The following is a 103,594-nucleotide window of genomic DNA, read 5'->3' on the forward strand; positions in this document are numbered from 1 at the left end:
TTGGGAGGTCAACGCTTGTTTGGAGTTGAGATCTTGGCATGCAATGATGCAATTGCCTATTAAACTTATTTCTGTTTCTTTTTCCTTTGCATCTCTGGGATACAAATACACATACTTATATATGATTAAAGATATGGATGCATGCTTTTGGACATACATATAATTTGATAAGTAGATCTTAACTTATGTATCTTGTTAGTGCCGATTTCCCTTCCTGACCCTGCAGTAATATAAAAACTATGACTCATGGTGATCATTTTTATTAAGTGTCCAAAAATGCAACACAACTCTAAACTCTCAGGTTTATCTGCTGGGGTTTGATGAAGCCTGGGAAAACTGAGAAACTGCAAACTTGGCGCTGCTCGTGATCCTGCAGCCCTTCCCTTCTCTCTCTCTCTCTCTCTCTCTCTCTCTCTCTCTCTCTTTCTCTCTCTCTCTCTCTCTCTCCATCACACTGTGTGAGGACTTGAGCTGACGTGCACTCGCTGCGCGCTCCTCAAAATTTGAACAGAGGGTGCGATACATAATTCAGTCCCAGCACGGGAACAGCCCACAGTCTCTCCTCCTCTCCTGTCAAACCAAGCAGCCGCTGCAGCCTCGACTCAACCCCGGGGACCGAGGCGGCGCCGCGGTGGTTTTCCTGCTCCGGATCGGATGGAGGATCAACCTTGGAGAAGGGCGCGGGCGGTGTTTGTTGCGCACAGTCAGCGGTGATCTTCAGGAGACGTAAACATTGCCATGCCCTGCTTCATGCACCACCTCCTTCCTCCATCCCCGTCCTCCTCCTCCTCTGGTCCAGGACAGAGGGAGCTGTTTTGAGGAGGGAGATGACGCTGCTGCTGCTGTTGCTGCTGGAGGTAAATATTTTGCAGACGTGGTGAAGTTGTGTTCGGGATAGGAGGCTGCAGCGGGCCACAGTCTGCGCTCTCAGGATCCTGCATCCTCACTTTGTTGTGTCCGTGTTGTGCGGCCATGCTGCAGGAAGCATCCTCCGACCTGTTCCCGACCTGAGCTTCTCTCTTTGGGATTATAAACAACTTCCTTTAAGTAGAAAACTAAAACTTCCTCCTCTTTATGTTTTAAAGTATCAACCTGTGCTCTGGGAACATCCACCTCTCTGATTCTCTGACTGATGATGAACATTTTTACATCTTGTTGCTTCATTTTTCAACCCTGACTGCATTCCTTCAGGGAGATGTGACCAGCTGCAGACATTTTTAATGAGCAAAGCATCTCCAGCATTAATCAAACCCCCTCTGCATGACTCCTCGGTGGGGCCAGTCTTGTTATTATCACAGCTAACGTTAAAGCAGCACCATGGGGGCCAAGCAGACCAAAGGCCAGGAGCCTGGAGGAGCCAGCCCACAGCACAGCTGGAAGCGGACTCCCTCCAAGGAGCGGGGAGACATCCTGGCCTCCCTCATGTTGAAGTCTGGGGACCGGCTGAACCGTGGGGGGACGCCACCGCCGCCCTACCAGCGCCGCATCGGGATGATCCAGGAGATGATGCTGATGGCGAAGCAGGGAAAGCAGGACGAGGCGACGGAGATGCTCAGGACCCTCAGACAGGTAGCTGCTCAGTGTGTGTGAGAGTGAGTTTAAGGTCAGGGGTCGTAAGTTCACCACACCTGACTTCTTCTTGGGTTTTATTTTTGCTGATGCTGAAACTACCAACTTGACAGATTCAATGATTCATAGCTTACATTAGTGCTGAGCTGACCCCCTTTCTGCTAGCTGGATTTGTTCCCATACTGACACCAGAACGCAGAGGAGGGAATTCAGAACAAATACTTCATTAATACACTGAAGGGGAGATCTCAGGGATCTAAGTTCTGCTTGAGTGTTTGTTATCCTGTCAGCTTTTCCCTTTTATGTCCTTACGCCTGAACATAAACATCAGGATGTAACGGTACCTCATGAGACAGTTGAAAACATCGCATCAACATATTCCATCGGTTAATATCAGTACCTTTACCGTAAACAGCAGAGGGCGCAGTGTGCCTTTGACCTCTCATTTGATGTCATTATGGTTCTTACGTCCGTAGCTGAATAGACATTTTCAGACCTGGTGGCAGCAGGTGAAGACTTTGCAGTTTAAGGTTGTGTTTCCCGCACATAAACAATACTTGGGCGGGCCACTAAAGAATATCTGCCGACTGTTTTATCACTTCTTTTATAAGATCTCCATCCACTATCGATTAACTAGCGACCAATCTCTCTGTTTCTGTCTACCACTCGCATTTGTTTCTTGAGTTGTGTCTCCCCACTTTATCAACATTTTGGCACAACTTGCAAAATATATTTTTGGACACGATACCTTCAGATGTGTAGCTTTTCAAACAATCATGGCTGGAACTTTTTAGATGCATGTAATCGGAATGATTGTACACAGCGACTTAACCGGAAGCAACATTAAACCTGCTGAATTATCAATTAAATGTAGATCCTTTAAAGAATAAGAAAAGAAGTAAAGCGCAACTGATATACAGTTTTGTTTACTCAAAATGGGTCAGTACTCAAATCTACAGAAGTTTCAAGTTGGGACGTTTTCAAAGCCGATAATTTGCCTGATTCAATAATTGGAAATTGGAGTTAAATAGTTGTAGAAAGGTAAGAAAACACTCAAAAACATCAAAAAGTAGCACAGATTATTCAACACGGCAAAACACGTGATCATAGACTGCGAGGAAGCAATGTCAAATTGGATTCCCGAGTGTGGCTAGGTTAGCAGAGCTAGCACCACCAACGTTCAGTCCTCCTTGTTACTCATTGCTCTAGTGGAGTGGTTAAACAGTATGTTTGTTTACTCAGACAAGCCTACATATAACTTTATCTCCATTGTTTACATCAGGGTAGTAGAGCATTATGGCATTATGACAGGAGCCATTAACTGGAGCTACAGCCCCGCCTAGTGGTGGGTGGCTGCACTACAGCTCAGACCTTCAATAATAAAAATATGAAGGATTTGGTTGATAACTTGTATTTCTGGTGCTATCTAGCCAGGATGAAAATAATTCTGCACACATCACTACTTCCTGTATGATTGAATCTGAACCGGCTGCCTGGGTGGACCTGAAGTCTGCAGCACTGTTACAGCACAGCCTTCGATTTGTATCCTGTTATATCTTTTAAAACACTTGCAGCTCTTGGCCAACTGTCAGGCTGGCTGCTGCTGAGGAAAGAAAAGAAACGCCGAGCAGCAGCAGACTGAAAGAATCTGCTGCTGTGAGAAACAAAAAGGGAAGCAGGAGAAAACAAACATCACCAGTTGAATTGGAGGATTGAGAGCTGCAAAGAAAGGGAGCGTAAAATTGTGAAGAGAGTTGTTATTATTGAGATGAGAGATAGAGAGATAGAGAGAGAGGAGAGATGCTAGATAACACTGCACTGCATAGAATCCATATGCTGCCTGTGTTGACTGTTTATCCCCCCATGACTCACACACAGGGAGCTCATGCACACACAGACACTAACACTGCTGCTGCCACGGTTTATTGTTTGAGCTTTAGAGATTCCCATCAGCTCCTCTCTGTTACTATTTACTATTTCCTCATCAAACCCATTTACACGGTTAATCCTTGAACCAGCGGCAAACAGAGCGCACAGGCGGAGAGGCAGAGGACACCTCTCCATCCGTCATTGTTAGGAGAGGAGAGGATTACCATCTCTGTCAGCGCCTGATGAAGCTGTGATACCACAGAGGAGGGAAACCACTCTTTCCACCACACAGTGAAGTGGTTTGTGGGAGTCCCAGTGAGCTATGAGACTGAAAAGAAGTGGAAACTGGGCTCAGTCTTGGTCAAAACTGCTCATTTAAATGATTTGTTTTGCAGAAAATTTGCATAGAAATCTGGAAAATTGCTGCCTGTTAGGTGTAAATGTCAAACATAAGATGGTTCCTGTAGTGCGATGATATGCTTTCTCTCTGTTACAGATTTGATATATCAACAAATATGTCAACATGTGGCTGATAATTGAAATCAATGAGTGTATAACAATGCACAACGCATCTCCAACTCCTCCTTTTCTGCAAAAGTGAAGCTAAAATACGCCCAGGATTGACATATTTCCTCCATCATGGCGTTATACCTCGCTTTGTAGCATCAATAATAATAAAAGTGAACACTTTTACATAAATCAGCAACTCTTACAAAGGACTTCCACCAGATCCGTGTCTGGTCCATCTCTGATCTGTTGCAGTCCATCTCCGTGCTCTCTCGTCCGTCAACACCCGCTGGTTGCGTTTTCAGAACGCAGCACGGAGCAGGACTGCCGTACAGCTGGAGTCATGTGACCGAGGTTTTCCTGCTGTAATCACTGAATAAAGGATTCTCCTCCTCCTCTCCTCATCCATGTTGTCTTTCTGGTCCTCTGAAAACCTCTGACCTGTTGACTCCAGGCCTGGCTCCGCTCATCATGATGGTTTGTTGTTGTAGTTAAGTGAAATACGATCTGGTGATAACACAGAGTGTTTTATTCTTATTTGAGATTGATGCGTCGTGCTCCGGCATCCGGCAAAAACAGAAGTCTTGTGTATCTGATCCTGAGGGCTCCGACCTGCCGGATCAGAGACACAGCCGGAACACAACGGAGCGGATCCAGTGGAAGTTAACACATTGACTAGAATAGAAACCTATCAGATCCATTGATGTGATGGATCAGAGACGGACCCGGATCTGGTGGACTTTGGCCGTTAGTCGACTGAAAGATTGGATGTTGTCACCCTGGCTTTATTTTCTGACTCATAAAAGAATGTTTAGTCTGAATTTGACCCCACATTTTCATTCTTTTTGAGTTACGCCTCCTACTTCTGCTCGTCTGAACAAAGCGTCTTAAACTGTCCGACCACAGGCTGTCTCCTCCGTCTCCCTTCGTTCGTATTCAGGGTTATCTGCTCTCCATCAGACCTCGTCCATTATGGCTTCAGAAACAGCTGCTGGGAGATTTGTGGTGAACGATGAGGCCTCTATCAGCACTTAGTGGATTATGGCTTCAGTCACTTTCACACAATTAACAAACTTTATATCAATAATTCTGTGTTTTATCGACGCATCCTTTCTACACTGGTTGGATTTCATTGTGTTGTGTTTCTTTTCAAGCGCTGGTATTCTCCTGTTATCAGCGTATAATCTCAATGATATTTCTAAGTATATGAACCCTTGATTTATTAATCTGTGATGTTAGGATAAATAAATGGATGCTTCAGAGGTTGAAGTGTGAGTCAGTGTGAAAGAGACGGTGTGTGTGAACAGCATCCCTCATGGCCCAGCTTTGATCCAAAGCGTGACAGGTCAACAGTCCGAGATCTTTGACCTCTTGGATTTTTTTCTGCTGCTGTCGTGGAGCTGGGGATTAGAGACAAGAAAGCGAACATGATGTACTTCAAGTGGAGCGTGTAAGGGAGGCAGCCGTGCTTCAGACTGGAGGGTGAATGTGTTTTCTCTATTTACAGGCCATATGAATAATGAACGCGGCCAACGTTATGTCATCTGTCGGTTTGTTTGCTGGCTTTTGGAGCCTTTATTCTCGTTTGGATGGTTTTCTGATGCCAGAAGTGACCTCAGTATGATGAGTTAGAAGTTAGTGAATGCTAAGCTATCAAATTTAGCAGCAAATACCCATAGCTGAACCATTTAACAGCTGAACCACCGTGTTCCCCACAGAGAGAGTTCCTGTTTGAGGTGTTGGCCGACTAAAGACGCTAAAAGAGCTTTTTGAAATAGCAGAATTGCAGCTTGACAACTTGAAATCTTCTCCTCTGTCTTTGGTCCTCTCTTCTCCTCATCATAAATAAATCAGTGTACGACAAAACCTGTTCTCAGGCCAGGAACAGTGAGCACACACACACACTGGAAGCTGCTTGTAAGTGCTGGCATATTTATAAAAAATACTTTTTAACAAACTGGAGTACAGATTTCGAGGACATTTTTTCAGTCTGTTGGCAAAATAACCTGCACAGTAAGCCGTATTATGTGGCCAGTGTTTGCTTTTGTAAATCACAAAGGCTCCAACAAAGCAGCAGAGCAGTGTTCGGTGAGTGCATTAGCTGAGCTGACACCTAGAAGACAGCTAAATAAAGAATTTGAAGGCATGATATCTATAAAAATTCACTATTTGCACATTTTTAATGAATAGAGGAAAAGCTAAAGAGACAAAAATATCTTTACCACATTATATGAGGCTGTAATCACGTTAAATCCTTCTATAAAGTAATGCTTTTTAATATGAAGCCTAATGGGGATTAACTCACTTTTGGGGCCAGCTTCTAGTGGCCGTTTCAGGGTCTGCAGATTTTTGGCGATTAGCTTCATTTTTTAGCACCAGAGGTTGTTTGTTTTTCACAATCAGAAGAGGATCTGAAGCTAAACGATGGACTTAAAGGATGTAAACAACAAGACATCTTGTGTAAGGATGGTTATAAAAACAAGGAAGGGCTGCAAGTATGAATCTCATGCATCTGTACTCTGCTACTGAACATGATGGGCGGATCACACAATGAATTGGATAAAGACAATTACTGAGGGATAGGACAGAAGAGAGGGAAGAGCTGCGACAGACGCTGATGGAGAAATATAAAGAGAGGGAGAGCGATTGCTGAGACGTTAGGAGACAATTTGGAGAAGAATGGGAGGAAATTACACAGAAATGAAAGAGAGGAAAAAGAGAGGGCTTCATCGTGAAAGAAGAGTCGCCTCTCTTCCAGCTTCTCCTCCACGTTGCCCGGAAACCATGGCGATGGCTGGACTGCTCTGACTAAACAGACATTGATTAATCAAGCAGGAGCTCTGTTAGGAGCTAATAGAGAGGCCACATTCTTAATCAGCACTCCTCAATTAACTCGAAACTGAAGCTGGATTTCTGTCCCCTGAGGCTGATTGCTAAAATTCAACCAACAGCATCTGTCGAAGCTCATAAAGTTATCCCCAGGTTCCCTCAGTGGGCTTCAGTCTGCCTTTAACAGCTGCATGTTTTTTTACTCGTCGAAATATAAATATGTGTACAAGTCAATGCCAATATCAGATTAATCTGAGGATTCAATAAAATAAAGAAAACCAGAGAAGAGGCCATAACTGAAATGAAGACTCCAACAACAGTTGGATACTGAGAAACAGACAAAAAAGTGGAGCTGATTTATTTAATATATGTTATATGTCATTCAAATTCATTAATTATTTGGATGCAACAAGTTATATTTGGCGGTATGGCTCTGTTCTGGGAGCTCTCTGCCCTTCCATGTGCCTATGTGGAATGCCAAAGCCTGAGGCGGGGGAGCACAGAGGGGGAGCTCTTTTTAATATGCACCGAGTAAAGTTAAGGCAGGGAGGGCAGCATCAAAGACCCCATGGGGTACAGAATAGAGCGAGCATCAGTGACACTACACATGACAGCAAGAGAAGGCAGGCTAAAGCAATCAAAGAACGCCCTTCTTGATATTTACCAATTGGATGCGTAGATTTAATCGACTGAGCGGTGAGCTGATATCAGAATCAGAAATACTTTATCTATCCCGGGGGGGGGGGGGGGGGGATTCAGTCATTACAGTTGTTCTATACACAATAAGTTATACAAATACAATAATAAGATATGTAGAAAATAAATACATGGTTGAAGTCCCGGAGATCAGGAAGAGGGCACTCTGGTGGTCTGTCTGGAGTCTGGCTATGGCAGCGTTGAAAACGTTGGACTCCGTAGTCGGGTTGGCAGAGGGGGGATGAAAACAGCTACCAGTATGACATGTGAGATCTCCCTGTGCAGAGGCCCACAGCGCTTTCTATGCTATCCCGGTCTGCCCGGACAGTCAGGAAGCCGCCAATTGAGACGTTGTGGTCCAAATCAAAACAAAAAGATAGGAGTAGAGAAACTAAGTCTAGAAAAAAAAAGGCATTTTAGTGTGGTCTCTTATGGGGATAAACTTCCTTTTGGAGCCGGCCTCAAGTGGCCATTTGAGGAACTGCATTTTTTTTGCAATCCTACTTTGGTTTCGTTTTAAAACACTAGAGGTTTCTGCCTGGCATCAATATGTTTCTCTCTGTGTGGACACGTCATACTGTGATTTTAAAACCACAGGTAGCCAGTTTTTCAGGAGTGAAGCTCATGTGTGAAAGAGGCCCTCTGGTGAAACATCATGTGTTGACAGTAAAGTAGCATGTGTGAGAAACATGCTTTATAAATTTCTCATCCAGCTCCTCTTTGTTTTTGGTCAAAGCAGCACTTGAAGGAAAGTGTCTCAGCATGTTTCTGTTTGATTGATCGATTCAGCCTGGTTTGACTGCTCTGTGAATCACAGCAGAGAGCGTGTTGTCTGTACAGTCTGTTCCATCAGCTCCTTTTTTAAAGTCTGTTCAACTTCAATTTAGACGCAGGGATAGTAACAAGTTGGTTCCAGTTTTTGAGTGCTGTCATCTGCTACAATGACGAGGCACTGACATGATGTTCAATCTGGAGGGAAAATGTTAGAGTTGTGTTACTGATGCAGCCACACGGCAACACAACCTACAGATGCTGTGCAACTTTAAATACAGACTATATATGTGCTCATGATGCATCGTTCAAACTGTCATTATGAGGAGGAGAGTAGAAACAATGTTAATTTTAGCTTAAATGTTAATCAATGATGAGATTGGTTAGCTAAGATAAGACTACATGGACAGAGTCATTGTGTTCTGAACTTCAAGGCCACCGTTTTTTGGTCTGCGTGTGATCTCTCCTGAAGGTGAGTCTCATAATTCCCCCTTATTTACTGAAGAGCAGCTCTTCAGCCGTCCTGTTTACCGTGAGTCTGCAGCTCCACTCGTGTCCCTCCAGTTTCAGACGGCCGCTTTGATGTTGACCGTCACTAATTACAGAGGTGCTTCTAATAAAAGAAAGGTAGCATTGATGCTGAGTGTGTGTGTGTGTGTGTGTGTGTGTGTGTGTGTGTGTGTGTGTGTGTGTGTGTGTGTGTGTGTGTATGTGTGTGTGTGTGTGTGTGTGTGTGTGTGTGTGTGTGTGTGTGTACAAGCTTTACACTTGACTACTCTGGAGATGGAGGAAGTGGAGTTGCATTTTTATTTCATGAGAGGATTCTGTTAATAATGTACGGCTTTTCTGGATGGCGGCTTTTGTTTGCTGTTGTTTAAATGAAATCCTCAATCTTTTACCTGATGCCGATGCAGATCTTTGAAACACACTTTTCACACACGCACACACACACACACACACACACACACACACACACACACACACACACACACACACACACACACACACACACACACACACACACATCTCTGATTTGATTTGTTTGTAACAACCTTGAAGCTGAATTATAACTTCAAATTACTATACCACAGCAATGATACCTTTGTGTTGTTGTCTGACTCACCTTCATGCACACATTTCAGTGAATTATCTGTTTTGCAAAAAGCATCAAACATTCCTTTTTTATTGAAGCCTGTGTTTCCTTTGGATGTGAACATAATAGAGTGAAAGAAAGAAAATGATTATGGCAAACACAGATTGCAAATGCAAATGATCTCAGGTCCTTTGAGGTTAAAACGTGACATTTCGGGAAAAGGTTATCTGCTTTTAACTGACACAGAGATTAGGAGTTTGATATTGCATGCTGATGCAGGAATCAGGAGCCAGTTAGCCTGGGTAAACATAAAGACTGTTAGAAGGAGAGGAGGAAAGACTTCACCTATCATCACCTTTAAGAAGACATCTGTGAAGAAGAAGCAGCAGTGCAGACACAAACAGCACCTCTCTGCAAACCACCACTTGTAGTTTCATTTGTGAAGGTCGGTTTGTTTTACAGATGAAGCTTCTTAATTGTGGAACATATTCTTTTTTTTTTTAAAGTTATGTTTTTTGCCTTTATTAGATAGTACAGCTGAAGAGAGACAGGAAATGTGGGGAGTAGAGAGTGGGGGAAGACATGCAGGAAATGCTCGACTGGCCGGGAATCGAACCGGCGACCCCTGCGACGAGGACTGCAGCCTCTGTACATGGGGTGCTTAGACCGCTAGGCCACCAGCAACCCCAGCGGAACATATTCTTAGTTGTCAGTTTCATCATTATAAAGACACAGTTTCTTTTGCATTCAGTAAACCTAAAGTAGAGGTATGTGAGGGGTATTGACTTTCTCATTGAACCTTCAGAAGCAACAACATCCCTGCTGCAGCCCTGTTCACTTTAATGTCATTATTCTACTATTTTATTTTTGTTTATTGTAGGATGCAAATGTATTATTGCAATTCTCTTTAAATTAAGTCTAGATGCAGCATCAGAGAGAGAGAGCGGGAGAGTGACGAAATGAAGCAACAAATGTATAGTTTTCACAGTGTACTACGGTGTCTATCGTAGTAATGCACAACAGTGTGATGTCATTAATATCTAGTAGTTAAAAGGCAATAAAAGTGCTGTAAAATATAGAATATAAGTCGCAGCGGTAAATAAGACAGACAGGTTCAAACCAAGCGGCAACCTCTGGTCCAATGCGGAAGTGCTAAAAACTGCAGTTCATTGAGGATCCACTTGAGGCTGGCTCCAGAAGTACTGGAAACCACATACCACACATTATTTATACAGTCTGTGGTTCAAACTGTGTTCCTGCATGAAGACTTCCCCTGCATTCAGCAATGTGCACTTTCTATGCAAATGTGTAGCTCTTTCTAATACCCTTCGTTCTCGCCATCCTGACAGCTGTAAAGGGATACAAGGCATATTAAGATGTTCTTTAAAATGGTATTACAGCAAGCAGAAATACTGATACTCTGACAGACAGCAAGAGTTCAAAGGATAAATAACGTCCATCAGCTCTGTGCTCGCCTCTCTTCTTCCTCAACCTCTTAAAGTTTCAATCCAGGTAAAGGAGAAATGATTATTAGAGACGTTCATTATTTTACAGCTGCCAAGCAGAAATCATATCAGACACTGAACATCTACAGTGCGTCATGTGTGATGGAGTGATCTCATGTGGAAGTTGTGTGAGTCTGCATATCACAACATGCACCTGTTGATGCAGCCGTTAGGTTTCTCTTCTGCTGTGTTGCTATTTAAGTCGCTCCCATATGAAAACACAGCCGCCGATTCATACGTGTGTGTGTGTGTGTGTGTGTGTGTGTGTGTGTGTGTGTGTGTGTGTGTGTGTGTGTGTGTGTGTGTGTGTGTGTGTGTGTGTGTGTCACTCTGTCACTAATCTACCCACACAAAACAAAAGGCAGCCTGGAAACCTCAGTGAGTCATACCTTTCTGTAGGAGAGCAAGCATTAACCCCACCTCTCCCTCTCTCTCTCTCTCTCTCTCTCTCTCTCTCTCTCTCTCTCTCTCTCTCTGTCTCCAAGCACAGTCACCCTGCTGCCACTTAACCGGCCATGAACCGTCTGCACAAACAAACCAAACACAGAAACACGTCTACAGCCGTGATCAGCCTGCACTTACCTGCACACCTAAAATGCATTTTCCCAGAATGTGTTTTAAGCTGGCCGGCATTAGCAGCACAAACAGTGCAGACACAAAAGCAAACCCATTACGTATTGTGTGCAGAGCAGGCAGCACCCAGGCACCGGCTGGACTGATGTTCTTTCACAGGAGGAGGTTCTATACACCTGGCCATGTACAATACAGATACAGATGAATGAAGTGATGGTAGCAGATGTGACGTCATGGATTGGTTTGTTCGTGAAGCTTTGAGTTTACATTATTGACCATTACTATCTTGGATTTGGGAAACCAGAAGTGTCACCAAGTAAGGCTTAAGATAGAAACAAATGATGAAAGGAAAAACTGCGGTTTCCTCACATGTCCACTATATCTTTGCAGCCTGGTACAATAAGGACCTGTGTCCACTAAGAGCTATTTGAGCTGGCAGTGCAGGAAAACCAGTGTGTCTTTGGTTTGGAGAATTTATAAAACTTTCACTTGTACAGAATTTGGCCCTTTCTTTCAAATAAGCTTGAGCACTTCAGCAATACTTGGCATCCCCTTCTTCAACAAACTGAAGATGCAAACTGTAGCTGATAGCAGTACAACGATGGTTACCACCTTTTGGAGTGACATGGAGACAAGTTTCTTGGAGGTGGAGGGATACGAGGATAGATGTGTACCTTTTTGTTGTTACCTTTTGATTTCACACTTTCTCCTGTTTCCTTTTTGTTGTTTTCTGTACTTTAAGTTGAGAACAAATCTGTTATATTGAAGGTTAGATTTCTGTTCCAACAGTAGTGAGATTCTGGGCCTGTTTCCACTAACACAGTTTTAGCTGGCAGCTCCTCTTATCTACACAAAGTGGATGTAATTGAAAAACACCTTTAGGCGTTAGCTGTTTTTGACACAACACTCAAAGTTCAACTTGTGGAACAACGTCATGCTCATCAACGTCACTTCTCCTTCACCGACCAATCAAAGTCAAGAAGGAGAGAGACTTTTGACACTTTGTGGACAACAACAGCAGAGGGGAAACTAACCAGCGTGTTTTTTAAGGATAGTATTTCGAAGTCCAGAGCTGCTGCTGATGCCAGGACTAGCATCTATTGATAGTTTTATGTCTTCCTCAGAAAATGCCAATGAATAAAAGCAAACATGAAGCGTACTAAAGTGGCGTTCACACCAAACTTGAAGAATGGCTTAATTTGTGTGAATATGAACGTCCGAATGTTTCGTGTTTACTTGCTTAATTCGTGAATCAAAATAACGTGTACGTGAGTGCCCAAGGCGCGGATTGTTGAAAAAGGAGGCCATTCTCGCTGCCGGACAGGAACTCATGTCTACTCACGTCTTTACTTTGACTTTACATGTAATTCACTTGCAGGAATTATTTTATTCGTTCCTAATAGAGTTTTAAAACAGACCTTATGGCTAAAAACATCTGTGGATACTCTCTTGACCTTGAAACTAAGCGCCAGTGGGAAGTGTTTTAAATTTGAGATGCTGTTTGTGCTGCCAGTGCATAAAAACAAGGGCACTTGACGTTAGCCCCATAAGCTACACAGCTAGCTCTTTCAGCGTTCAGTGGACACAGATTACGAATACGTACGTACGTACACATTTTTAAACCAAGAGTTCAGATTTACAAACATCTCTATTTTGCTTCTCAGATACCACCAGGAGACTTTCCGCACTAATGTCTTCATCTCCTGGATAAATCTTAAAGACTATTACTGACCACTTTTCACCCAGCAGCTCAAACTCTCCATTTTGTGCTCTGCAGAAGCCGAGGGGGCAGATCAGGTTCGCTCATAATCTAATTGGCAGATTGCCATTAAAAAGCACCCGGGGAGCCTGTGACCTTTATCTTACTCCCACACTCAGGGCCAACTTTAAGTTTGAGACCAAGAGGAGCTCCGTGTTACAGTGTTTATATCTTAAAGCCGGGCTGTCAGGAGCTTTAATGAGGCCTCAGACTTTAACTTTCAGGCTTTCACGCTCAGTTCGGTGTTGACTCAGTGTCGGAGTCTGATTTCAGCTTTGTGACATTCCTCAGAACACCTTAAGCTCCTGTGGTCTAATCCTCTCCTGTGTTTGTGGAGCGTCTTTAAGCAGAGATGTCATTTCTTTGAGGTTTACCGGCTCGTCATGCGTGAGGCTGCCAACAGGTTTATGCCTCGCCGCCTTTGACGGATCCGGTGATGTGACAAATTTTGATTTCCCCTCACCAGCAGGCGGACCGTCAGGCGGAGAGACGCGCTGCAACGAGCTTTAATTTGATGTTTTAAGGTTCAGAGAGTTTACGCGGCAGCACGGTGGACGTCAAAGCTGAGCACATGAGAGAGTGGAGGTGCATGAGTCCTGTGTGCATGAATGAATCTGCACTTGAATGAAAAATATAGTGTGTGATGATGAACAGCACTGTCTAGACTTAGAGCCTGATTTTAGAAGGATTGAAATTACCAGTTCTCTCACAGGTAATTATCTACCTCCGCTTATTTACGAGCATCCAAAGAAACAAAAAGCTTACCGTTACTCTCTGCTACACTTTAGAAGACACCTCAGTCTCACCTGGAGTCACAGAGAAATAACAAACACAAGTTGAAGAGAATCTTACTTTACATTATCTCTCATGTTTAGCCTCTTTCACACATTTCACACATTTCACACAGTCTTAAAACATCCAGAAGCTCTGCAGCTGAAAGTGTCCCAGATTCTGAGTTGAGAAGTTGTTCTTCCGACCTTTGTCGTGTTCACGTGTTTCCAACGTCATGAGTTGATCTTGTTAAGTTTTGGATTTGTCCTTGTGTTTTATTTGTCTTTGTTTCCTGTTTAATGTTGTAGATTTATCTTCATGTTTCATGCCTCAATATCCTTTGTCTTCCTTGTGTTATTAGTAATCCATGTGTTGTGTTTCTGAAGGCTGATTTATACTTCTGCGTCTCCCCTACGCAGCAGGGGCTGACACGGACATGAGCCCCACATACTTGTGCGTCGATGTGTCCGTGTCGCGCAGCAATTCTCCTCCGAAACGCTTGAGGGCAGTGTGGTCTCTCTGATAGCCGGTCGCCTGCTTCCGGTCCTGCTACGATCTCTGTTTACTTTTCCACAGAGATTCAGAGCGTGTTCTGTTAATCTACAGCTGATACATGTTGCTGTTTATCATACAGACATGATTACATGAAGAATAGAGAGGAGGAGATGAAATACACGGCCGATGTGTGGCCGATGTCCGGGATCCCGGAAGTGCTGTGAATGCGGGAAAGACAAAGCTGTCGAGCTGACCAATCACAGAGCTTGCGGTCCGCGTCGGCTCTACGCGTAGTTACATTTTGGAGGAGGTGCACGTCAGCTACGTGCGTAGGCCTCTGCGTAGGTACGGGAGCTACGCGGACCTACGGCGTAGGCTACACCGTCGATTTGATGCAGAAGTATAAATCAGCCTTTAGTCTACTCTGTTGTATTTCCTGTTTTATTTTGAAGTTCTTGCTCCCCGTGTCTCTGGTTTAGTTTCACTTCCTGTCTGTGTGTTTCCCTCCTCTTTGATTACCCTCATTAGTTGCACCTGTGTTCACACCTGCGTTGATTACTGTGTGGATTTAGTTTCTCCTGTTGGATCAATGTCCGTCTTCTTTGTCTTCTCCCAGAGTTTCTTTGTTTTATTTTGGACTACTTGGATTTAGTTTTCCAGACAATTCAGTAAGTTTCATTTGTACCTTTTGTTCTTTGGTAATGAAATCTTTATTTGTCTGCTCATGGGTCCTCCTCCATCTTTCTCAAAGTGAAAGGTCTGGCTTAATCCAGGTGGGATGCTGATAAATACTAAAATATCGCTTTAGCTAACATACCTTGTTATTGATGGTAGCTAAGATAATAATGTTAATAACTAACTTTCCTAATGAGTCTAGGTTGCTCTATGTGGACAACAAAAAGTTGATGCACAATATGTGAGTTAACAAAGGGTGTCTGGACTTTAACAAAACATTGTTTGCCCGCCATGTTGATGACGAATGTGACGTCACGTCAGGCGCCAAATTCTTGCCCGAGTTTCTGAGTTGTTCCGACTTGAGCAGCTGTGCACTTGGATTTGACAGCTTTGAAACTTGTTTTTGCAGCATTAAGAAGCGTCAGGATGTGAGGGTGTTGCATTAACCTTCACCGTTCTGTTCTGTTTACATACCAGCAGTATTTGCACTTTGTAAATATATACCTGTATTGATATGATCAGTGTATACACCTGTACAGACACACAGTGCAATTCATCTATTTTATTTTATTTTATTAACTTATTTTATCATTTTAGCATGCCTTGTTCTTATTTCTTTTGTCATATTGTGTTTTTGAAATGGTAAATTCTGTGCTGCTATTTTGAATAGATGCTAAACTGCTTTTCATTGTTTCACAACAATGACAATAAAGATCGATTCTATCACTGCCTGGTTGCTGTTTTGCAAAATTTGAGGTGCAGCAACGAGATTATGTCCCGGAGCAGCACGAAAAACAGGACATCATCCACGTTTGCAACTAATTCTGTCAACATTGTAGACTGTGCCACCTCCAAACATTTATGTGATGTTATAACAAGGAAAGGTAACAACATGTAGGAAAACAGTGATGTGTGTGTGATGAATGGTTTGTTTTTATATTTAATCCTCTGACAAGATTCTCAGCGAGACGTCACTTCCCTTTCTTTATTTTCTTTCCTGCTTTAGTGAGACAACATTCAGCGTCCACCATGCGAAGAAAATGTGTTATATAAATAGACTGTTCTCTATACTACAGGGACTGTATGTACATGTGTTCTTATTCAACGTGTGTGTGTGTGTGTGTGTGTGTGTGTGTGTGTGTGTGTGTGTGTGTGTGTGTGTGTGTGTGTGTGTGTGTGTGTGTGTGTGTGTGTGTGTAGGACCTGGGCATGGAGTCGACCTCTCTGGATGACGTGCTGTATCGCTACGCCAGCTTCAGGAACCTGGTCGACCCAATCACGCATGACCTGATTATCAGCCTGGCACGATACGTCCACTGCCCCAAGACGGTACGACACACACACATACACACACACACACATACACACACACACACACACACACACTCATACACACCTATACTGTGAATCACCTCAATGTGCAGAATACAACGTATGCATTTACAGTACACACACACACACACACACACACACACACACACACACACACACACACACACACACACACACACACACACAGAGCCGTGCTATCAGCTGACTCATTCTGTCTGACACTATCAGGTTACGGAAGTGCTCTAAGTGGTTGTGTTTCAGTGTGTGTGTCCCCCGTTGTTGTGTTTGTTCATTCATGTAGTCCAGTGTGTCAGTGAGCGAGCGTCGGGCAGAGAGAGCGTGACAGCAGCCATACTGGATGAATAATGCAGGGAGGAGAGGAGAGAGGAGGGATGCAGGGAAAGATAGGAATTAAAGGCCTGATGTGTAATTGTAGCTCAGTGCGTCGTGCTGAAACGCTGCATGTTGCTTGAATGCTAGCTGAGATAAAAGCTCTGCTGGGGACGTTTTAAAGCTGCTACACTCACATCCACACGGACACAGTTCACAGCGTTCACACAGCAGCTATTTCTCGCTCATGTCCAGGGGCGGCTCCAGACCTTTTTCGACTCGGGTGGCTCAGCTGGGTGTCCGGCTAATTCAGGGGTGGGATGAAGTCTGAGCACACACGCACACACATGAACTCATTTCAAAATACTGTATATCTATAATTTCTTAACTTTGAAAGTGGAAAATGTAAATCTTGTTAACTTAAATCTCAAAAAGATGTTTTTCCAAACAGTTAAAATAAACATTTTGAAGGATCCTGTTGACCTTGATGTAGGAGGTTTTTATTCCTTAAAATACATCTGAATAAGTGGGATTGTTCTATATTCAGGGTCTAAACCTTTGAATGCCAATATTTGTTCACAAATGTGGAGTCAAAGCCAGTCTCATGACTGACTCACAACCACAGCACCAGAGGGATGAAAGATGGAGAGACACAGTGATCGTCACAAACTGGCTTAAAGTAGGCGGAGTTATTCGACTACAAAGGTCAAGCTATGATGCAGATTTAGAGATAATGGTTATCAATGCAGCAGAGACATTGATTAAACAAGCAGTCAAGAAATACTGAGTCACTCTGAGTGTGATGTCCCGAGATAGCGAGCCCTTAAATACCATCGCAAAACTGAGGTAAAATGGGGTAAAATGTAACGTGGCTTCTTAGAGTGTGCGAGCATGTGACTGATAAGCATAAAATATATGGTTGTTTTTTAAGATGGATGGACAAATAACTTATAAAGTACATTTTTTATGGTATATATGGGAAAGAACAAAACCACAAATGTTTCATGTTCACATTTTATTTCAGCTTAAATGGGAAAGTTCAATCTTTCAGATATTTAAAACACAACTTCATGTAAAAGGTGTTAAAACCTGCACACTATTTTTAATATAATGTGCCTATCTATTATCTTTATTTTCTAATACAATTGTTATTTCATAAATACAAGATTTGGGACTCCCTTGAAAACATGAGGGTACCTCTCAAGGTGTTTCTCACAATAAATACGTTGCAAATATTACGATTTGTTCTTCAAAAACTAGTCTTCTTAAGAGAGGACATCGTCTTATTGTCAGGGCTGTCTTATATTCAGACAAATACAGGTCGTAAACAAAAATTTGCAGACAACAGATGCGCATTATCAAATTATCACAAATGCATTCGCTGGCAATAATTTGGTAAAATAGAAATGGTTATGTCAAGTTTTTTCTACTATTTGAATTACTAAAGAAAGAAAATGTGCCACATTTAAATGCAAAGAAAGCTACCGTCAGCTTGTTGCAATAGAGTCCAGATTTTTTTAACACAAGTCCCGCCTCTAACACGCAAATAGCCAATCAGAGTTCAGGATTTTAGTTTGGCACCTAGGGTGAACACCAGGTTTTGAAGTGGGGCATGGCAACCCCTTTCCTCCTCTTTGGTCATGCCACTGCGGATGTTACATTTAGAGTGTAAAGCTCTCAGTTAATCCACTTACTGTATGTGTAAACGTGATTAATAATTATTTCATATTTCCTCTGACCCCTGAAGGCCTCATGACACACCATCTGTCCTCGTCGTAGTGACTCATTTCTAGAGAAAACAGGATCCTAAAGATGTGGAGTTCATTAGTTTGAGACAAAATAATGAAGCAAAATGTGGAAACTCTCACCCTGTTCTGATGAGTTTCATTATTTAAAGGGAAACTGCAGAAATTATGACTTCCCTTATGTAAATATTTATGTCTCAAACAAATGAAAATAGCTAAAAACCAAAGAAAAACATAAATTAAACAATTTAAATCAGGGGTGTCCAATCTTTTTTCAAAGAGGGCCACATTTGATGTCAGAATATCTTAGAGCCAGTGGCTCCTACCGAGACTTAGGAGTCATAAAAGTTATATATGAAATCTCTATTAAAAAACAATTATTTTACATTTGATCTCAATAAATTGGTAACCAGGTAGTCCTCAGTTCTACACAAGCCACATATACATTAGCAAACTTTATCTTCTTCTGGAGGAAAATGGTCGGGCAATGTGGGAAAAATATTGTCTCATTATTTTCCTATGGCAGGATCACGATCTGGATTTCATCACACTTCTTTTTCATGTTGTTTTTTAAGACTTGTCTGACCAGCAGACAACATTTGAAGAACTAAATAATTATTTTCCTGCATTCTGAACTATTTTTATGCACCAAATTTGGCATTTTCTGCACAATTTCATAATTTAGATTTTTTTCTAGTGTCTTCTGAACTTTTAGTGTTCATCAAGAACATTTTCACATCATGATAAAATCATTAATTTGAAGTCCACTTTAAGAGTTCTTGTGTTTCTTTATTGCCTTCTTGCAGAATTCCCAGAGCTTTGGCTTTATACAAGTAATCCATGTGAAGCTTTTTGAGACGTTTCTGGATTGACTTTAGTTTTGTGTGCGCTTGAACGAAACTGCAAATGTACAAATGATTCAGAATGTGATTAATTTCTAACGCTATTAATTAATGCTATAAATAACACACTGTAAGATGGAAGCTTGGGGCCATAAATAAATGGACCTTGGGCCGCAATTGGCCCCCGGGCCGTACTTTGGACACCCCTGATTTAAATCATCATTATTTGGGGGTTTGTTTCTTGAAATATGAAGCATATTTGATTCCCAGAATGCATTGTGGGAGCTGAAATAGACTTGTTATTAACGTTTGAGCCACATTCTGCAAGCCTCTCTTCACACATGCTGCGGAGGAAATGGAAGAGATAGGTTTTGTGTACAGTTCAGGAAAGGTGAGTGGCGTCAGGCTGAAGCAAGCTCCAGAGGGGGTGTTGTTATGTGAAGCAAAGAAAAGAGAGACAGAGACAGAGAGAGGTGTTATTTCTCTCGTTCTGCTCCGTCCCCCCGTCCTGTCTGACATGTTTGATCACTGTTCCTTTTTTTTTGCTTTCCTGAACTTAACGTCAGAGATATTTCAGGCTCCACTGCTTCTCTTTTGATGGGCTTTTTCTCAAAATGTTAATGCAGCATCTTTTAAAGTCAACCTCAGATTTAAAAGTCATCTTTACTGCAAGAAATTATGCAACTTGGAATATTCATATCCCTGTCTTAGTTTGGGTAATGAGGAGGCACCTGGCTCTGCAAAATGACCTCAAAGTGACAAACTCAGACTCTAAAGGAACTGAAGCTTCTTAAGGGTCGGATTAGTTCAATATGGCATCAGGAAAATAAACATAAAAGATGCAGAAACAGCAGTAGTCATAAAAGGGACGAATCTGCTCAGCTTGTGGCCTTCATCTGGGAAATTGGTTTTCATAAAGCAGCTGCTCTCCACAGGACAGACACTCAGGGGCAGCGTCACTACGAATTGGGCATCATTGGCTTCCGCTATCTGCTCTGTCTCAAGGTCCAACTCACAAAACAGATTGTGCTTTATCATATTCAAGTGCAAACACACCCATAAAGTTTTGGTGCTCCACGTAGTTTGCTCTTGTTTTGCGTCTGAATGTGGAGATGAGCGGTCAGCTTCACCCCTCTCAGCTGGAGTTGACGGCACTCCACATGTTGATGTGGAAACCCCGTGCGGAGTGTCACTACTTGTTCTACCGTAGTTTGCGGTGCATTTAGCCCTTTCATTGGACTTCCACCAGATCTGTGTCCAGTCCATCTCCGAACAGCTGCGATCCGGTTCCGTGCTCTCTCGTCCGTCAACACCCACTGGTTGTGTTTTCAGAACGCAGTACGGAGCAGGACGGCCGGACAGTTGGAGTCATGTGACCGAGTTTTCCTGCGGTAATCACTGAATCAAGGATTCTCCTCCTCCTCTCCTCATCCATGTTGTCTTTCTGGTCCTCTGAAAACCTCTGACCTGTTGACTCCAGGCCTGGCTCTGCTCATCATGACTTTGGTTTGTTGTTGTAGTTAAGTGAAATACGATCTGGTGATAACACAGAGTGTTTTATTCTGAAAATTAACCAGATGTTTTCATTTTGTTTTGGTGCCTGACTTCCTGTCCCGCTCCATCTGCTCTGTTGAGATTGATGGGTCGTGCTCCGGCATCCGGCATAAGTAGAAGTCTTGCGTATCTGATCCGGAGGACTCCGACCTGCCGGATCAGAGACGCAGTCGGAACTGAACAGAGCAGATCCAGTGAAAGTAAACACATTGACAGAACAGAAGCCTATCAGATCCGGTGCTGTGACGGACCGGACACAGATCTGGTGTAATTTGGCCGTTAGTGTGCACTTTGACTGAGATGATGAATCGTCTCGTCTGCAGAGGTTCAGCCGGCTCAAAAGCAGCACTTTGTTGTTTTAACACCACCAGTTATCATCCAACTATAATTATTTTTATCTTCAATAAACAGTGCACGACAAATGATTCTGTTTACACGATTGCTTTGTTCCATTGTGCACCATAAACGGCAATAATTCCCCCTCCCTGCAGTAGAGCAGCCGTTCGTACACTACAGTGCACTCTAGAAGTCATCAGAGAGCGATTAGACTCACAGCCCAGATGACCTGAAAATTGTTCATTTCCTGTAGCTGCTTCTCAATAAGTCTCCCTGTGGTTCCGAAATGATGTGATCAGCCACAGCAGAGAGATATTTGCATTAGCTGTTTAGTCATATAGCAAATACAGCTTGAGTGAAGCTGCAGGAGAGTGACCACTAAACTCTGGGCGGGGAGGTTTAAAATGATGTTAACTTACCTTTATCTGTTCTCTCTCTCTCTCTCATCCATCTGTTTCTCTTTTGCATTAAAGCATGCTGCAAGATCAGACAAGTTTAGTCCACTAGCTTGACACCAGCATCAACTCTCAATACCAATCTGCACAAACATTGAGTAGTAACTGCAGAGACTAACTTCTAGCCTGTGCATCCTTTTTTGGAAGTTCTTCTTTTACCCAGCTGAACGTGAACGCCCCATCATGTCCCCTCTCTTCTCTCTTGAACTGTGGTCATAACCATGGACTTTACCTGACTTTAGCTGCTGTGTTTGTGCATCAACTCACCCGACTTCTTGCAGGAAAAACTGTTTGTGTTCACACGTGCAGCCCCACCCCAAAAATTTAAGGACATTTCCAGAAGTTTAAAGCTTAACAACACTTTAAAAAAACATGCACACAGACTCAGAAACATGCTCACACTCTCTCTCATCCTCAGACACAGAGCAGTCTCCACAGGGAGACTGAAAGGTCTCTTTTCTGCAGCGTGACTCCAGCCGAGCAGGATGAATCTCTGTGCACAGCATCCGAAAGCTTCCCTGCTTTGTCACTCCGTCTGCTGTGATTTCCTCTCTATTCTTTCACACCTCCTCTGTCTCCTTACAGCCATTTCTGTTTCTCACTTTGAGTCTGTGTCGTTCCTCGTTGCTCAGAAGTACCAGTTTGTAATAACAGCACTTGTGTGTGTGTGTGTGTGTGTGTGTGTGTGTGTGTGTGTGTATGTGTGTGTGTGTGTGTGTGTGTGTGTGTGTGTGTGTGTGTGTGTGTGTGTGTGTGTGTGTGTGTGTGTTTGACCCGGCTGATACTGGCAGCTCAATAAATGCCAGCACAGAGCACCAGCTGATCTACGGTGCCCGGGTTAAGTTACTGATTCTGTTTTCGTTTTTATGTTTGTATATCAGGAAGACTTAAAATTAATAAAAAGGGATGGAGTAAAATGTTTGAGTCTGAAGAAGTTGGCTGCATTTGAACAAGGAAAGATTATCAGTGCTTGTAAAAATTAGTGAATCCAATTTAACCTTTGACCCTTTTGTGCCAGAATTAAATACTCAAAGTTTTGGTGATGTTACCTTTCCAAACTTTGATAACTTCACAAGATAAATGAGTGTTTTAAGGCCCTCCTCCTTCCTGAATCTTTGCTTTGAGGTTATTTCCTTTAATTTATGCTGCACCGTCTCATGCTGTGTGAAGGTTGTATGGTTATTTCTTGTGTCTCTGTGAGGTCGGGTGAAATGACCCAGGAACACTTATGGATTGTTTATGACCTCCGCCTCCGGGGGAATGAGGTAGAAGAATGAGATGATTTGTTTGCAGCAACATGTGCAGAGAGAACCTGACTGTACGAGTAGATGATTTATGATTTTATATTTTTCTGCTTCTCTTTTCTGGAAGAGTTGGGATCGTAAAATAAAATGCACATACAAAACCAGTAGTTTTAACCTCAAGGATCCTGATCGGTTTCATACAACATGATTCCCTAATCAATTAAAACTAATCACTGTATGGAGAGTCAACATAGACTGAAGCCTGGATTTTAGTGTGAGAAGCTTCTGTTGGCAGGATTCAGTCAGGTATCAGCGTTCTCTGATGTCTGCAGGAAAAACAGTCAGTATGGAGAGCAAAAGCAGGCAGAGCACAATCAAACGTCATGACATACTGGCTCGTATCAGCACACATTTGATAATAAACAAATAACTTCCTTAAACGAATATCTAGATCAAAAATTGTAAATATGTCAGAAAAGCCAATCAGGCTGTAGATTCTTCATCTTCCTTGAGTGCATCAGTAATGTTTGATCTGACTTTCATTCAACAAAGCCTAAAAATTTGCCTCTCGGGTTGAGGAAAGACCTGATACATTCAGGGGTTCTATTTTCTTAAAATCCACATCATGAATTAGCAAATTATTTGCAGTAAATCAGAAGAAAGTTAGCTTCTTTAGGGGCTTGTATCGTTGAAGTAAGAGGGAGTAAAGCCTCTGTTTTCATTACTATTTACATTGAAACTGAGACTCTCCAGACACAGATGAATGGGCGCTTATCTGGGGAATGTGATGGACAGAGAAATGGCAGGGTTTGTTTTGTGAGCATTTCTAGAGAGACACATTTGTTTGCTTTTAAATGCAACAATACAGTTAGCCAACGGTTCAATACGTAACTCAGTTTTTTGGTTTGGTGATTGGATATTTTCTGGCGGGAAGGAGTTACCTCATCTTAGCTCATGTAAATATTGTAAATAAAATGAGTGGAAGCTAGTTATAGCAAAACTATAAAGATGCAACTGGACTGTGCAGTGTACAGCACTAACTGCTAGCTTTTACTTAAATAAAGAGAACTTTAGTGTCATCATCACTCCTGGAGGCGGTGTTGTCCCCACACGATAGCTGGGCACTCACCTTTATTAGAACAAGTTGGTGAAACTTCCATTTAAAGACGTAGTAAACCTTTCTGTCTGTCTTTCATCAGCCTGAGCTCAAACCTCTGTGCCACGGAAAACAAATATCATCTACAAGTTATTGGAGAAGGATAAAAGATGGATAAACTTTAAAGCAGCGAGGAGAGTTTGTTTATTGGGTAAAACCTAGAGGGAGAAGCTTCGTCGTTTCATCAGACGGGGACATTTTGAAGACAGACTTTGAAAGTGGTTCTTTACAAAGTTTTGCAGTTTCCGATGATCTCCAGACAGTGATGTAATTCTCTCTCAGATCACAGCCTTCCTGCTTCCTGTTCCACAGAAACAACATGTGTCACCATCTCGTCTGCCCACTCTTCCATATGTCCTCCTACGACATACAGTGATCCCCAAGCTGTTCATGTAACAATCACCATGTTTATTCATCTCATTATCTCACAGAACAAATAACAACGACCACCAATGAATAACTTTCCATAGTACATAAAACGTATAGACTGGGAGATTTAGTGACTCACTTGATGTCAGAGAGTTCAGTTACATTATGGTTTACAGATTCCTCCTAGTTTTTTTTCTTGTTATATTTACACCTATCAAGCAAGTTTTTCTAGTGTGAGTCGTGAGCATAAAGCTTGAAGCACAGACTAAAGTATTGGACGCCGCAATGTCACAAGGGCTGCAACAAAGGGTTTGTTTACACGAGAACAGCTCCACCAAAAACTGACATTTCTTTCAAAAACTGGCGTTCACACTATACTGTATGATTGAAAATGCTGGAGCATGCATGCAAGACCTGTGGTAGGTGGTATACGTCAAATCACCATGTGCCTCTGCATATAGCCGTTCTTCAACAGAGCAGTGAGAACAAAAAAAACCAAGATTGTTATGGCGAATGAGTGCTAGAGAACTTTGTTGTCTGCAGAACGATACTAAACTCAGCGGCACAAACAGAGCTCAGTGGTCCACCATTGTTGTTATGGTTCTCCTACTCCTTTAATCCTATAGTATCAGCGACTTATAGGAAGGTGTCCATTCCAGCAGGGTGTCATGAGCATTACATTCTAGTGGAGGATGGATGCATTACAGTCTGACATTCAGACGGCAGCGTGGTCCTAAATTAAAACATTTATTAATAATTACTTTAATCCACGAGTATTCTGTGACAACTTGGGAAGGTGACATTTAACCGTTTATTCGACTAATCGTGAGAATGCATAATTGAACGATCTAGAGACAGGTAAAGGGGCGGAGCTAAGATGTGCTTTAAGCCTCCTATCACACGGCTACGCCTCACCAGCCCCCCAGTTAACAACAGCTACTACTACTATCCGTCTCACCACTATCATCTCTCTCTCTCTTCATCTCCCTCTATCCCTCTCTCCAACACGGTCTCAGCAGATGTGTGTCTAACATGAGTCTGGTCCTGCTGGAGGTTTCTGCCTGTTAAAGGAAGTTTGTCCTTGCCACTGTAACTTGCTAAATGCTGCAAAGTGCTCTGCTCATGGTGGATTAAGATGAGACCAGACTGAGTCCTGTCTGTAAGATGGGACTGGATCTTATCCTGTCTTGATGTTGGGTCTTTGTAAATAATAGAATATAGAGTACGGTCTAGACCTCAGTGTTCTTGTAAACATAGAATGAAAGCTAACAGGACTGAGCAAACATATTTAACTGAGAGCTCTGTGAGAGGAGCGACAAACAAAAACAAAGCTGATGTAGAGGCTGTAGCACTCAGGATGCTAAAACGCTGATCTGCATCAGTTATATAATGAAAATATTTGCAGACAGTGTAAAAACTCCTGTTAATGTACACAGAACCAAAAGCTACTGACACCCTTCTGTTTTACAAATCAAACATTTAAAAGCCTTGGTGCTGCGATTGCTTTAAAATAAAGCAGCTTCCTCTTTGATATCTTTAAACACAGCGTTTCCTTCTGCAGACCTGAGATCCAGACTGGACTCTGCCGTCTTCCAGGTCTTCCCCTGCACCTTGAGACCATTAAAACAAGAGATATAAGATTGAATTATCTGAACAATTCATCTGCAGGATGGAGGAACAGTTTAGCGGTAATGCACCGGTGTGTGTGTGCATGGCATGCGGTGAAAAATTGGACCAAAGTAATGGCTCAATTTGCGCTGTGAAAACCAACTTTATCAGCAGGCTGGCCAGAGGGGAAGGAGCAGAGATGAAGCAGACTGAGATGGAGACAGAGGGGAGAGGAGAGGTCATCATTCCTCCAGAGATTCATAGATTTGCTCTGTATCAATAATGTAAGGAGAGATAGAGGAGCGGAGGAAGGACAACAGAGACAGAGGGAGGCTAAGGTCGACGTAGAAATAGAGAGACGGGAAAGAGAAAGGAGGAGAGCTGGAGTGAGATATAGAAAAGGCCACAATGAAACCACAAGGCTCCAGCCTCGCATCGACCCGCCCCTCCTCCCCTTCACTTCAGAATGATTCAATTCATGCAGCTTTATTGACACAACGAGACCTCTCTTACTGTTCATTAACAAGAGCGAAGGTGCAAAACACAAAATCAATATGTCTCTACCGACACAACACAAATCAACAAAAACCAGAGAGCTCAGGGTCAAACCTTCTCCCCTTCAAAATATGTCAAAATATCAGAATTGGTTCACTTTTGATCCTTAAAACAACCAATCTGGAGGCAAACTATAACCTATCAATGTAGAGGCGTAGATTTGGCTTCACTTCCATACATATTTCTGTTCCTGCCTCTTTTAAGGGTTTTCATCAGACCAGAAGCCTGACCACTGAAAGCAGAGCGTGCAGTCTGCATCATAACGTGAAATACGATCTGGTGATAACACAGAGTGTTTTATTCTGAAAATTAACCCAATGTTTTCATTTTGTTTTGGTGCCTGACTTCCTGTCCCGCTCCATCTGCTCTGTTGAGTTGATGCGTTGTGCTCCGGCATCCGGCAAAAATACAAGTCTTGTGTATCTCATCCGGATGGCTAAGACCTGCTGGATCAGAGACGCAGCCGGAACGGAGCGGATCCAGTGGAAGTTAACACATTGACTAGAACTGAGATCTATCAGATCTGGTGAAGGATTTGAGACGGACCAGACACGGATCTGGTGGAACTTGGCCGTGATCCCTCGTTTTAAATGTTGCACAAAGATCTGATTCATGATGTTAAATCTGTTTAAAAGACCGTTTTTATTTCATGTGATCTGGTTTCTGTTTGTAGTCTGAGTCATATCGTCTTCTTGCAGCAAATCACTCTGTTGAGAGCAGAAAAGGTGACATAATGTAGGTTATATTTGTCGTCATCAAGAGAGCTCTGCATGTGAGTGCAGCTGTCCAATCACGGCTGTCGTTTTGCAGATCAAACTCAGTTCTCACAATGACTATCATGAGGAGAAGTGCCACGCTGACCCGGATCAGAGAACGTTTAGGAGCCAGCATGAAAAGTCAGAGTTTGTTCTTCACTCTGAATCAAAAATGTGAATTTATGCAGTAAAAACAAATTGTCCTCCACTTTTTAGCCGCGTCTGACCAAGCACTCACAAGAACATCCTCACAGTTTCTCTGCGGGAATCATTATCGCTTCATTTCATTTGAAAAAGAGAGGTTAATTTGCCGGCTGCAGAGCTGGATGGACTGGTTCTCTGAGTCTCCTCTGGGCATCACTTCAAAATCACTCCCTCAAAAAACCCTCTGCTAGGTAAATTGTTTTCCTGCTTCACTTTTCGACTCACCACACCTGAATGTTTATTTTTGTATCGTACAGTTCAGGAAACACTGCTGCACTTACCTGAGTCTCCTCATGAGTTAATGCTTCACAAAGTCGACTGAAGCCTCTTAGAAGCCTGCTGTTATAATTTAGAGGATGCAACAACTGTAATTTCTGTCGTAAGCTGCAATTTGAAAACTTATGTGAGGTTCACGCTGCAAGAAAAACAAGCCCTGATACTCCACTTCTGACGAAAGCAAACAGAGTCCTGATTTTTTTTTATCCTTTCATGAGAATTAGTGCCGCCATGATGTCCCTGAGTCTGCTCCCGAAGAACATCATGGCTGCAGTTATTCACATTATAAAGATTGAACATGCTCAATATGTAAAGGCAAAGACAGCTGCACTCTCTGGATTGTCGCTAATTCTTCCTGACCGCTATCTGCCATGTTCGTTTACCCTAATAAAAAAACACAACTGCATTTCACTGCAAGACATTTCTAAGAGTGGACTCTGGTTGTTCATGACTGGAATCTGTTAGCGTGTGGAGTGCTGTGGTGGTCATATTGTAGCCGGACACCCACTGCAGTAACAGAGCGGTTAAATCAGTCATCATTTATCATCATGTCTTGGGTTCCATCACGTTTTCAACGTCGGATAAGATTTCAAAAAGTCAGAGTGGGCCAGTCTTAAAGGTGACATATCATGCAAAATGGACTTTTTAATGGTTCTCTACCTGAAATATGTGTCCCTGGCATGTCTACAAACCCCCCGAAAATGAAATAAATCCATTCTGCCCCTGTTCTGATTTCTCCACCTTTCTGTAAATGTGTGTGAAACGAGCCGTTTCAGACTACCGTGTTTTTGTTACGTAACAACAATATCCGGTCTGTCATGGAGTCAGAGCTCGGAGCTTGTTCAGCCCATAGACTGTACAAAATACAACTCAACCCCTCCTCTGTTTTTCATTACCTGCACACGTGTGCTAACAAGGAGCTTAGGAGGGAGGCATGCTAGTTGTAGGCTGTCTTAATAAACACAAAGGTCGGTTTTGCTCCCCACGTCTGCAGATTTGAAGATCTAGTGGATGATTTTTTATTTATCATGGATAAGTGCTAGCACTAGTTAGCATAGCCACATAGCTACATGTTTGTAGCTGTAGCTGTGTACCAAGACACACGTCGACATACTGATAAATAAAACAACAAGAAACACTAAATCTGTAACCAATGGTTCAGAAAGGTCCTGCTGCAGGCGCCTCTCCGTCAGGATCAGATTCTGGATCAGATTCAGAGGGTTGAAGTAAAGCGGGTCTGTGAGCAGCCGTGTATATTCAGCCAACATGTAAACATTAGATCAACGTGCTGGAGAGCAGATGGGATATCCACTTCATGAGGGGGCGTGGTCAGAGAGAAAACCGACTGTTCTGAGCAGGGCTGAAGAAGAGGGTTCTTCAGGCAAGTGTTTTTTTGAGCATAAACTTTAAAGACATGTTTTGGGGACCTCTTAGACCAACATATATTGATGAAAAAAGCGTGATATGTCACCTTTAAGTTTGGTGTTTTACTGAGCAGTAAATTGATGGACAGAAAATTCTGCTTTGTTATAATATACAACCAACAAAAACAAATCCAACTGACCTGGAAAAAAAATAAAGTAAATCAAAGGTCCCAAAAACTGCAGTTCCTTGAGTGTCCACTTGAGGCTGGTCCCAAAAGTAAGTCCACCCTCATTAGGCTTCAAAAGACGTTTTTGACTTAAGGAACTTTAACCTCAGAACAAAAGACTTTACCTCTGAACGAGGTGCGTTTCGACCGGGGGAACCAGGGTCTAATTTTGGTTCAGGGGTAGATAATCTCCCCCCTGAAAAGCCCCTGCTTGGGGGGTAGTACTTTTCAAAGGTCCTGGGACTTTTGGTTGAACGTTACGGTGTTTGTGGAATTTACACATTTGTTGACACACAGAGGGAGTTCCTGGGAGTGCATAATAGTTTAGTTTTTTATTAAGATTTCAAAATGTTATTTAATATAATTTTTTTCTCCATACGTCACTGGCCTGATTTGAACAATCTACCCCGGACTTCAGCCCGCGGTTGAAACGCAGACAACAATGGGGGCACAGGAACCTTTTAGTTGAGGGGAAAGTAGTTCTGGGGGCTAAAAGACCCCGGAACTCTTGGTTGAAATGCACCTATATTAAAATGTTTACAGCCCAGAACAAAAACAGATTTGGTCTCTTTTGTCAGCAATTCATGTGATACTTGAGTATAATGAAGATACTTTAAGGCTTGTACTCAAGTAATATTTGACCACCTGACCTGACTTCTCCCAGAATCATTGTCTGGTATGGATATCTGCGCTTTTACTGAGGTGTTTTCAGGTTCTACATCCATTGCTAGTTAAATTAGGTTCTGATTTGTTTGATAACTTGAGATTTGTTAAACCTCTTCCTCTTCAGCTCCACCTTCTTGTCCAAATGTCTTTGTCACTCCTCGTCCCAGAAAACTAACATGGCTGCATCAGTTTCCTGAACTTGTAGCACCAAAAGTTGACAAATCCTACTCTATTTTCATAACCGAGGTGTCAAACTGAATCATACCGTTGTGAAATAGTGTTGAACACTTACTGTATATATAATTCCTCTTATTTTTGAACTATATGATTATTCTGCTGCTCTACAAGCTGCACTCGAACAAAAGGAGGTGAGCGAAAGTCACCCCAGGTAGTAAAGATGGAGCAATTATGGACACAGCCAATCAACACACCGTGAGGCATTCAATTCCCCAACCTCAAAGAGTGTGTGTGTGTGTTGTTGTGTGTATGTGTGTGTTGGGCCCTTCATATCAGGAACTTGACATTACCAGAAGGTGTGTTTATTAATTCTTTGCTCCATTGGTCTTTAAATCCTTTAATTATATCCTCTTGTCTTTCTCTCGTCAGTTTCTGCTCCAACACTTCACCGCTCTGTCGCTCTCTGTGATGATATTGTGTCCAAAGTGACATTTTCCCTCTCTCTCCAAGTCCCCTGTGTGTACAGCTCTGCTCCCCGTGCAGCCTCTGACTGACAGCATGAAAGAACATGCACCTGTAACATTCATGTTCACCTGTTAGATTCATCTCTTTAGACTTTATGCTAAACGTCTTACAGGTTACTTAACGAAGCTGAAAGGATTCTATTGAATCTTCATTTTTACCTAATCCGGTCGATTGATCTGCCACCACCCTTAAATGAGCTGGTTGACATCATTAATATCTGTCAGTCAGGTGTTAAAGTTATCATTCATAAACCACCTGTAGCGTTTCATTATCACCTAACACCTCTGAAACTGAGCTGATAGTTTGTGTCTCTTTCTGTTTTCGTCCAATAGGAGGGCGACTCTCTCGGGGCGATGGAGAAGGTTTGTCGTCAGCTGACGTATCATTTGAGTCCGCACTCTCAGTGGAGGAGACAAGGCCTGCTGAAGAGGAAACCCCAGGCTTGGTGAGTGACTCTGTGTGCGTGATGGTACAGTATGCGCCTCTGTTTTCTTCTCAGTGTGTCAGCAGTGTGTCATCATCTGCTGCCCCTTAAGATGCCTCGGATGAATCTGCTGGAGTCTCTGTGTTTTTATTTCCTCACTCCCTCGTGGATGCAGATTGACACGTTTTTTCCTTCCTGTCAAATAATCCCCCTTTTAAACATTTATTATTGCCTAAGTTATTTCTCATGATTGGATTGGAGTCTGACTTTTAATCAAACAGCTAAATATTGCAGCATTGGAAGTTTTATCTCTGAGCTGTGGGTGTAATTTAATCACTTTGCATTGCAACAGAACTCCTCTTTGCTCGGGCATAATGTGAAAGCCTCTGCAGCCAAAGGATTAATGTGACATATAGTTATACAGCAATGTTACACAATATGCAAATCACTCATGAAAAGCAACTTTAGACGGTTAATCCATATGTGTCTGCTGTGTAAAGCAAACCCAGCAAAGAATTACCGTCAGGCTTCAGAGAGCTACTTAATGTATGCAAACACTGTATTAAACATCATGCATCCAAAAGCAGCATTTAGGATGCATCTACACACAGCATACAGGAATTAAAGTAAAGCATTCACAGCGTAAAGCAGAACAAACACAGATCATCCTCCGGTGTGTGAGCTGATTCAGGATTACCTTTAGGAAATGTTTGAATGTTTTTTTCTCTTCTCTGATGCAGAGTAATGCAAGGAAGCCTCTTTACTGCAGATTGGAAAAAAGGGTGAAGGGTTGATCTTGAGAAAAAAATGTTAAAAAAAGAGTCCCAAATTATTAACTTATGGATAAACTGTCAAAAATTGGAGAAAGAAAGACATGATAATAAGAAGAAAAAGTTGAAATTTTGGGGCAAAGAAGTAAAGTATTGGAATCATAATTATAATATAAAATGTTACAAAATGTGAGAATGCCATAATTTTGAGATAATAAGTAGAAATAATGGGATTGAAAGATAAATATTGAGATTACATGTCATTTTTTTGAGATAAGTCAAAGTGATGAGATTTGAAGTCAATATTATGAGAGAAAAAAACAAATGTATGAGGTAAGCAGTCATAATAATGTGATAAAAAGTAAAAGAAGTGAGGAAAAATCAAAATAATGAAATAAAAGTCAAAGAAATTAGATAAAAAGTCGTATTAATGACGTAAACAGTCCCAATAAGGAAATAAAAAGGCAAGATAATGAGATTAAAAGTCATAATAGTGATATAAAAAGTCAATAATGAGATAAAAAGTCACAAAGACACAAAAAGTCATGATAAAAGTAATGATAGTGAGATAAAAAGTCATGATAAAAGTCATGATAAAAGTCATGATAGTGAGATAAAAGTCACAATAATGATATGAAAGTCATTATAAAGAGGTAAAAAGTCATAACTATGAGAGGAAAAGTCACAATAATGAAATAAAAGTCATAATAATGAGATTAAAAGTCAAGATAATGATATTTATGACTTTATACTTAGTATCTTTTTCCCAAGTCTTCCTCTTTTTTCTTAAATTGGCTTTCATAATGTTAGGAATGGAGAAATTATAAGTTGACACATTGGGGTGTGTTATAGGAGGATATAAGACTGAGAAAGATCAGAGTATGTCCACTATCAGACCTTTTTTGCCAAAATTCTCAATATAAGACTGAACTGTTCGATACGGCATTCACGGTCTAATACGCTCCTGTGATTTGCGTTATTTTCAGTTTAACTGGTGCATATGAGACCATGGACGCCGTACCAAACCCTCCTGGTCCTAACACACTCTAACCAAGGGACCATGAGCTCACCAGGATAATGTTTACTTGCTTATGAACCAGAGGGAGATTATTTGCTCTTTAGATTCAGAAGTCTTGAACAAAAGAGGATTTATTGTCTCATTAACTCTTTGTAAGTTTCCTGATTTTGAGCCTACAGTGAGTTTATTACTTGATCAGACTATTTTAGTGAAAGTGCAGAAAATAAAGCAAACATGACGATTACATTTACTCTAAAGGAATCAATGACTCTTCTTCTTCTCCTCATGACTCGCCTCGTCTGTGAACCCGATCCCAGCGTGATGCATCGCATCACAATCTAACTCCAGCGCTGAGATACGATGCGTCCTGGTGGGAGCAGATGGCAGAAAAATGACACTGTGGCAGGAGTCCCACTGCTGTGTGAATGTAGGAGCAGTGGGAAATGAAAATCTCTCCTTCTCAGTTGTTAGCGTGAATTTCAGGTGTCACCTCCTCGAGGAAACAGTTTGAGGAGGAGAGGGAGGAATAACAGTTCACAGTAGACCTGAAGATTGGATCCCTGCAGAGTGTTTGGGTGTTTGTCACAGGCGACAGAAGGTTTGCTGTTGAAGCAGAGACTCACCTATAATGGGATTAAAGGAGGCTGGAGATGAAAATGAAATGAGTTCAGTAATTATCTTAAGTAATTCTGAACTGGTGGATTTAATCACCTCGCTGTGTCGCAGTCAGCACTTCAGGCTGTCATGAACTCCAGTCCAAGTGGTTTGCAGGGAAGGAGAGAGAGAGGCCATGTTCACTCTGAGTCCAGGGGCAAAGACGAGATTGAATCATCTTTTTACATGGACGACACAAAAACACTCACACCAACACACACTTCTGCATGGTTATTACGTCAGCTCCTTCTGGAGTCAACAAGAAGGATGAAAATGTCTCTGTTCAGATAAAAAGTCAGGACTCACAGAGGACTCAAGCGAGCACTTTGCATGTGGCACCATCTTTCATATCTGCTTTTACTTTTTTTTTTTTTCTCTTGTCTGCATATATATTTCTGGTTTGTGTCATGTTTGTCACAAACTGTCAAATATTAATGCAATTTATTCTTGCAGCAAAAGAAAAGAAAGAAAACCTTTTTCTTCTGTGCTTGTGACTGTGTGCATGCAACCATCACCATCCCTCTTAGAACTCTGGCCTATCTTTTATTGACAGCTAATATCATGTTCTGTAAAAGAGGGCGTGCACACCTAGGTGGGCCAAAAAAAAATAAATAAGAGAAAGTGAAAGAAAGATTACATAAGGATATACAAAGGGACAGGGAGAGAGAAGGAGAGAGAGACCTAACACACTTAGATGGAGAGGGACCATCTCACCATGATGCCAAAAAAACTCTGTGGGGTGATACTAATGATTAAGCAACCCTTAGTGTCCACAATCATTACTGAAGCTTGGGTCGCAGAGGGTTGCCGCCGTGCTGTGTTCTATTTGTGTAACAAGACCACCACTGGTGCAGATGAAACCACTTGGGTCAGATCAGCCGAGCGGAACGGCCCGGCACCCGGGCCGCGAGAGCAGTCAGACCGAAGGGCCCAACCCACCACGGGAGACCCAGGCCAGGGGACAAGCCAAGGACCCAGACCGGAAGCAAGCAGGTACCGCCGGAGCACCCAGGGCTACCCCCAGGTCACCCAGTAGGAGGAAAGGGGGGCGAGGGGGGAGAGATCCTGCAGCCCCCCCAAGGGACACCCCCACAACACCGCCCCCACAGCCCCCCAAGACGGAGCCAAAGGAGCCACCAGGGCCGAGGGGGCCCGGCACCAGGAGCAGACAGCCAGGCAGACGGGCAGGACCAGGACCAGAGCCCACCAACCGGCAGTGAGGCGGATTAAAATAGGGGGGGCAGGAAGGGAGGCGGGAGAGAGGGGGGAGAGCTGTAGTGCACTACTGCATCACAATCCGCCGCCCCCCCCCCCCGTATAAAACCCGTCCCCCCGACCCTATATCTTTACCTATATCAGTATCTAGTGAGGTGCATTAAAATAGGGGGGGGGCGGATGGGGGGGCGGGAGAGAGGGGGGAGAGCCGTAGCGCACTACTGCACCACAATCTGCCCCCCCCCCAGTATAAAACCGGTCCACCCAACCCCCATATCTGCTTTTACTGCTTCTGCCTGCTATGTGTTGGATTAAGACGTTAGACAGCTGTTTCTGAAGGTACAGTACCTTAATCAGGCTGTCTTTATAATATTTAGATTTCACATACTGAGCATTGGTTACAACAAGGGTTGGCCTTGAAAAACATTTTGAAAATTAAGAGTCATAAATGATAAACTTATAGATAAACTGTCAAAAAGTGGAGAAAGTAAGACAATGATAATGATGAAAAGTCAAAATTATGACTAAAAAGTTGAAATTCTGAGAAAAGAAGTACACATTTTGAGTCATAATTATAAGATAAATGTCAAAAATTTGAGAATGCCATAGTTGTGTGCTAAAAAGTCAAAATAATGAGAAAAAAAATCAAAATTATGGGATAAGAAGTCAAGATAATGTTATTGAAATTCAAAATAATGGGGAAAAAAACAAATTATGAGAAAAAAAATCGTAATAATGAGGTAAAAAGACAAGATAATAAAGTAAAAATCACAATAATTAAATAAAAAGTAACAATAATGGGATAAATAGCCACAGTAATGAGGTGACAACGGCCTGATCACATCTCACGCCAAGAAATATAGAAAACGTAAACATCCGCCACAGATTTGAGATTAAGATGAACTTATTTTCTATATTTCTGTGGACTCAACTGGACTGTTATGATTACATAAACTTGATTATCTAGCTAATCCATTGAGAGCTTAGTAATTATAATATTCTTGAAAAAAATAAAAAATAAAAAATAAATAATAATATTCTTGACCCGCTTCTTGAGGATATCTTAGTCCTTGGACGCCGTTAGCCTTGTGATTTAACAGAAGCTATAGTCCTGTAAAGACGATCTTTACAGCAGAAATAAACATGTTTACAGCCTGGTTCAAAAAACAGTTTAGTTCTGAATAGCTCATTTCTCTATCAGCACACACTGTACTGGGGGTGGTTTTTTTTCATAACGCAGCATTTTCTAAAATATTAAGATTACGAGTTTTGCATTACGTGAGGCACAGCTGACTTGATTGACAGGTGGGAACACTGTAGCTGTTGGCGAGGAGGCTCAAAGCCCGCCTCTTTACCTCACACTAGCTCGACAGAAGTGATTTCAACATTTACAGAGAACAAGGATTTAAATTACAGCAGATGACAAAGAATTTAAAAACATGAAGTCTAAAATGTGGATCTGTATGTGTGTGTGCGTGTGTTTGTGACACAGCACTTTCTGTTTGGCTCCACTCTGTCTCCTTCAGGCCAAAATTACAACATGACTCATTATTTTTTGAATACTCTCTTTTAAACGTTACACAAACATCTTGGAGCTGCCAGTGTCGTGACTCAGATTCCTTAGACTGTGTTGTTGTTTGTGGAAAATAAGATAAAGACACACAAACAGGAAGAGACAAGTGCCTCAACATTTTAATGTTTGTGTGTTGATTGTGTCGGCCGATAACTCTTTACTCTCCTGAACCAGATGTTTTATGCGTTGTAAAGAAAAAGCATGAAGTTGAAAAATGAGTGATACTCTTGATGAACTTTTTCCAAACTCTGCAAAACAAACTCCTTCCTCTGTGATCTGTGTGTGAGGACATTAGAGCCCAAACTCTCACGTTGAGGTCTGACACCACTGACAGCGTGTTGGACGGTAACAGGACTCAGGATCAGACCCAGCTGGGCCCAGCAGCTCTGATCTGAACTTTTCTTCTATGCAGAAAATAAAGAGATGCTTCAGACGTGAAGACGAGCCACGGTTCTGTTCAAGAAGGAGCGCACTGTTTGCAAAATGTAAATCAACTGGCCGGCAGTTTGTTATTGTCCATTCAACAAGAGTAGTTGTGGTTGTGAATCACGAGCAGGACTTAAGAGGCTTACTGTTGGTTGTCTGGCTGCTGAACAACGGCTCCTTTCAGCGTCCTCAAAGTCCACTCAGAGGTTTAAGAGGAGGCAGCTGAACGTGCAGACCTGCTCTCCTCTCTGTTTAACAGCCCAGTCTGAAACCCAGTGGAGAGAACTGAGACACAACTTAAGAGCAGATATCCTGCAGGCAAGCAGAGTGTGGACGAGACATTTCCCCTAAAGAAGGATGGGCTTCACCCGTCAGCTGTGTCAGATCGAGGCTGTATTTTAGGGTTTGAGGAGGGAGTTTGGAGGCAGGAGCCAAACGTCATGATTTGATAATCAAGACTGAGCTAAAATAATAAAGGAGAAGTAACATTTTAATCATATATCTCAACCAGATTTGCCTTCCAAATATTTCTGCATGCCTCGCAAAACAATGACATCATGCATCGTGAGAAGATGTCAGCACAGAGTCCAGGTAGTAATTATGGTGGACAATGTACAATGTTGGTTATGTGATGCACAGAAAAGATGGAACACCTGCAGGGTGATGAAACATTTCTTGACGCAGCATGACTGTAAATATCAGGCGTGCCGTACATTTGATGCTCTATGCTGCCGGTGTTTTGGTTCAAAGGGTGACCTTGTTATCTGGCGACTCCCAGCCAAATGTGTCTGTCTTTGGTTTTTATTAGAGCTGTATATCTGATGAGAATATTTTGACTCAAAACACTAAACTTGGCTACATTTGGGAGGATGTTTTAACAGTTGTTGTAAATAAGAAAATAACTGACGCGTTTGGCTGAAAGTGCCAAGTTAACACGGTCACTCTTTAAGCTGGAACACCGGTCAACGAGCAATTCCCAGTCCCAGCAGAGAAGTGAAGGTACGCATCTCCTTTGTTGACCTGGAAAACCTTTGGAGACCTACTTTTTTTACACAGCGAATCCACAGGAAGTTATCAAGAATTGGATCGACAGGACAGATTAGCAAGATCTTGTTTGTTTGGCCAGATAATCAAATGAAACCTGGATCTGTTGAACTGGCTTCACAGTACAGGTCTCTGGAGCTCTGGTTAGAAGCACTCTTTGGATAGGTGCACATGTGGACATTAAGTAAAAGACATCACAACAGCACTCACTATTTAACCATTGAGGTACCTCATCAGTTTCAGCAAGCTCATGTAGAGACTGTTAAAGACAGAAATGTTGAGGGTCCAGACTTTCTGAGGGCTGGATGTTTAAACCTGTTTAGGCATCCACCGTTGTTCGTACGTTTTGATTCTTGAGACAGAGAATAATTTGAATATCTCTTTACGTTTCTTAAACTATGAATCTGACTGTGACAGATCGACAGTATAAATATCACAAAGACTTTCTCTAATAGAGACGAGGTAAAAAAATCCTAATCAGCCTTTTTATATTCATCTGTATTGCAATCAGTTCTCCCTCCACCGCTTTGTGAAACACTTCAGAGAGGCATTCTGCTTACACAACGTTTAAGCTCTCCAAAATAAAATCATTACAGGTCCTTCAGTTCAGGCTTTTGAAGTTAATAAAGTGGCTGGAGAGACTCCAGTATGGCATCCAATGACTTTTATTGGAGCAGCAAGCCAAAAAGCCGCAGCCGGCAAGACGTAGACTGACAACCAACGAGTAAACAAGTGCCTGTCTGTCCTCCCTCTGGCCCTGGACCCGGTCCTGTCTCTCTGCCTGCCCTGGTTTTTGCATCTGTGTGTTTTTTTAACAGTTGGAAGTAAATAAAAAGGTTTGGGATTGAGATTTACATCAGAAGCAGACACAAATACGATCAATCTTCAGCTTCATTAAGAATGAATATCCCTCCCCTGTTATCGGCTGTCGTCTGGCTCTGCCTGTCTGTCTGCCGCCTGCTGACCGGCTGGCTGTGGACGCCGCATTGGCTTCCTCCCACCTGAGCTCTGACAGCCTGCAGAGAGAGGTCGAGTGTTGACTCAGGATGTCTGAGCTGCTCCGCTTCGTCTCACCAGCAGGCAGCTCCAGGTGGGGACGAAACCGGCTCTGAAATCTACCAGTATTTCAATATTATACATAGGAGTGAAGGACCAAGTGGACAGTTACGTTGAATACCGGCAGTGTTTTAATCCAAAGCAGGACACTTTTGATGCTCTGAAATATTGAATTCTCCTGCAGGATTTTAAAAATGTGAAAGGAATCTCTTTCAGGCGGAGAGACAGAAAAAAAAAAGCTTTGAAAATGGAAATGTGGAGTTTCTGGTTTTTGAAGCAGGCCGTTTTCTTCCCTGTAGGGAGCCATTGATTCGTCAGCTTGTTCACTCTCACACTCCGTCACTGCAAACATTAATTTACTGTCATGAGTAAAAACAGGGCTGAGACTGAGGAAGTGTTTAGAGTTATTTGTTGATGAAATAGTGCAAATGAAGCCTGACATTCATCAGCTGACGTGAGCAGGTCTGGGGTGAATTAGATATGGATTGATTTGCCTTTCGAGGCCAAGAGAGGTGCTTTATATCCAAGTTTTAGGACCAAGCAGTGACTTAAGGCACACACAGAAATGTGAGTTTTTTGGTAGATTAGTTTTGGTTCACCTTGTGTATCTGGCTCGATTTCCTCTCTCATTTTAGCTCAGTTTTGTTCTCCTCCACTTTCAAAGGGGGAGTATTTTAGCCTCTAAATTTTCTAGTTTCCTCTCAATTTTTCAACTTTGGCTTTATGCTGAATGGAAAACAAACTTTAAATGTAACAGGGAAGTTCATAAAAAATATTTAAAAAAATAGAATAATAATTAATAAAAAAAAATAAAAAAAAATTACACAATATAAAAAAGCAATTATTAATTATCAATTATTAAAGATGTAGGAACAATTTAATGAAACAAAATACAGTTTTACATTTGTATACATATATAAAAGATTATATTACATGAATTTATACAGAAATAAAATGATAAATCAATTTTAAAAATTAAATTGTTTTGGATTAACTATAATACTACAACTTAATATTATTGTTTTCATATAGGCATTTATCCCTCTATGATTTAATCATCACTTTATTTAATTCTCTCATTTTTTATTGTCTCTTTTTAATTTCATTATTGCCTCTTTGACATTTCCATTCTTATTTTTAGTTCCAGTATTACAGGTTTATTTGTCATAGGTTTTTTTCAACGTGCTGCATTTAGACAGAATAATGTTTGATAATTTTCTCGTCAAATAATCCCTGAAATCGATATTTAATCCTTTAAAATATAAAAATATTGACATTTTTCCCTCTCTGACGTAAAAGAAAATAATTAAACACGACCCAAACCACATGGATAGCCTCTTTGAAGGGCTGATAAACATGAATAGATTACAGCTTTACTGTCTTCTGTAAAGATCACGTTACCATAAATAAACAATCCATCATTCCTGAGCTGAGGTGGACGAAGAAGTAAGCAAACACTACAAACTAATACATAACTGATGAATGTGGCTGCAGACGTTTCAGCTGTCAGTGTGATTCATCCGTTACAGCATCTGAATGTCTCACGGCTGTTTGGTGCCAGCATTCATCATCTTTAGAATTGTTTCACTTTAATTTCAAGATTTTCTTTTTGTGGCAGAATTCAGAACGTCCATCCGTCCACACTGTAATAAAATCGAGAGTCACATTGCAGAGAACAGAGTGGGGTGATTCGATCAGGGCGGGGAGAACGTATGTCACATTTAAAAGAGAGGAAAGAAGCGTCTGTGTGATTGTTTCTCTCAAGCAGGACGACAGTTTTGAGTTTCTTTTGATCTTTATCATCCCTTTTTCTCTCTCTGCTCTTCATGTCCCCTGTGCCTCCTGTTTCAATCCTTCCTCAAGTCTAAAATGTCTCTCTGATTCATGTCCTGCTAATTTGGTGCAAAACTCTCTCTCTTCTTGACTGGTGTCCACAGAGCGAGAGGATTTGCTATATTGTGCATCAATGAGACGGCTGGATTAACACTTATCTTATGTCTCAAACTGTCCTTCACATATGTCTCTACAAATACAGTTGCGGAATTCAGCAGCATGCTCAGAGTTGTCTAATACTTGTAGTGGGAACTTTAACTTTGGTCCCCTCGTGTTAACACAGGCTCTAACTAACAGTGGTGAGATAATGACGTGTTAAAGTTAATCCCTGTCCAAAGCACTTGGACTCATTTCCTTTCTTTAATCCAATCCTTTGTTCTCTTTCCCATGACTCGTCCTCCGATCCATCCTCTCTGCCCTCCATCCCAGGGCCCGAATTGTACCCACCGTGTGCAGCGTGGTCGCTCTCCGGCTGCAGATAGCTTTGCAATAAGTCTGAGCACACAGAAGAGAACAGGAGAAACAATAGAGCACCCATTTCTATAAATATATGAGACTGTGATAGGAGCGTCAGTGTGCCAGCAGCAGGAGACATGAAAGATTCAAAAGGAAAGGTGATTCAGGAGAATCGTGGTTTAACAGTCTGCTCTGAAAGCACTCAGAAGTAAAATCTGTGAGGTTCTTTTCATTATTGTGACTCCAGATGGTGCACTGAAGCACATGTGTTTAATCCCGCCACTTCTTTCACGCTTCACGTATCAAAACCACAAAACTGATAAAAAGCTGGGACAACATATTCTAACACAACTGTTTACAGGTGCACGAAGGAAGCATCTGTTTGCATCCGTCCCGAGGTACCCTGTGTAGACTGTGCCAAGTTAACTATAAGTAATCAAGCCCAGCACATCTTTTACAGTCTGTTTCATCGAATCACTTCACTGACTAATAGAAATGCAGGAAGTAGCATCTGTTAAACTTGAGTCCTTGCATAACCTTTAATGTTTGTTTCAAGGAACCTTAAGCAGCTGATTCAATGTACCCGAAGTATCTGTTACAAGAAACCCTTATTTGGTCAGCACAACCTTAAATGTCAGTTTCAGGGCGCAGCTTTGGTGTCTAACCACAGCCCAAAAGAGATCTGTAACATATTAGTCCCAAGGTACCCTATAATGTCCGATTTAGTGGACCCTCATTGGCTATTCTTTTCATCACACCCTTTAATGTCTGTTTCAAGGTACCCTAAATTGCTTTTCTGGTGTGTCATGCGACTCTATCTGAAGATACCTTTAAGTTGTCTTCTCAAGGTACCCCTAAATGTCTTATTAATGTACAAAGTAGCATCCCTTTGGTGTCAGCCTAATATATCCTTGAAGGTCTGTCTTTTAGAACCCTAAGCACCTTGCAATATACCCGTAAGCGACCCGTACGTGACCTCACACTTTAACGTGTTTAATCGTATCAATTTAGTGTCAAAAACATAAAGTAGAATTTGTGTAGCTCCTCTCCTAAAATACCCTTTTAAGTTTGTTTCAAGGTACCCTACATTTCAATAGTAATATACAGTAGTTTAATGCATATGTTTAGGGTACCAATCAAGTGTCAAACACAAGTACACACAGTTCTATTTAAGCAGGCACAACATTATGTCTGTTTTAAGGAATACTCATTAGTTGATTTAACGTACCGTGAGTTGCTGTTTCATGTAACCCAAAGATTGTCTGTTTATAGCCCACCCTTAAACATCTGTGTCTAATAGTAATGAACAAAGTAACATCTGTATAGCATGTGCCCTTAAATACGCTCCAATCTCTGATTTAACGTACCCTAAGTGGTTATGTCGATGTACCCTTAGCATCTTTTTTAAGTTACCCATAAGTGATTTGTGTGGGCATCTTTTGGCATTCACTTCATGGTGTCTTTACTTCTTTAGTGTATGGCACAAAAGCTTAAGATAAATCTCTTAACATCTGTGCTAAGGGACCCTTTAGTCCTGTTAAGAGAAAACCTAAGCAGCTGTTTTTATGTACCCTTCATTGTCTGTTGCAAGAAACCCTGAAGCTGAAGGATATCTTATACCTCTTTTCGACCGAGGCAGTTTCAGGGTTCTCAATTGAGAACCGGTTTTCCGTGTTTCGACTGCGAATAAACCGGCTCTCGGCCGGGAAAACCGGTTCCAGAGCGGCTCCAACTCTTTGCTGGTCTAGAACCGCTTACGTCAGGGGCGGGGTTCACGAGTTCAACCTGCACCAAACCAGCGCGAGCACCAGCCCGGAAATACAACCTTGTTCACGTTGGTTGAAAAGAGGTATAAGTGTCTCGTGCATTCATTGAGGGTCTGCCCCGAGGTTTCATTTTCATGTGCCTTTTGAAGTCTGTTTTAAGGAACCCTTTTGTTGAGGTACTTTTTCCCATCCTGTGAAGACGGTTTTCAAATTGTCATATTAATAATGTCTGAAGAGTAATCATCTGTTCTACATAATCCAGTGTGCATACACATGATGCATTGTGGTGCGGTATAGAAATTCAAATGTGACCTTCGCTGTGCGTTAATGATGTACAGGTCGCTGCTGTTCAGCCGCACGGAGCTCCTCTAGTTTAAATTCATTGGCATGGCTGAGTATGAATTCATAAGGGCAGTTGACTGAGATAAGAAACAGGACTGATGGTTTGCATTTCCATCTCCATCTCTATCCTCCTCCACAAAACAACGCTGTCATTTGTTTGTGCCTCTATATGACTCATGTTTATTCCCAGTGGACCAGTGACCTCTTGTAACTTTGTGAATAATGGTGTTACCCACTGAGCTCTGCTGCTGCCTGACACAGATAAAGACACTTTGTACTGAGGAAGTCTTCAGTGTTCCCAGAGTAGTTTTGTGGATGAATAGCTGAAAAGAAGCCAAATGTGTCTGTCACAGTTCACACCATTTATCTCTGAGTTAATGACTGGAATATCAGAAATTCTTTGAAACAGTAGATTGGCTTTAAATCCAAAAGAGCAACAAAGATTTTATGTTCCTACCAACGGCCGTGTTGAGGTAAGCTGCACTGAAAGATGCTCATGTGGGTCAGCTGGATGAAATCATAAATCATATCCGTGTTTCTGCTTCATCAGGGTTGATGGAGCAGCTGGGTGTGTCGAGTCAAATGATGTGTTTCGTATGATTTTCCTCCAAATGAACACTTGAGCAGCTGATTTCCAAAGCTCCTCCTATCCGGTTGAAGTCGACTTAATCAGTGAGATCAGACACTGATTACATTCAAAGTGGCTCTGCAGCTCCTGATGGATCGTGATGAGCTGAATGATGCAGAGAAGTCAGATATCTCTCCTCACAGATTGTATACTGAAGAGTTTCTCGTCTTGGTTTGTTGAGACTTTTTTGAAGCTTTCTGATCTAAGTTTTGACCCTGCAAGTGAGGGAGCCTTTTTCCCACATGCATCCTGATATTCTCTAGAAGTTTTCAGGAGCTTGGGCAAGTTGCTTGTTCATACACTTCCTTCACAGCATGAAGGAGAAGGGGGGTTCTCAGGAGCTGCGGCGCAATGTTTACAACATGATGGCACACGAAGCAACCTGGCAAGACTTTTCAAAACAAAGACTCAAACTAAAATACATTAAGTTATGTCTTCATCACTGAAAACACGAGTCCTGCCTTCCTACCTAATGAACTCTGGCTCTGTTGTGAATGCTTCCTTTCGAGTCTTTAGGCCTAGCTGGATGTTCTTCTTTGCATCTTCTTGAATCTTTTCAGTGATCATTAGCCAACGTGTAGCTCAGCATAGTCACCTTTTCATCTCTCTCATGTTTTTACACCAAAATGCTTCAACACGTCAGATTTAAAAGCCGCTGAAGCATCCACAATTTCAATAAATTCTCCTTCTGTCCTATCTCGCCGCTAACGCTGGTGTCCACTTTTTCCATCGTACTAGATTGGGGGAGCGAGCAGCGTGAAAAGGATGATGAGTAAACACAAAGCTGCAACCTCTGGTCTTAAAATATCAAGCCCATGCTGAAGTGTTAAAAACTGCAGTTTATGGAGGGTCCACTAGAGGCTGGCTGCAGAAACACCGGAAACCACATACACACCCATTCAAAGAAAACGATCTTTACAGCAGAAATAAACATGTTTACATTCTGGTTCAAAAAAAAGTTTAGGTCTGAATAGCTCATTTCTCTCTTGGCACACACTGTACAGGGGTTAACCTTTTTATAACTCTGTATTTTCAAAGATACTGTGTCTGAAACAAAACTGCACTTTTGCATGGAAGACATATCGTTCCCTGATGGTATCAAGGCACTTTTGTTCTTAAGATATTGTAAAACTGACGATACAGTTACATCCTTGAGGTTTTAATATAGGAAGTAATGCAGATTGACTCACTTTTGGGACCAGCCTCAAGTGGCCACTTGTGGAACTGCAGTTTTTTGGCTTTTTTTAAACACCAGAGTTTTAATTTGTTCAGTTACATTTATCTTAAGGACAAAGGATGAGCTCAAGGGAAGGATGTTTTATTTCTGCTGTACAGTTCAGCTCTTTAAAACAGGGCCTAATAAGAATTGACTCGCTTCATTGACTCCTGTGGGGGAAACTGTAAAGCAGGAATAAAGCTGTCTGCTCACATCTTCTCTGCCGCCCTCGTAGACCTTTCTGCACAGGAGGAGAGAGAGGAGGAAGTTTTTCTCACCTTCCCTGTCACAGGAGAGAGGAGAGGAAGAGGAGACCTGCAGCTGACTCTGTGATAAATGATCTCTCGAGGACACAGAAAGACGGGAAGAGGAGGAAAAAGAACAGAGACTGAAGCCACATGTAACGTGCACGCTGTACTGAGATCATGTCATATTAAAACCTGAAAGACTCCAAGTCATCTGAGGAGAGCTCTGCTTAAATGTAGCCCCTTCACCTGGATTCACCTTGTGAGGCTGTTTGAGGGAGCGTGGGTGGTTTTATATCTGTGAGGGGAAGAGATCAGGCAGCGAGGAGAGAGGAGCAGACACAGAGAGGATGAGGAGGACGGAGGTGAGACACAGTTAAGCCTTGTGGTGAAGATGAGCTGAGAAAAAATGTCATTTTCAGAGATGTGAAATGAAACCCAGGCTGTGAGGAGATCCCTGAGTCTGAGTAGAGACTACATTCAAGGGGAGAAGTGGAGGATTAGCCTGTGCCTCAGAGGATATTGTTTTTATGAGTATGTTGTTTGGACGTTTGAGGACGTTTGATCCAACAGGAGGGTCACTGCTTCTGAACAAAAGTTGGAAAAATGACCGGCAGCTGCAGAGGTGCTGGTTCTTTTCCTAACAATACCGAGGTGATCTTCACCAACACATCTAACCCTGGACTCTTCGCACGCAGCCACCTGAATCTGATTTCTCTCCATTCGAGCATGTTTGTGTGTCATTCGGCCTGCATCTGTGTGTGGCTTGGCGTTGGGGTCTTGTCATAAAATACAAACACGTTGGTAAAAACATTGACCCTGTAAACTGGAGACCTTCAGCTGAACGTGTCAGTGTTTGTGGAGTTTACACAGAGGGAGTTCCTGGGAATTCAAACTAGTTTAGTTTTTATTAAGATTTCAAAATATCCTCATCAGATATTTAATGATCGTCTAAAGACATTTATGAGGGATGCATCCGGCTGAGAGTCTCCAGTTAACAGGGTCGCTGTTTAAACCAAAACACCGGCCGATCTCTGCCACGGCTTTTTGAGTTCAAAAGGATTTTAAAGCCGTGTGGAAACGTCTTTGCTACTCGCGCTTATCTCCTCTCACGTGTTGATTCAGTGAATCCATCTGTGATGAAATATAGCACCATCTAAAACAACACCAGCTGAGTGTCTTCTGTTCGAAATGCGCCTACTGTTTTGATGCTAACGGTTTTACCTCACCTTATGGTCTATGGTGTCAACAAGCAGAAGCAACATGTGTCTGAACTCTTTTCTGTGGATTGATTTGACATGACGTGTGATCAGTTTACCTCTGTTGTTGCTCATGTTAGTGAAAGTTGATAACCGTTGTCAAGAGGTTTTGACCAATCAGAATCAAGCATCTTACACAACCCGAAGATCAGTAAGGAAGCCGGGTAATAAAGACCTTTATTTGTGCACCAATTCTGACTTTTGTGTTTAACTTTGGGCAAAGAAAATTATACATCCACCTTTTAAAATCATGAGGAAAATACCTAGTTAGCTTAGTTTTTAGTGTATAAGCTCAGTGGATTGTCTTGTATCAGTGCTAAACCTGGAGATATGATGTTTATTTAGATTGCTCACAGTGTCAGGGTTACATAACTGACAGCAAAGCAAATTAGTGACAAGCAAAGTATTTTACATTAATTTGATATGGATGCATTTTCATGGAAATCAAGCCTGTAGTTGTTTTGTTATAGATCTAAAATTATAAGCCTCTTGATGGAGGTTCAAGTGATAATCTGCAGCTGTAATCTGTGCAGTCTGTAACTCTACAGTGAAAACTGGACGGAGTTAGCTGCAGAAGTTTAATTTGCATAAACTCAGCATGAAGTGAGCTGCTATTTGTTATCCTGACAGCAGAGGATGACCTCAGTTTTCAGTGGGGGTGTGTCTCTCTCTGCAGCGTGGGATCCTGGTCAGAAGCCAAACACATCATGAGCTCTCTCAGCGTCTCATCTGCTTTTCATTTTCTCGTCTCGTCTGTTTTGTTTATTGCTTTATGCTGAGGGGGGAGAGGAGAGGAGAGGAGAGGAGAGGAGAGGAGAGGAGAGGAGAGAGAGAAGTGGGTTTTCTGGGTAAAAGAAGGGGAAGGGTTAATGCTTGGGAGAGACGTCTTGAAACACATCGCCCCTCGTTATGACTCATGTGAAGACGGTGTGCAGGTTGTGTGATTCAACTCGACTGTTTTCAGCCGAGTGCAGGAAAAACACGTAATGCAGACAGGCAGACAGACAGATGGACAGACGGACAGAGCAGCGGAGGGAGAGGGAGGAGCAGCCGAGTGCAGGAGGAGAAGATGAGCTGTAACGATTAGATCAGCGGTCTCACATCCAGTGTAATGTGGAGACGAGGGCAGAGCTGCACCAGCTGTGTTAACCAATTAGCACACTTTCACTCACAGACGAGGAACGGGCTGCTGTGGAGACAGAGAAACCTCCAGGGCCTCTGTGGGAAGTGGTTTTAGACCACTTACCCAGACAGCGACAGGTGGCCACATCAGCCTCAAGGTGTTTGTACTCTGCTTCATTTGCATCAAGATGCGACTTGTTGCAAAGTTTTTAACGACGAAAATCCAACTTATATGAGAGCCAGTGATCAAAACAGTCTGCAACCATTTGGACCATTCATGAAGGGTTTCTGATTCTGCAAACCTCTCATGCTCTCACGTACAGAAACTTCACTCTGATTTAGTTATGACGTCACATCAGGTCTGCTGCATATGTTCAGAAGCACCATTTAACCTCATGAGGTGATAAGATGTTTGTGTCATTAAAAGAAATACGTGTTTATGCGTTGTCTGTAATTTGAGCACACTGTGATGTTGCAGACAGCAGCTGCTGTAGTTGCTTGAATCCCCTGATTTCCCACAGGGATGGAGTTAGTGTGAGTTATCGGTCAGACAGCAATGCAGAACAAACAAGCCGACATGATTACATAAAACCTGTGTACCTCCGTCCTGTTTGTGTTTGCTCCTTTGGGTTCACGTGCAGCACGTAGAGTATCTCCTCTCTGGGGTATTCACAAGTCTTACACAAACTTCAGGCTCAGAGTTTGATCTCTTTATTACACTTGAATATAAATATTTATGTTTACTATTTTTAACGTGGAACGAGGAAACGACTGCAAATGAAGTTGCAGCAACATGCAGTTTGTGCAGCTGCAAAATTCAGAAGAATATACCTCTATCATCCCCTCTCACCTGGTTTTACTAAATTTTACATGATAATAATCACACATTTGACCAAAAACAAGAGTTACAGTAAGAGTAGAAACTAAACTTTTAAAACAGGCAGTTGGTAAATCATCAAACAACTTTTAGTGCCCCATTATTTGATTGTTGTATTCTTAGACTGTTTTCTCAGATTCTTACACCTGTACCTGTGGATCGTGCAGGAAAAGCCCTTTTCATGTTGCTTATTTGTTTTATTTTATTTCTTTTTCTGTCTGTTTTGTCTTTGTTAAGCACTTTCTTACTCTTGTCTGGGAAAAGCGCTTTACAAATAAACCTTATATACTTACATTTTAGTGTTAACTTCACATGCAATCTGCTGTTTGTCAGTTTCATCCCCGAAGCCGACAGCTTTTTGTAACTTTCAAGTCCTTTTTGTTTTCTCTGCTGTTTTGTCACTTTTTGTGGATCAGACCAATGTCAAATATTTAGCACTTCTTTCATCGATAAAGCTCATTTCACACATGCACTAAACTCCTGAAAATACTGAAAAATGATAGGGGGGGCCATGCCTGTGGGAAGTAGGGGTGCTGAGGGTGCTGCAGCACCCACTGTTGGAAAAGGCATCACACAATTTTTTCTGGATGCATAAATAAGTTGAAACAAATACATTAATTAACACAATAAATCAGTTTTTTTTTTCATTGTATTATTTTCTGAAAATGTAATGCCTGAGGAAGATTTGAGAAATAATTATAGCAATTTTAAATAATTATTCATTTTAAAATAACGGTGTGGGCCCTGTGTGTGTGCCTGCTTAAAAACTAAACGTATTTGGATAAGTTCTGCTCAATGAGCTTTACTGCCTTTTGGGCCTGTTTTACCAGGTTTGGCTTGTATGCTCTTTGCTGTACAACAGGGTATGGAAGTTGCAATTTGTGAATTTATAATGAAAAGTTCTCTTGAAAGCTTGTATTCAAACCAGATAAATAAAAATAATATGTATGTGCGCTATAGCCTATCAGTTGCATAAGTAACCTAAATGCAAAAAGAAAAAAAAAATGCACCTCTTACTACAGCACCCCCAACTAAAAGCCACTTCCCACGGCTCTGGGGTGGGCATCATCTGTGAAGGAATCAGCCGCACTTTCACTCAGATTTTTTCTGCTGGCTCGTCTGTAAACTTCTCGAAATGTACACAAATGTTTTTGCCTCAGTGTCAACAGTTAGAAGTGAAATGTCCCAGACTCTTTTCCGTGGCTTGATTTGATATGACATGCGTTATCAGGTCATCCTTGGAGTTGCTTTTGCAGTTGATATTTAACCCCAATTTTCTTTGGGTTTCAACCAATCAGAATGAAGTATTTAACGCTAAATGTTTCCTACAAATGTTCAAAGACAGAGAGTTCGGCTGGATCATGCCGACACTCAGTGGCACTGTGTGTCATTGGTCTCTGAGTCCCTCTCTGTAACACTCTCTCTTGCACCTGAGTGAATGATCCCATCTGGCTCCGCTCATCATGGAGAGGATGAGAGAGGTTATCCAGGACGGCTTTGATCTTATTCTTATCCACTGCTGCCTCCCCCGCTGTCCGGAGCCAGCCTCGCCACAGAGCGGCCTGTTTTTAGCAGCTCTTTGAGTCTGGGTCCACGAGGAACAGAGCTTACTAAGTGATCTGCACAGGACCAGATGCTCCGAAGTAATCTGAGTGTATTAAAGCGATCAGTTTGGATCAAATCTTGAGAATGAGTTTTTAAAAGGAGAAAGTGTTGTGAGATCAGGTTTGAATCTGCATTAAACCCTTAGTTTATGTTCAAGCATTGTTAGTATGACCTCAACTGATAAAAAAACAACGATCTTAAAGTGCCTGGATCGTCTCCAAGACAGTGTTGGATTCGGTGACGTGTTAAGAGGCGAAAGACAAATACAGGCTCTCAACGAAGGCAGACAAACAAAAGCATGGAGGGCTCTGACAGACGGAGAAGCCTGGCAGGTATCTATGGAGGATCATCTCACTGTGTGCAGGTGTGTGCAGACAGGTTGAGTCAGAAAGTGAGCGCTGTCTCATCTGAAGTGGTGGGTTTAATAAGCAGACAGGCAGAAGGCTGGTGATTATAATAAGATGTTGAAGCTGTGTCACCATGACAGCTCTGGTTTTAAGCTCACCGTCTGCTTTGCTTGTTCGAGTCTGTGTACCAGTAATTAGAGGAAAGTCTGCTGCCTGAACATGAACATGTTCCAATATCGCTCATTATGTGGATAAAGCGAACAGAGAAGAAGGCGGTGTTCTTTGAGTTAAATGCAAGCAGCAACTCCCGGTCTTGAAATATGAAGCCCATGCAGAAGTGTTATGAACTGCAGTTTATGGAGCGTCCACTAGAGGCTGGCTGCAGGAACACCGGAAACCATATACACAGCCATTCAAAGAAGACAATCTTTACAGCAGAAATAAACATGTTTACAGCCTGGTTCAAAAACACTTTAGGTCTAAGTAGCTCATTTCTCTCTCGGCACACACTGTACGGGGAGTTACATTTTTTAGAACTCAGTATTTTCAAAGATATTAAACTTACGAGTTTTGCCCAAATAAGGACATGGCTGACTTGATTGACAGGCGGGCACCCTGTAGCTGTTAGAGGAAAGACTACAGGCCCGTCTCTTTACCTCAAACTAGCTTGGAAGACGTTGGGTTGTGCTCAGCATTTCCAATATGGCTACCGCCGACGATCGGCTTCAGGAACAGATGGTTGACGTCATGAATACTACGTCCATTTTTATACAGTCTATGGTCGAATGCTGGAGTCAGTTTTTGACCCTTGTGGTAGGAGTCGTAACTTTTACACCACAGAGTGAACTTCCTGCTTCTTCTTTAAGTCATTTATTATGTTAGATGCTTATGTTATCTGTTTAATGTTAGCTTAATGAGTCAAAGAACCTCGCTAATGTTTTATTTTTGAGTTGCAGATCATCTGGAAACTCTCTCTTGGAAGATTTCTCTCTACAGCTTGCAAACCTTGAACATTACAGCATCTTTAATCCTCCCCCGAGCAAGACAGGAGTTCAAAGAGAAACTTTCATGACAACTCAAACATCTTTGGCACAACTCTGAACGACATCAGTCACCGTATCCCGGCTGATTTGTGGATTTTCGGCTTGTTGCATGTTTTGCCCCTAAACATCGAACCAAAAATACATCTCAGTGACAGACCTCTCTGTTTGACCCTTTGGGAATGTGGGTGAAATATTTTCAGAGGGCTAAATGTGACCCTCTCTTTGCTTTGCTTTGGGCTGCAGTGACCTAGATTCCTGTGAAGTCTCTCTTGGGTAGATAAATGCATTCAGCTGCTAACCGATAATAGTTGAAGCCCTTGTTTTACAGCGGACCTCTGGCCAGCATCGTGAGGCTCATGTTCTGAGGATGTATAGCCGCTTGGGGAAGCAGATTTGTTGCTCGCCGGTTAATCCTAAATGAAGCCTTCCTCTTTGTGCGTCCCTAAACTGTCTATGTGTGTTAGTCGGGCTTGTTAATCTGAGGCATTGTTGTGTTTATGAGAAAATTAAACTTCTGATCTCAGTTTTTCTGTATTTATGGTCCAGACTGCAGATCAGCCCTTTGTGCTCAGCCCACTTTAATTCACCAAAGCCAGGTGCCCCGCTGGGTTTATTTATAGTTTGGACTGTGTGGTCAGAGTGTATAGCTTTAAGTGTTTCACCTCCCCACAGCCATTTCTCATTCCCCAAACTACAGTTTCATAAGCCTTAAATCCCCTCTGTGTCTCCCTGTCTTTGTCTGTGTATCCCCAGAGCTCTCAGCTGCTGTGTTCATGGCTCTCTGGTGTGTTTATGTAGTTTCCATTAGCAGCAAAGGTACAGTGTATTCTGTACTTTCTGTGCACATCATGCTGCGTCGTCTTTTTAAAAAGCTCTCAGCGTGTTTGCGTTCGGCCTTTTGATTACAGTTTCCACCTAAAGAAATAAATGTACATTCTTGGAAACACACTTAACATTCTCTGAGAGAGTTCGATTAAAAGATCGATATCAAACCACTGTGTTAATTACTGAGCTTTAAAAAGAGCAGAGTTCTTTTTAACTGCAGACAGTCACATGCTAGCTGTGTAACCTTTATTCCCAGTCTTTGTGCAAAGCTAAGCTAAAGGCTTCAGGCTGTAACTACAGACAAACACATCTCTCCCTCCAGTTTATTTCACCCTAATGTTTCTTTGACTAACCAGATTAAATGGACTGTGTGATTATTAACTAATGAAACTGAAAGAATCCAGATAATTTATTCTTCATCAGCAGATCTTCATCGTTCAGACGTCACCGTGAAGGTTTGTTGGAACAAGAAGCTGTTTTAATTTAATTATCACGCTTTTATGACTTCATGTTTATGTGAGCTGAAAGCTTCTCTGAGGAACTTCAGGTGTCCGTCAATTTTAGTGCCCTTTTGTGGACAATCCAATTGAAACAAACCAAATCAATCAAATCAAACCAAACGTATTGAATCAAGTGAAATCAAATCAATCGTATCCAATAGTGTTGAACAGAATCAATTGCATAAAACTAAATCAATTCCAATCAAATAAATCCAATCCAATCAATGAGATCAATCAATTCCTATCCAATCCAACGGAGTTGAACAGAATCAAACCAAATCATTCGAATCAATTGAATCAAATCAATCTATCAAATCAACCGAATCATGAACAAATCCAAATGAATTGAACAGAATCATTCAAATCAAACCAAATCATCCGAATCGAACCAGAATAATTAATCAAATCAATCAAATTTAATTTAAAAAAGATCAATCCAATCAAGTTGAACATAATCATTTGAATCAAATCAAATCAAATAGAACAAGATCAATTAATCAAATCAATCAAATTTAATGAAACAAGATCAATCCAATCCAATCCAATCAAATCAAGTTGAACAGAATCATTTGAATCAAATCAAATAGAACCAGATCAATTAATCAAATCCATTGAATCGTTAACAGATGCAGCCTCAATTGAACATATTCAAACTCACTGAATCAAATGGAATCAAATCAAACAAATCCAAATGAACAGAATCAATCAAATCAAACCAAATCAATGAAATCAAATCACCTGTATCAAACCAAATCACTCGAATCGAATCAAACCATATCACCCACCCCTTGCTTGTGGTTACCATGGTGGTTGTCAGTTTTTCAAAATAAACCCTTCGTGTCTGTTACTCTCCGTCAGACCGAGGCTGTAATCTGTGTTCAGATGTTGAAGCTGTAACTGTTTTTTGTCGTCTCATAACAGCTCTTCACTTCGTAAACATTTCCAACGTAAAATCTGAATCTGTGGGATCTGAGTGTAACATTAAAAGTGCTCAAAACAAGACACATAAACCCAAACAACAACTCAAATAAAGAAACATGAAGTCCATTACATCCAACAAAAGAAGAACGTGTTGAGTCTATTGTGTGCTGAGTTCCTCACAGTGAATAAATTATTGTTATTGTGGAGACAGAAACATAACCAGGCTGCCCTCTGTGTCTCTGATGAGTGTGAAGCTGCAGGTGTTTATGGGAGAGGTGGAGGTGGCTAATGTTTCAAAGTGTCTCATGATTTAATTTCATGCATCTGCTGCAAAAAGTGCAAAACTGTCTTCAGGTGTGATACATAATGAGACAGGGAGTTGGAGTTACTTAGGGAAAGAGTGCCCTCCCACAATCCCCTTTTGCTTTTGTGTGTGTGTGTGTGTGCGCTAATGTCCATGATGTCATCCACAGTGATCTCATCTTCCTCACATGTCAGAGAGATGTATGCATGGGTGTAAAGTGTCCCGAGTTCACCAGAACTTGATTAAGGATGCAGATTGTTCTCTGAGGCCGTACGAGTTCCTCTCCCATGTATTTGTCCCCAGACTTCTAACCCAGCTCTAACATGCTCCTGTTTTCCTCTCCAGTCTGAAAGCGGTTCTGTCGACGCCCCCCTCTACCGGGGCGTTGGACCTCTCCGGGATCCCTCTGACGGCCCGAGACATGGAGCGCCTGTGTGCTCACCTGCAGCGTCACGCCTCCATCGTGGTCAGCCTGGAGCTAGGCTTCACCGAGCTGACGGACGAGGCCTTCCTGCTGCTCCTGCCGACGCTGGCCTCCATGCCACACCTGGAGACGCTCGCGCTGAACGGAAACAGGCTGACCAGGACGATACTGAAGGAGCTGACGGACGCACTGAAGGTCAGTGTGGAGCATGTTTCTAAAGAATGACTAAGATCTCTGAAGAGACATTCAAAACTTTAAAAGTGAACATTTTATCAACGACTATTTACAGACCTTGATCAAACATTTGCATTTTAAATATATGATGGATAAATTGGTTCTTCAAGGTCCTCAAGTTTGCAACAGCCTACATGATCTGCAAATTCCTGTTGATGATAAGCTGTTCCTTTGAGCGCCCCCTACAGGCCTGGAGCAATTTTCTTATGGGTTGGTTTTCTGATTTTGCATCGTTTTGTGGAAGCAATGTTCCACTGAGGAGCTGTTAACCTGGGGAAGCTAGATCTGTAAATAAATGTACAAATACATGTCCGTTAGCATGAGTCTTAGGTGGTTGACATCAGCCATTCAACTGGCTTGGACACCGTTGATTGATAGCTTGCTTCTCTTTCCCTTTTTACTGTATTTTTTGACTCACTTAAAAATGCTTTGTCAGATGTAGTGAAGTGCAATACTTCCTATTTGTTTATTTCCACCCGTGTTTGCATTTGCAACCTTTCTGAATGTGCAGAATTTGATCCTTCATGTTGTTGCAGATAAGTCAGCATACATTACAGTCACCAGGGACAAATTAAATGTATGAAACACAGTGTTTGCAAACTCAAGTGTAGTAGGATTTGATCTCATGCAGCATGTTTACTTTTCTCCCCTGTAGGATCCGGGCAGCTTCCCCAGCGTGACTTGGATCGATCTGGGAAACAACGTTGACATCTTCTCCCTGCCGCAGCCGTTCCTGGTCAGCCTGAGGAAGCGCTGTCCAAAACAGGGGAACCTCCCAACCATTCTGGAGTTTGGAGAGAGTCAGGCCAGCGAGCCCCCCGAGAGGCTGAGAGGCATTGGGGAGGAAGAGGAGACAGACGACACCAACCGGACCGAGAGCATGGGCGAGCTGCGGTCGGAGGTGGAGGAAGAGCTGGACGGAGAGATGGAGATCGAGGAGATGATGGAGGAGCTGCTGGACTTCGACCGCGAGGTGCAAGGGAAGGAGGATGAGGACGAGAGCATGTGGACGGTGGAAGAGCAGAGGAAGGTGGGGAGGAGGAGGTGCGGGCGGAGAGGGGAGGAGGAGGAGCAAAGGAAAGAGCAGCTGACAGGCAGGAGGCCGATGGTGGTGGAGGACGAGGATGACACGCAGAGCCGCTCCTCACACATGTCCTACTCCAGTCAATCACTGCACTCCTCCGGAGCTGCCGAGCCAATGAGAGCGGAGGAGGACTACGATCTAGACGAGGCAACAGACCAATCGGATCACCTGACCTGATTGCTGCTTCCTGCTTGTGTTTCCCTTCCTGTGTCCAGTCCTTTGTGCAAGACTGAGCATGCTCAAAGTCAAAGAGAAAGTAGCGTTTGGACGTAAACACCCGCCGCTCCTTCAGCTGATCTGACGGCAGATCTTTGCAGAGTGACGGCTTCATTCAGGTGATTCTCTGTGACCGTGACACAAGACGACAATCCCTGCAGGACGTCTGTTTGGTTGAGCTGTCTGTTATTTGAAGTATTAATAGAAGAGGATGCTTACGATAGGATAGACTGACTAATTATATCACGTGAGGCTTTTATGTACAGAATGTTAACCTTTATTCAGGTCCTTACCTCCTGCTAACCCTGCTTATACCTACATGTGCCTGTCACACATCCCCTTACTGCTGTGTGCCAGAAAACTGAGCCACACACAAACTAATCAGGGCCCTTTAACACTTTGAGAAATGTTTTTGCCAAAAACTAGCAGTGGAAATGTTTAAACCGTTTCCCTCCCACAGAACGGTGACGACAGCGAGCCAGATGGATGAGAAGACCGAATCAAAAGGTTGCTTGGTATGAATCTCTGAAGCAGTGAACAGATGCAGCCTGATTTGATGGATGAAAATGTGCATGAGGATGAAATTAGTAAGCTGAAACCAAAAGAAGTAAACAACTCATGCAGAGAAGGGTGCAGGAGATGAATGATGATTGTAAGGAAACGGTGAAGTGTCATGAAAGATGACGTCCCACAAAGAGCTAAGGGCTGTGCTATGAAGCGAGGCTAACGGGTCAATTATGCGTCATTTACGTACTCGACGATTTAACCGTTATATTGGGATAGAAGTTAAACAATGCATCCACTAGGGGGCACCTTTCAGAGTCAAAAGAAGAAGAGTCATATCATATCCGTGACGTCACCCATCTGTTTCTGAAGCGCTGTTTTGAGGTCAATCGGTGGCGGCATTGGAAATGTTGAAACCAACATAACTGCTGTCGAGTGAGTGTCACGTAAAGAGGCCGATTTTGATCCTCCTCGCCAACAGCTACAGTGTTCCCGCCTGTCAATCAAGTCAGCTGTGCCTCTCCTAATGGAAAACTTGTAATTCTAAATATCTTTGAAATTGCCGCATTAGAAAAAAATTCACCCCCCTTCCAATATGTGCCAATCGAGAAATGAGCTATCCAGACTGCACAGTTTTTTTGTACCAGGCTGTAAACATGTTTATTTCTGCTGTAAATATCGGCTTTTTTGAATTGGTGTGTATGTGGTTTCCGATACTTCCGGAGCCAGCCTCAAGTGGATCCTCGATGAACTGCAGTTTTTAACACTTCCGCATTGGCCTCATATTTTTAGACCAGAGGTTGCTGCTTGCTCCCCCCTTTTCCAAAGAATTCTTCTTCATTGAGTTTTGCTGGTCTAGCTTGAACTGCTCAACACTGCCCCCATGGTAATGCAACATTTGGTCCTCTCCCTTTAGTTTGCAGAACACATGCAGACCATCCCAGATTCATACGTTTTCTCTGCATGATAACGTCGAACTCTCTTCATAGCGCAGCCCTCTTAAGAATCAAAGGAAATATTTAGTAGCCTTTAAACTCACAATCCAGTCATATTTCACTCTACACCTTCAGCTCTGTGTTTTGATATAGCTCACACTCACAGATACTTTCCACAGAAACTTCTTATATCTCCTGGCAGTATGTAGCGCTCACCCAGCCTGTGTTTTTCCTCCATGCGCCAGCTCTGGTCCATGCAAAGTTTGAATAAACAAGCCGTATTTTTGGATGTAGAGTATATAGAGTATAAACTGTTTTTATCTGTGCAGAGGTGAGTGTTTGGACGGTAGATTCAGAGAGGAATAAATGTTGTGTGTGTTGTAAGCACGTTGAGCAATATGTGTGTACATGAACAGAACTTAAAAACGGAGGGAGGGTGAAGGTGACTTTTTATCTGTGGCGCTGAGGTGGAGATGAGCAGGTTGTAAAATTGTAAACATTATAAGAGAGAGTCTCTTCTTGAAGCAGTTGATACACTTTTCTCCAGAAGACATTAATTCTCACGCTGCTTGTGTTTGCAAAAATGAAGCCTTTAATGACACGATCAGAGTGTCAGTCATACGTAGAAATTATTTAATGAAGCAGATTACTGAGATAGACTTTAAAGGGAATTTAGCTGCTTATTATGCAATTTTTAAACCACCTCTGAATACATTTAGCAACACCTGTTCCTGAATGGACAGAACACCAGTTATCCCTTTGGAGCCAAAAGAGTTAGAGCTCCCCCTGCTGACTGGCTGCAGTATAGGTCATAATAGATATTGACAATTGTGGGCTTGAGTTTTTTGTAGTGTTGAAGGGATGTTCATGATCCTGCCTCAAAGGGTTTAAATCCAACGTTAGATTTCTTAAGTTTGTTATTCGTGCTCTTAAAAATATCCCTGATTTGTGAAATCTTATGAAAGATGTCTGCAACGGCCAAAATACACTAGATCTGTGTCTGGTCCATCTCCGATCTGTCACAGCATCAGATCTGATAGGTTTCTATTCTAGTCAATGTGTTAACTTCCACTGGATCCGCTCTGTTGTGTTCCGGCTGCATCTCTGATCCGGCAGATCAGAGCCTTCCAGATCAGCTACGCAAATCTTCTAGTTTTGCCGGATGCCGGAGCACGACGCATCAATTTCAACAGAGCAGATGGAGCGGGACAGGAAGTCAGGCACCAAAACAAAATGAAAACATCCGGTTAATTTTCAGAATAAAACACTCTGTGTTATCACCAGATCGTATTTCACTTAACTACAACAACAAACCGTCATGATGAGCGGAGCCAGGCATGGAGTCAACAGGTCAGAGGTTTTCAGAGGACCAGAGACAACATGAATGAGACGAGGAGGAGGAGAATCCTTGATTCAGTGATTTGAGTCAAGTCTCAAATCCAAACCATTGTGAAACTGGAGTGGCCTGAATGAGAGCTCCTGTTTGTCCCAAATACAGAAAAATAGACACATTTGCTTTCTGAATTGAATGCAGTGTGCATCTGTAACAGTTTGAAACATATCCTGTACTTTACTTTTGAATTATTGGCCCATAAGATGCTAGAAAATAAAGATGACCCAGTCGGCCTTCCTCTCTCGTGTTGCTATTAGAGGATACAGATTGATTTCTCTCACTGCAGCTCCACGTAGAAACATGAATCCATACTTTGTTGATACCTCAGACTGTCCTCCCCTCAGCAGACATCACTTCCTGCAGAGTGACTCACTCCTTCATATTTAACCGTGATAGTAACGTGTTCACCTTGGACTCAGAGGACATGTGGATGCTTTAGATGTAAAGATGTCACGTGTGTGTTTTTCTCAAGGACGCTGCTCATACACTGAAAAGAGACTTGACCCTGAAGAGTGTCTGTAGCCTTGGATCTTTGCTTTCTCTCCGTGTCTCCTGTGTGTGTTTCTCAATCTAAATTTACTTCTCTTATATCCTCTTTCTCTTCCTCTGTCACCCTCAAAGCTCCCTTACATCTTGAATTTTGTATTTATGACACTTTATGGAGGCGATCCTTCGAGAATGATGCTCTGTGCATTTATTTACAGATGAAGTTGTTTAATTCTCTGTCATGGATCCCAATAAATTATATGATACAAAAAATGAATCTTGCATTTTCTTGTGTGAATGTTGCAGCTGCTTGAGATCTGAATCCACAGCAGAAGTTTAGTTTGTAGGCGTCAGTTGCATCCAGTGTGGGAGCCTCGATGTGGAGGAGCATCTATCAGCATCCAACTCTTCAGCTGTGTGAGCTGTGGATAGTTGTGTGTGTTTTACTTCATCTACTGCACCCACAATTTACTAATTCATGCATCTTTAATGGTGTGAAACAGTATAATCTATGTGTTATTTGATATAATACAACACATAACAAAAAGTGAAACAAATTAATCACAATCATAAATATATCAGGCAGAACATCTACAAGACATTCAAAAGGATCTTAGAAGCATCCTGTGACACCAAATGGCAATTTTCCAGTCTTAAAATATGAAGCAGATCCAGAAATGTTAAAAACTGCAGTTCCTCAAGTGCCCACTAGAGGCTGACTGCAGAAACACTGAAAACCACATACACACCCATTCAAAGAAGTTGATCTTTACAGCAGAAATAAACATGTTTACAGCCTGGCTCAAAGAAAATATTTTGGTCTGAAAAATTTGTTTCAAAGAAAGTTTGGACAGACCTTGTCTTTTAAACACACTCTGAGGAGACCACCTGCTGTCATCCTGAAAGCTAACTGTTGTCCTCTTTTTTGCCTGATATCAGCTGTTCAACTGTTCAAGGTCACATCTGTCACATTTTCTGTTTCATAATGCACCAAACATTTTCATTGGGGGACAAGTCAGACTGCTGGCAGGCTCTTTTACTTCAGACCCATGTTGGTGAATTTGGTGCACAATTTATCCACTTTAGAATTGTGCCTATTTTTAATGCAGTGTTGTCTGAAGGCCCGGAGATCACAACCATCTGTTATCACTTTTCAGCCTTGTCCCATGCATACAGACATTTATTGTGATCCTCTGGATTGTGCTATAGATGATGAAACTGTCAGACTCTTTACAGTTTCACCCTGAGTGAAATTACTCTTTAAACAGTTTCACTATTTATCAGTGCACTCTTTCACAGAGGGGTAAACAGTCCTCATCTCTACTTCTAAAATACCTCTCTGACACCCAATCATGTCACTAACCTGGTGACAACTAACTTCATCTAGAGTCAGATGTTGCACCAGGTTTTATTCTTTATACAATGTTTTGAAAACAGGATTTTACAAAGCTAACTGCCACATACTGTAAAATAAATTAGATTTTATTGATATTAATTTTGTCAGTTCTTTATTGATTTAAGTGATTAAGTTGGGAAAGTGATGTCACATAAAAACAGTTATGTTTGAGAGAATCAACGTCAGAATTTTCATGGATTTCTGACAGTGTTTGGCTGACATCTAGTGGCCAAGCTCATGAATTGCAATCCAGACATTATTAAGTAGAAATGAGCTTATTTTGTCTTTGGGAGAGCTTTCTCCAGTGGAAACACAGAATTGGTGAAACACTAATGGCTTTAGATTTCACAACAAACAAACAATGTGAGACGACAGGGATGGAGACTTTATTATTAAATCAAAAGTTAACAGGTTGTTTTTTTTTTCAAATATTTTTTGGGATCAAGAAAACATCTGCAAGCAACCTGACATTGATATCTTAATGATACTTAAAAAAGGCACAGGTGCATATCTGAGATGGATGGGAAAATAAAGATACAGGCAACTGAAATAATATTTTAAAAAAAGATACAAGAAATAACTAAAAGGGCTAGCGTTTTCTTGTAAATTGTGTTTAACTAAAAAGTGTCTCTGCGTTTTAATTTGTCATGACTTCAGGGGCCTTTATGGTAAACCCTTACTCATTACAAAATACACTGAACCTGGAGTTCACACTTATGTATCTGAATGAATAAAGAATAAACAGAGGATTACCAGAGAAAGAGAATAATGTTCAACACAACATAAAATCTTAATTTTATTGCCCAGGATAATCCATAAGTATGGGGCACCTGAAGTGTGCTAAATATGTTAATTTGTGCACACAAAATAATTATCTGAGGGAATATTATTTGGTGTCCACAAGATAAAATGTTTTACTTTTGGGAACTTCAGGCACTCTGTCCTGAAGTGATATCCTCTTGAAAGACTTGTGTCGCATCTAAGAGTAGTGCAAAAACGAATAAGCTATCTGAAAGCAAAGTAGAGCTCTGAAAAATGTCCAAATAGAGCGTAGACTCACACCGAGAATAGCGTTTTAGTTTGAGTCTGTTAAAATGAGCTGAGAAGAGTTGACTCTGTCTGCAGTGGTTGATGGCTAAACTTCCTTTCTGGTTTTACAGACGCTTTCTCAACACAGGGGCCGAGCTGACTGTCACAACTTGTGGCTAATACACTTACTGTTGACATATACATATCACACCCATCTTTCAGCATCTTCACTGGCTCCCCATACAGCACCAAATCCAGTCCAAGATCCTGCTCATCACCTACAAATCCCTCAGTAACCTCATCCCCTCATACCTGACCGACCTCTTCAAAAGCCACTCCCCATCTTGCCACCTCAGATTATCAGATGCCAATCTCCTGTCCACTATGACCGAGACCAAGCAATGCACCTTGGGGGACAGAGACTATGCCATTGCTGCCCAACTCTCCGGAACTCCCTCCCTCCACACATCCTCAACTTTGACTGACTTCATTCATTAAAAACAACTCAAAATCTACCTCTTCAAAAAACCTTTACTCCCTCCCACCTCTGTCTTTGTTTTCTATTTTGTTTTTTCTATTTTATTTTCTTCACACTTTATGTAAAGTGTCGTTGAGTACCCAGGCAAGCACCTATCAATTATCTTTTAATTATTTTTACCATTTATTTATTTGACTCTATTGATAGGACAGCTGAAGAGAGACAGGAAACGTGGGGAGTAGAGAGTGGGAGAAGACATGCAGCAAATGGTCGCAGCCAGGAGTCAAAACGGCAACATCTGTATGTGGGGCGCTTAGACCGCTTGGCCACCAGCGCCCCAGTCCTATCAATGATCAAGAATCTAGAATCAAGAATCAAGAAGTCTTTCTTGTCAAGTGAGCTTGCACACACAAGGCATTTCACGTGGTGAATGGAACACTGGTACTTAACAACAATACAGTAAGGACACAACAGACAGTAAGGACAATAAATATAGAAACCTAAAAATTAACCTTAAAAATTCTAAGTAGAAATAAAAATAAAGAATACAATCTGTACAAAGAAAGGTGTAGATATACTTTTAAGACATGAATAAATTAATTAACCTTAGCCAGAGTGCAAATTTTAGTGGATGAATATAATAATAAAATATGTTATAGAATAAATTACAATATTGCACGTGGTAAATAATAATAATAATAATAATAATAATAATAATAATAATAATAATAATAATTATAATAATAATAATAATAATAATAATAATAATAATAATAATAATAATGATACTACTACTACTAATAATAATAATAATCATAATATTAATAATAATAATAATTATTATTATTATTATTATTACATTAATAGTTGTATTTCTTATTGAATCTCAGTTTCTGTTAATGTAATGTCTGTGATGTTTAAATAAAGTTATTTTAAAAACTGACAACGCTGCGTCTGGCGTACGTCACCTATACGTCACATCCGGTGAGTGGGGTCTTTTTTTGTTTTCCCGTATCCGCCATTTCAGTTTTTGAAGTTAGTTGTCACCGTCGCTGGATTGAGTCTGTTATTCTGTCTCTTTAACGCTCTACAGGATCCCTGGAGCTCGTTTCCAGCTCTGAGGCGAAGCAGAGGGAGTAAAGTCCGAGGTTAATGCTTTATCTCGGAGGATTGATGTCCACACGGCCAGCTGCGGAGGTCGCCTGTTTACTCACCGAGCTCTAGGCGCTAAAGTTTTTGTATGAGTTGAAGCTTCGGCGGAGGATAACGGGAGGGAGAGCAGGGAAGGCCCGGTGAAGCCTCGGCTTTGAGTGGTTATCATGGCCGGAAATTTTGACGCCGAGGACCGCGGCAGCTGGTACTGGGGTCGGCTGAGCAGGCAGGAGGCTGTGTCCCTGCTGCAGGGGCAGAGGCACGGCGTATTCCTGGTCCGGGACTCCATCACCAGCCCCGGGGACTACGTGCTCTCCGTATCAGAGAACTCCAAAGTCTCGCATTACATAATAAACAGCATCAGCAACAACCGACAATCCGGTCCAGGTGAGTCTGCACAGGGTCCGGATGGGCTCCGTATCTAGGCATGGTGGTGTGACCATTCTTGCATGACTTGCACCAAAGCAGATGCGCAATAGTGCTTTTCTACTATCTTTAAGGAGACTACAGCAGGCCAGACCTCATGCAAACATGTGCTTCTTTAATACTGGAGCACAAGCTGCAGCTCAGAGCCTCATACTCTCTCCACATGCTCACACTGATAATGCACGGAGTACAACACGACATAATGCTCCTGCAAATCACTGCTACTGCACGTTTACTCACAGGGTCGTCACCAGGACTTCTGGGCCCCAGCACCACATCCCAAATCAAACCTGTACAATTACTACAACCACGCCTCCAGCATGCTTTACACCATCACACGCTTTCATATCTAAAAAGTCAGTGTTACAATGATCACAGGAGAGGAGGCATGAGGTTTGCACACATTTCGCACATGCAGGAGAAGCACTCAAAGCATTTCAGCTGCAATAAAACACACAGACTTCTTTATAACTCACTAATTTAAGTAACCTTGACACTCTTAAAGTGGAAGCAAGCTATTAAAGGCAAGTTTTCCTTTATAAATTGAAAATGCACCTCATAAACACTGAGAAAATTGCACAAACTTAATTGCATTTTAAATTAAAACATTGCAAAATACTTGTCATCTGTCATCTGATAATTTTTGCAGTGTTTAGAGATTTTATTGTCCAACTCCCTCAGTCGTTTAAATTCTTAACTTGTTAAATATAAGACTTTAAAATATTTTTAACACATAACCTAATAATTCAGACACACAGTGGAAAATACTTCGAAAAGCAAGACAAATATCCTCATAAGAAATGTTTTTGAGGCCGTCTTTTACAGACTGAATGTTTGGTTTTTAGTTGTTAGATTCTGAAATAATAAGTCACATGAGATGGGATAATTCTCCTCAGTTTTCTCTTTGAAACCCTGAGAACAGCAGACTGTATTCATGTGAGTCCTCCTGGTTTGCTGCTCCATTCAAATGAGCAGAATTTACCTGCTGACCCTCAGATAGCCGGTCACAATGGCAGACTTTAACCGGACGTGGTCTACTATCTGTGCCGGGTTTTCCCTCTGCAGGACCTTACTTGTTCCTCATGCCATTGCAACACAGATCTGTCTTTAGAAGGAACACGAATATGAACGGTGGAACAAAACATAAAACAAGGAAACAAAACCCCTTCCTGCTCATTCTGGAAATCACCTCCATCGTGCTTGGTTGCATAAATAGAAAGATTATCTGCATGTAAACATCTGAGATCGTTTCTGTGTCTGACTCTTCCTCTTCATTCCTCGCTCTCTCTGCAGGTTTGGCTCACCCGAGGTTCCGTATTGGCGACCAGGAGTTCGAGGCTCTCCCTGCTTTGCTAGAGTTCTACAAAATCCACTACTTGGACACCACTACTTTAATAGAACCCATCAACAAGTCCAAACACACTTCCTTTATCAGCGTGGGCCCCGGTGGAGGCCCCCCGCCGCGCCTGGAAGACGAATACGTGCGAGCACTTTTCGATTTCCCCGGCAACGACGAGGAGGATCTGCCGTTTAGGAAGGGCGACGTTCTCCGAGTTCTGGAGAAGCCCGAGGAGCAGTGGTGGAACGCCCAGAACTCTGAAGGCCGGGCGGGGATGATTCCTGTGCCGTACGTGGAGAAGTACCGACCGGCGTCTCCGAATTCAGCGGCGGGGCCCGGCGTACCCGGGGCGCCGCCTGGAGGGATGGCGATGGTAGGGAACTCTGACGGCTCTGCGGCCCAGTCCGGTGCTCCTCTGCTGGGAGACCCGAGCCAGTACGCGCAGCCCACCCCCCTCCCAAACCTCCAGAACGGACCTGTCTTTGCCAAGGCCATACAGAAGAGGGTGCCCAATGCCTACGACAAGACCGCCCTGGCCTTAGAGGTAAATGTGTGTGTGTGTGTGTGTGTGTGTGTGTGTGTGTGTGTGTGTGTGTGGGAGGGATTCTGAGAACGTGCTGAAGGAAACTTGTTGTGCAGATGAACTCGTGCTTTCATCAGCTGGTGCAGACTACATGTACGTGTGAGTCTTAAGAGAGTGTCTACATTTATGTGCGCTGCAAGAGCGCTGCAGGGGGACTCACTATGATCATATATTTTAAAGGTATAGCAACAGATTTAAAGCTACGGTTTGTAGACACGGAAAAATATCATGAAATTGAATGTAGCATTTCCTCAGGACTCCGTCTAACCTCTCCCCCCCTCCCCTTGGAGCTCCTCCAAAACGACACCCCCCCGCTCACATGCATGGGCGCCACTGATTCTTGACCATATAATCGTGACTGATTCAAAAAAGGTCCTCAGCACATGGTTTGTGTTTTGCACTACGTCAACTCATGTCTCACTGAGTGGTAAGAAAACACCAAAACATTCTCATAGTGAAAGTTAAAAACACAAACATGAAATGTACGCAGGAGGCGGGCAGAACAGGGTTTGATTGGTTTCATCATTTGGCTCCTGATGTCAGGGATTGGTTGGTGTTATCCCAGGATTACTCCGGCTGTAGATAGCAGCTTTTTTTACCTCTTTTTAAAGAACACATGATTTCCATCGATCATTTTAACCAATATAACAAAAAGAGTATCTAAATCTGACTACCAACCCCAGCTTTAAGAGATCTGGTCTTCTTCCCTGATCTAAACCGTCAGGACACCCTATTAAGAAGTCTGCCTCGGCGCTCTGCTCCCTGATCTCTGGGCTGTTAAACTGTGCGGAAGCGAGAGCGGGACTCCCACGGAGCGGGTCGTTGGGGGGGGAAGGAAATAGTTTGTGTTTGGGAACAGGACCATTTCCTCTGGTCTCTCTCTGAAGCCAGGAGTCAAACAGAGCCAGGAGTGAAACCCAGAGGCTGTTTACTCTCAGAGTCTCTCTCCCGCCCTGCTGGACACCAGAGAGACCCGTAAAGACTCATCCAGACTCAACCTTTGGTTTGCTCTTTGTCGAATGACTCGTCTTTCATCTGTCATCAAGGAGGTCTACGTTTGCTCTCGTACAGGAAAGGTAGATCCTTTTTGTATGAGCTGGTGTGTGCCGCTCCCACCTGTGGAAGACTCTCCTCTCTGTGACCTGCATGTTTGCTCCGCTCTAGTGGGCCAGAAGTGACTCAGCAAGGTGGACGGTTAATAATTAGCTCACGTTTCCTCGTCTTGTTGCCTCAGGAGAACCGTGTATCGCTGTGTCTCTGTCTCTACTGGATGCTCATCTCTTGTGTTTAAATGTTGGACATGTTGTCTTTGGATGTCATACAGTCGTCAGAGGATAAATTACATTTAGATTTTAAAGTCCTTTTTCAGTCTTGGTGAAGATCTGCGTCCCTGTTTGTAGTTTTTGAGACAAATGCAAGAGAGAGAACTTCAGAAACCCCTGAACCAGAACAACGAAACATGAAATACTGAAACACCTTCACACATGAACTCTGGGCATCAGCTCGACAATTCCAGGACATCTAAGAACTGATATCTGTAGGAAGTTGTCGCTCACACGTTCACCTCCCAGCTGATGGATGTTCCTGTTGGATGCATTTTCACATCTTGGAATAATATGCTTGGTTTTGGTGATTTTGGTGGTGCATGATGAGATGGATGAGTGTTTGTGTTTCTATCACTTTGACGTCTAAGAGGAAGTTTCATTTCTACAAAATGCAACAAGAGCAGGAGGAGTAAAAAGCAGAGAAACATCATTACCCTGCAGGCCGTGGTGTTGAATTGTCCTGACGTTCCCCTCCTGCGTTCACACCCTGATGTCTTGCAGACTTTCCCTAGACGGGGTGAAAAATTGGGCCGTACGAGCTCACGCATGCAGCCAAAGTCGAGACATATTCAAGAGTCTGAATGCACGTGTGAACGGAGCTGAAGATAGAGTGTTTCCTGTCCAGAGATTTAAAGAGTGTCTGAACAGAAGCCATTATTGACTCCTTAGAGATCCTCAGGGAGCCGTTTCTTCTCCTTCAGAATCAATCTCATTAAACGATATCTAACATCATTAAACATCATCGATAAGTTCTATACAGTCTGTCGGCTGTGATGCTTTGATAAGAGATTTTAAACTGTGTCGTCTCAGCACGCTCTCAAAGACAAACTATCACTTCTGTTGAAAAGTTTGCTCTTTAAAAACCATGCAGAACCAGAGAGAACATCAGTGATAAACCTGTAGTGGCTTCATGATATGAAAGTAAAGGTCAGGCCTTAAATCTGACTTTGGAAACAAGGCTGCACAAATCTGCTTCACATCAAGAACATCTCTAAAAACAAGTGCTTCAAAGCACAAATTTAATGCAACAGAAATTAAAGGATGCAAACATTTTGCACAATTCTGTCGACATCCAACAGAACATCACATCCAGTTAACACTGACCCAGGACTGCCACCAGATCAGGTCTGTCTCCTGTCCGCTGCGGTCCTGCTCTGTGCTCTCTCGTCCATCAACACTAGCCGGTTGTGTTTTCAGAACGCAGCACGGAAGAGGGGCGCCGGACAGCTGGAGTCATGTGACCGAAGTTTTACAGCAGTAATCACTGAATCAAGGATTCTCCTCCTCCTCTCCTCATCCATGTTGTCTTTCTGGTCCTCTGAAAACCTCTGACCTGTTGACTCCAGGCCTGGCTCTGCTCATCATGACGGTTTGTTGTTGTAGTTAAAGGTGCTGTGAGGAACTTTTGTTTTGTATCGGTTCTGGCGCCCCCTTGTGGACAAAGTGATACCTCTTATCTCTTGTCCTATACATGCAAAAGTAGTGTTTTCAACAAAAGCCTCATCCTGTTGTCTTTTAACAGTCAACTTTATCAGGCACTGTGGTTATTTTCCATGAAAACAGTCAAATAAAGGCTGTTTCTGAAGCAAGATGTCCATCATCTGGTCTGGCACCTACCCCCCCAGGACGGTTTCAGGCATTAAAAATTCCAACAGAGAAGGTGTCAGTGTTGCTGCTGATGGTCTTGTTTGCTATTGAAGGTCTTAAAGAGGCATCAGTATCATTTTCAGTCTGTTTCTCAGCCAGTTCAAAACTCCTCACAGGGCCTTTAAGTGAAATACGATCTGGTGATAACACAGAGTGTTTTATTCTGAAAATTAACCGGATGTTTTCATTTTGTTTTGGTGCCTGACTTCCTGTCCCGCTCCATCTGCTCTGTTGAGATTGTTGCGTCGTGCTCCGGCACTCGGTAAAAATAGAAGTCTTTTGTATCTGATCCGGAGGACTCCGACCTGCCGGATCAGAGATGCAGCCGAAACGCAACGGAGTGGATCCAGTGGAAGTTAACACATTGACTACAGTGTTTCCCCTACCCATATACTGGGGGGGCGGGGCACCTCCCAACAGCGGCAGCCGCCCCCCTTGGAAGTTCAGTTAATTTTATTTTCTACATAGCGCCAGATCACAGCAGAAGTAATTCAGGGTAACCTCTCTTATAGATCAGGTCTTAAACTTGTTCTTTTATTAAACAGACTAAATACCCTTATGTCATTTATCTTATTTAGGCTACATGACAGGATGTCATTATGCTCATGTGCTCTCTGTATCGCGCATGGCAGAGTTCTGCCCTGATGCGCGCACAGACACACAAACACGTGCGCACCCATACACACATCACAGCACAATGATACGATAAATGTTCATCAACAACTCGGTTTTTCATGACGAAAACGAGACAGTGACGAACCTCCATGCATCTGTCTCAGTTTCATTGAGGATTTTTACCCCCGGCGTGCGTTAGTGACAAAAACACAACCGGGAGATGTCTGTTTGACGTTTGCAGTTTTTGCCGCTCTCACCGTAAAAAAAGCTCAGCATCTAAAGCCTGATTTAATCCAGTTTGGTGATACATCAGACACATTTAGTAAGTTTTGATCAACTCCTTGGCATCAAAGAGTGCCGTGAGCTGACTGTCACTTTCAGTCACCTCACGCAGACACGCAGACAGTCAGCCCCACCCCTGAATATGACTTGACATCGACTGCATCTATAGGATTACAGGCTTGAACGGGTACACAGATGTTATAGACATTAAAAAAAACTTGAATGCATCATGAGTTAGGGCTTCATGTGTTACCAGAGCTCTGTGGACTGAAGCAGCTCCCAAATCTTAGGGTGCAAAGTTCTCCAAATGCAATCAGATTTGATGCTGATGGTCCACAGAGACGTGCAGGTCCATGCATCCCTCTTCATAATTTCAAATATCTGCAACAACATTTCTGAAACATGGAACAAATGGATAAAAATGACTTTTTGGCGTTTTTTGAAGCAGCTGCGATTAAACGCCTCCTTGATTTAGATCAGTAAAGACGCCTCCTCGCTTAAAGGTCTCTGTATACGAACAGATTCATGAAAGAGCTTCACAGTTTCTTGCACACAGCTCAGGATCAGAACTGAATCCTTATAAATTTGGAGTTTTTGGCACGTCAGTCGTCAAAGTAGTGACGAGGGATTCGCTATTCCCCAGCTTAATAACGTTTATAGTCCCAGTTTGTGGTTTTGCATATTAAATAACAGAACATAATCAGTGTTCGGGATATTTCGTACACGTGGAGCCAAAATAGCTCAAACGACTCTGCGTACTTTGCGACCCACTAAATCATCAACCCGCTGTGACCCGTCTGTGTCGACGGCTGTGGCCGGTTACATAAGGATGATAAGGTCTGCAAGCATTTCACCATGTAGACGTTTCACTGCCTCCTATTTAAAGAATCCTGATGTAACACGTCTCGATGTCCTGAGCCGATCCTAAAGACCCGCGCAGGGACAATTAACGCGCTTTTATTGCATTGTTAGCGATATACATTATTAATGCAGAGGTCAGATTAACCTGTAGTGAAAACACGCCTCATGATGAAACTCTGCAGCTGTTAAGAATGAGTCAGTTTCCTGCAGAGTCAAGGTGCACCTGGAGGAGGGGGGCAACATTTCAGCAAATCAATCCTTTATTTTAATCTGTTTATGTCCAGCTACGTCACACATCATCAAAACTGTATTTAATTCTTCCACTTATTTTAATGTGTGCACACAGACGTCTTTTATTTGCACACCTTGCTTCCTGTCAGCGCTTACGTTCCCTGCACACACACACCTGCTCCTCTCTTGACACACACAGCAGCTTGTCCCGCCCGCCTCCTTCCGTTTTTCCCTCTGCCTGTTTGACGCTCCTCGCTTCAGTTTCTTCATCAGCATTACTTCTTGTAAATTTGATCATTACTGACAACACATACAGGCACACAACTATTAAAACACATGCTTCTGAAGGTGTATTCATGACATGACACATCCCTCCTCAGTCACTGCTTTTAAACAGGGACATTACTCTTCTTCACTTCCTGATGCCTGCAGGACACGAGTCAGATGTTACTCAGAACAAATTCACAAGGCAGACAGAGTGAGGAGAAATCATGCTCTGGTTTATGGATCCGAAACAGCTCGTCCAGGTTTATTTATGTGCAGGGAAACATCAGGGTAACCCTCAATCAACTCAAACACACAGCAGCCGATAGTTTAGATTCAAATCCTCACACTGCAGTCTCTCTGAGTTAACACTGTTGTATTTTTACATGACAGATCTGTTGCTTCTTAACGTTGTGTAGGAGAAAACCCAGGCTGCATCCACACCAATCGGCAACCTCCGGTCTAAAAATATGACTCCAATGCAGAAGTGCTAAAAACTGCAGTTCATTGAGGATCCACTTGAGGCTGGCTCCGGAAGTACCGGAAACCACATACACACCAATTCAAAAAAACCATTACAGCAAAAATAAACATGTTTACAGTCTGGTTCAAAAGACCAGTGTAGTCTGGATAACTCATTTCTTGATCAGCTCACACTGTGCGGGTGATTTTTTTTCTAACGCAGCAATTTGGAATATATTGAGATTACCAGTCTTCCAATGAGAGGCACAGCTGACATGATTGACAGGCGGGAACACTGTAGCTGTTGACTAGGAGGCTCAAAGCCCGCCTCTTTACGTCACAATCACTTGACAGCAGCAATATGGCTCCCGCCGACGATTGGCCTCAAAACAGAGCTTCAGATGGGTGACGTCATGGATACTACGTCCATATTTTATAAAGTCTATGGTCCACACGTATGTGGATAGTTCTGATAACATAGTTTTGTTCTCTTCGTTTTGGTGGTACGTCCAAATGTTAACTGAGTTGGAAACAGAGGTTTTCAAAATTGAGATTTTTGAAAACTCAGTTTTGTCATTTTGTTTAGACAGTAAAAACAAACACTTTGGGAAATGTTGACGTACTTGTGCATGGCAGTTGTTGTCTATATGTGTTGTGCATGCAGCGGGCTACCATTTTGTTTGCGTCTGCTCTGTACCAATAGGTTACATTTCATGTGCAGAAGGAAACCTCGCTGTTCATCATCAGTATACCATTGCTGCTCGCTCAAGAGGACGCTCGACACCCATGTTCATGATGTTCTTCTGTCGTGTTTGATTTGATGGACTGATGACACCCTACTGCCACCTACTGGCTCGGCATGTTTGTGCAGACATTTTCAACTTTTCTGCATCGACATGTGGACAGGGAAATATTCAGAGACACATCAGCTGTGACGGGATGTTTTTGAAAAAGGAGAGAAAAACATCTTTTTAAAGGTGTGGACGTAGCTTCAGTAAAACAGGGTTTAAACACTGATTGGACGATCAGGTAAACAACCAGCTGGCTGCTTCTTTCATTTCAGGTAACTCTTCTGACTGTTGTATGCTCTTCAGGGTCCAACACATAAATACTCTTTACAAATTTCCTCACTGATCTCTACAGTATCAGCCCCTTGTCGTTCTAATCATTCATCCAGGCGTGATGATTCAGTCTGAATTCTTTCACGTGTTAAAGTCTGCTCAGCTGTGTTCAGCGTTATTCAAGGTGTTAAAGGTCCGGTGTCATAAACACTTTATTAAGATAACTCTAATCAATCAGAGGCTGCCGGTTACATCACACAGAGGATCAGTTATCACACAGAGACTTTGAGCCTGCAGTGGAGTAAACTTTGATTTAACCTCAGAGTCGGTCTACGCCTGCATGAAGGTGAACTTTGTAACGTACCGTGAGTCGATGTTTGCTCAGTGACGCAGGAGAAAGACACTCCTCGACCTGAGCGGGTCAACTGAGATCAGACACGTCTGCACCCGACTGAGGGGCTGGAAGGAGACTTTTATTTTTATTTCATTTTAAAAACCTATCCGTGTTGTTTAAAAGATGTTGGGTCCTAGCTCAGGGGTTAGATAGTCGCTCCATGAACAGAGGATATATTCCTGGAAGTGGGCGGCTCTTTGCTGCCCTTCATTCCCCTCTCTCTCCTCCCAGGTCTCTCCCTTATCGACTGTCCTGTCCTCTAAAGTAATGAAAGAAAAGCCCCAAAATAATCGTAAAAGTCATAAAAAAGCCAGGAAGGACTTGGAGTATAAGTCTCCTATCCACCAGTGTCACATTTTGAAGTTGCTTCTTTCCTCTAACCCGAGCCCTTTTTCCGTTTCTTTGTCGATAATTAAAAGGTGCAAAAAGTTTTTAAAATGCACGAATGACTTCCTTCAACCAGCAGCTGGAGAACGAGCCATAATGGCTGCAACACGGTCCTTACTTGAGTAAAGAATATCCCTTAAAATGTGACTTTGTTAAGACAGTACGGGTAAAGATTGAAGTGTGAAGTCTGTGACAGAATTACAACTTTTACAGTTGAGAAGATTTGATTATATCGTGCAAGACAACGCAGAACCAAACGTGTCGTTACTGTTGAAGGACGGGGAAGACAGCAGCAGCAAGGATTCAAAAAAAGATTTAACAAAGACAAAAAAAGCTCTGAAAAAAAAATGAGACCACTGCACAATGATCAGTTTTAAAACATTAATATTGTGTTGTTTAAAAATGAATTTTCTGCAAATAAATGCTCTAAATGACAATATTGTTATTTGGAATTTGGGAGAAATGTTCTCAGTATTTATAGAATAAAACAAAAATCTTCATTTTACTCACACATACCTTTAAATGGTAAAATTAGAGAATCTGATGATTCTGCAGTGGTCTCTTAATTTTTCCCAGAGATGTTTTGACAAGAATGAGAGAAAGAAAAAGACGAGAAGAGACTGTTTCACTCACTCTCTCCTCAAACCCATCAGACCCTGGTGACACAAAACAGAACTCCTTACCAGTCTTGATGGATTACTTTGAGGTTTAAAATGTTACTCAAGACAAACTATATCTGTGTGACACTAAACTGAACATGCATTACTTCACAACTCCTCCTCTTCTTAGCCGTAACATGACGTTTGTTTTGTGAATGAGGTCTGGTAGCTTTGAGAAGAACAATGCAAAAGCTGACTTTGGTTTCAGGAAAAAGCTCCTCACTGCATAACTGACAGGTCGATCTCTGGAGGGATGACATCAGACATTAAGAAAACAATAATCTGCAACCATCAGCGGCAGAGATGAGCATATTTAGTGGATGTACTTTTGGCACCCAAAGAAGTAAGTTGGAGCCATCAACTGCCAGGGGAAGCGACCTGCTTTGTGAACTAATCCGTCATTAAGACCTCAGAACAAGTAAAGAAAACGGGGCTCAGCTCCTTTGATTGAACAGATTCTCTTTAAATTCATAACAAATGAAAACAGGCAGACTCTGGACCTCCTGGTTCGTCAGCTTGTATCCTCCACAGGTGACTTCCACAGGGTGTGGTTGTTGAATTGTTCTTAAAAACATGAGTACAGTGTTTTGTATTGAATAATCGACCCCTCTCCTCTCTCCTCCCTCCTCAGGTGGGCGACCTCGTGAAGGTGACCAAAATAAACGTGAACGGCCAGTGGGAGGGCGAATGTAAAGGCAAGCGCGGCCACTTTCCCTTCACGCACGTCAAACTGCTGGACCAGAACAATGCCGAGGACGAGCTCAGCTGAGAGCGGACGGCCGGGCCGCAACCTGGACACTAGTATTAGACCCTTCCTCACTACTCCCTCCCCCACACGCACCCTCTCCCCCCTCCCCACTCACAGTTTCATAGAATCACTGAGAACAGAACAAACAGGCCTTCCATGGACCCCCGACTCTCACTCCATTTCTCCCCTCTGAGTACTCACACCTCCTTCATCCTCCACCTGTGCTGACATAAACCTGAGAGATAGACTCTACTGTGGAGCTGTGCACTCACTCCCCTGATCCGTGGACGTGGAAACACCCTGTAGATCCTCCTCCTCCCTCTTCTTCTTCACGTCTCCGTCATGGATACGTTATCGACACTCACTCCTCGGGAGACTCCTCGCCGCAGACTTCAACCACTTCCTCTTCCTGTGTTGGAGCCAGTAGATTACCACTCTGCAGCAATGTGTCATTTCTCATCCTTGCACTCATCCATCATCACGGTTACAGAGCTGCAGATCCTCTCGTGCTGCGTTCATGTCCAATGGGAAAACAGGAAGACGAGTTTGAGAGAGGTGTTTAAATCATGGATGTATTATTAAAACCAGAATACTCCACTTGTAGATGAGGGCTGGTGTGTACACTGAACAAGGTCCCAGCTTCAGGGTTTACTCCTGAGGTATGTTGAGATCACTTCTCAGATGTTGAGGGAATTTTAGCTAAAGCACAACCTCCGAAAGTCAAACCTTCATGGCATCATGACACTTTTCTGCTGTTTGAAACGTAAAAAAAATCTAAATGTCCCTTTCATTTTGTGGACGGCAAGGGAATTTGTCATTGCAATACCTGCCGTGTCCACTGGGGTGGCGGTTTACCTCAGAAGTGATCTCATCAGATTAAAACTATTGAATTGGATCAATTCTTGAAAGACAACAAAGATCAGGATCTGGATAAAACTTCCAGTTCCTGTTGTTCAGACTTTCTTTGGAGGGCTTTATGCCTTTATTTTGAAAGGACAGCTTGAGAGAGACAGGAAATGACGTGCACTAAATCATGCCAGGACCAGCCTCTGTACACGGGGCACCTAAGCTACCAACTGAGCCAAGCTGGTTCCCTGTGTTCAACAGTTTTGAGTCGGATTGAGAAACTCTGATTAAAAGAATCCAGATTATCCTGACCCTGAAAAATATTTAGTTCTTGATTTTTGGAATCACTTCAAAGACGGGATCAATGAGAGGGATTTTAAGATTGTAAAAAAGGATTTTTCGTCTTAGAATTATTCACCAAACGTCTTTAAAGTCAAACATGTAGTCCTTTTGGAGCGCTAATAATCTGGATTAGGTATTCTAAAGGTCTGTTTCTGGAAATGGTCAACCAAATCCAGACTTTATTTATACAACCAGAACAAAATGAGCCGGATGACCTGATCCAGAATTTAAAAAAGAAGGATTTCAGCATCAAATGAACCTTTAAAACAACCGAACACTGGACATAATAAAACATCCATGCCTTAAGGTGTTTTTTTGAAAGGATAGTTTCAAATTGTTCCAAAATGCTGCCTCGCTTTCTTCCCAAAGGTTAAAGGAGATTGCATCTCTGTTTGAAGGTAATTTGCTATTACAGGACAGATAAATTAAGAAGTATAAGAGAAGTATAAGAGAAGTAAAGTGAACTTGTTGTCTTTAATCCGTCTGTGGAGCTTCAGTCAGTGTGAGTTTCATCAGGTGCGATTAAACCAGATCACAATAACTTAATTTGAACAGGATTTGTGGTTTGTAACGCACACTGTGTTTAATAAGTGTGTGCACTGCTCCTTTAATCAACAGGGTTAAAACACATGGAAGTACTGATTGAGTAAACTTGTTCGCAATCAAACACGAGAGCTTAAGTCCTACTTCCTGGCTTTGTGCTAAGAGTGAGACTTTTGTTCCTTTTAACTTGGCAGGAAAACAAATAGAAGCATTTCTATTAAGAATAAATGCATCGCAGTTATTCTCAACCCTGGCTCCTTCTCGATGGTGCCTTCAGGTGTTCAGGAAATTAGAAACACGTGACACCTGGACAGAAATGTGTTGCTAAAATGATGCTTAAAGGTTTTTAAAATTTGCAACGTCAGACTGAAGCTGATTTTTAAGGTTTCTGGAGGTTAGAAGTTTGCATCTATATTTGTTGTAATTGGACATGAATGCAGCATCACTGTAAGCTCAACAGGACCGTGACAGACAAGAGCAGAGGACCTGTAACACTGCTTTTAACAGCGGGGAGATTCAACACTAGAACTCTTATCTCCCAGAAAGACACGCTGCCGACAGGACACCCTGAACACCAAAATACCAAACACAGGAAACACCTGAGTTGAGACCAGCAGCTTGGATCGCCTTCATGTAGTCCTCATAGCCGTAGACGAGCAGCCCCCCGGGAGGTAAACCTGAGAAACTTCAAGACTATTATGAGGTGATGACAAAGGCAACACTACATTCAACCTGTAACACCTCCCACCCCGGCTCACCTCAGCCCGACTCACCCATCTACTATGACCAAGTACCACCAAGTAGTCTTTTGTAAGAAAAAAGAACATATTGTTATGAAATGATGTACTATGTGATTATCATTACATGCTAAGATATTGTTTTTTGTTATATTTGTAGTTTTCTTCATAGCTGGTTTCTGTTTTTTCTCCGGGAGGATTTGGGTGTTTTCACTTTTTACTGCTGCATGTCGGGAGGGAGCGATGGGTGACTCAAAGAGGGAGTAGGGGGGCCTCATCTGTTCGCCCCCCAGCCCTCTCGAGGCCACGTGTGTGCTCATTCTGCGTCTGGATGAAGTTGAACAGAGTGAATGTAGGCTGTCCACCATGTTAGCTCGTAGCGTCTTCTCATACTTTCGACTCACTGAATATTCCTTCGCAGAAACAGACAAACGTTGTGTGTTCACATCTCGTTAAGGAGACCATGGTTTTATTTTGGTACCTGCCCTTTTTCTTTTTAACCATTTTATAATCATGCCTCCACTTTGCACCCTTTTTAAAATCATCCTCCTCTTCCTCTCTTCCCCCTCGGCCTTCTTTATTTAAAGCCTTCTTCATTTTAATGCACAAGCCGCCTCTTTTTACTGCTTTATTTCTACCTTCTGCCATGTTTGTGTTGCCAATCAATGAGACAATTAGAAGAGCAAATTATGTGTTGGTCCAAATTGCCTTCCTCCCCCCTAAAAATGTGTTCCTCTGTTTATTTTGAATCAGTCTTTTTGTTGACACCTGACAATCATCACTCTGTGTAACATGAAGCAGGCTTAAATTTTGCCAGACTTTGAATTTGAGCTCCTTTGTATTTTTGGCAGGTGCACTCTCGCCTTTAGGTGGCACTATCGCAGCATCCAGAGAATTCAAAGCATACTCTGCTGCATGATGAGTTTGAAGGAGATGAAATTTGGATTGAAACAGATTGCACTTACTGCTTTCACGCTCATCTGCGTCGATGATTGCTCTTTTTTTAGGGTTTTTAATTCTCCTTGATTTCTCCCACACATAAGCTCTCATGACCTTTGAACTTTGCCTGATTTTCTATCCAAACTTTTGTTAAAAATTATTTTATTAAGAAAATATTTGGCTGACTTCTTGGAAAGTAACTTTTTGTTTACTGCCAGCTTTTCTACGAGGTCCATCCGTGTGTTTTTGATCAAATCACGCTACTCTCTCTCACTCACACACGCACTCGGCAGGTGCTCACCTTCATGACTCATCTTAAAAATTGTGTTGCCAATGAAACCACCAAGAAGTATTTTTTTAGTAGCCCTGCATGAAGTCATTCATTTCCTTTCATGCAAAGGAAGGGGTGGCAAAAATGCCAACGGGAACTGTGTTAATATCAAATTGTGCCATTTTATTATAACACTATATTCTTTCAAGACGATTGACAAATTACCTTTTTATTTTCTGTAGCATGTAATGTGTTAATATACTAGTAAATAAAGTTAAACCCATGACAGATGATTATCTGTGTCTACTTACTTTCAACTTTGTGAAACCTGTGAAACTTTCATGTGATGCTGAGGAAAAGCTTTACCCTGAACTTCAAATGTCATACGACACGACAAGATGTGATATGACATGATACAAGATGACGACACGACATGACACGACATGACACAACGTGATACAACGTGATACAACAAGATGTGAAATGATATGATACGAGATGACGATGCCACATGACACAACGTGATACAAGGTGTGATATGACACGATAACTCGAGATGAAAGACGACTCGATGCAACATTACTCGACACAAGACCCGACATGACATGATGTGATAGATCTTGTTTTAAGCCGTACTGTATATTTCATATTTACAAGCATCAAAATGTCTAATGTTGAGAAGCAACACAAAAAGCTAATAGGGAATCAATATGACAGTGTGTCCTAAAGAAAGTCCGTTAATAACAGTTAATAACATAGCTATGACTTAGTCAAGTCTGATATCTGATAATAAAATGATGCCAATAGACAGTGTGGAGGAGTATGTACAATTTTTTCAAGCACAAATAATTTTCACCTTGGACAACATTTTCTTTTTGAGCCTGAAGGAGTGGTGTCCATTCACGCATATTTTTCCTCTGGCAGCAACCACAACTTTAATATCAGACACTTACTGTTGCTTCTGATTTTCTTTCTTTCAGTCATTTAAAAAAGAAATGTAAAAAAAATTTAGTTATCGTATTGTTGCATTAGCAGCAGCTCTCGACCTGATTATTGTGCCTTTAAAAAAGGGCGTGGTTTGTTTGTTCTCTGCATGGACCTTCACCATTGTTGTTGACAAAGTTGAGATCAGAAGTCTCGTCTATTCCTTATGAGTGCAGCGACTGATATCAGCTGACAATGAGGGCGTTTTATAGATAAATATAGAAGCCTATATCTAAAATTCTAAATAAGAATATTATCTGTACAAGAACAGTTGAAAATATTAAAAGACATAAATAAATCTGCCAAATCCAGAGTGCAGATGAACATAATAATAATAATGCAGTGAAAACAATAAGCACTGAAAAAAAGCAGGAAAAAACAGCGTTAGGGGGCGTGTCCACTGCTGGTGTTTTGGGCGTTTTTCTATTCAAACTCAATGTGATTCAGTGTTTTCAACGCTCAGCGCCCTCAGCGCAAAAACGCTCTTAGTGTCAGCGCTCGTCGCAGCGCTCTCGGGAAAATAGTTCAACTTTTGGAACACCGCCACGCTCATCAATGTCACTTCTTGATCACCGACCAATCATAATCAAGAAGGGGCGGGACTTCTGCAATAATCTTCGTCAACACAATGGTGGAGGTCCTTGCGGAGGAGAAAGTCATCACACTTGTTTTGTCGAGATATCATTTCCTGGTTTAGATCTGCTGCTGATGCTCTGATGCAATTTCTCTCAATATTTTTTAAAGCTTCATGTTAAAATGCAGTTGAATGAAAGCATGTACGAAGCATACAGAGCATTTTAAAACAGACCTCATGGGACACGGAAGTGACTTTTTTTCGACTTTCGCTACCTAGTAACAGTACATGCGAGTGATAAGCGCTCTGAAGCTGAGGTTTTTGGCGCTTCCAGCACAAAAAACAGCGGCAGTGGACACTCCACCTGAGTGGACACAGTTCTTAAAAAAAAAATAGATGTACATGTTGCCACTCTGTTGTGTTAGTATTTGAAGTTAAAAAAAATACACACAGGTGTGTCACATCTATAGGATACTCTTATTCAAGTTTTTTAAGTAGATGAAATGAGTAGAGACATTTAAATGATAAACGAGTCATTTGTGTGTGCATTATTTAGGCCACTCCAGCATGAGTCAGTGTTCCAGGTGGGACCCCCGACTCAGAAAGTCTGGACCCGCCCCTGCAGATATTATTACATTTTTCTTTTCTGTGGAGATAATGATCAGAATAAACTGAGAGCATGCAAATGTAAACTACAAATACATTAAGTATCCTCAATGTCAGTTTGCAGAGATCACGCCTTACATTGTAACAGTCCTTATTTCCAAGGGGACGTATATCTGGTGATTCATGTGCGTCAGTCCGCGGAGGAGACTGGTGGTCGCCATCTTTACTCCATCAGCTCAGCGCTGCTGCCGGTGGGGCGGAACACACCAACCATCGACCCGCCGACAGACCCGACACTCACCGCCGAGCTTATCCCGAGGAACTGTCACCTTCTGTAGCTAGACAATTCAACCTGCATCTCGTTTCACCATGGTCGAGCGAGAGGACCTAGTTTATCAGGCCAAACTGGCCGAGCAGGCAGAGCGATATGACGGTAAGAGACCCGCAGGTTGGCTCGGTGTGGGACATGTTCGCCTAGCGACTGGCTAACAAGGCAGCTAATGCGGCCTGGGCGAACCAGTCAGTGACACGGCGAATAGCTCATTTTAAGAAGAATATAATGCTAAATTAGATGAATATGCATTACAAGGGAATGTGTTGTCCTTTTGGTTAGATTGTGTGGATGTGATTTTTGTTGTAACGCTAGTGAAGTGAGCTAGCGATAAAACAAAATGGCGGATCACCTCAGCGGACGGGTGCGTGCGGACTGAAAGCGAACAGACGCGGTGGATAATTCGCTCCCATGTATTGTGTGCTGCAAGCGGCCGGTTCGCTGCTGGGATACATAGCATTCATCCATTTTAGGTGATAGTCGTGAATTAAAAGTAAAAAAGGATAGACTAGTGCGCGAAAATACCCTCATTTAGAGCTGCTTTGATTTACTTCTCAATTCACGCTTCGAGTGACCAGCCGAGCAGGGCGGACGTTAGTCTGCGTTAGGCGAACTGTTCGTCGAAGTGGCTGATGAAACTTTCCTATCTAAACCGGTCACACTGAGGGTGTTTCACTGAATATGAATCACTGCTGCTGTTAATTTGCGATAATGATATGATTAGGAATACAAGATGATGTGAAAGAGGTGTCGCCAGCTTTGTTCGCCTCCCATGAAATCCCAACAGCGAATCCACCGCTTGTCGTTCACAATGAATACAAGCGAATTTTGTCGCTTCGCTTGCAATGAGCACGCACCATGAGCTGTCAGGAGTTCTCTTGCACCATGCTAGCTCTTCATACAGGAGTTAACCCACCATGTTCTTTAATTTGTGACTTTATTAACTAGATCCGGGGATCTCAAAGTGTGGGACAGTCTAAAGTTATCTAAAAATAGTACATCTCACCCATTCTAGTAAAAAATATCAACAAAAATAGTAGCTACACTTGAAATAAAACCTTGAAAACAGAAAATATAATGAGTTTTCTGCCTTTCTTTTTACCAGATGACTCCTCAGTTTAGGTTTAGTGAACAGTTAATTATCAAAAGCATCAGTAGCAGCAGGTTAATTCATTATGGCACAGGAAACGCAGACACATGCTCATATAGGTAGGTTAATGTTCTGCAGACCAGCTAAATGAAGACACATTAAATCACTTTGAGGGGCAGTGGGGGTCACAAGTCTTTGGCACCTATATTTTAGGGGTAGAGGGCTGAGAAATTTGGGAACCCCTGAACTAGGGGAGTGTTTTTCCCAAGTGTGTCAGATGCGAGATTATCTTGCTAGTGTAAGTTTGATGTGTGAAAGTGGGAGTGGGAGGGCAGCTGTTCTCTTGGTGGGGTGTTCCCCCTGCAAGGATCGATTTGCTGAAATGACTCCTGTGTCTCTGACTCCCTGGTACTCCCCTGACAGACTGTCAGACCATTACAGGCCTTATTACAGCGTCGGTGGCTGTTTTTAGACGCCTGCCACGACCAGCGTTGCCCAGTAACGTGAAGTGAATGTGCCATGACTCATTCACGGGATTTGGGACCCGGGTCTATTTACAACGTGATTTGTGGTCACTGGCTGAATTGTAAAGTTACAGGATTAATATTGTTATTCTACACTAGGTCTGCAAAATGTAGCATGACATCGACACATTTATTCCTTGGCTCCACATAGTAAGGTGGCAAAAGTTTCAGCCTCATATTAACAGTTGACCCTCTTTCTGTCTGAATCCTGTGGTTACATGATGACAAGAGGGCCAACAATGACATGCATGTGTGGCGTGAAATACTGTGCAAAAAACTTCTTTGCAATCAGTCTAACTAGGTTAAAATAATTCAGATTTGTTGACTTAATATTGAATCTTCCTTTTAGAAGTCCTTCCATGGCTGATATGCAAATATGCATACTCACAAAAGTAGCTTCAGTTGTACAAAATATTTTGATAACATTTATCCATGCTTTCCCCATTTTTCTTCCTGCTTTTGCTGCATTATAGAAACAATTTGCAATGTTTTTTATCTCTTTTAAAGCAGTTTTTTGTGAAGGCATGCTGATGTTCCAGTCAATCCACTTTATTTATACAGCACATTTTAAAAAACAATCAATTTTACACATGGAACATAAAAAGCTATAATAAGATAGAATAATCGGAATGAAATACTTTTAAAAATGTGAAAAAAAACAATCAAGTTTACCATAAGTTAAAACACACAGAACATAAAACAATGTATGAAAATAAAATAAAAGAATCAGAATAAAACACTTTAAAAAATAATTAAAAAACAATTAAGTTTACCAAAGTGCTGCACGGTGCAGTAAATAAATAAAATAACTGGAGCGCAAGTGGCCAATGTATAAAGGCTTTGGTCCTCATCGCAGAGGTTGCTGGTTCGACTCTTGGCCATGACCACTTACTGCCCCCACTCTCTACTCCATACATTTCCTGTCTCTCTACAGCTGTCCTGTCAATAAAGGCTCAAAAAAGACCAGAAATACAACTTCAAAAATAAATAATTATAAGTTAAAACACACAATGAATAAAATTGAATACAAAATTACAATTAAACGTTTTAAAAAATAAGTAAAAAACACTGATGTTGTGCAAGAAAATTATAAAGTGACAATATCCAAATAAATTCAAAAGCTTTCTTGGTGCAAATCTTCCTCAGCTTCAGTAAAACTTGAAGATAAGAGTCAGTTTGTTTCTGCTCTGCACATCTTTTCAAAACATCTCCGCCCTGAGAGATTCCAGCGTCGAGTTCAGATCTTAACTTCATTCTCAGCGAGACAACAACACAGAAACCTCTGAGAGTGAAAGGATGTGGTGGAGAGACGCCGAGCCACAGCACTCTACCTTTATGAGTAGCTGCTCTGTCTCCACACTGAGCCTCGGGGTGGAGTCAGACCCTGTCTCTTCAGTAGAGCTGCATCCAGCAGGTGCTGCAGAGCTTAAACCGCTCACCTAATCACACTGAGCTCTGTTGTTCTGGAAGTGATTGTGGAAGGATCCTCTCAGGGGTGAGATCCGCTCCTGAAGATATGAAATCTGTGGTGGCTGCAGGGGCCGGTTTCACAAAGGCAGACTTTGACTACAGCTCGGATCAGAGCTCTCAGACTCACCTCAAGTCCTGTTTCTCACTGCAGACACAGACTGTGAGGATGAGGAGCCTCCCCGCCTCTGATACTGATCATAACAGAGAGGATAAGATTTCAAATCAGAGAGATGAAGACGCTGTTTTTAGTCTGAGTGTTGAGAAGCATTTACAGGTTCAATTTTTGAGTCTCAAACTGGATTTCGTTGACATTTAAGAAACACAAAGATGTTTCGTCAGTCAGCTGAAGTGTGGAAATGCAGGGTGTGATACATCTGGGAACGCTCACTTTAGCTGACGTTAACATCACTAGTTTGTCATGCAGATGTCACGCCAGGTTTAACTTATGCTGTTGATAAGACCAGGCAACTATGATAATGTGTGAGTCACTTTGTCTGAAGAAATGAGTCAAATTGTGTTTCATATTTGGTTGAAATTAGGGAGTGATGCTGCGATTCTTAGACCATCAGATCTCTCGCCCCTTTAGACCTTCTCTTCACAAGGAGGTTATCAGCTCAGGTGTCTCAGGTGTGATGTTTCTTCCCCTAACAGAGATGGTGGTGTCGATGAAGAGCGTGGCCGGCATGGACGTGGAGCTCACAGTGGAGGAGAGAAACCTACTATCAGTGGCCTACAAGAACGTGATCGGCGCTCGGAGAGCCTCCTGGAGGATAATCAGCAGCATCGAACAGAGGGAAGAGAACAAGGGCGGAGAGGAGAAGCTGAAGATGATCCGGGAATACAGGCAAACGGTGAGCTCTCACCAATCACTTTCACACATTCATCGTGTCCCATTGTCCCGATATGAGCCTCGATTCAAGGCATTTGCTGTGCTAATCTAAGAACACTAGCTCGTATTAATAACACACACTGTGAGCAGCTACCAAGCAGACTGCATGTGAGTCATCCTTGGCAGATCTTCCACTGTCTCCTGCTTTTATGAAGGGAAATAAGAGCTGCTTATTTCTCTGGGAGAGGCCGGAGTGTGTCAGTGAGCTGGGAGGGGCCGCTGGACTGCAGTCAATGACCTAATGGGATTCAGAGATTGGTAATCCTGCGTTTGCATCGTCATTTAGTTCATCCCCTAAATCCCCTTGTGGACACATTTCTTCTATCACCAAACCAGCACCTGGTGAGCGTTCGATTAAATCTGAACTCAATTAGCAAATTAAATGTTGGTGCTGCTAACGGGCCGTAAGAAGGTTGTTAGCCGGGGCGTTCTGAGGACAGATGTTGTCCAGAGAGCAGCCACAGTGATGATGATGGAGGATGTGAGCGCTCTCTGCTCCTCCGCCATATGCTGTTTGGCTCTTCGTCTCTCTGCTCAAAGCCTCCAGGCTGCTGCCGTTAAATCCCCCGACACTTCATCCAAAATCTCTGAAACTGCTAAATCGGTTTACAAAAACAGCTCAGTAGTTATCCGGGGAAGTCACCTGTACACTTTCTGATTCCTTTAAACTCCTTTATCAACATCTTTTCTATACCTTCTTTGTCGGGTAGTTTCAGATTCTTTATCTAAGCGGGACTGTGGTGAAATGGTGAAGAGGAGATGAGGCAAGGCTCCAGGATCTTAGAAAATCCTCTTCCTCTCCCGCGCTGCTCACATGCTCCCACAGAAAACCCAACATTTGATTAAATTCTGTGACATAAGATATTAGAAAGCCTGATGTTGCCAAAACATAACTACTGGTCTCATCCTCACAGTGAGGAGTTCAGGGTACATTTCATGTGTAATTGGTTACAGGTATAATGTTGCGTTCACACCAACTGTGAACACCCGCAAGATGCAAAATTTTGTGAAAAGAGGGGAGTCCCTTTAAGCGCCACTTGTGTCTGTTGTAAATGGGGACGCCAGTTATGTAAATTCGGGCAGCGCTAACATGCAAGCACAACCGGTAGCTGGATCAAGTGACGGACAAAGGTTTTATCAACTTAGCAGATAATCCTCCTCACTCACTTTCCTAAAGTGAGCTCCGGTTTATTTCAGTTCCTCTAAAAAACAGGAAGTGTCACAGAGTTTGGGGAAGTCACACAGAGATATAATCAATGTCTTCTATGTATTCCAGATGAATGAATCTCTGCCGGTCAGTATGTCACATTGGACATCAAAGGAGGATCTGCACTCTGATTGGCTATCACGGCACTAATGATTCGCTTGACTTCAGATTTTTTAACTTGTGCGTTTGGTTTGAACGCCCCTTTAGGATCGGGTTGATATCTGTTTGTGAATCGGTGCGTCCCTAACAGGCTTTAATATAGTTATCAGAAAAATCAACATACTTTACTTTAAATTGATGAAATATGGGAGGAGGCTGTACAAAAGTGAGGCCAAAATAAACCCCACCTACATGATGCAGTTTCATGTTGTGTAGAGCACACAGTGTATGCTGTCGTATATTTTAGGGACAGTCTGTGCTGATGATGCACCCAGAATTGAAAACAATAAGTCGGTCTCCTGAGAGACGGAGCTTCAGAGGAAAACAATGAAAAATTAATAATTGTGTTTGTTTTGTTTTCAGGTTGAAAACGAGCTGAAGACGATCTGCGGTGATATCCTGGAAGCACTTGAAAGGCACCTACTTCCTTCTGCTGTAATGGGAGAGTCGAAGGTCTTCTACAACAAAATGTAAGAGCGCTGCGGTCTGATTGTGGAGTCATCGACCGGACTGTGAACACTTTAAGAACCTATATGTTGATCTCCTTTTCCAGGAAGGGCGACTACCACAGGTACCTGGCAGAGTTCGCTACGGGCAACAACAGAAAGGAGGCGGCGGAGAACAGCCTGGTGGCCTACAAAACCGCTACGGATCTCGCCCTGTCTGAGCTGCCACCCACGCACCCCATCCGCCTCGGCCTCGCCCTCAACTTCTCCGTCTTCTACTACGAGATCCTCAACTCGCCTGACCGCGCCTGCAGGTTTCTGTCTCTTACACTGTGTACCTTTTATCAACAATAATAATAAGTCAGCTTAAAATGACTCCATTTAAAACATGTGCATTAGGGCAGAGCAGTAAAATATCTGGTCATGGGATCGTAATGAAGTTGGTGTAGCGTTCATGAAGAGCTCTAACATCCCGTCACTCTGCAGAAATACACTAACAGCAGTTTTAATGCAGATTTTAGCTCCTAAACTAAACTAAGGCAACTTCCCTTACTGAACAGAACATGCTAACGTCCCTTTTTGTGATTTGGTTGCTTCAATTTATGAAATGCAACCAGATTACTCTAAATATTCTGTCATTTGGAAGTAAGGAAAGGAGTTATTTCAACATGTATCTACTTTTTTATTCTGGTTTTAAGTAACAGGTCAGTTTGTTAATCGTCAGCAGATAATTCAGCCGTGATTAAAACCTCTAAAGCGATGAAACTGACCCCCAAACTCAGCTTACAACACCCGAGGCTCAACCTGCAGAGAGCATTGAGAAAGAATGAACTCAGAAGCTTCAATCATCTCTTCCCTAAAAAATAAAGAATTAAAGATGCCTTTAGTCGAAGCTACTACATTGCTTATTAGATTTTTATCAATGCATCTTCTGTCATCTGCAGGATACTCCCCTAACTTCCAACACTAGCAAATAACATGCCCTGATAAAAATCAGCGTTGAGTAAGAGTAAAAAAAGATGCTGTGGTTGCTTTAAAACCTCTGAAACTATCACCTGCTACAGTTCAATCTGAATTAAAGGAGCAGTAACACCACTTTTCTTCACTCCACTGTGCAGCTTCAGCTCTACACTCACACATGTATGAAGTTTAGGATTGTGATAGAGCTCCCCACACTCATCAGGGATTTATAAAATCAAATGTTTTGTCACTGAAATTGTAAAAGCTCATACGACGTTCGGCTTCACAATAAATCGCTATTTGTCATCATGTTATGAACATTTCTGCACCTCTAACAACCTGAAGATGTCGTAATAAATAAGAGAATGAAGGTGAGCCAGCTCTGTTTCCTCACTGGGCTTGTGTTTACTTCACCTGTTGGATAGGGGCCTGGGATAACTGCCATGCTTTCACAGTCACATGAAGCTCACTGTCACTTTAATGGTGCCAGTTTCTATTAAAAAAAAAAGCTGCTTTTTAATGATTCTGGATTCAGGAGGAACGTGCAAACACAGGGCAACACTTCAGCACTCTTTAATATATATTTATGCACTCTCTATAGTTATCTCCAAAGCTCATATTGTCACATATTTGAGGCATGCTTTATAAGTTCATAAGAATGACTTAATAACCAACGTGTGTTTCCTCAGGTTGGCAAAGTGTGCTTTCGATGACGCCATCACAGAACTGGACACACTGAGTGAAGACAGCTACAAGGACTCCACACTTATCATGCAGTTGTTACGTGACAACCTGACACTATGGACTTCAGATATGCAGGGAGAAGGTAAGACGCTCGCTCACAACACTCTACTAGAATATATAAGAAGTCTGTGTCCAGGACTCCATGCTGCTGAACTAACTCACTCATCCTCTGCATTTAAACCTATCTATAAACTCTGAGCGGCCTGATTCAGGCTCTGTTGGATGCTAACGTGCTACTTTGTTTGTTTATAACTGTCTTCTATATGTTTAATAAAAAAGTAGTTCTTACTCAGGAGAGAAACCTCGTGAGTCAGGTTATCACGGTCGTAAATAGCTGTGGCGTATGTAACGATGGACGACACGCCTTCACCTTCACTTGTACAAAAGTGAAGCCGTCTTCAGGCGACCACTTTTTGTGTCAATTTATACTTGATTCTAATTGGTCGAAACCCTGCTACAATTCAAAGTACTCACATGTCAGCTCTGCCTGTTGATGCGGTGGCAAAAACTTTACTGTCTGTTAGCATTCTTAATCAACAAACAACAAGGAGGATACTTTACGTATTACATTGGATTTATTTTGGGAGCAGGAAACTTAAGATGTGTAGTTAATGGCTGATGAGTAGAGCAAAGACGAGAAGAAGAGTGAGGGAGGTTAAAAGAATGAAGGAGCTGAGTGATGGAAGAAATATAAGTCTGTTGTTGGACAAGGATTCATCTTGTTTCCTCCATTAAAAGTCTTTCTTATTGAGAAATAGATGACTAAGGAAAGTTTCAAACCAAACTATTTAAGTAAAAGAAAAATATGATTTAAACACACAAGAATTTAAATCTGTGTCAAGGTGCATGATGCATTCTGCACTCCTGAGCATTGGTGACTCAACTTTTTGACTTTAACACAAACCTTACCACTGCACAGAGACCTTCCCCTCGTTCATCTCGCCCTTCATCCTCTGTATGCACCACAGGAACTCCTTGTAGGAACCCGATGCAAAAATAGACATCATTTGTTTACCTCAATGTGAGCTCACAGTTGTGGAGTTTTTTTGAACAGGAGACTGCAGCACATTGAAGACAGAGTGTTCCCTTAAATTCCCACCGTGTTGATAGAAATGCTTGGTCATATTAAACGTGCTTCCTCTCTTGTTGTGTCGTTATCAGTTTTAGTGAAGCTCAGCCAAACTTTAGATCATCCGCTGTGGTTCTCCATCATCTTCATCTCACAACTCACACGCAACGTTGCGCCGATGCAGCAGATCAGTGAGGACTGGTCTGTGTGGACTGGACTAAATTCTCTCTGAGGTTTGATCCTGAAAGGTTTAGGTTGCATAAAGTGGAACTGAATACACGTGCATAAGCTTTGTTCTGTGCAGTAAGACAGACGTGAGCTGAAGCTCTCAGGACCTGGATCATGCTGCTCATAGTGTGAACGCTGGGATACAGAGTTTCTCTGTCTAACTGCATTACATGTGGAGTCAAAGTCCTAATGAGCTAAACGTCGTCCTACCTCAGAATCCATCCCCTGCTTTTCCACCTCGCAGCTTTAATAACAGTTACACTAACCCTTTTCTTTAATCAGTGTTGATTCATGTTTTCATTCATCCTAGCTGTTAGTGTTCTCAGTGTGGAGCAGCATCAATGAGTCACCTCTCTGAGTGACTCCTCTCTCTCTCTCTCTCTCTCTCTCTCTCTCTCTCTCTCTCTCGCTCTCGCTCTCGCTCTCGCTCTCTCTATGTCGCTCTCTCTATGTCGCTCTCTCTATGTCGCTCTCTGACTCTCTCTCTCTCTCTCTCTCTCTCTCTCTCTCTCTCTCTCTCTCTCTCTCTCTCTCTCTCTCTCTCTCTCTCGTTCCTCTGCTGTAGAGTCCTAAAGGAAACAAACCTGCCCGTTCATTTCCTCGTGTTAACTGTTCTTTGTAAGTGTTGCTCACCTGAAGCTCTGTGTGTGTGTGTGTGTGGCTGCTGCCTCCATCCTCTCAGCACTGACTCACTCCTGGTTTAACTCTTTAGTCCACTCACCTGTCGCCCCCTCACTCACCTGGTCGGTCTGTAAACTCTGGGCCTCATTCACCGAACCTACCCTCCTTGTTTTTACTGAAAGCTCCTCAGAGAAGTCAGACATCCTGCTCTGAAGCTGCAGAATCGTTCTCACCTGTGTCACGTTGATAAATGCCGTTTCCTGCTAAGTTTGTAGCTTGTACAAGTTTCTCCAATCAGCAGGTAAAGATCCCTCCAGTGCTCAGCTCATGAGACTGCAGAGCTTTGTGCACAGACATAAGACTGACAGAGAGAAATCGAAATGTGCAAATTAAAATCTTGGTGAATGAGATCTAAGAACTTAAGCTCACACTGAAACTTGTGTTTGCACAAAGAGAGATTTCCACCTTCAGACCTACACGACACAAACCGTTCACATCCAGTGGTTTGCACTCTGAGCTGCTCGCCCTCAGCTCATCACCTCACGTGTGCACACTTTGTCCGGACAGTAAAATAATGAATCTGAATGTTTGATGCCTTTTTCCCTCCAGAGTTTTATTCCTGCATGTGTGAAGTTTAGTTTTTATCACTCTTCTCACGCCGCTCCCTCTCTGATCACTGGACTTTACCATGGCACACAGTTTGATTCTTCACATGCATTCAGCATGAAGTCAGTCTGATGTTTGCAGACTATGATTTAGGATTTTTAGAGAGAACTTTCTCTGCAAGAAGACACAGTCAACGCAATAAAGCACATTAACATATGTGCACAAAAGTAAAGATAGAGGTTCCCCTGTGGCACGCACATCCAGAACCTGAAGTACTGGGTGCCGCACAGAGATAGCAGACGTGAAAGGTAGATAAGTCCGCACACCAGAAGCTGCTACAAATAGCATTTAAAGTGTCACCATGAGTGACGTTTCCTCCTGTTGCATGTCTGATGAAGAGCAACAGCCCAAAACATCACTGTAAAAGAGGCGGTGGTGTACTGGATGCAACACTTCAGACCTCAAGGTGATTTTCTCTTAGCTGGTGATTCTATCTGAAAGGCTGCAATCATCACAGCTCGTCCGGTGAGAACAGGAAATGTTATTGATGGTGAAATATACCAGGCTGACACTCTCTTCAGATTTCCACTCTTTTATTTTCTTTGACATGTATCTTTGTCTTTGAGTGTGGTCTCTACAAAGAAGAGTAAAAATGATATATAAACACGAAGTCTGTACAACATAACATAATTAGAAACTTTATATGACAAATGACTAAACCATGGTTACAAGAGTCTCCTCTGAGCAGCTGCATCACTCTGAACAGTCAGTGAGGTGTGCATGTATGGCTCTGTGACTCCTGGGTGTCAAACTTTGGGTCCTTCAAAATAAAGGTCGTCTGCAGGAGAATTTGGAAAGAATGACCTTTTGCACAGTCACTCATGGTGATACTTCAGCTTCTGGTGTGCAGACTCATCTACTTTTCACATAAATTTAAAGTTCTTACAAATATATTAAAAATAAAAAGGCAGCACATCTGTAAGTCCTGGATATATTTGGATCTTACACTTTCAGTCTTACAAACACTCAGAGGAAGGCCTTGTGCTTTTGTCCGAAACACGTTTGCATTTATTTATTGTGATGATCCAAATAAACGAATGAAACTTTAATATTTTGTCTTAACTTTGACTTTGAGATGTGCTGCCTTTGTTTTAACATTTTTTAACACTATTGGATTCAGACCAAGCACTCGACAGGGAGTCCAATTGCAGATATTTGCTCAGTAGATGAAGATTTTTCCAAACATAAGATATTATTAAATACTCAGAGTACTTATAATTAATCCATTATAATGATTTAAATTCTGGTCACATATTAATGTTGATAAAAGCAGTTTCTGCTCTTGGAAAGTGAGGACAGAAGTTGCAACAAAACAATAAAAATGCAGAATGAAGTCAGGCATTTTAATAATAGTTTGTTTATAATCTGTTAATAAATAGAGATTTGAAGTGTTACTGATTTTTTTTCCACTTTTTTTAATCTACCTTTTAAGTTGTGTGTCTCTCTTGTGAAAGTGAAAGCTCTTCTTCATCTCTAAATTCAGATTAAAAACAACACACTCTTCTTTTTCTCTCTGCAGCAGAACAAGAACAGAACAAAGAGGCACTGCAAGACGTTGAGGACGAGGCCCAGTGAGACTATGCCACCTACAGCCAACAACCTGAGACCCTCCCCCCTTCACCTCCTCACACTCCTTCATCCTCCTCCATCTCCCTATCCGTCCCCTCACCTCCCTCCTCCTCCTCCTCCTCCTCTCTCCTCCTTTTCCTTTCTTCCACCTCTGCAGCTCCTCGACCCAGCAGGGCCGCGGAGTTAACAACTTTATTTTTCTCTTCTTTTTTATTTTTATATTAGTCCTTACAGCATCGAAGTAAAACCACTTAATTGAGACAGGAAATACGACGTTAGAGAGCCGGAGAGAAAGAAGGAGTCCCTGGATTGTTTTTGTTTTTGTGTCCTGGTACAAGCGGTTCTGACATGTTATCTTTGTTCTCATTATTGTATTTTTGTTTTTGCTTTTTCTTCAATATTTTTATCAGTTGCTGGATGTAATGAGAATTTTTTTTCTTAATGTAATTACAGAAATTAACTTTTATTACTGATAATGTCGACGATTAGTTATGGGAGCTGTTTTATCTGTTTTTAGAGAAATGTCATGCAAATCATTTTACCGTTTGACGGGCACTTTGGGAAACTCGAAGTGCCCTTTTTGTGAACTTAGGTTTTCAGAGGAAGTTGGCAAAATTTGGCGATATCCACGTGGAGCAGAAAAAGTGCTTAACTTTTACACCATAGTGATTCTGTTGTCATGTTTTTGTAGTTGTCTTTGGACTGTACTTTGTGCTGAAATACTGTAACTGTGCACACATGCTGAGTCTCTGCAGGTCAACCTATCGTAGCTGGTGGTTTTAATACGTGCAAAAAAATTGGGAGATTTCTCACTTGTGTCAAAGTCTCGATTCGGCCCCGTTTCTCCACAGAGAGCCCAAAATCAGTCGTGCTTGCATGAGTTAACACATGTTCTTCTTCTGCTGTTTCTCCCCTAATTGTTACTAAAAGCTCCTCTAGGTCCAGAGGTTTTCTTTCTTTGCTGATTTTTCTTTGTTTCTCTTCTTGTTTCGCTTCATTATGTGTAACCTGGAGCTGATTTGTACTACTGGATATCCAACTGAAGCCACAGACAGGGAATCTGTATCGTTTTGACGGAAACACAGCATGGAATTAACATTAAACAATCTAAATTAAACATTACTCACCGACTCCCTGTGTTCATTCAAGTTTCATCTTCACTCCTTAAATCAGGCGAGTACACTCTTATGATTCTTAACGGTTCTGCAGGGGGCGCATTTATTTATATATTGTGCCAAATGCCAACCAACATTCTCCTCAGACTCTTTCCAAACAGAGCAGGTCTAGACTGTACTCTGTCATATTGTTAACAAAGATTTGCCTGTTAGCTGCAGAGCTTGAACACTTTGGTTCGTGTTCTCACTGCATAAACCGTAATACCGTCATTTGATCACCTCCACATTTGACGTCCTCTGGTGTTAAAGGATGAAGCCAACACAGAAGTGGAAAAAACCGCAGCTCCTGGAGTGTCCACTAAAGGCTGACTCCAAAAGTTAAAATAACTCCATAAGAGTCCATATTAAAATGTGCATTTTACAGCTGAATTACACGTTTACACTCCTGTACAAAAAATACGTTTTAGTGTCCATATCTCATTTCTTTCAATCTTTATTTAGATGGCGCCAAATCACAACAAACGTTATCCCCAGACTCTTTCCAAACAGAGCAGGTCTAGACTGTACTCAATGTTCTATTATTAACAAAGACCCAACATCCAGACAGGATCAGATCCAGTCCCATCTTACAGACAGGACTCAGTCTGATCTCATCTTAATCCACCATGAGCAGAGCACTTTGCAGCATTTAGCATGTTACAGTGGCAAGGACAAACTTCCTTTAACAGGCAGAAACCTCCAGCAGGACCAGACTCATGTTCGTTGCGTGTGGCTAAAGCAGCGGGTCAGTCCTCAGTTCTCTTGCTGCTGGATCTGTCTGCTGCTTTTGACACAGTAAACCACCAGATCCTCCTCTCTACACTCTCCTCACGTGGTATCTCAGGGTCTGCCCTCCAGTGGTTTAAGTCCTACCTCACAGGGAGATCTTTTAGAGTATCATGGAGAGGAGAAGTGTCCAATATACATGGCTTATCAACAGGGGTACCTCAAGGGTCAGTGCTTGGTCCCCTCCTGTTCTCAATATACACCACATCACTTGGTGCAGTGATCTACTCCCATGGCTTCTCTTATCACTGCTATGCAGATGATACACAGCTTTTCCTGTCTTTTCCACATGACGACACAACTGTCTCAGCTCGGATCTCATCCTGCCTTGCTGACATTTCTAAACGGATGAGGGAACGTCACCTACAGCTCAACCTGTCCAAGACTGAGCTTATTATCACTCCAGCCAGTCCCACTATGGACCCACAGATCAATATCCAGTTTGGATCTCAAAACCTCATGCCCACTAAGTCTGCCCGAAATCTGGGTGTCATGATCGATAACCAGCTAACCTTCAAGGTTCATGTTGCCTCAATTGCTCGGTCCTGCCGTTTTTCCCTCTATAACATCAAGTGGATCAGACCCTACCTGACAGAACACGCAACACAGCTTCTTGTAATGTCACACATTGACTACTGCAACTCTCTACTGGCAGGCCTCCCTGCATTCACAGTTAAACCTCTGCAAATGATCCAGAACGCAGCAGCACGTCTGGTCTTCAACCAGCCTAAGACAGCTCATGTCACTCCCCTGCTCATTTCACTACACTGGCTTCCAGTTGCAGCTCGCATCAGATACAAAACTCTAATCATGACTTACAAAGAAGCCACCAAAACCGCTCCAGTTTACCTGGAACCTCTCATCCAGGTCTACTGCCCTTCTCGCCCGCTACGCTCAGCCTCTGAAAAGCGCCTAGTGCTTCCAGCACACAAGGCCTCAAAATCACTAGCTGGACTCTTCTCTTCTGTTGTCCCTAAATGGTGGAATGAATTGGCCAACTCCATTCGATCTGCAGAGTCCCTCTCTACTTTCAAAAGACAGCTAAAGACCCAGCTCTTTAAGAAGCACTATGCACTTAGCTAGACTGTTCTCCACTGTTGTCCCCAGTGGCAGATCATGTCTTCCAGCTACAGTTGACTCGCACTGTCCTGCTCTACTCTGGGAATCTGTGTTCAGCTCTTGAGTGACCCAGCACTTGGTACTTTGGTCATTATTGTGGTGATGTTAATTGTTGATGATGGTAACAGAAAGTCTTAAATGGTTTGGTTGCTTCATTGTAGATGTTCCTTATTTTACAAAAAAAAAAAAAAAAATCCTTATTTACTTTTGTGCATTGCCTTTAAACTGCTTGGCAGTACCTGCACCCAAATTGACTTGAAGCACTTTGTTACTCTTACTGATCTTGTTTCCTCTTGTTCTAGATCTTTGCTTGTGTTGTTCTTGTTCTCGTATGTACGTCGCTTTGGATAAAAGCGTCTGCTAAATGACATTGTAACATTGTAACATTGTAACATGTTAGACACACATCTGCTGAGGCCGTGTTGGAGAGAGGGATAGAGGGAGATGAAGAGAGAGAGAGATGATAGTGATGAGACGGATAGTAGTAGTTGTAGCATCTGGAGTGTGGCACGTCCACAGCAGCAGGACGTCTGCGGCAGCGATTCAGAGGAACCTATGAGACAAGGGAGCTCAGGGACTCCAGAAAGGTCTATGGTTAGTAACTTTAATCGGACAGGGAGAGTTAAAGTAAGTAATGGAGGGAAGGGGTGAGACAGGATCCTAGTGTGTCAGTCCTTCTTTTTACCGTTCATTTAAGCAAAAAACACTCTGATATTGACATAAATATGGGAGCTAGCAGCAGATTTGAATCCTGTAAATTGCACAAAAAATGGCGCCATAATCAGAACTAAAAACCACAATGGCTGACTTCTGGTTTGGTTTCGGGTATCACTACAATGGGCTTTTTTGTAGGTCTTGACATGCTGAATATGCACTTTACAGAAGAAGTGGCGACAACATTTTATCGCACTTCTTGCTCAAGCGCGAAGTTTGTTTAGTTTTAGGTCATGTTAAAAATGTAGAGACCCCCCCTCTGTCTGTCCCCAAACAGCAGATGTTGCAGCTGTGGGGTGGCACCAGAGCGCGTGATCATAAATTTATATGATCTATTTATAGAGTCACAGAGAGGGATGAAATCTTAAGGCCCAGAGTTCTGCTGAGACTGAAGCTGCTGCTGCTGCTGCTGCTGATGATGATGTGTGAACCAATAATGGAGGTGATGAGCAGACAGAGAACAACCTTCAGATCCTTTCAACATAATTCAGTTTCAACATTTTGTATTGTTATGTCTTAATTAATAAACCAATACACGATAAAAACTGTTCACAGTCCTATAAGAAGAGTCACACTGAACAGCAGCTCCTCTGGCGCCCTCTGCAGGTGGACTCTGACACAACATGCCTTCATTGAAGGCAATGGATAACATATATTATAAGAAACTTGAATACATATAATTCTACATATTACAAAAAATGTAAAGAGAATAAAACGAGTGACAGAGCTTTATCACATATGACATCATAATTCATGATAAAATAATATATTACATGAAAAAAGATAGAAAAATACAACTAAGATAAATATTTATTCTCTTAATTAATATTGTATTAAATCAAAAGTGTGTCTTTTTGTTGTTTATACATTTTAAAGAGTTTAAGTATTTATATCCATTGACAAAAATTAAAAAGCGTTGGTTAGAATCAATAAATTTGATTTTTGTAATGTAATTTACCGAGCAGTGTTAAAAGCTTTTTTCATTGTTGCAAATTCTCATTTTCACTTTCTTAATATAAGTTTATATTTTTAGGGGTTTATGTAACAGTTCATAAAATTGGCAACAAAATTCTGTACGTCTCTGCAGAATAATTTAGTAACGAGGCATTCATAAAATAAATGTCTTATATTGTCTTCTTCCTTTTTGCAAAAATCACATTTCAGGAAATTTTGATATATAAGAATTTGTAGAAAATACATTATGTATCGTTTTATATTGTTATTCTTTAAATTTAATAGGGATAGTAAATTTGTACGCTAACAGCCATGTGTATTGCCACAAAGGTAGTTTCTTATACGTCTGTTAGTACTCATGTAACTTGTAATATCTACTTCATTTACAGAGAGTAATAGTCATGAGGATGTTTCCTGACGTCGTTTTTACATTACAGACGTTTCTATTGGAAGAAGTAAGTAGTGCTGTCTTATGCTCTCAACCCTTAATCTGTTATTATCTCACAACAAAGATGTTTAGATCAGAGAATAGTGACACTAAAATGTTTTATGAATCATTTGATTAAAAAAATGAAAGGTTTGGAAATCGGTTTGAACTTGTCCTGATCCGATGCATCACTGCTGGGATTTACTCCTGCAGGAAAGTTTATGTGTCCATAGAAGTGTTTACTAACCATTTCAAGGTAGCCTTCGAGAGATTTTGTTGGAACAACATCCTAACGGCAGGAAGAGGAAGTCATTTGGAAAGCATTACCTTATGAAAACAAAGATATTAAAAATATTACACAATAACATTTTTCAATAACAGCAGAGTCTTTGAAATCTGGTCCCTATGTGTGTCCTGAGTTTGTTGACGGGTGACCCAGGGGTTGAAGTGCCTTACTGACCCGAATAAGAGGAAGAGTTTTTCCTTGAAATACAGCCGAACAACGTGGGATCATCTCTTTTTAATTTAGAACATATATTCCAGTATTTAGTCACAATAGTAGACGGAACCACTTATTATAAAGCGAGCGTGACTGAGACCAGCTGTCACTCACAACCACAGCATCAGGGGGATGACAGATGGAGAGACACAGTGATAGTGATCAATAAAGACATTAATATTCACAATGTTTTCATTCTGAAATCGTCTTTTCAGCTGCTGATGAGTCAGTGAGTAACAGAATAACAGTTTTTTTATCAGATCTGCTGCATCTATGCGTCTGTAAACATCACCTTTGTGACATTAAATCAGGCCTCATGAGCCTTCAGAGGATTTAACAGTCAGGTTAGTCTCCTCCACTGAGCAGCCGCCTGTTGTAACATGAGACCTGAAGAGGGCAGCAGGTTCAAGCTAATCTGAAAGACTCTCCTTGAATCACATCCCATGTTTCCTCAGGATGGTAAGAGGACAAAACAAATTGTAACAGCTTCTCTCTATGTTTATAATGTTTAAATAAACTGTTCTCCAGGGGGTGTGTCCAGGCCGCAGATTCCTCCTCTTCAACATCTGCAGCCTGATCGGCGTCCTCCAGCTTCCTGTGCCTTCCTGTGGAAACTGGAAACTGCCGCGGTGTTCTGCTGGCACAGAGCGGCCCAGGGAACAAACGTCAATGAAATATTATGCACTTCCTCTTCTGCTGCAGAGACAGCGGATAAAAATAGCCCCGGTTATTTTCAGGCAGCACTTGTGAGATTTACTCAGCCCCGGGTCTCAGCTGGTCCGGGCCGAGACTCCATGTGGGCTCTGGTTTCAGGACAGCAGCACAAATATACAGCAGGATGAACCCTTGAACTACAGTGTGAAGGGTCCTGAAGCCTCTCTCTCTAGCAAACAGGAAAGGTGTGTTACTCCATCATACCTGTTAGGGGCGGAGCTAAGCGAAAGATTTAAGGCTGCTGTCCTTTAACTGCATCTCATGAACCGTCATCCTGCACAGCATCAAGACTTTCTGTAGGAAGTAGGAATGAAAAAGCAGATAGGTGTTGTGTCAGCTGGACCGTGGCGGTGCAAAGGAAGATGAATCAGAAAGTAAACCTTTGGATTTACCAGTCCAACTACGTTCTAATCCTTCCCTTTAGTCCCAAGCTCTGGGTAGTGACTGAAAGAAAGATATACAGGATTCAAGCAGCTGAAATGAGCTTCCTCCAAAAGGCGTCTGGGCTCAGCCTTAGAGAGAGGCTAAGGAGGATGTAGAGTTGATGCCTCTTCGCTTCAAAAGGAGTCAGTTGAGGTAGTTCAGGCTGGGAGTGTCCACCTGGGAGGAGGCCTCAAGGTAGACCCAGAAATTGCTGGAGGGATTATGTATCCCATCTGGTCTGGGAACGTCTTGAGATCCTGCAGGAGGAGCTGGAAAACGTTGCTGTGGAGAGGGATGTCTGAGTCGACTTGTTAAGACTGCTGCTCCTGCAACCTGATCCAGGATAAGCGGATGAAAATGGATTGATAGATGGATGGAAGAGATAAAGTAGCTTCTGTGTTTGAAGCATGATCGAAAAACTCTCTTTACCTTTAAATCTAAATAAAAAACCAGAGTCAGTTACAGGACTTAAACTTCTTACAACCCAAACAGATTTTTATTGTTGTCTGCAACTATAAATATGAATCAATACCCTCTAAAAGTCATATGTTTGGATGAATCCTCCTCAAGCAGAGCTCTGAAGAATCTAACAAAAAACCTCCTCCCTTCATTTCTTCACTTTCTCTCTCTCTCTCTCTCTCTCTCTCTCTCTCTCTCTCTCTCTCTCTCTCTCTCTCTCTCTCTCTCTCTGCGTCCTCTCACTTCACTTTCATTAAACCACATCACCGTGTTCATCCTGGAAGTCCAAACTTTCTGTTCTTACTCCTGAGCAGGAACATGTGTAAGTGTGTGTGTGTGTAAGTGTGTGTCAAGGCCACAGGTTTCCTGTTGATACCAGGCTGTCAGGAACGTCTCCAGCCGGGGTCAGAGGTCAAAGGACATGGTCACTGTCACTTCCTCTCACACACCCGCTCTGCCACAGTCGTCTTAAAGGGTTAGATGTCCTTTTAAATATTACTGCTTATAATTCAATTCTTCAACAGAGACATGTGTCTGTGTCTTAACTTTTTAACTTGGAGTAATTTCCTTTTAGCCCTGGACTGCACTATTACCGCTATGACCATTGAATGATTGTAATAGCATCATTTTTATTTATTTAATTTTATTCTATCTTATTAAATTATGTTATATTTTAGATTATTTTATTTTATTCTATATTATTATATTATATTGTGTTTTTATATATCATTTTTTTTCTATCTCATTATATTATATCCTGTTTTTATATTATTTAATTTTTCTGATATTTATCTGATTTTATTTTATTGATTTGATCGCCTTGAGTTAAACAAAAAAGACATGTTTCTTTCTCTATTTCTACTCAAGGAGGTTTGTTTCTGCTGACCATCCATCAATGATTGAGGGTTATAATCACAAAACATGCATTAATCACGCTTTATCCCGTTAACTTTGACAGCCTTACATTAAACTTTTGGATGCTTCCGGATGAACCCCCATTAAACTAAACTGAAATTAAAAACAAAATTAGAATAAAAGCGAGTGAAAACTTTGAAAACCTCACTCGTATATAAAGCAGTGCATTGTTGTCACTCTCTCACAGTTGGTCTTCATCACATTTTGCATTTTGCATGTGTTCAACAGGAAGCAGGGGATTGAGATGATGCTGAGATGCTCAGAGGCAGATTGTGTAATATGCAGCGGTTGATGGTCCCACCGTGCTGACAGCGAGTGAGCAGGAATGCAGGGAGGTGTCTGCAGTCGTCCCGGGGTCACAGAGGTCATCGAGTGTTTATCTAAAGACCTGAGCTGTTTATATTCTCTGTCACAGAGCAAGAAACGGACGACTGCCGTGTCAGACTTGAACCCATCCCACTGGAGAACACCCTACTGTCAGTGTGAAGCAGTGTGTGTGTGTGTGTGTGTGTGTGTGTGTGTGTGTGTGTGTGTGTGTGTGTGTGTGTGTGTGTGTGTGTGTGTGTGTGTGTGTGTGCTCTGACAGCACGAGTCCCTAGTTGTTTGTAGAAAGTGTGTGTACGCGTGCCTCCTGCTTGTATGTCCTAAAGGAAGCACAAGTGGCTTTTGTCATGCATACACAAAAACACACACATACGTCACATACACGCGCGCACACACACACACACACACACACTCACGCACGCACGCACGCACGCACGCACGCACGCACACACACACACACACACACACACTCAATCTACTGGGTGGGAACTGGGAATGTCTAGGGCAGGATGCATGGTCCAGGAGGAAGCTCTGTTCAGACCTGCCCTAAGAGTGTGTTTTAAGATGTGTGTGTGTGTAGGTTTAAAACTACACACACACACATACACATATACACATACACATACACACACACTGACTCTGTGCCATCAATTATCTAACAACAGCTACGAGGAAACAACAAACAGAGCAGAGACTCCCAACAGGAGGCACATGGAAATATGTGGAGCAACTTTATAAACAGGTTTCCGGAGGTTGAGTCGATAACACCTGTGAACTGATCCACACCTGAACTCATGCAAAACTTACAGGCTAATAAACTTAATCTATAAACTCTTTTCAATGATCATTGATTTGAAACTGATTCAGTAGATATTATTTTTCATTCAAGACTAAAAACAGAACTCATACAGAGCCCTGAAGGTTATTCATCCTGTGCACACACATTATGATCTTGTGTGCATTAGTTAATATATTGTATTCACAAGTTCATCTACATCTTTTTGGAACAAGTTATCTTGTGTGCATTCGATATTTTATCCTGTACACACAAGTAGATATATGGTGCCCAAGAGTTGATAATCTTATTGGAACAATTTAGATTTATAAGTAATTATCATGTGTAAGTGCACGGTGGCAGTGGGTAGCGCTGTTGCCTCACAGTGAGAAGGTTCCTGGTTCGAGTCCCTGATCGGTCAGATGCCTTTCTGTGTGGAGTTTACATGTTCTCCCTGTGCATGTGTGGGTTCTCTGCGGGTACTCCGTCTTCCTCCCACAGTCCAAAAACATGCTCACCAGGTTAATTGGTCACTCTAAATTGCCTGTAGGTGTGAGTGTGTGTGTGTGAATGGTTGTCTGTCTTTCAGTGTTTGCCCTGTGATAGGTTGGTGACCTGTTCAGGGTGTACCCTGCATTTCGCTCCAAAGACAGCTGAGATAGGCTCCAGCCCCCCGTGACCCCAAATGGGATAAGTGGTCAAGATAATGGATAGATGCCATGTGTAGATAAGTTATTATCTTGTGTGTACATGTTGTTATCCTGTACGAATAAATCATCTCGTGTGCACAAGTTATGATGTTTGATGAGCATTCATTAATGTATTGATGCAAGTTCATCATTTTTTCTGAACAAATTATGATCTTGTGTGCACAATACATTCTGCCTAAATTTTAAATTTTAAATTTTAAATACTGAGTTGGGACATGGTATCTTGTTGGCACAAATGTAATGTATAACATGATTCCATGTGTAAACAAGTTATTTTGTGTACATAAGATATTTATCCCGTGAGCAAAGGACACTATCCTGTGTGTGTAAGTTATTTTGCTGTCGGCACAATTTAACATCTATCAAGCACACATATTTGATCTCTCAGTGGTTATGATTCTATCTGCCATCATTTGACATTAAATGCCATTATTTTCAAGGATTTTTTGATTGTTTGAACAGTTTGTATTTTAGGTGTTATCCCGAGGGTCTCATGTTGTGTTTTTTATGTTTCAGAGACACTTTCAGTTTAATTAACACGTTTTGATGATATGGATTTGGAGTTCTGTAAAGCAGGATGCCTCACCACAATTTGCTTTACTCACTAGATCATAACTTCGTCATTAACCTTACAGATAGTGAAATCATTGCAGGACAGGATGAAGATTATCGCCTCTGTGGGACTTCAGGGACTCCGTACTTACTCTCCATTACACACACTTTTATCTCCCCATGCACGCACACAGCAGTAAGACAAAAGACACATATCCTCTTCATGTGACATCCATCTCAGGCCAGGCTGAGCTCCATATCCTCCCCGTGATCCCTCATCTGGAGGGGTAACATCCTCTGGCTGCAGTGAGGGGAAGCTGGCCTCACTGTGTGTCTCT

The 103,594-nt window shown here is 42.2% G+C and overlaps 3 protein-coding genes across 6 annotated transcripts; all 3 read left to right on the forward strand.

Annotated features, from left to right (window-relative positions):
* Positions 1–253: 253 nt before the first annotated feature.
* On the forward strand, positions 254–59,324 carry lrrc75a (leucine rich repeat containing 75A). Of its 2 annotated transcripts, none has more exons than XM_034700375.1 (5): positions 254–1,569; positions 16,313–16,441; positions 31,165–31,277; positions 54,647–54,920; positions 55,615–59,324. In XM_034700375.1, the coding sequence occupies exons 1-5, from the start codon at positions 1,318–1,320 to the stop codon at positions 56,218–56,220; spliced, it is 1,374 nt and encodes a 457-aa protein (XP_034556266.1). In that variant the 5' UTR covers positions 254–1,317; the 3' UTR covers positions 56,221–59,324. The 2 variants fall into 2 exon arrangements, with proteins under 2 accessions (XP_034556266.1, XP_034556267.1); XM_034700376.1 differs by lacking the exon at positions 254–1,569 and adding an exon at positions 14,994–15,105.
* A 4,164-nt stretch (positions 59,325–63,488) lies between these two features.
* crk (v-crk avian sarcoma virus CT10 oncogene homolog) lies at positions 63,489–78,887 on the forward strand. The gene is made up of 3 exons (XM_034700812.1): positions 63,489–64,019; positions 65,352–65,941; positions 74,800–78,887. The coding sequence occupies exons 1-3, from the start codon at positions 63,800–63,802 to the stop codon at positions 74,935–74,937; spliced, it is 948 nt and encodes a 315-aa protein (XP_034556703.1). The 5' UTR covers positions 63,489–63,799; the 3' UTR covers positions 74,938–78,887.
* A 2,055-nt stretch (positions 78,888–80,942) lies between these two features.
* Positions 80,943–93,853, forward strand: ywhae1 (tyrosine 3-monooxygenase/tryptophan 5-monooxygenase activation protein, epsilon polypeptide 1). 3 transcript variants are annotated; one of them, XM_034700748.1, is made up of 7 exons: positions 80,943–81,191; positions 84,825–85,024; positions 86,792–86,898; positions 86,982–87,188; positions 88,524–88,660; positions 90,441–90,493; positions 92,682–93,853. In XM_034700748.1, the coding sequence occupies exons 1-6, from the start codon at positions 81,128–81,130 to the stop codon at positions 90,446–90,448; spliced, it is 723 nt and encodes a 240-aa protein (XP_034556639.1). In that variant the 5' UTR covers positions 80,943–81,127; the 3' UTR covers positions 90,449–90,493; positions 92,682–93,853. The 3 variants fall into 3 exon arrangements, with proteins under 3 accessions (XP_034556639.1, XP_034556637.1, XP_034556638.1); XM_034700746.1 differs by lacking the exon at positions 90,441–90,493; XM_034700747.1 differs by lacking the exon at positions 90,441–90,493 and having other exon boundaries at positions 92,685–93,853.
* Positions 93,854–103,594: the final 9,741 nt, after the last annotated feature.

This window comes from Notolabrus celidotus, chromosome 14 (genome assembly GCF_009762535.1).
Source record: "Notolabrus celidotus isolate fNotCel1 chromosome 14, fNotCel1.pri, whole genome shotgun sequence".
Taxonomy (NCBI): domain Eukaryota; kingdom Metazoa; phylum Chordata; class Actinopteri; order Labriformes; family Labridae; genus Notolabrus; species Notolabrus celidotus.

Excerpts from the sequence above, each read along its gene's own strand:
- lrrc75a (XM_034700375.1), top strand. The coding sequence starts at position 1,318 with ATGGGGGCCAAGCAGACCAAAGGCCAGGAGCCTGGAGGAGCCAGCCCA. Across the intron at positions 1,570-16,312 it reads TGCTCAGGACCCTCAGACAG|GACCTGGGCATGGAGTCGAC; the intron begins GTAGCTGCTCAG and ends GTGTGTGTGTAG. Across the intron at positions 54,921-55,614 it reads AGCTGACGGACGCACTGAAG|GATCCGGGCAGCTTCCCCAG; the intron begins GTCAGTGTGGAG and ends TCTCCCCTGTAG.
- crk (XM_034700812.1), top strand. The coding sequence starts at position 63,800 with ATGGCCGGAAATTTTGACGCCGAGGACCGCGGCAGCTGGTACTGGGGT. Across the intron at positions 64,020-65,351 it reads CAACCGACAATCCGGTCCAG|GTTTGGCTCACCCGAGGTTC; the intron begins GTGAGTCTGCAC and ends CTCTCTCTGCAG. Across the intron at positions 65,942-74,799 it reads AGACCGCCCTGGCCTTAGAG|GTGGGCGACCTCGTGAAGGT; the intron begins GTAAATGTGTGT and ends CTCCCTCCTCAG.
- ywhae1 (XM_034700746.1), top strand. The coding sequence starts at position 81,128 with ATGGTCGAGCGAGAGGACCTAGTTTATCAGGCCAAACTGGCCGAGCAG. Across the intron at positions 81,192-84,824 it reads GCAGGCAGAGCGATATGACG|AGATGGTGGTGTCGATGAAG; the intron begins GTAAGAGACCCG and ends TTCCCCTAACAG. Across the intron at positions 88,661-92,681 it reads TTCAGATATGCAGGGAGAAG|CAGAACAAGAACAGAACAAA; the intron begins GTAAGACGCTCG and ends TTCTCTCTGCAG.